The sequence below is a fragment of the Sminthopsis crassicaudata genome, chromosome 5 (genome assembly GCF_048593235.1).
Source record: "Sminthopsis crassicaudata isolate SCR6 chromosome 5, ASM4859323v1, whole genome shotgun sequence".
In the NCBI taxonomy this organism is placed as follows: domain Eukaryota; kingdom Metazoa; phylum Chordata; class Mammalia; order Dasyuromorphia; family Dasyuridae; genus Sminthopsis; species Sminthopsis crassicaudata.
Window position 1 is genome coordinate 232,488,584 of NC_133621.1, and position 144,179 is coordinate 232,632,762.

The 144,179-nt window shown below is 37.6% G+C and overlaps 4 protein-coding genes and 2 long non-coding RNA genes across 10 annotated transcripts; 2 read left to right on the forward strand and 4 right to left on the reverse strand.

Moving 5' to 3' along the window:
• The first annotated feature begins 1,322 nt into the window (after positions 1–1,322).
• C1QL4 (complement C1q like 4) lies at positions 1,323–5,378 on the forward strand. Its single transcript, XM_074270472.1, has 2 exons — positions 1,323–2,075; positions 4,434–5,378. The coding sequence occupies exons 1-2, from the start codon at positions 1,542–1,544 to the stop codon at positions 4,611–4,613; spliced, it is 714 nt and encodes a 237-aa protein (XP_074126573.1). The 5' UTR covers positions 1,323–1,541; the 3' UTR covers positions 4,614–5,378.
• An 839-nt stretch (positions 5,379–6,217) lies between these two features.
• On the reverse strand, positions 6,218–12,985 carry TROAP (trophinin associated protein). 3 transcript variants are annotated; one of them, XM_074270476.1, is made up of 12 exons: positions 12,585–12,985; positions 12,206–12,476; positions 11,955–12,091; positions 10,602–10,681; positions 10,142–10,194; positions 9,086–9,180; positions 8,552–8,668; positions 8,371–8,454; positions 7,414–7,740; positions 6,953–7,316; positions 6,499–6,674; positions 6,218–6,345 (listed from the first exon to the last, which is right to left on the reverse strand). In XM_074270476.1, exons 1-12 carry the CDS (start codon positions 12,726–12,728, stop codon positions 6,313–6,315), a joined length of 1,881 nt encoding a protein of 626 aa, XP_074126577.1. In that variant the 5' UTR covers positions 12,729–12,985; the 3' UTR covers positions 6,218–6,312. The 3 variants fall into 3 exon arrangements, with proteins under 3 accessions (XP_074126577.1, XP_074126576.1, XP_074126579.1); XM_074270475.1 differs by having other exon boundaries at positions 9,047–9,180; positions 12,585–12,984; XM_074270478.1 differs by lacking the exons at positions 9,086–9,180; positions 10,142–10,194; positions 10,602–10,681 and having other exon boundaries at positions 12,585–12,983.
• Positions 12,986–13,041: 56 nt separating this feature from the next.
• LOC141544385 (uncharacterized) lies at positions 13,042–67,839 on the forward strand. 2 transcript variants are annotated; one of them, XR_012482590.1, is made up of 3 exons: positions 13,042–13,377; positions 64,157–64,413; positions 65,048–67,839. It is a non-coding gene; the product is annotated as an uncharacterized LOC141544385 (long non-coding RNA). The 2 variants fall into 2 exon arrangements; XR_012482589.1 differs by lacking the exon at positions 13,042–13,377 and adding an exon at positions 52,441–52,551.
• Positions 18,867–23,359, reverse strand: PRPH (peripherin). 2 transcript variants are annotated; one of them, XM_074270474.1, is made up of 9 exons: positions 22,758–23,359; positions 22,249–22,309; positions 21,935–22,030; positions 21,251–21,415; positions 20,997–21,122; positions 20,682–20,902; positions 20,479–20,528; positions 19,590–19,666; positions 18,867–19,345 (listed from the first exon to the last, which is right to left on the reverse strand). In XM_074270474.1, the coding sequence occupies exons 1-9, from the start codon at positions 23,285–23,287 to the stop codon at positions 19,280–19,282; spliced, it is 1,392 nt and encodes a 463-aa protein (XP_074126575.1). In that variant the 5' UTR covers positions 23,288–23,359; the 3' UTR covers positions 18,867–19,279. The 2 variants fall into 2 exon arrangements, with proteins under 2 accessions (XP_074126575.1, XP_074126574.1); XM_074270473.1 differs by having other exon boundaries at positions 18,867–19,348; positions 22,758–23,358.
• Positions 47,116–52,364, reverse strand: LOC141544384 (tubulin alpha-1C chain). The gene is made up of 4 exons (XM_074270480.1): positions 52,236–52,364; positions 49,103–49,325; positions 48,817–48,965; positions 47,116–48,187 (listed from the first exon to the last, which is right to left on the reverse strand). The coding sequence occupies exons 1-4, from the start codon at positions 52,236–52,238 to the stop codon at positions 47,213–47,215; spliced, it is 1,350 nt and encodes a 449-aa protein (XP_074126581.1). The 5' UTR covers positions 52,239–52,364; the 3' UTR covers positions 47,116–47,212.
• Positions 67,840–74,809: 6,970 nt separating the features above from the next.
• Positions 74,810–87,590, reverse strand: LOC141544386 (uncharacterized). Its single transcript, XR_012482591.1, has 3 exons — positions 87,505–87,590; positions 80,654–80,791; positions 74,810–74,977 (listed from the first exon to the last, which is right to left on the reverse strand). It is a non-coding gene; the product is annotated as an uncharacterized LOC141544386 (long non-coding RNA).
• Positions 87,591–144,179: the final 56,589 nt, after the last annotated feature.

The window sequence follows — 144,179 nt, forward strand, 5'->3', positions numbered from 1 at the left end:
CGCATACACAGTCACCACATAAACATATCGTATGACAGACCCACAAACACATAAAGACCTATTCAATTACACAGACACACAGTCTCATACAGACTCTCACACGAAGTCACATTCTCTTCTCTTTGCAGAGTTGATATGTTACATTGGAGTCCGAACACGCACCTGGGTGTCTCTCTGAAGCTCGTCATTTACATTTCTCTAGATCTGTCAACCTCTCCGTTCCCTGTCTCTCCTTTCTGCGTTTCTCTCGATGCCTTTCTTTTTGCATCTCCTTGTTTCTTTGTCTCTGTCTCTGCTTCAGTATCTGTCTCCCCTTTATATTCTCACGGTTTGTTTTCTATCTTTCTGCCTGCTTCACACTCATTCTGGGGGCTGTGTTGCCTTTCTTTCAATGCAATTCAACAAGTATAAATTGAACACTTGCCCCGTTTTAGCACAGAGCCAGGCGTTGTGGGGAAATGTCTTCTCTTTCCCTCTTTAATTTTTTTTTTTTTTTTGTCCTTCCATTGTCTTTTCCTTCTTTTTCCTCTCTCCACCAAATCTTTCATGTATTTGCCTCTCTTTCTTGGTGTCTCTGTTCATATATATATATAGGTATCAGTCTTTTCCTTTCATACTGCTTCTAGCTTCTGTCCAGTTTCTTTTGGCTACATATTTGTGGAGCCCAGCCCCTATGGTTTAGGGGTAACTGAGCCTCCCCTTAGAGCCATTTCCTGGGGTAGACGAGAGGAAAAGACCCAAGGGGAGGGCCAGTCCTCCGCCCCGCCCCAACCCTCCCCACTTTCAGCTGCAGGGGTCGCTCCGCCTCCGGCCGCTTAAAGCGGCTCCCGCCGCACCGCTGCTCACACAGCCTGCACAGCCACCCCAGAAGGGTGGGAGGGAGGGAGAGAGCCAGAAGGAGAAAGAGAGTGAGAGAGAGGAGAGCGAGACTGGGGCCGCTGCCAGGGCTAGGGCCGGAGTGGGGTCAGCATCGTCCCAAGGCCAGAGAGCCGAGCCCTATGAAGAGTTCCTATCAGGTTCGTGCCTCCCGAAGCGCAGAGCCCGGGGCGCCCGGCCTGCGGGGAGTAGCCCCAGCCCGGTCCAGGACCGAACCGTCAAGGGAATCGAGAACTCAGAGGAGTCCGGGATTCTGAGAAGCACACCGTTCGAAGAACCGATAACCCAGGCATCGGGGATCCGTGAGTGCCGAGTAGTCAGGGCTAATTGAGGACGCAGGTCTCCGGGTCCGTGGGCACCGAGCCGTCGGGGGCTGCCCCGGTACCGAGCCTCTCGGCAGCTGCTTTAAGATCCACTTTCGGAGTCGCAATCACTGCTGCTGAAACCCGCAGGGGCAAGAGGGCAGACGAAACTGTCGGGTGAGAGTAGTTCCGGCCCAGGCTCCGATACTGCCCCAGACCGTTGCTGACTCCAAGGCTCAAGGAGAATCCGGGGGAGCTGCCGCCGCAACCATTGCGCCCAAGAGCGAAGAGGACCTCTTGGCCCTGGCCGCATCCCGACTGAGCCGCCGCAAGCGGGTGGTGGGCGCGGCCGTCGGGGTGGCTATGGTGCTGTTGCTACTTGTGGCCATCCCGCTGCTCGTGCACAGCTCCCGCGGGCCCGCGCACTACGAGATGCTGGGCCGCTGCCGCATGGTTTGTGACCCTCACGGGCCCCGTGGCCCAGATCCCGACGGGTCACCCGCTTCTGCACCTCCGTTATCCCCAGGAGCCAAAGGCGAGACTGGCCGGAGGGGCAAAGCTGGGCTTCGAGGACCCCCTGGTCCACAGGGTCCGAGAGGTCCCCCAGGAGAGCCCGGCAGACAAGGTCCCCCCGGACCCCCAGGACCAGGCCCCGGAGGCGCAGTGCCCGCTGCCTACTCTCCTCGGATCGCCTTCTACGCCGGCCTGCGTCGGCCTCATGAAGGCTACGAGGTGCTGCGCTTCGACGACGTGGTGACCAACGTAGGCAACGCATACGAGGCGGCCAGTGGCAAGTTCACCTGTCCCATGCCTGGTGTATATTTCTTTGCCTACCACGTGCTGATGCGCGGAGGCGACGGCACCAGCATGTGGGCAGATCTGATGAAGAACGGGCAGGTGAGGGACCCGTCCCCAATCGACTGCCCAAGGTTTCCGACTTGCCCGCCCCACCCCTATTTCCACCACCCTAGCTTAAGCTCCTCAGGAGGGATACTTCCAATCTCCCCACTTGAGACAGGTTCTCTTTTCCCCATCCCCTAGACCCCCCCCCCCCGCATCTCTTCCCTCCCACCACCCTTACTCCAGAGCCCTTGAATGGGGTCCCTAGCAGGACAGAGAGGTCTGCAGACAAGTGAGTCTCTACCCGTTCCGGTTCTGGTCTTTCCGGACTTTGCCTTTTTCCTCCTTTCACTTCCTTTTCTCTCCTTCCAACCCCGAGACCCTTGGGCAATCCCTGCAGTCCCCAGTACTTTACTATTTTTGTTTATTCAAAACTAGCTGGGTTCCCTTCTATAGCCATCCCCTCGGAGTTTATATTCAGTTAAGCTCCAAGCTCCTGATCCTGTTAGCCCCTAGAGTTCCCGCCGATATCCATTGGCAGGAAGGTGGGCGCCAGTTTGCGGCTTTCACCAGATTCGGCTCTGGTTTTGAAGGAAAGGGTTGTGTTTTTCAAACACATCTTCACTCCATCACCTTATTCCCTGCCTCCTCCCAATCCTTTTCTTTCTTTTTCTTTTTTGCCTAAACCGCACAGGCTAGCGGTCTGCTCCCTTTCTTAATTACCACTTCCAAGCTTCCTAGGGGCAGCAGCCCAAGGTGGGATAGCAGTGCAGTCTGGGAGGTAAAAAGGAAATGAGATTCGAAGGAAGATTAACAGGAATGGAGAGGAATTTACTGGAAAGCGCCCCGAACTTAAGCCACTGATCTGGGTGGCTGAGGTTCTGACTCCCCCGTCAGCCCTCTAGCTCGAACGCTTCCGAATAGTCCCCAAACACACCTGCACCTGTCGGAACTCGCCCAGATCCGATCGAACCCTGGTATTACGTGATTTACACAAAGGGGTGGGAAGGTGTGGAAAGGAAGTCCAAAGAGGAGCCCCGTGGCCAGTACCTGTGGCTGCTGCCTTTAGTTTGGGAAAACGGGAGTTTGGGTTCCTTTTGCCCAGACATCCTGGGGAACCATGGTCAAGGAGTAGGAGGTGCGGCGCTAGGGAGTATAGCTAAGGGAGTCCTGAGCCAGACAGGCTAGGAGAGCTCTCCGGTGCGATTTTAGGAGCAAGTAGCTAAGCTCTCTAAGCCAAACTGGCTCGGTAGCAATCTGGATCAGAGAGGAATTTAATGTATTCCTCTTTAAAACCCAGGGCCAAGTGAAGGGAGATTGTGGATGTGAAGCAGTTGAGCAGTTGTGCCCCGGGTAGTGACCCCAGGCTATGCCAGAGGTCCTTATGTCTGCTTTGCCTGTTCCACTGTCTTCTTGTCTCCGTCCACGTATCCTACTGTCCCCCTATTTTCATAGTCAGTTCTGTCTGTGGCTGTGCGTTTCACTGTCTCAGTGTCTGTCCGTGGTCTATCCTGGTGCCCGTGTGTCTTTTAGTCCATTCTCACCGAGCAGCGACTGTTTTTTGGGTCTCCCTCTTCCCTTGGGTTTCCAGTCGTTGAGAAGTGAGAAAAAGTGGTGTGTGTGTGTGTGTGTGTGTGTGTGTGTGTGTGTGTGTGTGTGTGTATGTGTGTGTGTGTGTGCTCGCGTGTGTTTGTACCAGGATGGGGCGGTGCCCATTCTGTATTCTGGGCGGATGGCTCCCAGGCTGCGGCCCAGGGGACGGTAAATAGTGATTAGAATAATAATGAATAATTAATGCGTTAATAACCAGCCCCTGCGGGACTGGAAAAGAAATGCTGGGCCGGGGTGTAGAGAGGGGGAGGAGTGGTTGACAATCAGATGCTTGAGATTTGATGGCAGAAAGGGAAAAGAGGAGAAAGGCTCTCCTGAGTGTATCTCCTTAGGCTTTTAACTCTAAAAACAGACTTTAAATTTTGGTGAGATCAGTCAAGGCGGAATATATTTTTCCCTATCTGGTCCAAGCAGAGAAAGTGCTGATTAGAGACTTGAACGTTGAACTTTTAGCTACCTAGGCCCTCAGCTGAATCCGTTCAAGAGAAAGGGCATTGACCTATATGATAAGTCGTGGAAAGAGGAGCCAGCAACCCAATTAGATATTGCGGTGCCCCAGGGCCTTATGGGGTCCTGCGCAATGTCCGACTTGAACTTCCCCCTACGCCTCCACTCCCAGTATTGTTAGCTTTGGGAAGTAAGAATTAGAGACAGGGCTTGAGCCTGAGTCCCAGGGATCTGCAGGAGGAAACTTGGACCTTTTCAGGGTGCCGTCTGATCAATCAAAAACGAAGGGGGAGGGTGGACCGAGTGCCAGGAGCCTGGACTTCTGAGGGTGTCCTCGACATCGGTCCCTTACCCCAGGTCCGGGCCAGTGCCATCGCCCAGGATGCGGACCAGAACTACGACTACGCCAGCAACAGCGTCATCCTGCACCTGGATGTGGGGGATGAGGTGTTCATCAAACTGGATGGTGGCAAGGTGCACGGCGGGAACACCAATAAGTACAGCACCTTCTCTGGCTTCATCATCTACCCGGACTGAGCCTTCTCCTAACCCCACCCTCACTGAACCATCAGGGCTAAGCCCTATCCTCAGCTGTTCCATACCCACATCTTATTCCCTTTGCTTAATTAGACTGCCAGGTCATACAGTCCCTGCTTCTATTCTCACCCCAGCCCCCAACTCCAGACATAAACTTACAAACTGAAAACTAGGGGACCAGCTAAGCCTCGGGGTGGCAGAGAGATACAATTTGGGGAGTAATCATTATGGAATCGAGGAGGATTGGAGCATTGCAGCACAAAGATAGGCGTTAGGACCATTGGAGTTAGGTGAGGCACAATAAGGGTCCTAGAAATGGTTTGGCCCTAGGTCCACGGGAGGGTTCAGAGCCTAGTTTTCCTCAAAGAAAGGAAGGACAGGCAGAAAGGAAAGGAATCAATAGGCAAGGAAATAATGATACACAACTAGTAAACACCAGCTATTGGACACCAGCTTCTGGGGAGATAGGGAAGGGAATCCAGAGCAGATCTGGACTACATGAAGTGTTCCAAAGATATGGCTAGGCCTTGAGCTGGGATGTTGGTCTTCTCCCCTACTCTCTACCCACTTCCCCATTTCCAGAAGGTTGAGGTTGGATATAGCTGATCTTCAGTCCTTATGCAACTTGGATCAGTAAACTGAAGGAGCATTTTCTGGCATTTTAAACCCAAATTATGCAGCCCCATCCCTACCCTATCCCACAATTGAACTGAGTACTAGGATTAATTTATTGTTGTTTCTTCTAATAAAACAAGGCTTGGGTCATGTATGAGTGTGACTTGGGTTGAGAAGGACTGGTGAAAAACTACACCGACTACTATTCAGGACTCCACACATTCTTACTACACCCTAGGTAGAGGGAAATGGGCATAAGGTTATTGGATGAAAAAGAATGGAACCTCAGAGGAAATATTGAATCCAAGAAAAACCTGGGTCTCAGCTTCTAATGGGTGGGGTGTCAGCTGAGACATTAATCTCTTCCATTGGAGAGATTAATAGGCAGAGAACTTTTAATTCAGATTGTGATACCAGGGTTTCTCCAGAAACCTGGGTTTCATGGACTTCCAGAGTCCATAGGGGAAAAAAAAAAAATTGGTTTCCTTTGTAACTTTACATACCTTATATTTTAAACATCTTAAAAGCATCATTCTGAGGAGTTTGGCTTTATTGCCAAACTGCTAAAAGTGTCAATGACACAAAAGGATCCTTGTAGGTTGGTGCCTCTTATTTGATGCCCAAGTAATAGTAATAGTAAAGGAGGAGTGCTAGTGGAGTGGATGAGGTTTGTTTACACCCTCCCCTCCGGGTAAAGAGAGAAAGTTTACCCTCCAGGAAGAACACTACTGACCTCTAAAAGGGTAAATAATTTGAACAGGACCAGATGGGAGAGCAGAAACCCTAAAACTGCCTCCAACATACAGAATAGCCATGATTGGGGGAAAAGGAATTCCTGAGAAATAAGTACTAAAGTGTTTTGAGAAGGTCGATAGTGCCACCTCGTGGACAACTGATACAGTAGCAGCCTAAAGCTGCTTTTACACCTTTATGTAAGTAGTCTCAACATCAAAATACTCCTCTCTGCTATAAAAAGAAAAAAAGCACAATTATGATCACAAAATTTTATTGAAAGGTTAAAAAAAAAAAAGGTACACATATAATAAATAAGGAGGATCGAAGTGTGGGGAAATTTGGAATAGTCCTAGGGAGCTGGAGAAGAGATTGGAATAAAATCCTAGAAAGAGAAGAGATCCTATTAGTCTGGGTCTTCCTAAACTCAGGGCCAACCCCCTCACCCCATCTCTCTCCACACCTCACTGGGTAAAAAGCTTATGATTTTATACAAGTTAACCCCACCCTCCATCCATCATTGCCAAGGGAGGTTTACCATGGCCTCCTGCCTCTCCAGACATGTGGCCACAGGATTCTTACAGATCCTCTGGGGGCCAGGAATGCCTCGTCCTGTATAGAAGGCACACTCATCATCCAGGCAGCCGTCATAGAGAAGTCTAATGGCTTCCAGCCATGCATTGAGTTGCTTGCATAGGGCTAGGACAGCAGGACCTGGAAGCAGGAGGATGAATAAAATCCTAATGAGAAGTAGGCAGATATCTTTTTGACTATTCAGTTTGAAGGCAAGTTTGATCACAAGAAAGACAGCACAGGTTCTGGTATAAGATTTTCCCCTTTCTGTTCTCCACATGAAGAGTAGATGAGACCCAAGGTGAGACAGAGAAAGAAAGGTAGGGTAATTTACCCAACAGTACACTCTTTTTCAAGAGAGGGACCTCCTCCCTCAGGATCTAAGGGAGGGAGAGAGCCCCTTATAGCTGGTCTCTTACCGATTGTGCCCATGGGACTCCGTAGGGAGTCAAGGGAATGGAGAGGAATGCTGCCACAGAGGGGACACTGAAAAAAGGTCAGGTTGGTGGAAGCTGTGGTACACACGCCAAAGTTAGGTTGCTGTATGAGTTCTCGAATTCCCAGACTCCCAGTAGAGATGGTTTCCCCGACATCGGGATGCTGTTTAGGTCCTTGGAGGTTGGGAAGTGCAGAACCATGATCTGAGGGTTCTGAGGTACAAGGAATCATAGCCAACTTGGGCTCGATCAGTTTAAGGTGAGACTTGCCACTCTGGTGCCTATCTTCTACCTTAGCCAGCTCTTCTACCTCTTGTTGTAATAGCTGCTTCAAGATATTGATGCGCTGTAAATAAAGAAATACATACAGTCATGAGATCACTCAGTTCCAGTGACAATCTCCTGGAGGTTGGGGTTGCTCCCTCTGCATCCCTGGGACCTACCTCATGCCTGCTCAGCTCCAGGGACATCTTGTTCGATAAAGTTCCTACCCCAACATCTTTGGAGTCCACCTCGTGTCTGCTTAGCTCCAGGGACATCCAGTTGGATGGGGCTGAAACCTTATCATCTCTGGGGCCCACCTTGTGTCTGCTTAGCTCCAGGGATATCCTATTGGATGGGGTTACTACCCCTATATCACTAGGATCTGCCTGGTTTCTACTCAGTTCCAGTGATATTCTGTTAAGAGGAGTTATGGGGGAGGGTTTCTCAGGCTTCTCCTCCAGACCTGTCCAGCTTTCTTCATACAACCGCTTGACAACAATCTGCTCCTGGAGAAAGGGCACAATTGGGAAGCTAAGATGTAATGGAAAGAGGCACTTAGGATCCTTTCAACATCGAAAACTCACTAGGAAAATGATAGGGTCCTCTGTTAAAAGCAACCAAAGGGGTTTTCAAGTGTATTTCTCTGAGACAAAGAGCTTCCTAAGTAGCTCTCCCCAAGATCCCCAAATCATGTTTGCTAAGAAAAGACAATATGATTTAGGGAACAAAGAGCAAAACAAGGTCCCCAAAGTTTGCTTCTCATGAGGAAAAGGCAGAAGGAATTTTAGCCAGAATTTTGTTAAGGAGTACGCATGAGAAAAGCAGAAAGGTATCTTTGGAATCAGCTCAAAGAGCCAGAGGTTAGATTTTATGTTAGGAACAACTCCCATCCATTGCAGTCTACTGCTACTCACCCAAGGCAAAAGCAGGCTCCTCAAGATAAAACACAGAGACAAGCCTATCACACATGACCAAAGAGATGTCAACACTGACCCCCATACTCTTGGCAGGAAGAGAATTTAGAACAAAGGCAAGGGGGATGCCAAACCACCCAAGTACCACTGCTTTGGTTCTCCCTGTTTCCAGGTCTCCACTCTTTCTGGCAGCACTCATACCCTCTTCCTGCTCTCTCTTACCTGCTGAAGGCTGGAAGTTGGGGCAGGAGTGGCCTGAGAAGTCTTGGAGAAGACAGCCAAATGGCGCACCACAGAGTAGGAAGTCTGTGGAGAAATCAGAAAGTGGCTAGAACTTATTAGCTGGACAATTCACATTCAAGTGACTTCTTTCCTTACCCCTAACCCCCATGAATGTACAAACCAGAGTTGGTGGACGGGTGACAGGTACGCGATTGGCTAGTCCAAAGGGTGAGGCATGGCCTACCTGGCCAGGAGTGAACTGACCTTGAGGAGAAGTCCGAAGGAAGCCAGGGCTATCCTGTGAGGGAAGAAGGCAAAGAAAAGTAGGACAGAAAATGCTAATTTACCTTGCTGATACCTTAGATTACTCTAAAGGGGGACAGGTAAATATAAATGAATTTCCATTAACTTATCCACTGAGAAGAGGCTAGAAAGTTGGGATGGAAAGAGGCAGTTTCATTTTAGAAAGGCTTGGGCCTGTACCGTTTTAGATGTAGGCCTCTGAACAATGTAATAACCCTTCAGATATGCTGAAACTACCCTACCTACCTGCTCTTAACCTCAGTGTTACCTGCTACTGGAAAAAGTCCCCCAAAACTGGAATTTTCTATCTCTCCCATTTCCACATATCCTTGATCTCCACTCTCTAAGGCCCTTTGTGAACTCCCCATCTCACCATGGGGAGAGGGGCTTCATGTGTTCCTTTCAATAGCACCTGCTGAGCAAGACTGTGGGTTTCCCGTCTACTTGGGGAACTGTTCAGCACTGCAGAATAGTCAGGGACAGTCAGCTCTCTTGGCGGTTGGTGAGCTATGAAAAGAATGACATTCATTCAAACATTTATTATATGCAATGTACTGTGCTAGATACCAAGGTGGTAAAGACAAATAAAACAAAGAAAGGTTAGACTAAGCACACAAATGAGAATGAGAAATCTAACAGAGGGCCATAAAGTGCTATGAGGCCAGATAAAGGGAGAAATCACTTGGGGCTAAGGATTAGATCAGGGAGAGCTTTTGAGGCTATTTGAGCTCAAGCTAGAAGGATGAGACATTGCAGGAGGGCAATCAGGCATAGGGAACAGAATGATCAGAGGATTAACTGATTCAACAAATATTGAGCACCAACATAAGCTTCTTGAGAACAGGAACTATTTCTTCGTTTTGTCTTTGTATTCCCTTTCCCAACGTCCACCCTCCATTGGGGCCAATTATAGTGCTTTGCACATAGTAAGTGCAAAATAAGTGATAACTGGATTGGAACTGATATTTAATGTATACCTATGTGAAGGCTGTGAGGCAATTAAATGACCAAGTGGATGGAATGCTGGGCCTGAATTCTGAACTCATCTTCCGGAGTTCAAATCTGGACTCAGACTAGTTCTATGATCCTAGGCAAATCACTTAAGCCTATTTTACTTAGCTTCCCCATTTGTGAAGTGAACTAGAGAAGAAAAGGCAAACCACTCCAGTACCTTTGCCAAGAAATCCCCATGTGGGGTCAGGAAGTTGGACACAACTGAACAGCACCATGTTGAGACTATTTACTGGAGTCAGTATAGGCAAATTTATAGAAGCAGCTTACTAAATTGGGGACCTTTATGGGGAGGTGAGTGATATGGATAATCACATCCACTTGGTAAGGGAGGAAACTTTCAGATGGCGCACACAGAGGTATTCCCATGATCATGTATTATCTAGTTTATACTTCCTAGCTCCAAACTTTGATAATTTCTATCCCTGTAATTAGTTTTATTTCATTTTTACCTCACCTGGTAGCCTTGTTCTTGCCCAGGGCTGTCCTGAATCACTACTCTTCTGGACCCTGATGTCAGAGAGAACAGGAGTGTTGAATTACTGTTCTACCTCTAATTCAGGACTATCCCCCTATGACAGAGTCCAAAGCACCTCAGGGCCACTTGAAATAGTGTGAATTTCTGATGATATCAGTCAGACCCAGAAAATGGGTTACTACTGACCCCTACTCTGGAAGGTCAGGAAGGGTCTGAGGAAGATGATACCATGGTGTTAGCTCTGATACACTGTACTGGATTCTTTATTTTTCCTCTTCCCCAGGACCCTCTGATTATTTGAGTGTTAAGGTCATGGGAAGGCCCATAGTCTGAAGGAAAATGTTGGGTTATTCCTTTTCAGTGAAATATAATACTATCCTAGAATGCCTCTCTCCCTATCATGGGACAAACCCCCTCTGTGCCAAGGCCCACTCCTTACTGGCTGATGACATTTCTTTTTCTTGACTCCTGATTGCTACTGAAAAGTGAAGATCTGGTAGGATGAACTGGAGTCTGGACCTAAGGCAGAATATTAAAGGGTAAGAGTGCAATCTGCAATCTAGCTCATCTCAAATTCCATGTCGTCATTTCATAACCATTCCTTTCAGTACAACAATCCAATATTCACAATGTTTTTACTATGTACAGAGAGCTGGGGATACAAAGAAAAAATCAAATCAGGTCTTGACCTCAAGGTGGGTTTGGGGGCAAGTGAGAGGAAAGTTGCAGAGAAGAGGTTAATACAGACCATGGTTGAAGGCTTTTACAAGGAACTGGTAAGGAAGGAAGGTGGGCATTCCAGATGGATTCTGGATATAGTGCTCTTTACCATTATTCTCCTTCTTCAGATGAACTGAATCTCCTTGAGCCATATCTGTCTCCCATGACTACAGAGCCAAGGATAATCCTATCTTGCTTACTATCTCTTCTATCACCAAATTCTAACAGTCCCTTGAACATAGAGGTGTTTAATATATGCTAATTTGAACCAAGTTTTATTATTGAGGCTCTAGAGCAGGGATCCTTAACTTGGGATCCACGATCTACCAACAACTTCAAGGGGTCTGTAAACTTAGATGGGGTAAAAAAAAAATAATTACATTTTTATTTCAAAGGAATTGGTTTCCTTTGTAATCTTATATGTTTCATTTAATACATTTTAAGCCATTAACCTAAGAAAAGGTCACCAGGGCTTCACCAGCCTGCCAAAGGGATCTGTGACACAGAAAAAAATTATGAACCAATCAGATGGCACAGCAGATACAGCACCAGCCCTGAATTCAAATGTGAGCTCAGACACTTAAGAGGCGCTACTTAATACTTCCCAGATGTATGTTCTTTAGCCCCAATTGTTCCCTCTCCCCTCAACACGTATAACCTGCTCTGGAGCCTGAGATCTGATGCCCCGGGCCATTAGAATAGGGGGAATTGGGGCAGCTAGGTGGCGCAGTGGATAGAGCACCAGCCTTGAATTCAGGAGGACCCGAGTTCAAATCTGCTCTCAGACACTTAGCACGTCCTAGCTGTGTGACCCTGCACAAGTCACTTAACCCCAGCCTAAAAAAAAAAAAAAAAAGAGGATAGGGGGAATTCCTTGAGCTTATAGACGTTGGGGAATAGGTTGTCTGGTTCACGGGCCCTGACTGTTTTAGCCATGAACATCCAGAAAACAGAACAGAACACGTGTCTGCAAAAGTTTTAGGGACCCCGTGAAGAGGCTTCATAGCCCGGGAACAGAACAGGGCTTGAGACTTTTTTTTCTATCTCCGGATCCCTCATTCCCTCCACTTACCTGTGCCCCACAGTAGGCATCTTTTTGGTTTTGGTTTCCCTGGATCAGTACTCTTTGAGCACGACCAGTCTGGCAGGGGGGATCACCACTAGTCACCTCCATGCTTGACAACGCGGTGGCCAAATCCCCAGGGTCTCCTTGAGGGAAAAAGGTGATGGAGGACAGCTATGGGGGAGAAAGCGCCCTGCCTCCAGATGCCCACGGCCCCACACTACCCAAGGCCAGAACTCGATGAAGCCCCAAGCACTCACGCAGTTTTGCCACCCTCCCGGGGGTCCTCGCAGCGGCCAGTTCTCTTCCCTCGGAGCAGCCGTCAGCAGCTACAAAAGCCACCTTTCTAGCAGCACCGGGCCCAGAGGGAGCCCTCGCATTGTGTCCCGCGGAGCCCAGGCTGATTTCCTCCAGCGGGGCCCGGGCTCGGGCTCTTCCCCCCTTTGGGCCCACAGCCTGCTGCTTGTGCTTGGAGCTGCCTAGGTCTTTTTGGAGAAACTGGGCCCGAAAAGTCTTCCTCTGCATCATTCCCTGAGGACAAGGAGAGGAGAAAAGAAGTCTGGGGCTCGGCGTGGGGCTGGCTGGAAGCTCCGCACCCCCACTCTTCCCCCCCCAGGGAGCAGCCTGGCCCCTGCTTACCTTGGGATCCCGGTTCTCCTGGCCGGAGGCTTGGGACTCCGCCTCGGACAGGAGCGGGCATTTCCGGGCCAGCACGGGAATCCTGCTGGGAGTGGGAAAGGCAGTTTGCAGGGAGGTGTCCGTCAAGCCAGCACTAGAAGTCATCGTGACAACTCGTGGGGAAGGGAAGGACCACGGCCACGGTCTTCTCCTCCTCCTCCTCCTCCTCCTCCTCCGGCCGCCTCTCCAACATCCGACCCAGGAGGGCGGCCGCAGCCAGCGCGGTTCCCGAACCCCTTCAGCCCCTCCAGCCGGCGGCTAACTAGAGCAAGCACTTCTTCAGTTTGTAAAATACTCATTCAAAGTTTCTGATTGGCCGGTCCGCTTCCCCTTACGGAGCGTGGACTGGAACCCCGGCGTCCAATCCACAGAAAGTGGGCGGGACCCGCCCGGTGGGCCGTGGAAAGGGGCCGAGCACTCGTTCCTGCTCCCCCTCCCCTTTTTCTCTTTCCCCTCCCCTTCCCAACCGGAAAGGACTGGCGCTTTCCTAAGGGGCTGCATCCCAACGGTTTGTTCGCTGATCCGGAGCCTGGGTGGCGGAAGGGCTAGAAAAGGGACTGCCTGGATCGGGAATAGCGGTGGGAGGAAGGCGGTAGGGCTGAATTTCTCGAGATTCCGCGGCTGGGAGGGGAAGAACCCTGGGGGTGGGGGTGCAGGGGGAGGAGGAGGAGTACTGACGGACTCGACCCGGACCTGACCACGTGACTACTGGCTTCGCTGACGTCATTTCTGGAGCCATTTTGAAGCATCCTTGGTGGGTTTCTGGGCTTGGAAGTTGCAGAAAGGGGAATGCGTGAATGAGCGCCCTTTGAGGGTCGCGAGTATGCACTAAAAAGTCACTCCCTTGCTCAGAAGCTTTCAATAGATCCCCATTGCTTGCTAAATAAAGTCCGTATTTTATGTGTCTTTATTGAGAAGCTTCATGAAATAAAATAACCAGTTCATTTTGGGCTTACTTTGAACACGCTGCTTCCTAAGAGATCCCTCAGTTTCTTCAGTTGTACCATTTTGTACCCTCCCCCTCAGGGGGGAGGCCTTGAGATGCATAGAGATGAATTATCCTGGCCGTCCATCATCTGTTTGTTTCATGATGTTTTTCCCCAGGAACACTTTATTTACTCTGTCCTCTATCATTCCCACTAAAACCCCACCTTACTCTGTTCATTTCAAATTCCACCTTGCTGAAGCCTTTTCTGAGGTTTCCAGCTGCAACTTGGACTGCAGCTTGTTCGGATCTCTCTTACTTACCTTTACCACCACGCATTCTTTCTTATTTTTGTAATCGCTTTGCTAATATTCTATTTCTTTTCTTTTTTTATTATAGCTTTTTATTTACAAGATATATGCATGGGCAATTTTTCAGCATTGGCAATAGCCAAACCTTTTGTTCCAACTTTTCCCCTCCTTCCCCCCATCCCTTCCCCCAGATAACAGGTTGACCAATACATGTTAAATATGTTAAAGTATAAGTTAAATACAATGCATGTATACATGTCCAAACAGTTATTTTGCTGTACAAAAAGAATTGGACTTTGGAATAGTGTACAATTAACCTGTGAAGGAAATAAAAAATGCAGAAGGACACAAATAGAGGGATTGGGAATTCTATGTAGCAGTTCATAGTCATCTCCCAGAGTTCTTTCTCTGGGTGTAGCTGGTTCAATTCATTACTGCTCTATTGGAACTGATTTGGTTCATCTCATTGTTGAAAATGGCCACGTCCATCAGAATTGATCATCATACAGTATCATTGTTGATGTATATAATGATCTCCTAGTCCTGCTCATTTCACTCAGCTTCAGTTCATGTAAGTTTCTCCAGGCCTTTCTGAAATCCTCCTGTTGGTCATATCTTACAGAACAACAATATTCCATAACATTCATATACCATAGTTTATCCAGCCATTCTCCAATTGATGGCCATCCACTCACTTTCCATTTCCTTGCCACCACAAAAAGAGTTGTTAGAAACATTTTCCCTCTTTTATGATTTCCTTGGAATACCGAACCAGAAGTATCACTTCTGGATCAAAGGATCCATACTGTACAGCATTTTGGGCATAGCTCCAAATTGCTCTCTAGAATGGCTGGATCCTTTAGTAACTCCACCAATAATGCATTCATGCCCCAATTTCCCCATATTCCCTCCAACATTTATCATTATGTTTTTCTGTCAGCTAACCTGAAAGATATGAGACTACCTCAGAGTTGTTTTAGTTTGAATTTCTCTAATCAATAGTGATTTAGAGCATCTTTTCATATGACTATAGATGGCAATTTCATCATCTGAAAATTGTCTATTCATATCCTTTGACCATTTATCAACTGGGAAGTGACTTTATTCTTATAAATTTGGCACATTCCTTTATATATTTTAGAAATGAGGCTTTTAAATTCCAATGGACTTGTGATAGAGAGAGCCATCTCCACCCAGAAAGAAATCTGTGGGAACTGAATATGGATCACAACATAGTATTTGCAACTTTTTGGTTGTTTGCATGCTTTTTTTTTTTTCTTTCTCATTTTTTTCCTTTTTGATTTGATTTTTCTTGTTGCAGCATGATAAATGTGGAAATGTGTATAGAAGAATAGAAGATGTTTAACATATATTGTATTGCTTGTTGTCTAAGGGAGAGAGTGGGGGGAAGAGAGAGAAAAACTTGGAATGCAGGATTTTGCAAGGGTGAATGTTGAAAAGTATTCAAGTACTTTGAAAATTACAAGCTATTATTAAAAATTAAAGAAAAAAGAAATTTTGACTTTATTAGGAACACTGGCTGTAAAAATTTCATTTCTCTAGCTTTGTACTTTCCTTTTAATCTTGTTTGTGTAGAAACTTTTTTTTTCTAGGTTTTAATTTTCAAAACATATGCATGGATAATTTTTCAACATTAACCTTTGCAAAACCTTGTGTTCCAAATTTCCCCTCCTTTCTCCCCATCCCCTTCCCTAGATGGCAAGTAACTTAATGGATGTTACACATGGTAAAAATACGTGTTAATTGGAAAATGGCTTGAATTCTTATAAATTTGAGTCAATTTCCTATATATTTTAGAATCTTATTTGCATTAGTTTTGTTTGTGCAAAAACTTTTTACTTAATATAATCAAAATTATCTATTTGGTGTTCAATTATGACTTCCAGTTCTTCTTTGGTCACAAATTCCTTCCTTCTCCACATATCTGAGAGATAAACTATACTATATTCCAATTTGCTTATAATATCACTCGTTATTTCTAAATCATGAAACCATTTCGATCTTATCTTGGTATATATATGGTGTTAGGTGTGGGTCAATGCCTAGTTTCTGCCATATTACTTTCCTAGCAGTTTTTGTCAAATAGTGAGTTTGGGTTTGTCAAACACTAGATTGCTATAGTCATTGACTATTTTGTCTTGTGAACCTAACCTATTCCAGTTATTGATTACTCTATTTCTTAGCCAGTGCCAAATGATTTCAATGACTGCTGCTTTGTAATATAGTTTTAGATCTGGCATAGCAAGCCTACCTTCACTTGCATTTTTCACTAATTCCCTTGAAATTCTTTTATTCTTCTAATGAACTTTGTTATTATTTTTTCTAGCTCTGTAAAATAATTTCTTGGGAGTTTGGTATGGCACTAAGTAAGTAGATTGATTTAGATAGTATTATCATTTTTATTATATTAGCTCAGCCTACCCATGACCACTTGATATTTTTTCAGTTGATTAAATCTGACTTTATTTGTGTGGATAGTGTTTTGTAATTGTATTCACATAGTTTCTGAAATTTGCTTTGGAAGGTAGACTCCCAAATATTTTATATTATCTACAATTATTTTAAATGGAATTTCTCTTTGTATCTCTTGCTGCTGGACTTTGTTGGTAATATATAAAAATGCTGATGATTTATGTAGATTTATTTTGAATCCTGCAACTTGGCTAAAGTTGTGAATTGTTTCTAGTAGTTTTTAAATTCATTTTCTAGGATTCTCTAAGTATACTATCATATCATCTGTAAAGAGTGATAATTTGATTTCCTTATTACCTACTCCAATTCCTTTAATCTCCTTTTCTTCACTTATTGGCAAAGTAACATTGTTAATACAATATTGAATAGCAATGGTGATAGTGAACAACCTTATTTCACTCCTGATCTTATTGGGAATGGTTATAATTTGTCCCCATTACATATGATGCTTTCTGATGGTTTTAAATAGATGCTACTGATCATTTTAAGGGAAACTCCACTTATTCCTATACTCTCAAGTGTTTTTAATAGGAATGGGTGTTGAATTTTGTCAGATGCTTTTTTTTTTTTTTTTCATCTACCATGATAATCATGATTTTTGTTAGTTTGGTTATTGATATAGTTGAAGTATGATAATAGTTTTCCTAATTTTGAACCAGCCCTTATGCAGAAACTTTTTAGTTTAATATAATCAAAATTGTCCATTTTGCATTTCATAATGTTCTCTAATTCTTCTTTGGTCATAAATTCCTTCCTTCTCCAAAGATCTGTTTCTTGCTCTCCCAATTTGCTTATGGCATCACATGATTCTGAGTTTCTAGCAAAGGAAAGAAGTTTATTTGGGTGTCCTACCTTTATCTCAAAAGACTCAGAGTCATTCTTTGGGTCTATAGAAAATAACTGAAGAAGATGTTTTAGATTCTCTATTCATGTTACTTTTTACATTTATTGGCAATTTCCCCATTAGCAAGTGATTTTAAATAAACTGCTCACTCTTAAGTTAAAAAGACACTGGTCACAATTTGTAAAACTTACAGATCTTAGAGGTTTATTGAAAGATTTTTTTTTTTTTTTTTTTTTGTAGCCAGGAAAAGTGGGAATGAGATCCTTCTCTGGTTTGTATCTCCAGCTGGCTCTCCACCAGTTATCCCAACACTGTAGGAGCACATTGTTTCAAATCATCAGTGGGAGAATAGAATTGGGAGGGTATTAAGTCCCCAAGGTGTTAGTCTAGAAGGGAGATGTAACCCTCAGGGGTCTCTAAAAAGTTTTAGGGATGGCTTTCTAGAACAGCAGAGTTCTGCTATCTTAAATCAGCTTGGGGGAGGAGAAGGGGAAAGTTAGGTAGAGTAGGCAGCAAAATGACTCACAGATTTTTCCATCTTATACAAAAAATGTCCCATTTTTGTCCATATAAAAGATGTTTAAATTTTTCTGGTTTCTAGGGATCCTGTGGCAATGATTGGCTAAATAGGATGGTGAGAATAGAATGGGGTATACATCCTTTTGTCTTCTTTAGATTGAAAACTATGTTATCCACAAAAACTAAGGTGCTACCAAAAATTATTTCACCCCTGAGCATCATCACAATTTAGGAAAAAGGAAAAAAAATCTTTCCAGAAACCCAATAGTGAGATTTTGTAGGTAAGTAGAAAACAGAATATAGACAGCTTTACACAAATTCAGCTTTATGAAAGAATTCTGAAACAAACCTGCATTTCCAAAAAAACCCCACCTATATTAACTTTGCTGTGTTCTCTTTCCACTGCTGCCCCTAGGCAGCAACTCTCTTCCTTCCCCCCAAAAAACCCTATATAAAAGCAGAAGAACTGACAGGAAAGATTGTTTCCCCTCTTTGAAACCTGCATTGAGAGAGGAGACATTTGCCCTACTTCATCTATCTATCACATGTTCCTGTGGCTGTTCTGTCCTGTCTTTGCACATAATTAGATTGGGGTGGAGCTTTCACAAGTCTTGTAATGTTGAGAAAAAAAGCCTCAGTTTTTCTTTTTTTCTTTTCTTTTTTAAAGTCACAATAGGAGGATGTTTTAATCAATCTTCTTTGAGTTAGATCTGAGATTCTTCCTAGGAAATCTTTCCCAGATCTTCATATTTTGTAGTATTAAAGCGAAAGCCTCAGTTTTTCAATGCCTGTGTTTATCTGTGTTCTCCAGCAAGTTATGTTGACCTGCTTACATTTGCAGAGAATATGGGCATTTGCAGTTACAAAAACCAGAAGTAGAAAATACATCAATAATAAGAATATAGAACTACTAAGAAAAGATATCATGGAAGGCATTGCATTGGTTGGCATTCTGTTGTTGACACAGGGCTCTTTTATGGCAATACCCTCCACCACCTTGTGGTGGTTTGATCACATTTTAATGTTAGTCTCATGGCCCTCTGGAGCATTATCTAGCCTGGTGACCCTAGAATCATGTCAAGCTCCCTGGCTGGTACTGGCTTGTACCTGTGTCTAAAACCCCTATCCCATATCAAGTTCTGAGTCGAGTCTCTTTTGATGTTAACTTTGTTTTATTTATGATAAAAGCAAAATGCAGAGGTTTAGCAGAGTTAGGGGAAGGGATCCCGGATTGCATATACTCCCAGGTTGCATCTTTGGATGAATGAGTTTTCCCACTGGTGGGGAGGGGCACAATTCAGATGGATGCTAGGCAACAGATAAGCAACAGGACCAAAAGAAGCCACATTCATGGTGTGAGAGGAGGAGTCCCTATAATAGTTAGATTGGAGAATCCACAGCACCAGCTAAAGGGATGGCCCACAGTTGGGTCATTTCATTATTTGGGATTGGAAGTTTGGTGGGAACTAGGCCCCAAGCACCATGCAGGGGGTAGGAGCCAATTCAGACCCTTGATTTGGAAGTTTAGGGAGAGGGTAATAGACAACTTCGGTTCACTGAAGGCTTAGTAGCTGTGAGTGGAAGACTTATCCATTTCACTCCTCTGTTCTTTATGGGACTCGGTCACCACCTGCTGGGAAGGATAGGCTCAGTGAGAACTTGGACCTGCTAGCTCCCATTGCCCATCCCCTACATCATGAAAGTTAGGATTTATCCCTCCCTGATCTAAGGAACACAGCTTTTGCCCCATCTGTCCATAACCACCACATGCTTCATGTTGTGGCTCACAGAAATAAAAGATAATAAAAGAAATAAAAGGTATTAAGAATAAAATGAAAGGCCTCCCAATGGCCATCAAGTACTTCCCAACTAACCTCCCCATCTCTGGTTTCTATGGTCTTGATCAAAACCATCTTTCGGCTATGGGTATCTGGAAGTTCAGGTTCAGCCACTGAAGAGAACAGAAGATTGGGGAAGCAGGGGTGGGGAGAAGAGGGAGAGAAACAGGGAAAGGAAATAAACATAATAATTTACACATTTTATAGTTCCACAGCATCAAGATTTATAAAGCATTTTACAGATATTCTCATTGAGCTCCACAACAAGTCTTAGGTAGATAGTGCAAGGATAATTATCCCCATTTTATAAGTCACAGTGGAAAGAACACAATCTGGTCATGAGAGACCTAGGTTTGAACCTCAACTTTGCTTCTGGCTAGTTATGTTACCCTGAGGAAGTCACTTTCAGCCTCAGTTTCCTTATCTGGAATATAGAGGTAATAATACCTGTACCTCTTACCTCAGGGTATTAAGAAAAGGCTTTTTAAAGCTTAAAATTTCATAGTCAATCATTGAGTGACTGATTCAAATCATACAGACACTGGCAATCTTGGATCTTGACCCTGAGCTCCTTCCAAATCAGATGTTGGTGAGCAGAAGCTGTGAAGAGTCCAGGTGTGGAAGATAGGGACTGAGATTTCTTGCTTGCTTGGAGAAAAGTGAATAGAAGTTATCCTGAGTTATAAAACAAAACGAATCAGACACCTAAGAGCTACAGGTAGTAAAGTCAGCCTGGCAGCACTGAGGAAGTCTGGGATTTGAAGTCAGAGGCTCTGCACTTGACTCTAAGCATCCCCTATCTGAGGGATTTCAATCAAATTGTTTAAGGTTCCTTATGATTAAATCCTATGATCCAATGGATAGTCATTTAGAGATGGAAAAGGTGTGAGTACAGCTTAGGTGTGTGACTATGTCTGTGACTCACCAGATGTTTTCATGCTGAAGGAAGCAAAGGAGTGGATTGGCACAGAGATCCTGGGGAAAGGGTAAGGCAGTGTGATCAGAGATAGAGTATGCTTCTTCTCTTCCCTTCCCAAGCCTGCTCCCTCCTCCTCCTTCCCCAGATTTTCCATTCTCCTTTTCCTGTCCTGTCATGTCTGTTCCCACCTTGCACCTCATCACTCCCACCTGCTCTCTTCGCCTTCCAGTAGCTTCCTGTAGGTGGCAATCTCAATGTCCAGGGCCATCTTGACATTTAGCAGCTCCTGGTACTCCCGAAGGTGCCGGGCCATCTCCTCCTTCAGCTGTCGGAGCTCCTCTTCTAGCCTGGCAGCCCCAGCCTGATAGCCCCCAGCCTCTAGGGCAAACTGCTCCTCCAGCTCTCGGAGTTGCCGAAGCAATGCCTCATTCTAACAAGAGTAGGAGAGTAGCTCTTTACTTGGCAGCTCCCTCCCTTGGTCCCCTGCCGCCCAAGGTTCAGGTAACCTCAGAGATGGCACTTACAGTCCCCCGAAGCCCATCCACTTCACAGGTTAGACTCTGGATTTGCCTTCGGGACTCATTCATCTCCTGCTTAGCCTGGCGAAGAGCCTCGTGGTTCCTATTGGCCGCATCTGACAGGTCTGCGTACTGGATAGGGTGGGGGGAAACACAGTTGAGGATGTAGATTCTAGCTTCCACTCCCCCCATCTTGCTCTTCCCATTGTTCTTATTCTCAGTCCCTCTTCCCCCATGTCCCCCAGCCTCTAGATCCGCACCTTAGACTTGTACCATTCTTCAGCCTCCTGCAGGTTCTTCACCGCTATGCTTTCGTACTGAGTACGGATATCTCTGAGTGCTGCAGTCAGCTCCGGCTTCACTGTGGCCTCCACCTCCACCTGCACTTGTTGGCTTTCCAGGTTCACCTGTAGGTCCCTCAGCTCCTGCCGCCCAATGACCACACCCATATGGGTCTACCACACTATCCAGTCAGACATCTTATTTGTTCCATACAATCCATACACTAATTGCTTGCGCCGCCCAACCGGTGTATCCAGCTGACCATTCCCGTAATAGTACCCAAGAACAGGTAAAGAAGACCCTAAGTCTCAGACCTAAAGATAGATTCGGCCCCGTGTAAACCATCCTTTTCCCTCTCCCTCCATCCTGACATACAAGCCAGAAATGGTGGGAAAAGAGAAGAAATAACAAAGATGCACGGGTAGGTGTGGTTTGAAACTGGTGTCCCAATAGGGGATAGGACTGTGGTTGCCCCGGGCCTCCCCTGTGCCAGCTTGCAGAGGAATAATTCTGCTACTCACCACCAGATGGTGCCTGGGTGTGGAGGAGCACCACTTCTACTGTAGGGGCAGGAGACCTCTGCCTCCCAATAGCCCCCTTGAGAATTAGATCCTATCTTTTCCCTTCCTGCCCCCTCCTCTCCTTTCCCATAAGCCACTCACCTCCTCATGTAGTTTTTTGAGAAATTCTATCTCATCCATCAGGGACTCAATTTTTCTTTCCAGCTCTAGGCGGGACAGCGTTGCGTCGTCCACATCCTATCCAGGGGTGGGGGCAGGTTGTTGAGTACGGTCCTGCACTTGATTGTCTTAGAGATCCCACCCACCTCCTCACATCCCCAGAGATCACTGAGTCTTTGGGGGAAAGGGATGTATGTGTAGTAGGAGAGGTGCCCAAAGGAAAGTCAAAAACTTGTGAAATTTCTAAATTATGGGTGAGCTTCTGCCATCCGCTCTGGGGGCCATGCCCTGCTTACCTTCCGAAAAAGCACCAGATTATTCTCTGCTTCCTCTCGTTTATGTATTTCCTCTTCCAACCTGACAGGTAAAATAAACCGAAAGAGACTGAGCCCAAGAAACACTCCTTAGTCTCCCTTTCCTTTGATTTCCCTGGCTATCATCTGATACAAAAAATTAGGAGTTCTGGATCGAAGCCAGCAGACCCCAAAGTTCAAGGAATAAGGCACTGTGACATAAATGCTCTGGGCACTCCTACTGTGAAAGCCCGGATGTGGAGGGAGACAGGGAAGTCCCCAAGGAATCATAGCAAAGAAAGGACTAGAGTCCAGACAGTATTACATCTAGCCTGGGTCGGGGCCACACCCCAGCTCTGTGTCATCTGGGAAAAGGGAGGACATCTCCTTCCATGCTCCAAGCCTCCCAGACCGATTTCCCCCCAACAGATAATTCCTGTCCTATCCAGCTTCATGCCCCTTCCTCTTTCCCCACCTTTGGGCCCCTTTTCTTCCCTGTACATTTTCCCGACCTTTGCTTAAGAGCAGCCAGATCCTCAGCCAGCCCATCCCTTTCCACTTGCACTCGGTCACGATCTCGGCCCAGCAACTCCAGCTCCCGGCGAAGCTCCCGAAGCTCCTGTTGACACAATTGATCGGCTCTGGCAGGCTCTTGGCCTTTGACCTGACTCAGCTCCCCCCGTAGGGCTGCATTCTGTTGCTCCAGGAACCGAACTTTCTCAATGAAGCTGGCAAAGCGGTCATTGAGCTCCTGAAGTTCTTGCTTTTCATTACTTCGGGTGGCTAGAAACTCCTGGTTCAGGGCCTCGGCCAGGGAGAAGTCAAGGCGTTCTGAGCGCAGGGCACCTATCCCAGCCCGGGGTCCTCGGAAGCTTCCCAGCCGAACGGAAGAGCTAGGGGATGGAGAGGGCAGCAAGCGGCTTGAAAAGCGGGAACCTGATGAATAGGAGAAGGAGCCTGGGGACAATGAGGGTGGTGCCCCAAAGGTACGCCGGTAGGATGTGGAGCTGGAGCTAGTTCGAAGGCCTGATAAGTGACTCATGGTGGCTGAGGTCCACACAGGCAGCCAGGGAAAGACTGCAAAGCAGCTATGGGGGTTGGGGAGGAGATGCTGATAGATCCAGAGGCTGCTTTATAGCCCAGACAGGCATGAGGGGGGGCCAGCTCCTCCCACTGGCCTGACTGCTGAGTCTAAGTGGAGGAAGTAGGTAAAGAGGGCTGCTCCATCTCCCTCCAAGCCTCATGTCCACAGCCTTCTGGCTCAGCTCTTGGTCCAGCATTTCTGACTGGGGTGGGGAGGATGATAGAAAAAAAAAATCAAATTTGTCCACCTAGCCCTGGGTTTTTGAGGGTGAATGGAAGAGATGGGACCCCAGAATAGATGGAATTCATCTAAGTCACTCAGTATTTATTGATCAACTCTTGTGTGTCCAGCGCTGTGCTGGGTACTTAGGGGTTGGTCCTTGTTTTCAAGAAAAAGTAAATGGGGGAGAAAAGGGATAGATATGAGGGGACACAAAAATGTTGTAAAGAGTCAAAACAGGTGTCTAACAGAAATATAGATGAAGAAGATATATAGCAATACTGTTCCTTCCCACCCAGAGGCAAGATGGGAAGCGATTGGATCTACACAGACCCTTAAGATACCTGGTCCTTATTTTGAACATGTAGATGCTGCTCTATTCTGCCTCCCCCCACCCCTTAATCCCCTGAGTTAAGTCAGAAGAGGTACAAGGAACCACAGTTACACATTGATATTCCTGTGCTGTATGCGTGTCTATAAAATTATCAGAATTGGCGGTGGGTAGGTGCTTTTCTGCTCCTCAGGGCCCTGTCAAAGACGCTGCCTGGCGCCAGCTCCAAAGCTAATGGATAAAAGGCTTCCTCCCCACCCCCACCCCCATCTTCTCCAACCCCCATCTTGGGCCCTTGACTCTGGCCATAGCTGCTAGCCTGCACTCTCAGCCTTAAAGACGCAGTCCCTGCAGAGCCGTGTCTGACCTATATGGATGCATTCATGACAGCTTAGCCCCAATACCTGAGACCCTAGCTCCTTGGGGGAAGGGGAGAGTGGGAAGGGAGGAAGTAGGAAAAAAGAACACTTGTGCTGCCTCTGGTCTGCTGGAAGCTCATTGAAAGCATCCCATTTTTCCATTATCTGGATGTATTGAGCTCTCCCTCCTCCCAGCTCTGTGCCCTTCTGTCACAGGCTTTACTGGAAAAGGAGGAGATTCCAGAAATGGGAAGGGGTGGAGGAAGGAGTGAGGGGAAGCCTTGCTCAGCTGTCTTAAGAACAGGACAGGATCAGGCACTCCTGCCAACCTTCATCAAGAGAAAGAGAGGTTGAGATTGATTTTCAGTCTTGAACAGTCAATAGGAGGAGACTAAACTGGACAGGGGGAAAATGGGCAAAGACAAGATATCAGAGAAGGGGGAAGGAACTGAGCAACACCGAAGTAGAGAGAAGAAAAGGTAACAGCAATAGAGATATGTGTATACACCCAACACATTCCCAGGCGAGGTATCCCAAAAGTCTTAGTGCAATTTTAAGCTTGAGACCTAAAAACTGCACTAAGATTTATGAGACTCCCTGTATATCTCCAGTATATAGCTATATATCTGTATATAATATACATGAACATTTTATATGCTTATAATAATCCACGTAAAGAAGGACCTGGATATATAGTCCCTAAAATTGATAGTTTGGAGACAGATAGCATAGTATGTGAGAGGAGCTCAAATCATGTCTCTGGATCCATTTTTTCATCCAAAAAATGATCAGGTTGGATTTGATAAATTCTAAGGGCCTATTCTATTTAATAACTACTTAATAGTTATTATAGTTATTTAATAGTTGTTATAACTATTCTATTTAATAATTCTATTTAAACCCTAATCCTAAATCAGACAAGAACATCGTGGGCTGGAAAGAGAAATAGTATGAGTTCAAATATAGATAGTGCTTTCTATATAGTTAGGAGATAGATTGGATAGAGTGTTGGGCCTGGAATCAGGAAGTCCTGAGTTCAAATCTGCCCTCAAACATTTACTGTGTATCACTAATCTTGCCTCAGTTTCCTGTAACTTTCCAGCTAGAAAAAGAAAAGGTAAACCATTTCAGTATCATTGCCAGGAAACCCCACATGGCATCACAAAGAATCAGCCACAATTAAATGACTCAGCAATCACAAAATCCCATACAAGAGGGAAGGAAATAAGCATTTTTATAGCACTACTATTTGCCAGCTGTATATCCCCATTTTACAGATGGAATGGAGGCAAATAGAGGTTAAATGCTTTGTCCAGGATCACATTGCTAGTAAGTATCTGAGATAGGTTTTAAATTTAGATCTAACATAACTGCCGGTCTAGTTCTCCATTCATTGCACCAGCAAACTGAGTTCATTGAGACTGGCAGAGAAGTCTTGTTCACAATCACACAGCTGGCAGGGAATAGAGTTGGGATTCAAATTTATGTTTTCTGACTTTTAAGTACTGTGCTGTATTATTTTTACACAGGAAACAAAGACCTATATTGGAGCCCTAGCTCTGCCCCTAACTGGCACGAGTTCACCTCTCTTGAAATAGATCCCCATCTAGGTCCCTTTTAGCTATAACATTCTATGGCAATCAGGTTGAAAGAGGCTATAATCCATTTAGAGAGGAGTGAGCTTGGGTCCCAAACTCATGCTTTCCCAACATCTAGATCATTTACTGTCTGTCTTCATTCTGGAGTGTGTGTGTGTGTGTGTGTGTGTGTGTGTGTGTGTGTGTGTGTGTGTGAACTTTGTTCACTCAGAGGTGAGTATTCCAAAGCTCAACAGTCCGAGGTCAGCCAGCTGCAGTAAGATGCTTCTTTCTGCCTTCCATTCATTGCTTTCCTCAGAGATCAGGCCAACGCCCAGCTCTGCTCAGCTCACCATCCTTTCCTTTCTCCACTTTTCTCTCTCTCCCTCCCTCTCTCTCAGGTCCCCTACTCCCTCCCCTTCCTGCATTACTCTCTCCCTGTATAGCCTCTATGGACATCTTTCTATTATGGGACTGGTTTTGTAGCTAGAGAAATGGACAGGGAGGGAAGTGACTTGAATCATTTTAAACCTTTCCCTCAAACCTTCCATGAATGGAAAATAGAGGGAAGAAGGGTAGAGAAACCCAGTTTCATCATCTTCTTTGAGGTTGCCATTCTATGAGGGGGGACTCAGAAATGTCATTACTATTCCTGCCACAGTACAGCAGGGATAGAAATGTCTGGTTCTTTGTCCCTCATTACTTAGCTACTCAGTCATCAAAAAAGTGAATTCTTCCAGAGTTATCCAAATTGGAATAAAAATGTTTTTGGAAGGGAAAAAACCAGATTATTAATTACCTCAAATGAAAAGCTTCAAAGTGAGCCAGACCTCGCTACCTAATCCATTACTAGCACAAGAACAAGGAGAGAACAGCTATGAGGGTGGAGAAGATGAAGTATCCTTACCCTTCACTTTGTTTTCCCATCACCCACCAGCTAATCAGGTAGGTAACTGGGGAGAAGGGGTAGTTTGTCCTTGGGGACTGCCAAGATGGGGGAATATGGAAAGTGGGTTCTTTCTTTTCTTTTCTTTTCTTTTTTTTTATTTGAGACCTGGAAAGAAAGGTCTAATGCCTCAGAAAATTCAATAGTCAACAGGCATTTATTAAAGGTGACCTCTATACCAGGCTCTGAGCTAGATGCTGGGAATAGAAAAACAATGGAACAACCTCTACTCTGATGGAGCTTACATTCTAATGGGAGAGATGTGTGTTTGTGTATTTGTGTGTGTGTGTGAGAACAACAACAGTAGTAACCTCTGTGAATTGGATCTAGAAAGGCACCTTCCTTCCGAAGGAAGAGAGGGGTTTTGTGAGGTGCAGAGGAGGAAGATGTTCATTCTAGGTATGAAAGATAGAAAATATAAAGGCACATAGCTAAGGAATGGATGGAGTGTTATGTATGAAAAACTACAGGGCTAATTTGACTGAATATCACTGGAGGGGCAGAGAAGTAATATCCTATAAAGCTAAAAAGATAGTTTGGGGCTTGAAGTGCTTTAAAAGCTAAGCAACTGTTATTCTGTTGTGTCTGATTCTTCATGACCCCATTTAAGATTTTCTTAACAAAGATATTGGAGGGGTTTCCAGCTCATTTTACAGATGAGGAAACTAAGACAAATGAGATTAAATGATTTGAGCCCAGATTTGAACTCAGGAAGATGAGTGTTCCTGGCCGGTTCCTAGGCCTGGCACTTTATGTACTTGTGCCATCTTGCTGCCAAGCCAAGTAGAGGAGTTTCTATTTTGTTGTGGAGGTAACAGGGAACCACTGGCATTGCATGAGCAGGGGAGTGACATGGTCATAGCTATGATTAAACAAAATCATTTTAGCAGCAGTGTGAAGCAGTGAGTAGGGAGAAATTTGAAGCAGGAAAATCAATCAGGAGACTGCTACAATAATATAAGCAACAGATGGTGAAGCTAGGAAAGGTTCAAGAGAACTGGAGTTATCAGTGATGATATGAAACTCCTCCCTCATATAAAAAACCAGAGGATTCATCCTTTGGGCCAGGAGCTTCCTAGGGAAGTTTATTCATTTCCATCCTCATATGTGCTGGAAATCATTACCTCCCCAATCTATGTTTCTATCCTTGACTTTCAATTTTTGTTTTCATCTGCATTTAGGACAGTTCTTTATGTATAACATAAATAGAACAAGGGCAGAAAACCATCATCCTTTCCCAAATTGGTTTCCCTTTCACCTTTTTTTTTTTTACTGAGTTCTTTGGAGTTGAATGATGTGCCCAGGGTCATACAGCTAGGAGGTGTTAAGAGTCTGAGATCAAATTTGAACTCAGGTCCTCCTGACTTCAGGGCTGGTGCTCTATCTACTGAGCCACTTAGCTGCCCCTCTTTTACCCTTTTTCTATGACATCTCATCCAGTCTCCCAAAGTGAATAAAATTCATTTTGATTTCTGTTTTCTGATAAGGAAAGAAAACATTTATTAAGTGCCTACTGTGATCTAGCACTGTGCTAAATGCTTCACAAGTATTATCTTAATGAACAAGTAGTCATCTATGTGTTGAGATGATGGTATGAAGTGTTGATTAGTCTGGATGGTCTCTGAGGTCTCCTCTTACTCTGGGTTTCTAGAAAAATTCAAGCTATCATTAAGTTCTGGTTATTTTTTCCTTTTAATATCTATCAGATTTATCTATTTTCCTTTTATTCATTTCATTGTCATCCTAATTTTGCCCTTCATCTCATGTCTCAGTTACTCTGCCAACATTCTAGTTCTGCGTCATTAATCTTTTAAAGGAGATGAGTCATATTTTGGGTAATGTTCTCAGGATATAACTTTTTGAAAAGCTAAATTATACATATATGCATATTTGGGGAGGGAAAAAGAGGGGAGGAGGAGAGGGGAAGAGAGAGGGAGGGAGAGAGAGAGAGAGAGAGAGAGAGAGAGAGAGAGAGAGAGAGAGAGAGAGAGAGAGAGAGAGAGACAAAGAGACAGAGACAGGAGAGAAAGAGAAAGAGGGAGAGAGGGAGGAAGGGAAGAAGGAAGAGAGGAAGAGAGAGAGAGAGAGAGAGAGAGAGAGAGAGAGAGAGAGAGAGAGAGAGAGAGAGAGAGAGAGAGAGAGAGAGAGAGATTTTAGCTGAGGAGAGCTAGGCATAAAATCTTATTCTCTGGCCCCTAACTGCTTTCTTCAAGCAACATTTTTCTATTTAGTCACCACCTGGAGCTGTACCAGGGATGGAATGAAGAACTTGCCAAAGGAGAACAAATGGGAAGAGAAGTTGCTTAAGGCCACTGCTTTGGACTGGGCTAACCCTTATCTATTTATTAAATCCACCCCCAAGAAAACTGCTAGCTTATGCTATATGTAGGAATATTCAGATTCATTTTTTTCTTCTTTCCTTTTAGGGAGCTCAGGCAATAAATATCAGTAAACTCTGTTTTGTGCAGTTTGAGCCCCCAGTTCAGATATCTAATGATTAAGCAGAGAATCTATTTCTTTTCCTGTGTCTTCAGTGATTAGAGCCTTTCTTTCCTCTGTATTTAATCCTTCAGAGATGTACATAAAATGGATGTTTTATCTTAAAGTAGCTTCCTTTGAAAACATGGGAAATTCAGAAAGGGAACTCTTAAAGAAATGAAGATTAGGGATTATGGGCTCACTGTGAGAGCTAGAGTGAAGTAAGGGACGGGGAACTAGATAAGAGCACCTTCCTCCTTGATAGACAGGAAAAGAGAACTTGCAGTCATGCTGCATCATGCTTCATAGAGTTTTCATATAATTCAGTTATAGTACTGAGCAATGCCTCAGTCCTGATTGGAGGAGTTCTAGTGGTGTTGGGCATCTTCTCAGTAAGATACTATCTTCTCCCAATGATTTTCCCATGCCCTGTCAGGCTATATTAACACCAGGTGATAGCTCCTCTGCTTACTAATCTGTCAGAGCTGTGATCTCTCATCTTATTGTGACAATACTGCCATTTCCAAAGTCCTTGACATCCATCCCTCTGTAGGCTTGCATACTTCTCATATCTTGTGGTGTAGGAAATAGAGGTCTATTGGTAAGTGACTTGCACCAGCTCAAGGCTACATACCCAATCATGCAAGGTCTTCAGAGCTTATGGAGAGCAGTGGAATTTCCTGAAGAATTCCCAGAAACTTTTTCTCATTAGCACTATGCTCCAATGGCCAGTAGGTGGCCAGCGTTGGGGCTGGATTCAGGAAGACCCAAATTGAAATTTTGCCTCAGATATTTACTAGTTGTGTGATTCTGTTTGCCTCAGTTCCTCATTTATAAAACGAGCTGGAGAAGGAAACACTGGAGTACCTTTGCCAAGAGAACCCCAAATGGGGTCACATAGAGTCAGACATGACTAACTGAATAATAATTATAACAACCAATGAGCTTGTCAGATTAACTAACTGTCTCCCTAATCGATAAAGAAAACTTTGTAATGAGACAACATAGGGCAAAGCAAAAAAGATATAGGTAAGATGAGAAAGAAGCTTGATAGCAGCAAGTCCTGTGGTAAAGGGGATTAAGAATTTCTGAATTTAGATAAATGTTAAAGAGAAATCCAAATGCAGGCACCTTTATATGATTAGTGGATCAGGCAAAGGATACTTTTGAGTGTACTATTGCTTGTAATAGTAATAATAGCATAAGTCATTCCTGTCTTGCTCATGCAGTCTGCCCCCAAAAGCAAGTTAATCAACAAAAGTATATGGTTTGTCCACTAGATGGAACTACAACCAAGCCATGAGACAAGTGCTTTCATCAGCATATCTAGTGCTCATGTGTGGGTTTTTAACAAGGGTTGCTATATCCCTATGGCTCACCAGAAGTCACTTGCCTGCAGACTTAGACTATTCTCCCTCACTGATAACTGGTCAGGTAAAGCCAAATTAAAAATATAGTGTAGAAGAAAAGAAATGGAATATTACCCCAGCTTGAACTGGTCTGTGGTTTGGAACTCCAATATTATCTGTATTCTTCTTTTTTACCAACTATTATCAGTTGGCAGATTTTGCCATTTCTAATTCCATAGTATCTCTTGCACTCTATTCCTTCCACTCACGCAGCTACCATCCTAATTCAAACCCTCACCATTTCTGACTTAGAATCTTGAAACAGCTTCCTAACTGATCTTCCTGTCTCAAGTCTTGCCTCACTCAAGTCCGTCCTAGACACCATGGTCAAAAAGGTTTTGCTTAAGCACATTTATGATCATGTTACTCCTTTACTAAACTCTACCAGCTCCTAATAGGAATAGGGTAAAATATACCCCTCCCCCCATTTAGCATTTAAAATACTTCTTAGATATCAAGCTCCCTCTCCTACTCCGTGATCTAGCCAAACTAGTTCCATCATTCTTGACAAAGGATACTCCATCTGCTTCAGCATTGGCAATCTCTCAAGCCTGGAATACACATCTTCCTTGCCACCTCAGTCCCTCTCTTTCTTCAAGATGCAGTCCAACCACTGCTTTCTATATCATGTATTTTTTGATGTGACCTGTAACTACTAGTGTCTTTTCTACCCCAACTATTTTGTATTTTTTCCTTATATATTTACAGAATTTCTTGTCTCCTCAATTAGAATGTAAGCTCCATAGAAGCAGGGATTTCATTCTTTTATTTTGATCTCAAGCTCCTAGAACAGTGCTTGCAAAGTAGTTAGGACATGCTTGTTAGTTGATTAATTGGTTGCACTTACATTCCAGGTGGTTCCTGCTCTCAGGTTCTAGTGAGTCTGCTCTCCTAAAATTGTAGCTCATAAACCTTCACGGACAGGTGGTCCATTAATAGTCCAATAGTAGACACAAAGAGAACACAGTAAGTGGCAAACTGTAGAAACAAAACATTTTGCTCCTCTGGTACTCCAGTGCTCCAAATCAGCCAGATGGAGCCTAAAAGACAGACAAACATGGCCTTTCCTCTTTGCCGGACTGAACAGCAAAATAACAAAGGCCCCATCTTCTTGACCTTTGCCCCTGAAATACCACCCCATGCATAATGTGAACAATTTCATTATTCTAGTTAATATGAAAATGGGAAGGTATGTAGAGGAGACTAGATCTTTCACAAAATCCACAGAAATTATTTATAGAGAATTACAAATAGAGCAACGATAGAGAAAGTCAGAGAAAGAGGGGTAAGCTCCTTTATCTAGTCCAAGACTAAAGAAAAGGATAAAAAGATAGCCCAAATTCAGCTGTACTGAGGAACATAGAGGGAATAGAAGTCAAACTAAGAAAGTCAAAGGAAGCTCCAATAAATGAGCCTGAATTTTATCAGATGAACTATGGTAGGGACATTAAACATAATGCAGAAATTCCATAGCAAATAGGAATAACAGGCAAGAATGATCATTAAAAAAATTGTATATGTAATATTTTTATTTTCCCCAGTTACATGTAAACCAAATTTTTATATTTGTTTTTAAAACTTTGAATTTCAGATTCTCTGCCTTCTTCCCTATTCCCAACCCCCTTTGAGAAGACACATGTGAAGTTATGCAAAACATTTCCATTAAAGTCATGTTGTGAAAGAAGGCATAGATTCCCCATTCCCAAAAAAATCCTCAAGAAAAATAAAGTTAAAAAAAAAAGTGTAGGATTCCATCTGTATTCAGACACAATCAGTTCTTTCTCTGGGTATAGTTGGCATTTTTCAGCATAAATCTTTCAGAGTACTTATGGCTAAGAATAGAAAAATTATTCTTGCTATTTATTACTTTGTACACAGTATATTTTACTTTGCTTAAGCTCATGGAGGACTTTCTAGGTTTTAAGCAAGAACAGTTTTTAAAGTAACATGAAATTTATGATATACTTTAAAAAACACTAAATATTATGCAATGAGAATGAGAAGATTCAAAACTTCATATGCAATCTGTTTCTTTGGATATCAAAGAAAGAGAATTTCCTTCCTGCTGAAGGACTAAAACATGCCATGGAAGGCAAGAGATCTGAACCATGGCAGCCCTGCTATTGTCACGAGTTGTTCACATGATACAGGTAAGACAGAGATTTTCTGTTGAATAGTCCTCCACAGTGTCTTCATGTTTTGGGTGAAGTTTAATGGATTATTTGAATGTTTTACATTCCTCTGTTTTTTCATGGCATTCTATAAAGTCTTCTTATCTCATGCCTTTCTTGGTAGGCTTTACCTATTATAATCAAGGCTGCTTTGTATCTAATGACTATTTTACATGAAGTAATTTGTACTAATTACAATCCATAGCACTAATCACTTTATTTTGCTCCCGCTTCTCTGCCTGTTTTTTAACCCCATAGGACAAGATCCCTGTGTCATGGACCATTCTCCCTACCTTCTATTTTCTTGCCTCATGTAGTGTATGCCTCTCTCCTGCCATTAGACTGTAAGTTTGTTGAGAGCAGGTACTCAATTTCTTTTTATTAAGTGTATCTTCAGTATTTAGCAGGCACTTTCCAAAGTTTATTGGCTCTGATTATAGGAATTATAGGCCCTATAACACATATGTGGGTAAACCTGGACACCTACAATCTCTAAGCTTTATTTTAGTGATTTTCTTGGAGAATTCCAGACAAAGGTCAAAGTAAGAAACTGACTCTTTGGGGGTCAGTGCCAGGATCAAATCTGATCTATGTAAGTCTAGGGTCCTTAGATGGGGTGGGAGTGGGAAATTGTCATGGGCCCTGGGGTGATCTCATTATTAGGTCAACCCTCATTTAGGGCTTTCCTATAACAGATTTTTTCAGAATCTAGGGAAGCCTTAGGAGCAAAAGAAGATGGGCAGAATTTCAGAGGTGATTGAGAATTTCTGAGAACAGAGTATTCACAGGTCTTGGGCAAGAGATTAAAGAATGGTATTTTGCTGCCACCCACTGTAAAGGTGTGAAAATGATATGCTACTGTTTTAAGGAGACATTCAAAACCAAGCTTAGTTTCAAAGAATTTGAGAATCTCAAAATTCAAATTTAGCACATTTATAGTAAGTACATTTACCGAGTTAAGTACCAAGTAAACCCTGTAATTATTGGAGCAATATAATTTTAGATGAAATCTTAACAATCATTTACTACAATTCTTCTGGTCCTTTTTTTTTTTTTTTTTTTTTTGGATTGAGGAAACTGAGGGTCAAAGAAGTTACATAGCAAATTATTGGTATAACCAGGATAAAATCTATGTCTCTTGATTATTAATTCAGTATTTTTTCCCTATAATTTTTTTCTCCTTGTTGTTCACTGTGTCTAACTCTTTGTGACCTATGGACCATGTCATGGCAGGTCCTTCTGTCTCTTGAAGTCTGTTCAAATCTATGTTCATTGTCTCCATGACACTACCCATGCATCTCATTCTCTTTTTCTTTTACCTTCAATCTTTTTCAACATCAAGGTCTTTTCCAATGAGTCCCATATTCTCATTATGTGGACAAATTATTTAAGCTTCAGTTTCAGCATAACTTTCCAGTAAATAGTCTGAATTAATTTTTTTTTTTTCCTGAGGCTGGGGTTATGTGACTTGCCCAGGGTCACACAGCTGGAAATGTTAAGTGTCTGAGACCACATTTGAACTTTGGTCCTCCTGAATTTAGGGCTGGTGCTCTATCCACTGTACCACCTACCAGCCCCAAGGGACTTTATTCCTTTTTTTTTTTCTGAGGCTGGGGTTAAGTGACTTGCCCAGGATCACACAGCTGGAAATGTTAAGTGTCTGAGACCACATTTGAACTCGGGTCCTCCTGAATTCAGGGCTGGTGCTCTATCTACTGCGCCACCTAGCTGCCCCCTTTAAGCCCTTTCAATTATCCAAGGGACTCTCAAAGTCTTCTCTAGAACTACAATTCAAAAGTTTTTAGCTTTTCTTATAGTCAGACCCTCACAGCTATAAATTGCTACTAGAAAACTCATAGCTTGGATTAGACAATCCAGATTTGCAATGGCTTTCCTTCCAAAGAACAAGTGTTTTAATTTCATGGCTGCAGTCTCTATCTGCAGTGATCATTGAGCCCAAGAATATAAAATATGCCACTGCTTCCATTTTTTCTCCCTCTGCTTGCTAGGAACTTTTTTTTTTTCTCATGTTAAACTTCAAACCATCTTTCACACTTTCCTCTTTTACTCTCACTCTAATTCACTTTCTGCAATTTTCTCTTTAGTCTGAGGTAAAGTTTTCTGCTCAGACCTTTGTCTTCCTAACCCATATTTCTAAATACTTATTAGACAGGACTCTTCAGCACTCCTTAATGTACTCTGGACTTCTCAAGATCAAAATATCTCAAATTTTATCTGTTAACATTCTCTCTCACAGACACAGAACTACCACTTGGCTCTATTCTCCTTTTTATCAGAGGGGAATAGCATAGAACTATTTGAATGACAGAATATAAAATTGGAGGATACCTTAGAGATCATTTAGTATAAGAATCTCATTTTATAGATGAGTCATCTTTGAATCCCCTCTTCAGTTTTCATATTAATCAGAGGCTTTATGGTAAAGTGGATAAAGTCAGGAAGATTTGGGTTTGATTGTCCTTCCTATTTACTAGTTAAGTGACAATGGGTAAATCATTTAACCTCTCTTCTATGGAAAATAGATTTATTTTCTTCCCTTTTAAACCAATCTTATTGATTAGCATGTTGCTCTGGAGTTAGATAGGTTCAAATGTATTTCTGTTGTTTATTAGCTGTGTGACCTTGCATAAGTCACAATGTGCAGAGGCACATTCTTCTCTGTTTATCAGGCTGGACTAGATGACCTTTAAGGTCATTTGGCTGGACTAGATGACCTTTAAGGTCATTTGAATGTTGCTCATGGAAACTTTTAATTTCATTCATGAATCTTGGCCATTTTATATATTCCATTGAGAAGCAAACTACTTAGGGTTATCCAGTGGTGTGTATTTTTATTATTGCTTGATGAAGTGATGTGTGCTTGTCCTAAAAGTATTTCTCTAGATATTTAGCCCATTTTATTATTAAATTCTGAGAATCTCTTCTCTTTTTCTTTCTTGTCAAGAAAATATTCATCTTTCTATAACTACTTTTGATTGATGGATCTTATATATCATTAATATTGTGTGAGTTTTTGTCAGAATAACTTTCAAATCTATTTTTAAGAGTTCTGAAATTGTATATGTATCAATAATTTGTGTTTATCAGATGTTGCTATTACTTTGTATAGGCCCTCATTACCTTACATCTGAACTATTAGTACAGTAGACTACTGGTTGGTCTTCCTGCCCTCCATCTTTCTCCATTCCAGTCCACTTTCTACTCAGTTAACAAATCTTTCTAAAGTGAAGGCCTGAGTATGTCAATACCCCTCTTCCCTCCCTCCTTTACCAAACTCTAGAGGCTTCCAATTAATTTAGGATCAAATTTAAATTCTCTGTTTTGTGTTTAAAGCCTTTTATAACCTGTCCCCTTTCTATCTTTTTATTTATTTATTTTTGCAAGGCATTTGGGAATTAAGTGACTAATGACAGCTAAGAAATGTTAAATATTTAAGGCCATATTTGAAATTAGGTCCTCCTGATTTCAGGACTTATGTTCTATCCACTGTGCCATTTAACTGTTGCTTGTTTTTATCTTTCTAGTCTTCATATGCCTACAGCGATATTAATCTTCTTGCTGTTATTTACACAAGATTTTCCCTCTCTCAGCTTTCTGCATTTTCACTGGCTATCCCTCATGCTGAACATTTTCCCTCCTCATTTCTGCCACCTGGTTTCTCTGGCTTCCTTCAAGTCTCAGCTAAAATCCTCACTTCTATAAGGTTTTCCTGATCAATCTCATTACTTCCTTCCTTCTGAGTTTATCTCCAATCCTTGTCTATATGCATTTAGATGTCTTATTTGTACATTATCTCCTTCATTAGATTATGATAGAGGGCAAGAATTGTGAGTTTTTTTTGTCTGTTTGTTTTTGCCTTTGTTTGTACTTCCAAGGTAGGTGCTTGATAAATGTTTGACTTGATTGATTGTATTATCCAACTAGCCTTTTTATTGAGTTGGACTTCTTGTGACCATATGAAAGTTTCTTATGAGCTAATTTAATTCTGTTTTGCTCATAGAACACAGCACCTTGTCTGATGAGGGGACACCATACTGGTCAGTCCTGTCCCAGTGTCTCCCATGTCATGCAATCAACTCTAAAGTTCTTAAGAGACCTTGAGAATGTCCTTGTATTGTGTTCTTTTGACCACCTTGTGACCTTGTGTATCCTATATGAGGGCAATTTTATTTTCCATAAAATAATCTTTTTGGCCTGCATGCATTTAGCATTCAAAAATGTGGCTGCTCTCTGTGCAGTAGAATTTAAATGTTTGGTAGTTTAGTTGGAGAAAGGATCTCAGTGTCTGGCATCTTATCCTGCCCAGTGAGCTTCAAAATCTTAAGACTGTGTGGGACCCCTTTCCCAATTAACTAATCAGAGACATCATCAGGTACAAAGAGATAGCATTTATTTAATCCCTGCAGGGAGAGACCCAGACACACCTGGGAGCCATCCCAACTCTGCCATGTGTTCCTGGAACTTGGCCAGCTTCTGACTTGTCCAGGGTTTAAAAGCAAAAGACTTGAGCCTTCTCATTGGATAGAACAATGGTCACCAATATTGGCTGCCTCCCACAGATCATGTCACTTCCTGCAACTTCCTGTATCTCAGGGTTTAAAGTTCATCCCTCCAGAGATCAAATGACCTCCCCAAGGTCCCAGCTCTGGGAACAGGGATTATGTGACTCAATACTGAGAAATACTTCATCCAATCAGTCCCATTCAAGACTATTCAAATGGAAGGGATTCAGTTTTCTGGCATGGCACTGCTATACTGTCCAGGTTTCACAGGCATACAACAATAAGATCAACACAATGGCTCTGTAGACCTTCGGTTTGGTAATCAATCTAATATCTCTCCTCTTCCATGCTTTATTTTTGAAGTCTCCCAAACACTGAGCTAGCTTTAGCAATGAGTGTGCTAATCTGGTTATCAGTGAGGACATCCCTGGGAAGTATACTGCTTACCCACTGAAGGAAGCAGTTTGAATATCAAGGAACTGGTTGTTATCCTTTGTTCTTGAAGAGGACCAAAGTGACATCACTATGTTAGAGTACCTGTCGCTTAGATAGGTAAGAGAACTTATCCACAGCATTCAAAACTTTATCATTAGCTATTACTAATGGTTCTACATATGGAAAGTGCGGTTCTGGATGATGGAAGATCTGTATTTTTTTGGTGTTAATTGTTAGGTCAAAATTAGCACAAGCAGCAGAGAATCAATCCATATTTTGTTCAGCTAGTTTCATGGTGTAATGGTTAGCATTCGGGACACTCTGAAACCAGAGATAGGAGTTCAGATCTCAGTGGAACCTAGGTATGCAGTTAACCAAGAAACTACTGTTGAGATCACAAAAGACCTGGTGGCTTCAATTTAAATAAGAGGAAATTTTGAAATATGACATTCCAAAAGACAAGAAATAGAGGGTTATAACCAAGAATAAATAACCTTATAATGCTGAGAATAATTCTTCAGAGAGAAAAATTGGTCTTGAATGAAATAGAAGACTTTCAAGCATTCCTGATGAAAAGACAAGAGATGATTAGGAACCTTGAAATACAAACAGAGTGAAGAAAAACTTATTTGTGAAATTGGAGAGGGCTATATAATGATACAATGCTAATGTTCTAGTAGGAGAAGAAATAACTGTTTCTTTAGAACCCTAATGTCGTCAAAGAGCATTGAGGGAGTTAACTAAAATCAAAACAAAATAACAAGCTCCTGGGAATGGATTGGTTTTGTTTTAAGAGTTTTAAGAGGGGAAAGAAGAAGAGTAGAAGGTAGGAAGGAGTAGAACTTGCTACTTCTCATAATGAGAAAGGGATGGTTATTAGATGAACTTCACTTTTATCTGAAATGGAAAATGAGGGGAAATTCAGTTAGCAATAGTAATTGTGAAAATAATTTTCCAATAAAGGCTTCATTTCTCAAATATAAAGGGAACTGAGTCAAATGTATAAAAAATAGGAGCCATCCCCCAATTGATAAATGATCCAAAAATATGAAGTTTTCAGATGAAGTAATCAAGCCATTTATAGACATATTTTAAAAATTATTGTAACTCATTATTGATTAGAGAAATGCAAATTAAAACAATTCTGAAGCACTATCCTGTACCTATTGGATTAGCTAATAGGACAGAAAAAGAAAAGACATGTTGGAGGAAATATGAGAAAAATGAGACATTAATGCATTGCTGCTAAAATTGTGAACTGATTCAACCATTCTGTAGAGCAATTGGGAACTATACTCAAAGGACTATAAAATATCATGCATACCCTTTGAACTAACAATACCACTATTAGGCATGTATCCTAAAAGAGATTTTTTTTTTTTTAAAGAAGGAGGAAAGGATCTATATGTACAAAGGTATTTATAGCAGCTCTTTTCTCAATGGAAAGAATTGGAAATTGAGGGGATGGGATGCCCATCAGTTGAGGAATAGCTGAATAAACTGTAGGATGTGATTATGATGGAATATTGTTGTGCTCTCAGAAAAGCCTGGAGAGATTCCCATGAGCTCATCAAAGTGAACTGTGTTGTATACAAAGTAACAGCAATATATTGTAAGATGATAAGCTGTGAATGACTTTACTTTTCTCAGGAACACAGTGAGCCAAGACAACTCTGAAGGACTTGTGATGAGGAATATTGTCTATACCTAGATAAAGGACTTATTGTATCTGAATTCAGATTTAGGCTTTTTTTTTTTTTGCACTTTATTTTTCTTGAGTGGTTTTTTTTTTGGGGGGGGAGGAATCTATGCTTTCTTTCACAACATGACTTTTATGGAAGTGTTTTGCATAACTTCACATGTGCTTTTCAATGAGTTGAGGAGGAAGGGAGAGAATCTTGAATTCAAAGTTTTAAGGACATATGTTTAAAATTGTTTTGTATGTAATTGGGAAAAAATAAAATATTAAATACAAAAATAAATTATTATTATTTTTTTAAAGCTTTTATTTTCAAAACATATGCACAGATAATTTTTTTTAACATTGACCCTTAGGTAGCCTTGTGTTTCAGATTTTCACCATTCCCTCGCCTAGATGGCAAGCAATCCAACGTATGTTATACATGTTAAAATATATGTTAAATTCAATATGTATAAACATATTTATGCAATCTTCTTGCTGCACAAGAAAAATAAGATCAAAAAGAAAAGAAAATGAATTAAGAAAATAAAATCAAGAGAATAACATCAAATAGAATGAGAATGTTATGTTATGATCCGCATTCAGTTCCCACAATCCTCTCTCTGGGTGTAGATGGCTCTCTTTATCACAAGATCATTGAACTGGCATCAGTCATCTCATTGTTGGAAAGAGTAATGTTCATCAGAACTGATCGTTCTGTAATACTGATGTTGCATGTACCTTCTGGTTCTGCTCATTTCACTTAGCATCAATTTATGTAAGTTTCTCCAGACCTCTCTAAAATCATCTTCCTGATCATTTCTTATAGAACAATAATATTCCATCATATACCATAACTTATTCAGCCATTTTCCAACTGATGGGCGTCCACTCGGTTTCAAGTTTCTTGCCACTACAAAAATGTCTGCCACAAACATTTTTGCACATGTGGGTCCCTTTCCTTCCTTTAAGATCTCTTTGGGATAATAGGCCCAATAGAAACACTGCTGAATCAAAGGGTACGCACAGTTTGATAACAAAAAAATAAATTTTAAAAAGAATTTATATAAACTGTCTCTATCAGAATGTAAGTTCCTTGAAGGCAGGAACTATTTTTGCTTTTTCTTTGTATCACAATGCCTACCACATTATAAATGTTTGATTGTACTTGTGTTGTTTAATTGACTGTTTGATTGGTATGAGGTTATCTTAACAAAACCTTTTTTGTCCCTATCATAGGGTATGAAGGTATAGTGAGGATAGTTGAATTACAGCCAGAAATCTATTGTTTTTGGAGTCTATTAATTCTTCTGTATTTGGGATACCACAAATATATTTGGAAGTTTGAATCAAAGATATGAAAGTTAGAAGTCTGGTGAAAGTCCCACGAGGATCTAGGGGTTAGATGATTAATTTTATTAAAATTCACTCAAAAGCTAATTTCTTTTGGATCTTAGTTCTGGATTATTTATACATCTGGCAGCAGAGGTCAAACCTAAAAAATTCATATTTTTTGGTCAATTTTATTGGTGTCCTGTTTTCACATCAGTGTAATTTCCAGATATATTTCGTGACCCTCCCCTACCTTGTAACAAGGTAGAGTGGATAGAGTGACTGCATCTGATTGGGTAGGAAACATTCTGTACCTACAAGAAGCTGGGGTATCAGAGTGTAGGTTTTAGGTTGTATCTACTGACTAGTGAGAACCTGAATGAACTTTTAACAAAAGTAGCAAAAGTGTATGGGGGCAGGGATGATTTTCCTTTCTCCTTATGACTTTGCTATGGGTCTTGTGGCACCAGAAGTACAAAAGGTACTTCTTTACCAATGACTTCAATCATTTCCAAGAGCAATATTAGGTAAGGTATGGGAGAAGGTAGAAGAAATTGGAAAGGCAGGTTTATTTGCTTTAATTTGAATGTTTGCTGAGAAAATTCTCTGGAGCTGTGCACAGGACAAGAAAGATCAGAAAATCTCTTGGGAATAGGGGCCAGAGTCAATTAAATTCTAAGTCTGAGGTAACATACTCTCTTGCCAGGGATGTTAGTAGGTGTTCTACTCCTTTATCAACCTCAACAGAGGGCAAAGGCATTAAAGAGGTATTCTCAGAATAACCTAGAAACAGTACAGGTCAAATAGAGGTAAATTAAACTGATTCAGCCAAGTTAGATTCTTTATCCCCTAATTCATTTGGCAATTTTTGGGCCTTGACAATGAAGCTGTTTAAGAGGTTCTTATTGGAACAAAGACTCAGTTTGCCAGTCATCTCAAAAATACCTGGCAGGCTACTGGTGTATGTGACTGTAATGCTCCTTATCTCATATTATCTCTGGAATCTGAGAACAGTCTTTGCCACCCATGTAGAGAAAGCCAACTTTTCTGTCAATGCACATTCAGCTAGGTTAGGGATTCTTAACTTGAGGTATGTGGATTAGATTGTCTATGAACTTGAATGGGGAAAAAATTTTACATCTTTATTTTTACTAAGCACTAAGTAAAATTTAGCTTTAACTTAAATTATTAAAATCATTTTTCTTAGAAAGGGTTCATAAGCTTCACCACACTGCCATGACACAAAAAAGGTTAAGAACATCTCTGGTAGATCCTTACTAAATGGCCTTTCTCAGATCATGGTAGCCATCTACCTGTAGGATCAGGTCAGGCCACTGTTGAGTAGCTAGCATTTATATGTAAGGCCACTAGCTAAATTCCACAAACTACTCCATGCTAAATGTTTCGTCCATTCTTAAAAATCAAATCATATTGGCTTTTGCTCCTGTGCCATACTTTTTTCACTGGCAGATTAAGCAAATAGCCATATGCTGTGAAGTAAAAGGCTAAATATTGGAATTTTTTTTTTCCTTTCTGTAGGCTCATTTCTGTTCATATTCTGCTTCATGTGAGGAGAAAACAAAACCTGAAGTCCTCTATTATAGGAACTTATGTCAATTGATACATTGAAGCTTTGACCTATAAAATCCCTAGACTATCTAGATTCCCACCTCCACCACCCCTTCTCTGGATGAGCTGTAACTTTTGAAAATTCTTCCTTTTATTTTACTTTCTTCCTCATTATCTGGAGAATAGTCATTTAAAGTACTGGTTCGGAATTAAGATCTTAAATTGTCTTACTGACTTCTCTGCTTTCATTCTCCAATGGTGTTTTACTTCACTTGGGTCCTCTAATTGGCAAAGCTCTGTCAACAGGCATTAATCTCCTGGATGATGAGGAATTCCTCTAAGAATCCAGCAGGTTGGCTGGCCTGCCTCCCCTGTGTCTATTTACACTTCCCTTTTGAGAGCAGTTGTAAGAGGTCATCTACCAAATAATAATTAGTAACAAGGAGTTAATCGTTCAGGATGATATTAGGACTCCCTTGTCTCTTCAGGGAAAGGCAGAGGAGAGGATGCTTTCCCTATTGAAACATGCAGTAAAAAGGAGGCTCATTATATACTGAAAACAAAGAATCAGGCCAGAAAAGTGATTTTTTCTGACAAATAGCAATTCCTATTTTTCAGCCATTCTTAGCAAAGAGGGATGAGCCAGAAAGGAAGGGAAAATAATTGATGAATATAACTATGAATCATTAAGTTGAATTTTTCTTTCCAATAGATAACATGTTAGTATATTGTCACATTGAATCTGTAACATAATATCAACTTGGCAACATTTGTTATATTTCTGAAATAAAGTTTTCTGAAGATATATTTCTATTCATATTAGTAATTCACTCTTGTGAGCATCTATCTATATATGCATGTATGTATGAATTTAGGGCAGCTAGGTGGTGCAGTAGATATAGAATATCAGGACTGGAATCAGGAAATTCAAAACTGGCTTTATAAACTTATTAGCTGTGTGAAGCTGGGCAAATCACTTAATATTGCTTGGTTCAGTTTTTCATCTAAAAAACAAATTGTAGAAGGAATAAAACTCTAAATGAGGTCATAAACAGTTGAACCTGACTGTAATGATTGAATAACAATTCATGTATTTATGTGAATATATGCATGGATCCATATATATAATCTACTTGGGAGGGAAGATAGGGGAACTGAAAATTTTTAAAAAGCAAAGTATATGAACAAAATAATTTTTAAAATTTTATGCCAATAAAAACAGATTTAAGTAATTGGAGAATAGTAATTTTCATGGGTAGGCAAAGCCAATATAATAGGAATGACAATTTTACTTTAAAAAAAAAAAAAAAAAAGCAATAACAGGAACTTCAGGCAAAGACAGTGATGTGAAAGATTCTAGTCAAGGCCAGTTCCCTGAGAAAATACATCAGGAAAATGAAATGCCATATGAAACAAAGACTTAATCAAAAAAGCCATCTCATCCAGAGTCTAAGAAGAACCAAAATTATTAGACATTTCAGTAGGAAATAGGTCTGGAAATCAGAGAAATTTCAGGATTGGGCCAGCTGTCAGGAACTGGACCCAAAGCCAGCATCACTTTAAGGATGACATAGGAGATGGGATCTCATCCCTATGATTACATAAATATGGGACCAGAACCTAGCTTCTCTAATTAAAAGTACGAAAGGACAGGAGCATCTGGAACTAAAAGGGAGAAGAATCTAGCCTCAGTAAATTTGTATCTAACTCTAGGACAACCAGTTCTAGGAACAAGTCCTAGGTTTAGCCATCCCATCTAAAAGCATAGGACAGTAAGGTAGGGTAGAGCCCAGCCCTGGCTAAAGACCCAATTCAGGAAATGAAGCTGAAGACATAAGTCATCAGAAAAAAAAAATTCGCTAATTCAACAAATACAACACAGTACAACAAGAATACAACAAAAGAATCCAAAGATAAAATTCTAGGAGAAACTAATTCCACAAAAAATACAAAAGAATGGATTGGTTTTTAAGAAATCCCAGAACAAATGGGAGAACTAAAGAATATACAATACAAAAAAGAAAACCTCACTCACTGAATGAACACAGTGAAAAACAGAATGGGACAAACAGAACTCATAAATTCATTGTCTTCAATAACACAATGAAAAATATTAGTAGAAAGACAGAAAGTTAAAAAAAAAAAAACAACCCTGGAAAACATGATAAAGAGAATTTAAGAACCATCAAACTTCCTGAAAACCACAACTAAACAAAACAAAAACCTGGATATATTTCAAGAATTCATAAAAAAAAAAAAAAAAAAAGAATGCTTAAAGTGTTTACAAAGTAAAAATAGAATCCATCCATCATCTCCTGAAAAAAATTATCAATTGAACACACTCAAACTTCATAGGAGAAATTCAGAATTTGCACACAGGAGATAAACAGAAAACTAGAAATGTGAATACATTTGAACAATTTGAAGGAGTGACGCATATTCTCTTTTTCCTTGTTTTGATGTCATCTATGTTACAAGCTTGAATGACTTAAAGGATGGTGGTGTCCAACAGAAATAAATTGAATTAGGATTTTGGTGAGGGGGAAATGAATTTTGGATGTGTTGAATTTAATATATCTACAGGATATCTAGATTGAGCTATTCAATAGGCAGTGAGAGGTTTCATATTGGAAATTAGGGGAAAAGTTCTAAATAAATAGATCTGAAGGTCATCTATACTGAGAAGGGAAAGAGAAACCTTTCATATCTCTGACCAAAGAGAGAATTTTTAGACATTTTGTTTCGTTTTGTGGAGTCAGTCATGTCTGAATTTCTGTGACCCCATTTGGGATGTTCTTGGCAATGATACTGCAGTGGTTTGACATTTCTTTTCTAGCTTATTTTACAAGTGAGGAATCAAGGGAAAGTTAAGCGACTTCTCCAGTGTCACATAGCTACTAAGTATCTTGAAGCTGGATTTGAATTTAGATCCTCTTAATTTGCTACCTTTCTGCCCTAGAAACAAAGTTGATCATTTTAACTTTATAAAATTGAAAAACTTTTGCGCAGGCAAAATCAATTCATTTAGAGGAGTATTAGAATTAGTTTTATTCTTTATCAAGGATAATCAAGGGATCCCCCTTCCATCCCAGGTCTCTCAATAGATTTCCCCTTTTGCTATCCCCACTTTTCCTTTTAAAAAATTTTTATAAGTGGCATTTCTTCCTAATTACATGTAAAGATAGTTATCAACATTCATTTTTATAAAAATGAGTTCCAAATTTTTCTCCCTCTTTCCCTCCTTTCCCCAAGACATCAAGCAATCTGATATAGGTTAGACAATATCTATCACTTATATTCCACAGGGTTCTGTCTTCTCTTCCACCAAAAACTTCAATTAGAGACATCATTAATTCCCACAAATTTCATTACTGTCTTTATGCTAATTCCTTAATTATTCTGTCCCAGTCTTTTTAACCTTCAGTCTCACTTCTCCAACCACCTTTCAGACATTTTAATTGATATTATATGAAAAGTAATGGGATATTACTGAGTTGTAATTTTTTAACATATTTTATTGTGTGTGGACAAGGTCATTGTTTATTGTAAAATCTTTTTGTTCTTGTTTTGAAACATTTGGATTTGTGGATAAATCCACAACTTAAAGATAAAACTAAGGGAAAAAAAATGTCTTTCCACTTTTTTCAGTCCCATGTTTTTAATACTATAGTTTGTTTTGTTTTTTTTAATAAATTCTAGAAGACCAAGTTTTTGGTTTTTGCTAGTGAACATCTGTACTGGGATGTTCTACTATGTGGAAATTATAACTTTTTGCCTATTACCAGTAGTATCTATTTACACAAGTTTCCATTCCAATTGCTCCCTATCCATATTAAAATTATTCTTCAAACTCTATGAATGAGCCTCTTTACAATCCTCTGAATTTTACTTTTCTGCTCACTTCTACTGAGATGACAAACCTTTCTCCAATCCAAACCTACCTATTTTTTGTCTTAGCAAAGCCTTGTAACACTCATCTTGTCTGTTATTGGTCTAACTTCTCCCAACTTGAAGCTTACCTTGAGACCCTGGTGGTCTCATAGGTTAGCATATATCCAACTTCTAGTAGCTGTGCTGTCTTGAGATATTCTCTTCTCTAGATCTAAAATTTTTCATAGCTGTTTTTAGGGATATTTTCATTTTACATTTATATATTTAAATTTAAACTACATATATGAAATATACTTCACTTAGATTAGTAGACATAATCCCCATATGGTAAAACTCAGTGGTAAGTTTAGATATAGAAACATTTTCAAAAGAAATCCATTGCTCTTTCCACTCATGATTTCTATCATCCTTTGCCCACCTTGCCTTATTGCATGATATTTCAAATTATCCTTTTTGTGTAAGTTGTGTTCCCTATAAACTTCTTCTATTTCTGGAGAGCAAACAACCAATTAAATATATTTCATAGGCTCAGTTAGCTTTATCCCCTAAGACATAGATAATTTACTTTCATTACCGTCTCTTGCTTATACAGACTGCGGAATGTTTGCTATATACTATATTCTTCTTCCAATTAAACATTTGAAGTGTCTACTCTATACACAATAGAGGAAAAGCTTAATTTGGAGCATTTGATGTGACATGTAGAAAGCTCAGCACTGTGACAGTAGTAACTGCTTCTCTGTTACCAGAACTTATATATATAACATATATATATAATAGGCATATATTATATATATGCCTATAATAGGCATGATATAAATAGCTCAAATCATGTAGTCACAAAATAGAAACAAAATACAATCAGTCACCTGAAATAAAAGCATCACTTTTATTGACATTTAATGACCACAGAGGACATTTTCACAGAACAGAAAAAAAGACAGTAAAGAAAAACATAAAAATTAATATTCTTCACCTTCATCATCTCCCTCAGCACTATCTGCTCCAACCTCCTCATAATCTTTCTCCAGGGCAGCCATATCCTCCCGTGCCTCAGAGAATTCTCCTTCCTCCATGCCTTCCCCTACATACCAGTGCACAAAGGCACGCTTGGCATACATCAGATCGAATTTGTGGTCCAGGCGAGCCCAGGCCTCAGCAACAGCTGTGGTGTTGCTCAACATGCACACAGCCCGCTGTACCTTGGCCAGGTCACCCCCAGGAACCACAGTGGGAGGCTGGTAATTGATGCCAACCTTGAAGCCAGTTGGACACCAATCCACAAATTGGATGCTACGCTTTGTCTTGATGGTGGCAATAGCAGCATTGACATCTTTGGGAACCACATCACCACGGTAGAGCAGGCAGCAAGCCATGTATTTACCGTGGCGAGGGTCACATTTCACCATCTGGTTGGCAGGCTCAAAGCAAGCATTGGTGATCTCTGCTACAGTCAGCTGCTCATGGTAGGCTTTCTCAGCAGAGATGACTGGGGCATATGTGGCCAGAGGGAAATGGATACGGGGATAGGGCACCAGGTTGGTCTGGAACTCTGTCAGATCAACATTCAGGGCACCATCAAATCGGAGAGAGGCAGTGATGGAGGACACAATTTGGCTAATAAGGCGATTCAGATTAGTATAGGTTGGGCGTTCAATGTCAAGGTTTCTGCGGCAGATATCATAGATGGCCTCATTGTCTACCATGAAGGCACAATCAGAGTGCTCCAGGGTGGTGTGGGTGGTCAGAATGGAGTTGTAGGGCTCAACTACAGCTGTGGAAACCTGAGGGGCTGGATAGATGGAGAATTCCAGCTTGGACTTCTTGCCATAATCAACAGACAGACGTTCCATCAGCAGAGAGGTGAAACCAGAACCAGTCCCACCACCAAAGCTGTGGAAAACCAAGAAGCCTTGAAGACCTGTGCACTGATCAGCCTGTAAAACAGGAAAAAGAACACAACTCTAAATGTTTAACCTATTTCATGGAAGCCTGATCCAATTGATTCTAAACTCGTAGATTAATCGGTCAAATCATATCCAACATTTGATATTTCTTTCTCTACACATACAGGAGGCCAGTTTTGACCTGATATGATCATTATATTAACTTGTACTTCATGGTCAATAAGCTAAATAGAGGCTGGAGTATGCAACAAGGATAAACTGATAGAATAGTAGAGAATAGTAGAATAGTTATCTTATGTGATTTTCAGGTATTGGGAGAGGACCCCCAGCCTTATTAACCATTATGCTGAATAAAACATAAGGCTTATACAATGGTTTAAAAAGTTCTCCAAAGTTTCTGTAATGGTCACTTCTTTCTAGAGCTACCTAATATCACTGCTTTAAGTGTTTACAATGGCAACAGACATTTTCCAAATAATTAAATGATTATATCCCAGTGACTATTACACTGTTTAATTTCTAACCCTCCCCACCAATTTTTTTTCCCCTAAAAATATGCTAATATTCACTCTAAGATGGTACATTAATTATTCAAGGTTCCTGTATATAAGTATCACCTTACTGTTGCTATGACATCACCCTACTACTAAATGACTCACAAGCTTCCGAATCCTGTCCAGAACCATGTCAATTATTTCCTTGCCAATAGTATAGTGTCCACGGGCATAATTATTGGCAGCATCTTCCTTGCCAGTGATCAGCTGCTCAGGATGGAAGAGCTGGCGGTAGGTTCCAGTTCGAACTTCATCTGGAAGATTAAAAAATAAATAAATAAAAAGCAGGTCAACTTTAACAATATGTTAATTCCTACAAACCAGTGATATAGTTAAGTCATTAGGAATGGTCACTTTCACCTGCATGTTTACAGATATAAATCAAACTCACCAATAACAGTTGGCTCCAGGTCTACAAACACAGCACGGGGAACATGCTTGCCAGCCCCAGTTTCACTGAAGAAGGTGTTGAAAGAGTCATCCCCACCCCCAATGGTCTTGTCACTTGGCATCTGCCCATCGGGTTGGATACCATGTTCCAGGCAGTATAGTTCCCAACAGGCATTACCAATCTGGACACCGGCTTGGCCAACGTGGATAGAGATGCACTCACGCTGTGGAAAACCAAGAATATAAATGCACTAGTTGAGACAGATAATGTATTTATATCTATGAGTAATGAATTAAGTCACCACACAACTATTCCACAGGATATACCTCCTTACCTGAAGTTCAAGCTACAAACTGAATTGAGAGAAAATTCTTTGGGGAAGTAAATGAGAATTCATGACTTAAAAGCTGTTGACAGACACAGGTTGAACCAAAGTCAGAAACCTGCCTGCCAGTTTAGGAGTGCATATATCCCCAGGGTTCTATTAAAACTGATTTCCTTTCCAATTCTAGGGAAACGTTTAAGGCCAATTTCTTAAACACTTAAAATTCCTTAACCAAAAAACCTTTCAGTTCTTATTCACATTTTGTGTCTGTGATTATGTAACTTCTGTTGAGATCATTCTAGCTCACTTTAATGCTATTCTTTAAACCCCAGAGCTTCTTTCCCTTCCTCTAAAAACCAGCTTAAACCAGCAATCTACAATCACATGACTCAAAGAAAATGCCAGATAAGCAGAGACTAGCAATATTTTAAAATCTGGTCAGAGGCAGCTTTTTTTTTTTTTTTAACCTTGTAGAAGACTTCAATCTATAGTCCCTGCAGCATTTACTTTGGCCCTGCAATTCATGGAAAGAATTTTGCTTTCCTGTTTCCAATAGAAATATCTACTTTGTCTTCTCCTAAATATCTCTTTATGGCAGGCAGGCTTTGGCCTTCATTGGGCAGTGATAATATATCAAGTTCCTCAGAAAAATAAATATTTCTAGCTCACTGAAAAAAAAAAATTCTTTTGAAAGTATTTAGAAAACAGTGTTGTAGAGTCTTAATAACTATCTAATTAAGGACCTGGTTCTATCTTTTCCAAACTCCCTCATACAAAAAAAAGACTCATGTTTTTCTAATGGTAAGATTAAAAATTCTTTAATTGGGAAAACAAAACAAAACAAAAAAAAACCAACAACTCTGAATTCTAAGTTATTACAAGTTATGTACCCTAACTTCTATGTAGAGAACTTAAACAATCTAATCATTTGTAACCTTTATTTTATGATCTTTCCTTCCCAGGTAGCAATCTAAAATTATTCATAAAGCAAATACAGTCATCTGACCCTGTCAAGGTCCAAAATTACCTGTAGCCACTTGCCCAGCTGTAGGCGAGGTGACTATTTGTTTTAATGAGTCCATGATTATTTACTGATTCATCATGGTAACTCAACTGGACTTTGGAAAAATCATATAGTTCATACAGTGCTAGAGATGGAAGAGATCTAAGACAAATGAGAACACTGAACTAAGCAAGAAAACGAAGGATGTTTCTTAATGCAGACAGTATGAGCAACCCTTTCAGTTTCACCTATGATGAAATGCCCAGAGAAATTAAATGATTCATCTAATATCATTACTAGTTTGTTGTAGGATCTAGGCTAGAATCTAGCCTAGATTCATAAATAATTATGTCTTTCTGAAAGGCCTTTCCTTACTTCCTTTTCAAGTCTATCTGCTATCAGATCTTAAAATCACAAACTGTGATGATTCCCAATTTCTGAATAAAGTATTACTCAGAATAAATTATAAATCATTTTAAAGAAAGTCAGCCTCCTTGGGGAAATTTCTTCACACGGTCCATTTAGTTGCTCCTACTCCGGGGAAAAGAGACCAAAGTGAAAAGACTCACCTTTCTAGAGTACATGGGGGAAGGGTGATTGGTTAGTCAAGTCACCTGATAAAGCCTAATCTCTATTAGTATGAATGAGTCATTTCCCTAATAAAAAAAAAAAAAAAAAAAAAAAAAACTAAGGCCAAGCCAGTCTTCTATAGCTCTGAATAGTTAGGAAGAATTCCTTCATACAATTCAGAGATTAACCTTTTTTTTTTTCTGAAAAGCAATATTATAGTTCAAACATTTGAAAAAAAATAGGATGTTATCGCTATAACCCGCTTCTTAATGGCCTTACAAGAAAACACCCATTAAGAATCTATTTCAAATACTTGTTCCCATTCCACATATTTTTAACAGGTGAGAAAAGTAGGATTAGCATTAATCTATGTGACATGCTCCCTTGTGCGTGTGGCCACATTCCTCCTCCCCATAATTCCATCTGCTTTGGGAAACAGTTACCCCAAACTTCGGCACTTCCTTTAGTAAAAGTGACTCAGCACCAAGTCAGAGGGAAGTAGACTGGAGAAGTCAGGGAGGGGCCCCAACTCGTGAGTGCATTCAGCCTTCAATGACCACTGGTCTCAAAAGATAAGACAGCCAGCAATCTTTATATCTTCAATTTGGCTCAGTTAGTTACTACAGAAAGGCCAGCTAACTTATTTTGGTTGTGGGACGAAAGGAAAAAAGAGAAAGCGCAAAGCTTTTAAAGCTTTCTAAAGTGAAAAGTATGTACCATCCCTTTAATGCATTTAATAAGCCAATTCACTAACCCCAACCTTAAAACCTGTCCTTAAAACTTTGGAGCAATTTTTCTTTGAAAAACCTAATCATGTGTTACTGAGGGCACTTCCACTTCAAAGTTCGGAAGCACAGAGGTGCTGCTCATTTTGATTTCCTAGCAAAGTAAGTTAGGGGAATCCAGCCGTATAGTTTTCAAACGACGCAAATCTTACATTTCCTTCTTTCAATACCCAGGAGGCACTCGGAGCAATATAGGAGCGCTGCCCAAGAGGCAGACTGCCAGTGCAAGATTATCGTCCACCATGGGATCTTAGGGGCCAATCTGCCACGTGCGCCCCATATCCCGCCAAGTCCCAATGCCCCTTTGGTCATTCTACTCCCCAGCGAAAGTGAACAGCCTAAGTTCCTAGCCCCCATCCTGATCACATGACGCTAAATGTCCCGGGCCCTCAGCTCCCGCGCTCCCCACCACCTGGGGCAGACAGATGATTGGGGCACCACAACACTCACCATGATAAAAGACGTGCAGGGGTCCGCTGAGATAAAAAAAAAAAAACGGAATGGAGGGCAACACAAGTTTCTCACCGACCGACCGTTAGGAAGTCTCCGGGAGAAAAGTTAATGAGAAGTGGAGTTGACGGGAAGGGCCTTATATAGCCCTTCCTGGATCACGTGTTTGGGGGGGAGTCCCTAGGACTTGACCCCACCCCCTCCTTCCTTTCTCTAAGCTTCTGCTCACCCACCCCATCCACCCCCTCCCTGCTACCATCCCAAACTCCACCCCGTCCGGTCCCTGCCACCCCACCCTCTTCCCGGGTTCTCATTGGTGAGTTCGAAAGTTCAAACCAAATCTTTTCGGAAGAAGCCAGAGGTGTGGGGGAGGAAAGGAGGAAGTTTGGGTAACCCTGAAGGGCTCAGCTCATTAAGTGCTCAAGGGGAAAGTTTTGGGGTGAGGGCTATGGTTAACTGGGGAGTTGGAAAAAGAAGAGGAACAGGATCAAGATGTTGAATAACTATGGGGGCTGGGGCTAGAAGAAAAAGAGGAAGGTGGGATGGCTTAGGGGAAAAAAGTACTAATAAAACGTTTTTCAGAAAAGGAAGCAAGACAAGCAATAAGAATGTGGTGAATGAAGATGGGTAGAAGGGGAGCCATGCGCTACTAGAACAGGGAAATAGCTGGGAGAGCAAAGCCTCTTTCCTCTCCACCTATCGCCTCTCCCTTCCTCCACTGCCGCACTGCTCTCCCATACCCTTGGCTTTGAGCCAGTGAACATTTTCCTAACTCCCTACAAGGCAATCTCCAAGAGCCGCTCTGCCTGCTACAGGAAGGTTTTCGAGTGACTAGTTTTTTCAGAAAACAATACTGCAAATGCTCTGGCTGCTTTGACTTTTCATTCAAGCTCTGCTTCCCCTAGTTCGCTCTGTCTGTTGGACAGAAGGGAGGCTGCCTTGTTTACTTCGGTGTATGAAGTGGACTAATAGGCAAGAGGCCCTTAGTCAGGCCCTGGTATTGTATCTGGGGTTTTGGCTGCTCCAGGCCCCTTACTTGGAGTTATAAGAGTTTCTCTGCACCTCTCTTAAGCCAAGATCAAAGCTCTTTAGAGAAATAATTTGGTTCAAAAAGTTTGAGAGCAAAAAGTGATACACAGGGAAGTGCTTTGTGTTTTAACAGAATACAGTCAGAATTTTAAAGATGGAAGGAATCAGAATGAGGGCCTTTCAATCATAATATCCTATAATTTTTGTAATCAGCTAGTCCAATCCCTTCATTTTACAAGCAAAGAAACAGGTTCAAAGAGTGCAAACTATTTCTACTTAAGTGGCAGTCACAAACCTGTAGGATGTGTGTGTGTGTGTGTGTGTGTGTGTGTGTGTGTGTGTGTGTGTGTGTTGGGGAGTGGATTGTATAGGATCTTTTTTGGCTATTCAGGGAACCTTGTTACTTTTCTAAAATGCTTATCTTTGCTAAATTTCATTTTCTTAAATAATTACCTTACTTTAGACAGGTAAAATGAAATAGAAAAGATATCAATATACATGCAGAAAAAAATCAAAAGTACAATCATATCGATGAGGAGCAAACTGAGGTTCTAAACAGAGATGGGTCAGTTCCTTTTCTCTCTCTCCTTCCTTCCCCAAAGTAACCAAGGGCGGGGGTTCGGCAGCAAAGGAATTTGCTACTTAATGCTGTATGGAAACAAAGTCTTTATTGATAGTAAAGGGATAGACAGGCATTTGGCCTTCAGGAAGACCCAAAATGCCTGAAAAGGGGGACGTCAGTTGACGGGCATTTGGCTGGTATATACCAAATGCAAAGATTTCATTTTTCAGCCTTCCTTATATACATACATGATGACTAGAGTCTTCAAAACAATGTTTGCACAGAGATGTTATCAAGAGGTTCCGTAGATATTTGTCAATAATACAAGAATTCTCTGTTGTTGTAAATAAGACAGGAGTTTTCTTATTATTGTAAGTAAGACAAAAATTCTCTATTGTTATCTCCTTCAGTCTCTCCCAAAAAAGGAATTTCCTGTTGGTATTTTTGATCTTAAGCTATCTCCTTTCCAAATCTCAATATTGTCTGATATAAGATCTCTGGGAACAAGAATTGTTTTGGGTTTGGTCTTTATGAATCTTTATGAATGCTTGGCCTTTGTCTAGCACATAATAGATGTTTAATGCTTGTTGAATTGAACTGAATTAAAATTAAATTTGGAAAAGATGAACAGTACTCAAAAATGTAATGTTCTTCTCTAAAATATAATGTTATCTGGGAGCAGGTTTCTTGGGGCTTCTGGAGGCAGCCTTCGTTTCAGTTCAGTTCAATAATCACCCCAAATTCAGCCAGGAGTTAAAGTCCAAATCCTTTATTGTTTCCTTTTAAGTCTTGTCTCCTTCCTTGGGCCCTGTTGGCTTTCTTAGAGGCCTATCTCTTTCCTTGGTTCTTGCTGCTAGTCCTTTTCCTTTGCCAGCTTCAGCCTCTAGCTCCCTCTGAATCTCCAACCAGCACAAAGGTGGAAAATGGAATGAATCTGACTCTGCCTCCGAGAGTGGGCATGTGCTTTTTTGGGCTTCTCCTTATATATGCTCTCTTAAAGGTGTAAATCTTATGGAAATCTAATAAGTACTAAGTACATTAGTGAACTAGAGAACTGTTAAGTACCATGCTTAATTAGATAATTTAGATAATCATGAAATAAATAATTAATGTTTAATAATTAATAAGATAAAATAAAAATAAATAAATAAACATTAGACAAGCAGTTTCTATCAATTCCAGCGACTTAGCATCTTGTAAGAATCCTAACACAAAAATATTTCTGAAATTCATATTAAAATTGTTCAATCTAAACTGATTTCTAGCTTCATAATACTTAATATTTTTCTTTTTTCTTTTTTTTTCCCCCTGAGGCTGGGGTTAAGTGACTTGCCCAGGGTCACACAGCTAGGAAGTGTTAAGTGTCTGAGACCAGATTTGAACTCAAGTCCTCCTGAATTCAGAGCTGGTGCTCTATCCACTGCACCACCTAGCTGCCCCTAATTAATATTTTTTCAATGTTAGAATTAACAACTCTGAGGTTTCACTATTTTTGGAGGATTTATGGAAGGAAAGGCACAATGTTGCACTGTTGATAAAATGTATATATACTCTGATCCAGAAATACTACTAAGAATTCTAAAACATTAGAGAGACTAGATGAATGGATGTTGTTTTAATTTGCATTTCTGTTATTAGGGATTTGGAACATTTTTGTATAGTTACCAAAGTGATTTTTATCTTAAGAGTGGGAGTGAATATTTTCTCCCCTTTTTCTTCTCAATAAACTCCAGTTGCTCCCTTTTACCTCCAAAACAAATCTTTCTTCGTTCCTTCCTTCCTTCCTTCCTTCCTTCCTTCCTTCCTTCCTTCCTTCCTTCCTTCCTTCCTTCCTTCCTTCCTTCCTTCCTTCCTTCCTTCCCTTCCTCTCTCTCTCTCTCTCTCTCTCTTTCTTTTTTCTTTCCTTCCTTTCCTTCCTTCCTTTCTTCCTTCCTACCTGACCTTCCATTTTTCCCTCCCCATTCCCCTTCCTCCTCCTTCTTCTCTTTCAGCTTCTCCTCCTTCTTCTCCATACTCCAAGGACTCTTGGATGGGCTTGAATGGGGTTGATCCTTTTTGGTCCTGATCTTTATGCCTTTGCTGCTATTGTTCTGGATGGTATGGTTGGTGCTGGGCTTCCCTCTATGACTCAATCCCTGGCTTCTTTTGGTTTCAGGCTTCTTGTGGTTCACTGGAGGTTCTGAACATGGCTGGTCTCTGTATCGTTCTTTTTGTACAATCTATGTCTCCAATTTGAAACTTCTCCAAGCTATATGACTTTCTTTCTATTTACTGCAATTAGTTCTAGTTTAACTGGTGATCCTATACCTAGTTTCTACAGGCTGGAATGTCTTTTGTACAGTGTTAGATTAGCTGGAGAAACTTATTTATGTTTCTCTTTATTCTCTATCATAACTCTACAAAGGGATGCCTTCAAGTGTTTTCTAGGGTTTATATAAGAGAACTGGGCTCCTCTATTATATTTCCCATCATGGTTTTAATCTGAACAATACAGTTTAATGATATCTTACTCCCTATATGTTATTGTTCTGCTATTCTCCACAGATGACATTTCATTTCTTATCTTCATGTTTTTGCACTAGTTGTTCTCCATGCTTAAAGTGCACTTCCTTTATTTCCTGGACTTTATGATTTCCTTAAAGTCTTTTAAAGTATTACCTTCTATATGAAGCCTTTTTTGACAACCCCCCACCCCCAGCTACCAATGTCCTCCCTTTTCAAACTACCCTATATTACTTTTGTATATTCTCTCCCTCCCTCCCTCCTTCCTTTCCTCTTTCTTCCCCTCCCAACCTGTGTATGTGTATATATGAATTTAAAATCCTATTTCACTTCTGTCTTTGTATATCTACATGTATGACTATTCCATATGTATGACTAGCATATAGAAAGTCCTCAATCAATTATTAAATTATTCTTTGACATGTAAAACAAATACCTCACAGAAGTTTTCAATTAATCTCTATAATGTTCTCCTCTAAAATGTAATGTTCTCTGGGAGCAGGTTTCTTGGGGAGCTTCTGGGAGCAGCCTTAGTTTCAGTTCAGTTCAATAATCACCCCAAATGCAGCCAGGAGCTAAAAGTTCAGATCCTTTATTTTCTCTTTCCTTCACTTGGGGCTCAGCTACTTTTCTGGAGGCCTTCTGGATCTTGGTTTCAGTGTTCTCCACAGGACAGCCTGCCACCACTTCTCTGTCTTCCTCAGTTCTGTCCAACTGAATCCTGGCTTTTCAATCTCCCAGAGTCCTCTTTGGCCCTGAGAGCTTTTTGATTATTTGCTGCACACTGAGTATACTCCAATCATTACATGATTAGGAAACCATTATTTGTTGTAGGATTAAATCAATGCTAAATTAGATTTAACCATTGTCTCCTCAATTCCACTTAGTATCTTGTTTCAAGTTCTGGCCCATAACATCTCCTTGTAGGATCAGATCAATCATACTGAACCATACTAAATTAGATAATTATTGTCTCTATCAATTCCACTGTCTTAGTACCTTGTAAAAATAATAACAAATCTCATTTCTGTAAATTTCTTAAGATCTTACTAAAGTAGAAAACTTTGATTACAAAATGCTTGGAGACAAAATATTTGAGTATTTTTTATAATAATAGTTTTTTTATTTTTCAAAATATGCATAAAGATAGTTTAACATTAATCCTTGCAAAGCCTTGTATTCCAAATTTTTCTCCCTCTTTCCCCACTCTATTTCCCTAGACAGCAAGTAATTCAATATAGACTAAACATGTACAAATCTTCTAAACATATTTCCACATTTTATCATGTTGTGTAAGAAAAAATAGATCAAAAGGGGAAAAAATGAGAAAGAAAAACAAGTAAGCAAACAATAACAACAAAACAAGGTAAAAATACTATGCTGTGATCTACATTCAGTTTCCATAGTTCTCTCTCTGGATGCATATGGCTCTTTCCATCCCAAATCTATTGTAATTGCCTTGAAACTTGTGTACTTTAAAAAAATATTACATTAGATATTGATAGTCTAAAACTTCTGTGTTACTAACATCTTAGCAAGAAAAACCAGCGTCAAAGAAAACAGAAATCCAATTTTAGCTTGAAAGTTCAAGCCTATCTAAACTCTTTAATTATGATTTCTTGTTCCTGATAATTCTTCAGACATTTATGAAATCATTAAAAATAAGTAAATGATAGCTTTTTCTTTTCATAGAATCTCAGTTATATCCATTGGAGTATCATAATTCTCCATTATAAATTCTTGCTTGATAATATATCTTGCACATGTGAATTACCTAGACAAACCTTAGAACATTCTGAATACAGTAATGATATAGCCACAGACCTGTCTAGTACCTAACATTCATTAGTAGATAATTATATAAACTGTCTTTGAACATATTTCCTGAGGATTCTGGTAAACTGTACTAAGAAGGTCCAGTGTTCATTAGCACTGCTCAGTCATTTGTAAACAGAAAAACATTGTTTGCCAGGTTAAAAATATAATTGTCCATTGTTCATGGAAACAACACCCATTCTTATCTGGGGCATGGAAAGGAAAGTTGAATACTCCTTTTTATGTGTATTTGCATGTAAACACTTAAAGAGTTTAGTATGAACTAAAACATATCCAAATATATTCAAATTTACAGGAGAGAGACTTTTGGCCAAGATAGCTTCTTGAATGAAGGCAGATCATTTCATATACCTATTTCCCCACACCAAAGAATGATCAAGAAATTCAGTGAGAAACAACTCATTAGAAGTATGACTTCTTCCCTGTGAGAACTGCATAAAAATTCATGAACCATGAACCATGAGTCACAACAAAACTGGCAAACAAGCTGGTAACCTCATAGTGTCATCAGAGAGTGAGAGAAGAGGAAGTAGGAGCGTTGTGTAGGGTTGGTGGTAATGAGGATGAAACCTCATATGGGTAGCTTTGGTATTATTGAGGAGAAGAGTCAATTATTCATCAGAGATTAGCAGAAAGGACAAAATATTGGGGAATAATGTCAAGTATTTGTAATATAAGGAGGAGGAGGCAAGAGGAAAAGTGGCAAATGACCTTATTTTTTAGTAAATAGTTGCTGGGGGATTAATTGTAGATGTTTCTTAAGTTCTAAGGGGCTGCCTTCTCTTGATGCTCTCAGCTGCCATGGGATCAACTATAGTCTCTGTGTATATGATTTCCAGATAGACTCTCTCTCCTGAACTATTGCCCTACCGCATTAATTGATTTTTTTTTTTTTTTGACATTTGGAATAGGATCTTTCAAAGGCATCTTAAATCCAATTATGTCTAAAAGAGAATTCATTATCTTGAAGACATTACGGATTTCAAGGTTACACAGGCTTAAAAGCTTGTTATAATCCTCACTTAGATTCACCTCACAGATACAATCTGTTGTCAAATGTTTATATCTTCCCAATATCTCTTGGATCCAATTTCCTGTTTCCTTTATATAACCACAAACTACATTCAGTTCTCCATCACCTTTTACCTGGAATATTGCAATAAACTTGTAATTGCTCTCTCTCCCTCAAATCTATCCATTGCCACCCAACCTCTATTCAGCTGCTAACATGGTTTTATACTTTATTTCATATGTTTTTCTCTCTCCCATACCTTCTATGATCTAGCTAAATTATTTCAGTTGTTCCTCACAAATGACACTTCATCTCCTGACAATGCATTTCCACAGGACTGCCCTCCATGCCTGGAATATTCTCCCCTCCTCATCTCTGCCTCTTAACTTCCCTGGCTTTATTCAAATCTCAGCTTAAATTTCTTCTTCTGCAGGAGGCTTTTTTCTGGTAGGTCCTTCCCTTTGTGACTACCTTCCTTTTTTGCCATATAAATTTTATGTGTTTATGATTATTTGCATTACTATTAAATTATTAGTATTAGCATATATTTTCCTCATGAGAAGGAACTTTTTTTTTCTTCTTTTTCTTTTGTATTCTCAGTTCTTTGGCACATACTAAGAGCGTAATCTTAGCTTGTTGCCTGAAAGGGTAGGGGAAAGTTGTACTCTGGAAGGCTTGAGGAGAGAAGAAAAAATTAAAAATAGTCTTATGATGAATATGATAGAGAAGCAAGAATGGGGGGGTGGGCAATAAGGGGAATAAAAAGTTTGCCTTGCCACAGTGAGAGCCTAGACTGTATGACAGAGAATAGACATATATAGAAACAGGATGACATAACTTTCTAGTGGATTACCAGCATGGTTGTATCACAAACTGTTTCTTATATATCTCAGGGTTCTTTTGTCTTTGTATTAGTATGGAATCATACAGATACAAAATATTTTGAAAGAGGTCATTTAGTTCATTTCCTTGTATTAAAATGTTTTCTAAGTAGACCAATAGAAAGGAATGCTTAGTTTATTTTTAAAACTTCCAGAGAAGACTACTCTAAGACGATCTACAATTAGTTAGCCATTTCATATGTAGCAAGATGGCATAGTAAAAAGATTGCTAGACTTTTGGGTAAGAGATCGTGATTCAAATGTAACCATGATTAAATCATTGGTTCTCAATTTCTTTATCTGCAAAATGCAGATAAAGCTTTTAATGCCAATTTGGGACTTTACTATCCTTAAAGTACTATATTACTACTAGTGGATTTATATTTTTGTCCTGAACTATGATTTCATCAATATACTCTTTGTGTAGAAATTCTTCCCACTGAATATAGATTAGCAACTTTATTCTGATTAGAAAGATTTAGAGAGATGCCTGGAAAAATGAAAGGTTGTCACTTAGCTTTTGTAACTAGAGTATGTGTTAGAAGAAACCATTGAAACCATTCACCCTGTATTGTAAGACAAGCTCATTATCTTCCAGGTTACAATGTTTCTCAAATGTGAATTGTTATTATTAATAAACTAAAACTCTCTTGCCTGGTTTCAAACCTATTTTTTTTCTCCACTGTGGACAGAGAATAACTGGAGATGTGTATGTATGTGTTTGTGTGTATATGTATATTGAATTTGTTATTTTTTTCTGGAATAAATAATGAAATTTCTTTTAATCTCTCCTTATTAGCCTCATTTTCAAATATAATTTTTGCAGCTCTTTTATACTGTTCTTCACATTCTTCAAATGATGAAGCCCAGAAGGAAAGAAACTCCCACAAAAACACTATTCTCATCTCATGAGTTGATATAACAATGAGGTTACAAATGTATCTTTATATATTATATGTATCTTTAATATTACATGTGTAATCTCTTCATAAGGTTATATAGTTACTAGAATAGATTGTATTTATTAAGAATTTGCATTTCTCTCAAATTTATGTACTTTAATTTGTTCAGATCTGTTTCAAAACTCTTAAATTACAGTAGTTATGATTATTTTTCTTTTTAACTATGCATTGGTAATTTAACAAATTTCAGATTAATTTCCCTACCCTATTCTACTTTGTGCCTCTATATCTCCATAAGAAATGCTTCTTTATTTCAAGTGCTCTCTTAGTTTTCTTACTGTTAACTACTATCCCTTTTCCTTATATCTTCAGAATATACAGATCAAATTGTGTTATTGCTTTGACAGTTTCACACATCTACCTCCCAGATGCTGTATTAGGTACTAGGGAGACAACCATAAAAGAAAAATAGCTTTTATGAAGGTACTTGTATTCCACAAAAATATTAATAATAAAGATCAGGAATAGAATTTATTATGTAAAAAAAGCAAGGATACTAATCATGATCTTAGATGAAGCAAAAGCTAACTATATATTTAATCAAAAGAGAAAAATAGAAACTATACTATATTTCAGTCAATATTGTTTTAGATTATTTACAATAAGTAGACAATATAAAGTTGGTAAATTGCTGTGATATAGGAAATATGTTGATGGAGTTAGAAAAATGTAAAAGACTTGGACTTATGAAGGAAGATGTTATCCACCTTCAGAGAAACAGAGGACAAACAAGCATAGTATGATTTTACATAGATGCCAATCAATGAGTATACATATGTTTATATGTATATATGTTTTATATGTATCCATGTTTAATTGTAGCTTTTGGGAGGGGAAGGAAGAGGTGGAAAAAATAAAGTAATAAGTGCATAGCAAAAAAAAAAAGTCTAGAAGGAAGCAAAGAAAAGATGAATAGCTCTGAACATAATGTGTAGTATTTATTATATACCCTTTCTTAAAGTAGACATTTATCATTCTATACTTCAAATTCTTTTTTATGTTATCATGGCAATTTTTTTTCTTTACCTATTTTGTATTTAAGATTAAAATAAGTGAAAGAAAGAAAGAAAAAAATTGGAAGGCTTTTTGAATCTGTGCCACTTTTGCTTAACTTGATGCTACAATTGGGAACTCAGCATAAAACACTGAGAAGGAAAACAGATTTAAAATATTATACCTTGTTCCAATATAATCCAAGTTAATTCTGTCAGAGCAAGATTTCTAATTAGTGCTTCAAGAACCCAAGTATTAAAAGACATATTTTATATGTGGTAGAAAGAGCAATCCCCAGGAGAGCACATGTGAGGCTAGTAGCCACTCTAGCAGTTGCCATCTCTTCTCTTTTCCCTGAAAGCCCATTGCTGGGATTGAAAAGAATCCCAGCGGGAGGAGAAATGAGTTGTATATATGAGCAGACCCAAATGGTTCCTATTTAGAGGATAACTGATACTTCAGCAGACCACAATTGCCATTGCCACACAATTGTTTTATGGGGATTAAAGCCTTTTCTTTTCTTTCAAATGTGTCATCCCCAGACAATATCTGTTTGCACTGTAGGATTTCTCAAAAAGATCTGTGAACTCATCAATTTGGAAATTGCCTCCAGTGACCCAGATTACAACTGAGCCATGCTTGCCCATCATGTAACTCTTGTTTCTTTCCTTTCATAAACTCACCACTCAGAGTACTTTCTCTTGGCATTGCAATGGTGCTAGGGGAGAGCTCTGGTTGTCTATCCCACAACCTTTGCTTTCACCATAGGAACAGTCCATCATCTTTTTCTATTGTGTATTTCTTTGATAATATTGTTCACTCCTTTTCTTCTTTGGTGTTCCTCATTAATTATGTGTTAATTTTGTTTGCATCTACTAAATATTCTCCATTATTCTCTTTGTGATTCATTTTCAATTCTTTGAAGACTGTTGCATTCCAACCTCCCTACCACAGAGCAACAGTGGTAGAATGTTGGATTAAAAACTGGATCTTTGGGGCAGCTAGATGGCATAGTGGATAGAGTACCAGCCTTGAAGTCAGAAAGGCCTGAGTTCAAATCCAGCCTCAGACATTGGATACTTACTAGCTATGTGACCCTGGGCAAGTCACTTAATCCCAGTTGCCTTACGTAAAACAAAAATTTAAAAAAAAAAAAAAAAAAGAAAGAAAGAAAGCCGGATCTTTGTTTCCTTGAGAAGCTTTAGAAAAACTTTATGATTCCTTAAGGAGAGCTAATTAGCTCTCCTCCTGATCAACTCCAGGCTATCTATAATATTTTTCTTACACATATGTGTATATTTATATATATGCATATACACATATATGTATATATTTATATATACACGTGTGTATGTACTAACTCCAAAAGTTTTCTGTTGAAATATGTATGTGTATGATAGCAGCAACATCTTCCTGGGTTTACTTATAAGTAGGCTAAATTTTCCTTGAAAGGCATGGAAACTATTCATGAGATTTTACTGGTGGAGAGGAGGGATAAGGCTCAAGCTTTTGATACTTCCTAGTTGGCTAAAGGCTTAAAAAAAATCTAAAATCTAAAAAAAAACCCAAGAATGTCAACCATCACGCTATTGCACCACCTCCAGGTGTGAGGTGATAAATGCCTGCTCAAAGAGAGATATTTTGAATGCACCAAGAAAGATGTTTTGAAGGTAGAGATGATGGGATGTGACAGGTAATTGAATGTGGGAGGTGAAAGAGAGGATGTCTTTGAGCATCCATTTTGAGATATCTGATGGGCACTTGGAGATGTAGGGCTGGTGGTCAGATAGTATTTAGGATAGGACAAACAAACACAAGTCATCTCCATATAAATGATAATTAAAATCATGGAAACTTATGAGATTTCCCAGCAAAATTGTATATAGGGAGAACAGAACCTGGGGGGATAATCACAGTTAGGGAGCATAATGTAGCTGCAGATCCAAAGGGAGACAGAGAAGTGTTGGAATACACAGGAGAGCTGCTGAAATACACGGGAGCCACCTTACAGTGGCTGCTTAGAGATCCAACCCAGAATGGATCTCCTATTGTGAGAGGATAATACAAGGAGACTGAGAGGCAGTTGCTGTTCTCTGAGAGACCATTGTGTTGTCTGACCTCTCTCCTCTTCCCTCTTTCTCCAGTTTATCTCATTCTTAGTCACCTGTGCCAGCAAAGGCTGCCTTGCAGCTCCTTCAGATGCTATGATCCACAGCTGTGGAGGCTCTTGGAGAGCCCTTAACAGAGAAGGAGTGGTCAGATGGGAAAGAAGAGAACCAAAAGAGAGCAGTTCACAAAAACTTAGAAAAGAGTATCAAGGAAAAGAGAATGGAGTGATCAAACTGTCAAAAAAGGACAAGAAGGATGAAGTTTGAGAAAGGAGCATTCATCAGCAACTGATGTTAGTACAACTATTATGGTAATATTTTTTAAAAATTATTTTGTTATTTTGAAATATTTCCATACAAATTATACACAAACCCACAAATTTCCAACAACTTGTTTATTTCAAAGTATGTAATAAACTTAGCTCCAAAACATGCCTGTTTTTCCATGTTTCCCTTTGAACTTCTTTCTGTTCTCTTATGTGTATTTTTAGAAACTTCATTGGCATTCATATTGTTCTTTTCACACTGCTGTCACTAGAAGCCTTTTCTTTGTTAATTATCTCTCTCTAAACCCCTCCCCTCCATGCAAATTCCTCCCATAACAAATTAGCATGGTCAGAGCAAAGCAAATTTAGGCATTGGCCATATCTGAAAATGTAAGTTTTATACTGCATGAAACGTTTCATCTTAAGTCATCTAGATGTACAAACATAGAGATAATCACTGTAATATGGAACTAATGAGATCATATTTACTTTCCTTTTAAGCTTCACTTAATAATCAGTTTTTGTTTTTTTTTAACTTGGGACTATTCCTTCCCCTGACTCTATCCTTTCTCATAAACCTCTTTTTTTACTTTCTGTCATGGTTTCTCTTTTGAGTTGAATGTATTACTATATCAAACTTTTTGTTTCTTTCTGTTTTCAGAGTTCTGTGTTTTGGCTGTCCATGTTCCCTTGCTGCCATGGTTTTCCATCATCCTGTGGTGCTTTCACAGTTGGAGAAATACCACAGGTTCTGGCCTATTTATTTATAATTGTCTTAGTTTCTCTAGATGTACACACCCAGTGCCTGCAGCTTCTAGTTATCTTTCTGTGCAGGGTTAGGCCCAAGGTTATTTTGGAGTCATTTGTAAAATTTTCAGTGAGAACATTTATACTTCAGAAATTGGCAAATGCTACATATATCTTGGTTTGATGGATTATCTTGTTTTATCTAGACTTGAGAAAGTGATAGAGACAATATAAATAATGTAGATTAAATTTATAAATGTATTGCTCCTATTTCCCTCACCTCCAAGCTGTTTGACAAACAATTCATCAGCACATCGTTATTTGAGTTGGATTAAGGACTTGACTGATACTACTCCTTGGATGTCTTGATCACTGTTCAACCTAGTATCCAATTTAGATTGTTGTTGTTGTTTGTTCTTCATTCTTGAGAGGACCATAACAACAGTGAGGTGATGCCATGACCGACAAGTGAATTGTATTAAAGTGAGGGAGAGCTATGCAAAGTCACCTGCCTCACTTTCTCCTCCAGAGTCATCTAAATCCAGTCCTCAGATATAGATCAGGACAATTGGAGATAGCCCTAAATATAATGAGACTGTGGTTTTTTAAAGTTAAGATCTTCAACAGATGTCAGTTTAACTGAGACTGTACCCCTTCAGTGATTAAAGCTAGGTAGCAATTGAGGCAAAAAATCTCCTCTTTAACCTAGTAAAAAAAAAAAAAAAAAATCCAAATAATAAACAATAAATCTGGGAGGAGAAAACCCTCAGGGTTTTTGGCCAAAGCAGAAATGGGTGCTATTTACTTTCAATCTGAATCAGTCAGGACCCAAACAATGATTTATTCTTAAGGACCCAGCCAATGAAATTAGAAGCCAATAGGAACAGGGTGGATTAGGGAAGTACTGTGGTTTTTGATAATAAAAGCTTGCTGACAATGATTGTCAAGCTGCCTCCAGCATTAAAGTTCCCCTTTAGACTCAGTGTTGGATTGCAGGCTGCTTGAGATTCTAAATAAACTTTCTGTCTGTACCTAGAGATGCCTCTTAGTAGTTAATTTAAGTGAGGGTCGTCCCATACACTCTTGAGATGGAATAAGAGGACTTCCACCAAATAGTTACTTTGTGCCTCTATGGAGACCTCTTAGCCATCATCCTATTCACAAGAACCTACTTCTTTCTTCTAGTTTCATTTATAACAATATCAAAATAGATATTATTCAGCTCATACAGTGATGTGTCCATTTGTTGGTCATTGGACAAGGATGTTACTTTTAGAACACCAAGAATCAAATTATACTTTACACATGATCTGAAAACTGTGATTCTTAGCAACCTCTACCTTACCCCTTCTTTTTTTCTTTTTGTCACCATCAATATAGGAATGGAAAGGCTACCAGGACTAAGAATCATTTTGCATTTCTCTTTTTATATGAGTTGCCATGGGCAAAACAATCCATCTCTTAGTATCCACTCTAAAGTGATGAGCCTCTATGTATTTGGAAAGTGGATCATTGTCAGGGTCATAGCACATATATCTATTTAAAGTATATGAATTACTAAATCATAAAAATAAGATTAGTACAAATTGTGTACTGATTATGTAAATTGAAATACAACTGGTAATGAAAAGACCCTTGGAGTTGCAGTCAAAGGCCCTAGGTCTGAATTTTGACTCAACACATTTTGACTTCTGTGACAGTAAAGAAGTAATTCAATTTCTTTATCTATTTAAAGAATGCTTTATCTAATTATCTCAAGGTTTATTTGTTTGTTTGTCCTTCATTCTTGAAGAAGACCATGACATCAGGGAGGTGATGTGCAAGGTCACCTGCCTCACTTTCTGCTCCAGAGCTATCTGGGTCTAGTGGACAGATATACATCAGGATAACTAGAAATGGCCCTGGTTGTAGTAAGAGAACTTGGCCTTTTTCTTTCTCAAGGGATTGTTGTGATGACAATACTTTGTAAATCTTAAAATATTGTAAAAATGTTGGTAGTGATTGTTTCAGGTAGCATTCTTGAGTTGTCAGATTCATTTTAGAATATTATTTGTCTCTTTGGAACATTTCTTGTTTTCACACCTCCCTGCCCTCTTTCCCCTCCCTTTTTCCTCTAGCCCTAATCCTAAAAGTCACTGTGACCAACTCACTTGATGAAGTCCTGAATGATATTTTGGACCAAGAGAAACTAAAGAATTGATCTGAGGCAAGCAGCAGAAGGCTCTGATAGAGATCAATTTTCTATGATCCCATCCTTTAGGGTGATGGTCCATTCTGAAATCCAAGTCATGTCAAACTCCTGAGGCCCACCCTTTGTAAGATATTCCAGTCATGCCCCTAAGGTTAAGTTTTTCTTATAAAATCTACTTGTGAGCCATCACATGGCTGCTACCCTCTTTTGGGTCAGTCCACCATGGCACTCTGACTCTTGATGTCTTTCTCCATAGCTCCTGTAGCCCCTATATGGTATCTTCCCTAACTCCACTATGCTTCCCAACCCCACTTTTCCTTATAAAAACTAACTCTTTAGGATGCCAAATCCTTTTCAGGATTTAGCCTTCTTATGGGGTACTCCCTTTCTACTGGGTAATTGAGTTCCACTCAAGAACTGGTTTTTCATATGCTCTCCCACTATATTTCATATTTATCATTTCTAATGTCTATTGTATCCCTTGATTTTTTTCTGTAACCTATTCCCTTAAATAAATCTACCCTTTGTCAAAGAGAATGGCCATTGTGGATTCTTTACATGATCGAATCCCAACTTTTGGCATCTGCCATCATTTGGTGCCAAACCCTATACACCTATTTCTTCTTCTAGTCCAGTCTAATCCAATCCAACAACATTTAAGTACTACAGGAACTTGCAAGGTTCAACATCTTCAATCCTCGAAGAAGAATTAATTCTGAAAGTTCAAATTGTTTTTTGTATTGCAAAATTCTCCTTAAGGGCTTACTTTTAACTTATGTAGCACCTACATCTTCATGTATTCCTGCTAAAATGTATCTCTAGTTGAATGATTATTTCAACTCCTCCAAACTGCAAACTTCAAACTGGGTTTTTAAGGTTTTAATTTTCTGTTAAGCTAAAATGCTCCAAGATCCTTTACTTTTTACAGTTCTGGGTTTGAGATCTTCATAGTCTCCTTACCTCCAATGGAATCAACTGCCTAGACTTTGATCTTTGGTTTACTATTTTGTCTCAGACATTATTGTAGAATAATAGAACATCTAAAACTAAATTACACTTCTGTGCCCCTGGCACCAGCCAGACTAAAAACATTCCCCAATTCTCCATAGTTATGAACTGGGAGGGAAGGTTGGTTAATTACAGTTCTTAACAGTTTCAAACTGTACTTTCAGACATAAACTTTGTTTCAATATTGAAATCCCTAGGTTTGGGTGTTTCTCTCTCTCTCTCTCTCTCTCTCTCTCTCTCTCTCTCTCTCTCTCTCTCTCTCTCTCTCTCTCTCTCTCTCTCTCTCTCTCCCTTTTCTCCCCCCCCAATGTCTCTCCATGTCTCTCTGTCTCTTTCTCTTCCCACATATTCTGTCTCTATAGATATAGAATTTGAGGCCACAAAAAACTCATATAAATCTCTAGACTCCTATAATTAGATAATTACTTAAGATTTTGCCCTTTAAAAAAATAGCACAGTTCTCAGTTTTAGTGAATTATAATCTCCTCTGCCTTGCAAAATGGATATGATGGAGCAACTTGTAATTACAAAACCTATTTGCTTACCCTCTTGCCCTCTCCAAAGTTCCTTTAGTTATACCATGACCAAATGACCGAGAGGTCTGGCTTCCACGTTGTGGGAAAAAGAGAAAGTGAAGGAATGAAGCTTTTGTGTTAAAGAACAAAGAAACAATTTTAAAATTCAGGCTTCTCTCATCTAGTTTGCATATGAAACTTTCTTGAACTAAAGTTTTTCTTTGCAAAAGACACAATTTTAACCTGGAACAGGGTCATCTGACAAGTTTTGAAACTTTGCTTCTAGTTGCTTGTTGCCAGTGTTAACATTAGTTTTAATTTCCTCTATAAACAAAACCCCTAACACTATGCAAATGATTATAGGAGTCTAACAAGCTAAAATGTAACCATCTGGTAAGAATTACTTATTTATCAAACAAAACCAGAACCATTGTGACTTTCTGGAACAAGTGTATTTTTTTTTATTAATTTTATAATTATAATTTTTTGACAGTATATATGCATGAGTAATTTTTTTTATAACATTATCCCTTGTATTCATTTTTCCAAATTTTCCCCTCTCTCCCTCTACCCCCTAGATGACAGGCAATCCCATACATTTTACATGTGTTACAGTATAACCTAGATACAATATATGTGTGTAAATCTAATTTTTTTGTTGCACGTTAAGTATTGGATTCCGAAGGTATAAGACAGTAGTGCTAACAGCTTACATTCACTTCCCAGTGTTCCTTCTCTGGGTGTAGTTGTTTCTGTCCATCATTGATCACCTGGAAGTGAGTTGGATCTTCTTTATGTTGAAGATATCCACTTCCATCAGAATACATCTTCATACAGCATTGAAGTGTATAGCAATCTTCTGGTTCTATTCATTTCACTCAGCATCAGTTCATGCAAGCCTCTCCAAGCCTCTCTGTATTCATCCTGCTGGTCATTTCTTACAGAGCAATAATATTCTATAACCTTCATATACCATAATTTACCCAACCATTCTCCAATTGATGGAGAATTCTCCAATTCATCTTCCAGTTTCTAGCCACAACGAAAAGAGCTGCTACAAACATTTTGGCACACACGGGTCTCTTTCCCCTCTTTAGTATTTCTTTGGGATAAAAGCCCAGTAGGAGCACTGCTGGATCAAAGGGTATGGACAGTTTGATAACTTTTTGAGCATAGTTCCAAATTGCTCTCCAGAATGGCAGGATTCTTTCACAACTCCACCAACAATGTATCAGTGTCCCAGTTTTCCCATATCCCCTCCAACATTCATCATTATTTGTTCTCAGCCAATCTGACAGGTGTGTAGTGGTATCTCAGAGTTGTCTTAATTTGCATTTCTCTGATCAGTAGTGATTTGGAACACTCTTTCATATGAGTGGATGTAGTTTTAATTTCATTATCTGAGAATTGTCAGTTCAAATCCTTTGACCATTTATCAGTTGGAGAATGGTTTGATTTCTTATAAATTAGGTTCAATTCTCTATATATTTTGGAGATGAGGCCTTTATCAGAACCTTTAACTGTAAAAATATTTTCCTAATTTGTTACTTCCCTTCTAATCAACAAGTGTATTTTAAAGGAAAGCAAAACTCTGGGAAGATGGTTTTGAGTGGTGGGATATAAAGATATGAATAACAAAGTAATCAAACTAGGAATATGTCTCAATCACAATATATCTGCCAATGCCAAAATAATTTTTTGAGAGAGGAGGGAATCTAACTCCTTTCCACTTCTCCTTGTTCTAAAATTCAGTGGTTCTGTTGTAGCATGCATGGAGATTTGTGAATTAAAGAATTCTAAGAATTGTTTAGTTCTTACAAAAAAAAATATGTCATTGTAAATCTAAACTAATCTGATTGTTTTGTATTTTCAGAGAAAGTCTGAACAGTATCAGTGATAAACTTTTATCTAAGAGTCCTAGAACAGTGACATATCTAAATATTATATATCAAGAAAGTTGGCTGAGAAATCCCTGATAAATTTTATGTGTTAACCAAACAACTTGATGATAGTCCCTTCACCATGTTACTAGTATATAGATGTCAGTGTTAGTACATTGCTAGGATTACATAAAGAATTCTTCATGCTTGACTGATAGACTCAGGGGGACAGATTCTTGTCATCCTTTGATTTGTAATCTATAAAATCTATAAAAAAAATTTGAGGACAGTGTTTCTGTGTCTTTGTCTCTGTTTGGATTTCTTTTTTTAATTAAAGCTTTTTCTTTTCTTTTCTTTTTTTTTGCTGAGGCAATTGGGGTGACACAGCTTGAAAGTAAGGCCAAATTTGAATTCAAGTCCTCCTGACTTCAGGGCTGGTGCTCTATCCACTTCACCACCTAGCTGCCCCAAAGCCTTTTATTTTCAAAACTTATGGGTGAATAATTTTTCAACATTAACTCTTATAAAACTTTGTATTCCAATCCCCCTACCTTTCCCCCACCCCTTCCCCTACATGGCAAGTTATCCAATATATGTTAAACATGGTAAAAATATATGTTAAATATGTGGACAATGTTTGTGAACTCAACCCTGTGTGGAATATGAGAGATTTAAAATTCCCTGGGTAGTGATATGCGAGGATCTAGCTACCTGGTCAGAAAAGAAAAAAATTTGGGGGGAGTTTTGTGGGTATTGACAAGTTTGAGAGTTTCCAAGAGTAATAATCTGGGGTCTTCTAAAAAGAGAAGGGGATTTCTTGATATAGTGTACTTCTTGGAGAAAGGAAAGAAGATAATCTACATCGTACTCCTGCTTAGAGCACAGAATGAGACGAGGAAGTGAGGTTGTGGACATCCTATGTGGCCATTCACTTCACTTCTGCCGCTAAAGACCAAGAATAAAGACTTTTGCTCATCCTGACTCTGGCTTATTCTAAGGTATCCAGGGTCTAACACAGTCGCCACAGAGGAGGTCATTGGAATAACTAAATAATGGTTGGTGGGGTTTGGCCAGTTCCTGTTGACACCTTGACTTAAGTGCTGTTTTTGTTTTTGTATAGAATTGGACTAACCCATGGACTAGAAATTTAACTCTTTGGAAGTAGAACTTTCCTGCCCAAGATTATTTTATTATTATTATTATTATATATATTTTTATAATATTATCCCTTGTATTCATTTTTCCAAATTATCCCCCCTTCCCTCTACTCCCTCCCCCCGATGACAGGCAATCCCATACATTTTACATGTGTTACAATATAACCTAGATACAATACATGTGTGTAAATACCATTTTCTTGTTGCACAATAAGCATTAGATTCCAAAGGTACATGTAACCTGGGCAGACAGATATTAGTGCTAACAATTTACATTCACTTCCCAGTGTTCCTTCTCTGGGTGTAGCTACCTCTGTCCATCATTGATCAACTGGAAGTGAGTTGGATCTTCTTTATGTTGAAGATTTCCACTTCCATCAGAATACATCCCCATACAGTATTGTTGTTGAAGTGTACAGTGATCTTCTGGTTCTGCTCATTTCACTCAGCATCAGTTGATTTAAGTCTCTCCAGGCCTCTCTGTATTCCTCCTGCTGGTCATTTCTTACAGAGCAATAATATTCCATAACCTTCATATACCATAATTTACCCAACCATTCTCCAATTGATGGACATCCATTCATCTTCCAGTTTCTAGCTACAACAAAAAGAGCTGCCGCAAACATTTTGGCACATACAGGTCTCTTTCTGCTCTTTAGTATTTCTTTGGGATATAAGCCCAGTAGTAGTACTGCTGGGTCAAAGGGTATGCACAGTTTGATAACTTTTTGCCTGCCCAAGATTATAAAGATAGTGGCAGAGCAGGAGGATAGAAGTAGAGTACAGACCCCAAAGTTCCAAATCACTTAAAAGTATGCTTGTTTTCACACCAGTGTTTTGCCAGTTTCCAAGGGATGATCTGGTACCCAGTAGTTGAGGGGAGATAAAAAGAGCCTTTTATAGAAAGTTATTGCTTCTCTGACCTAGCAGAATTCTCACTTCATTGAGGTTGTTCAAATGCATTCTTTGTGAAGAATAAGAAGGCAACATCAGTTCAAACCCTTTGGATGTCAAACAGGAGCATTTTGTATTTGTAGGGGGGCCACTGGAGTTTATTGAATAGTGTGAAGGTCCGGACCAGCTCCTCTGAAGGGCTCAGAATCAGTCCTTGCCCCACGTTGGGCACCTAAATGTAAAAGTCCTGTGGTCTCTAAGTTATAATCCTTCTCTGGGAGGAGATCTCTTTTCTAAATGATGATGAGATGTTGTTACAGAGATGTTGAATCAGATTTAGATCTGTTCCCCTCACTAATCTCTCCTCCATACCCTGAAGCTCCCTTCTGGATTTACTTACTTTTCTACATTTTGTTTGAAGTCTTGTCAATTGTCTCAGTAATGATTTTTCTTGCATCCTAAAAGCTCTCCTGGAGCTTCCTAGATTCTCTGAGAGCCTTCCTAGAAGATTTTTTGTTAAACTTGCCATTCTAATCCCTAATTCTGGGTAACTCATCTCAGCTATATTTTCTGCTCTTGTTTCTTAGCTGCCAAGTTGTGCTAGAGAACATTACGCAATTGTATTCATTGGTGTCATTATTAATTTAATCTAATCCTAAAGCATTGTACTGATCTTGCCCCCTTCCTATTCAGTAAAATTTCACTCCTCCACTAAGATGGTATATTTTGGCACCCCAACTTGCTCTAGAAAGCACACAAGACAACATATAAACAATTATGTACAAGAAAGGTTTATATTAAATACATTAGAGATAATCAACAAAGGAAAGGCACTAAAATTAAGGGGTATTGGGAAAGGTTTTTTATAGAAGGTAGGATTTTAATTGAGTCTTGAAGGAAGTCTGGAGATAGAGATAAGGAGAGAGAATTCCTGGCATCAGAAACAACCACTGAAAATGCCTAAAGTCAAGAGATGAGCTCTTGTGTCAGGAATAGTAAGGAGGCCAGTACCATTGGATCAAAGAATACTGATGGGAATGATTGGGAGTCCATCAGGAACTATATACCTAACACTTATTCCTAAATGATATAAAAATTAAGAAGGTGGCCAGGTTTGGGAGGACTTTAAATGCTAAACAAAGAAATTTATATTTGATTCTAAGGTGACAGGGAGCCACTTACCTATTATAGATTAACAATCTTAAGCAAGCAAGCACAACATCCATCTGGAAAACCCCTCACTTAATTAGTATCTAAATAAGATATTTTCAACAAAGGTTCTAAATGATTTAATCACAATAAGTCAATGTAGTGAGGGACTTTTTTTTTTTTTTCCTGAGGCAATTGGGGTTAAGTAACTTGCCCAGGGTCACACAGCTAGGAAGTATTAAGTGTCTGAGACCAAATTTGAACTTTGGTCCTCCTGAATTTAGGGCTGGTGCTCTATCCACTGCACCACCTAGCTGCCCCAGGGACTTTATTCTTAATCATTCATCGTCATTTTTCCCTGTGAAGTCAAGAATTGGTTTCCAAACAATAGATGGCATTTTTGACTGATTAATGAAAGAATGCCACACTTTGACATTGTAGTGAATAATTTATTAAACTTTTAAAAAATGTAATATTTAACTATAATAATTTAAAAAGTATTCCTAAAATTGCTGGTCAATATTGTAGATTCAGCATTGTTAGCACCAAAACATAAAAAGGAGGTGGATAATATATATAGTCTAGACACTTTTACCATGATTAAAAATAAGGTCCTGAGGAAAAAGTGTTACAGGTATATAATATAGATGTAGAAAAAATTCATATCAAAATTCTGTAGCAATATATGTCAGACTTTTTTCACCATATTATTTGTTTTAATGATTTTTCTCTCTAAAAAAAATTCTTTGTTATGGAGATAGATTTTGGTGGGTTGAAAAGGATACAATGGAAAACGTAAGTGAAGTAAAAACAGGAGATATAAGTAAATATTTATTTTAAAAAAGAATTATTTAGACATTCAAGCTTTGGAACCCCATGCCATATGCCATTTTTATAACTAACAGATATTTAATCTTGTTACTAGATTCCACCTGTGTGCCTGCAAGCACCTTGCCATATCAGGTGATTTTTCTTTCATTTGAGACTTGAGAGGCTTCTCTGACTGGAGTTCAACCAACGGGTAATTACAGTTTATAAGAGCTGACTGGGCTGCAGAGAATACAAAGAAAGATAACAACAAAAATGAAGTTAAGTAAAATAGGAATGAAATGGATCTAGGAAAGGGGGGAAAATGGAAATATTTTGAAAGGTTGGATGGAGTTTGAGAAAACTAGCATTTATGTTCCTTATTTCAATGATGTTCCTGAAGTCCCTATTGAGGCTTTTCTAGGTCTTTGGGAAACTTGTTTTGTCCCCTTTATCATATTTATAAAGTGGAGAATAATATCTGGTAAACAATTCATGATTGGGTATGTTTGTTTTGTTAGGCTGGAATCTTTCTCATGGAGCTATTTACACTCTCTCGCTCTTTGCTGATAATTCATACAACTTGCTAAGATGATTCCAAAACTCATGATTTGTCTCCATAATTAGGTGATTGTATTGAGGATCATTGGCTACTGAGGTTTAGTAGGATGGGTTCTTGTTCAGAAAGCTCTTCTTTAGCTCTTCTCTTACTCTATTGGAGTGAGGCTCCAACTTTCAGCTCTCTCTGTTTTGGGCCTATGGTTTCTCCTTCCTGGCTTTTCACTAAAAATCACTAAGGATTTATTTCGCTTCTGCTCTTTAGTAGCAATGGTGGCTGCAGGGCATGGGAACAGGAACAAGTGTTAGGTATGTAGTTCCTGATGGTCTCCATGTGTATCATTGTTTTCTTTGATTATAGGCCAGAAACTAATGGTTCTGAGAAATGGACTTTTTGACCTGGAGAGACTTATATGAACTGATGCTAAGTGAAGTGAACACTGTACACAACAATAACAAGATTATGTGATGATCAACTATGAGGGGCATGGCTCTTTTCAATAATGAGATGATTCAGGCCAATTCCAAAAGACTTGTGATGAAGAGAGCCATCTGCATTTTGAAAGAAAATTATGGGGACTGAAGGTGGATCATAAAATAGTATTTTCACTGTTGTTGTTTTCTTGCCTTTTTTTTTTCTTTCTCATTTTTTTTCCTTTTTGATCTGATTTTTATTGTGCAACATGATAATTGTAGAAATTTGCATAGAAGAATTGCACATGTTTAACATATATTGGATCATTTGCTGTCTAGGGGAGGGATTGGGGGAAAGAAGGGAGAAAATTCTGAAACATAACGTTTTGCAAGGGTGAATGTTGAAAACTATCTTTGAGTGTTTTTTGAAAATAAAAAGCTATTATTTTTAAATTGATTTTTTCTATCTGTAATTTTAATATATTCAAATTACAGATAGAAAAAATCAATTTAAAAAATAATAGCTTTTTATTTAAAAAAAAAAATATATATATATATATATATATATATATATATATATATATATATATATATATATATATATATATATCTAGGCATCAGCTGACCAGACAGAAAAAAGCTTCTTGAAAGAGAAAATAGTTACTACAGATGATCTTGTAACTAATCAACTAAAAGAAGCCCAAGTAATGTCATCACTGGGCAATATAAATATACTTGCTGCAGTTTTTAAGTGAAAATGAAATTTCTGTATAGCAAGTCCCACAAAGGGTTTCTACCTCTCAGGAGAGTATAGCAAGCTAAATGGACTTCAGATGTTTTACATTTTTCTACATGTGTTAACAAGTATCAAGGAATCTTTTGAATCTTAACAAATTTCTTTGGTAGAGGAAATGAATCACTGTTCTATATCTGATATTTATATTGTCCATTGAGAGCTTTTCTAAAAAGGAACTTTTGTATCTACATTTTGGTGAGACCCTAAATATGAAAAATGAATAAATCTTACTATATAATTTCCCTATAGAATTATTTGGGATAGGAGCAATGAGGTAAAGAGAAAAAAAAAACTTGACCTCTTTCTTTGGGGTCAGATTTCCCCAAGGAGGAATCCATGATCATGTGAGTTCAAAATAGATTCCTTGTAGGAATAGGCCATCTGGGTGTGGGGAATTATAAAAATAAGGTCATTAAATAAGTTCTCTGAATTACAATCTAATGTGTATATATATATATATATATATATATATATATATATATCAACTGTTCTTCTTGGCTTAACTGCAGAGGAGTCAATGTTCTGGGGGGAGCAGATTCCAGGAGCCTAGCAAAGCAATCTGGCCAGAAGAATAACAGGCGGCCTCTACAAAGAAAGGAAGGACTCTTAGGCAAGTACTTTTAGTATCAGAATTTGTCACACATTTATTTTGACATGTGCAATGCTACCATTCTTTCACAGAAGCTGTGTATATTTGTGGGAAAGTATGCCTCAGGATTTTGTAAATATTGTTTATATTATGCCTTTTTAGTAAATGTCTTTGCTAAGAGTTAATTATGTTTTTTGACTAATTGTTAATGTTAAATATGCTACCATTATGGCACATAAATATAATGGCATATTATTATGCTGCAAGGAATAATGAAAAGAGATTCAGAGAAATCTCAGAAATTTGTGTAGTAAGCAGAACCAGAAAAGATTAATATAGCAGTACAATCTTTTTTTCCCCCTCAAAATATAATAAAATAACAAATTTCAAAAGACTTAAATTTGATAAACCCAGAGAACAGGGAATAATACATGCTTCCTACTTTTTTGACAGAAAGATGATGGAATATAGTCACAAAACGGCTGTTTTCATAGCCAATTTGTGATTTTCTTGATTCCATCCTTTTTTTTTTTTCACAAAAGGAAGTATTAAAATAACAACACAACAGCAAAAGCAACAACAACTTCTCATTTCTCTTCCCTGGACATTTTAATCACTACAGCTCTGACATTTTCTAGAGGATCTGGAAAAGAAATTTGACCTGATTTTGAGATATTTCCTTAAGAATTTTAGGCAGAAGGAGGCCACTGTCTCCCCAAAGTATAAACTTAGAAAAAAAAAAGATTCCACTTTAAAATAAGATTTGTAGTTGGCCTTAAGCTTAGTTAAAGATAAAAGAGAGTATGACAGAGAGGAATGTCTTGGGAACTGAAAATGGAAGTTCTATGCTTCTAAAATAGGGCCTATGCTATTTGGGGCCTTTCAGAAAACGGAGCTTTTTCTGTTACATTTTAAGAAGAGAAAAAAAAAATCAACCATGTGTTATTTCCATAAGCTTCCTTTTTTTGCTTTTTAATTAAAATTTCCTTTTGTAGTAGATTTGCACTTAATCAGGGGAAAACAGGAACTTTTTAATATGCAAAGAAAATAGTAGGATTGTATATGAAACTATTAATTTCTGTTACATAAATTTGTTTTTTTAAAGCAAATGTTAAGCTTAGCAAAATTGCAGCAATATTGTCTTAATTAAAATTTTTTGCTTTTACATGTAATCAATGTTTTATTCCTTATCTTTCTATTCTTTTTTAAAAATCTCTATTACTACCCACTGACTCACTAGCCCCTGTCCCTTGATAAAATTATTCTGTGACTCATTGTTTGACCTATTTCTTCTTTAGTCCCCATTTAAATTTGAATCCTTTCTTCAAATAACAATAAAAATAATTTCATCAATTTAACCAACAAAAGATTATAAATTTATTAGATCATGTGCAGTAAAATGGTGTATATAAGTCTTGTGTCAGAAACACAAACTATGTATGCATTTGTTCAGGAGTTTTTTTTTTATGATTTAGAATATTTTAAAAATTTTGTACAATTTCCATTCAATAGTCACTCTGTAACAGCTAATTTTTTAAAAACTATTTTTAGTTCCTTAGCTTCTTTAAAATATGTATTTATGTATATATGTATGTATGTATGTCAATGCACATATATTAAATTAGATTTTCCTCATTTTTAAAAGGACACATTGAAATTCCCAATGATGGTTATTTTTCCTAAGTATTTAGGTGCCTTTCCATTTGGTAAGTGTGTGTGTGTGTATGTGTGTCTGTGTCTGTGTTAGACACACACATAAATATATATTAATTATTTTGTTTTATTATCTATGACATTTTAAGCATAATGTATTTTCCTTGTTGTGTCTCTTTTAACCATGTGCATTATTATTATTATTTTACTATTGTCTTGTCATGTTGCATGTACACCAAGATAAGGTCAAAATGGGTTCATTATTTAGACATAAAGAATGAAATTATAAATAAATTAAAGCAACATAGGATAGTTTACCTCTCAGACCTGTGGAAGAGGAAGGAATTTATGACCAAAGAAGAACTAGAGATCATTATTGATACAAAGAAGAAAATTTAGATTACATCAAATTAAAAAGTTTTTGTACAAACAAAACTAATGCAGACAAGAATAGAAGGGAAACAATAAACTGGGAAACAGTCAAAGGTTCTGATAAAGGCTTCATTTCCAAAATATATAGAGAATTGACTTAAATTTATAAGAAATCAAGCCATTCTCCAATTGATAAATGGTCAAAGGATATGAACAGACAATTTTCAGATGAAGAAATTGAAATTATTTCTAGCCATAGGAAAAATTGCTCCAAGTCATTATTAATCAGAGAAATGCAAATTAAGATAACTCTGAGACACCACTACATACCTGTTAGTTTGGCTAGGATGACAGGAAAAGATATATTGAATGTTAGAGGGGATTGGGAAAACTGGGACACATACACTGTTGGTGGAATTATGAATACATCCAGCCATTCTGGAGAGCGATTTGGAACTATGTTCAAAAAGTTATCAAACTGTGCATACCCTTTGATCCAGCAGTGTATTACTGGGCTTATATCCAAAAAAATCTTAAAGAAGGGAAAGGGACCTGTATGTGCAAGAATGTTTGTGGTGCCTTTTTTTGTAGTGGCCAGAAACTGGAAACTGAGTGGATGCCCATCAATTGGAGAATGGCTGAATAAATTGTGGTATATGAATGTTATGGAATATTATTGTTCTGTAAGAAATGATCAGCCGGATGATTTCAGAAAAGCCCGGAGAGACTTACATGAACCTGATGCTGAGTGAAATGAGCAGGACCAGGAGATCATTATGTACATCAACAATACTATATGATGATCAATTCTGATGGGCGTGGCTCTCTTCAACAATGAAATGAACCAAATCAGTTCCATGTGTTCAATAATGAATAGAACCAGCTATACCCATTGAAAGAACTCTGGGCAATGAGTGTGAACCATTACATAGCATTTCCAATCCCTCTATTTTTGTCTGCCTGCATTTTTTATTTCCTTCACAGATTAAGTATATATTATTTCAAAGTCTGATTCTTCTTGTGCAGCAAAATAACTATATGGATATGTATACATATATTGTATTTAACATATACTTTAACATATTTAACATGTATTGGTCTACCTGCCAATAGGGGTGGGGGGGAAGGAGGGGAAAAATTGGGACAAAAAGTTTTGCAATTGTCAATGCTGAAAAATTATCCATGCATATATTTTGTAAATAAAAAGCTGTATATATATATATATACATATATATATGTATATATATATACATGTATATATATATATACATATATATATATATATATGTATATATATATATATATATATATATATATATATATATATATATATATATATATAAAGATAAAGATGTCTTGGGAAGGTTCAGAGAAAATGCTTTTGGCAGCAAGGGAGTCTTTGGCTCCCTTATAGGCAGGAGTGTGCTGATAAATGTTTAACAATGGTCTGGGAATAGTGGTGGTAGAAATGTATCATGATACCTGAAAAAATTTAATCTGCATTATTAACTTTTCTTAGTCAATAAACATTAAATACCTGCTATATGCCAGGTACAAAGGAGGGAATCAGGAAGATGATTTCAAATATGGCCTCAGACACTCAATAGCTGTATGATTCTGGTGAAGTCAGTCTGTCAGTCTTGTTGAAGAAGGATGAAAAGGTTTGGAAGAACTCCTATGGAGAGTGGAATAATGAGTTGATAAGAAAATTGTCTAGCAGCATTGAAACCCTAGTTAAGATTATGTAACATAATTTTATAGTGGATCCAGTCAGAATCCAGGGCCTTCACTGACTCTGTAGAGTTAGCCTTATAGGTAATTAAGGAGGCTGAGATAGAGAATAAAGCAAGAGCATAGTATACCTGATTTTGAGTAGTGATTTCAGATAAGATGGAGTACCAATATTAGGAAAATTAAAGTGAACTATCTTTGTTCATTTGGCAGTTGGAGACATTTGGGAATGCACATTTTATTCTTGTACTTTGAAGGCAAAGGAGCACCTTTTTAGATTTAGAAATGGGATTGGTTGGTTGCTTAGTTGTCCTTATTCTCAAAAAGAACCAAAATAACATCACTTGTGATACGGGAGCCACCTGCCAGTGGCTGCTGGAGGTCTAACTCAGACCTGTAGACTAGATCTCTTCATGTGAAAGGATGATGATGATAACATAAGAAGAATGAGAGGCAGTTGCTGTTTTCTTCCCTCTGCCTCTAATTTATTTCATTCCCAGTGCACAAGCAACACCTGTGTCAGTAAAGGCTGCTTTGCAACTCCTCCAGATGTTATGATCCACAGGTGTGGGGGCTCTCAGAGAATTGACCTGCCCCTCCACCTACGCATGGTCCTTAGCAATCTCTGTATTAAATAGAATGTCCAACTGTGATTGATCAGACCAATGAGCTTGAAATTCTCTACCACAGTTCAGACAAATAATTCATGTGAACTTTTGGGGTGGATTTTTTTTTCTGCTTTGCTTATAGCACTTTCTTTGATAAGAACGTGTCATGATAGGTGGTCCTATGCCAGTGTTTCCCATGTTATGCAATCAATTCAAAAATTCATAAGAGACCTTGAAAGTATTCTTGTATCGCTTCTTCTGACCTCCATGTAAGCACTTGCCTTGTGTGAGTTTTCCAAAAAATATTTTTTAGGCAAGTGTACATTTAGCAATGGAATACAATTTGAATACTTGGCAAAAGGAACCTCAGTGTCTGGTATCTTATCCTTCCAATTGATCTTCAGAATCTAAGACAATTCAAAGAAGACAATTAAGTTTCCTGACATGGTGCTGATATGAAGTAGGGACTTATAAGTGGGAAATATGGTCACAATCCAAAAGTCTTCATGGAAAATGTTTTAAATCTCACTTATTTTAGGGTTTATAAGGGAAATAAATGAAAGCAGGATAGAGAGTGAGAACTTCATAATAAAATATTTACACTGTTAGTGTCAATGGGGGTAAGTAGGTTTTCACCACTAAAGAACTTGGAAGGCTGCAGACATTTAATGAACAGATTGCTGAGTTGTTGGAACAAAGATTGTGGTCTGGGATGAATGTGGTCATCCTTCTGACTGCAGAATTCCACCAATTTGGAGACATATATGTCCATTGTATTGTCATGTTATAGTTCAATACATATTATATCAATTACATAAAATTAGTTAATAATCTAATATTAGGCTTAGAGGTTGCAGTGAAAACTGTTATTTGTCCCGTTTTAAGTTGTTAAGATGGATAATTTTACCTTTCTGGTCCTATAAAGTTGTTTCCTTTATCCCCAATTCCTAGTGGTGGTAGGAAAGGGATACAATTTTTAAACGACAAGGATTTGGTAAGCTTGATGTATGTTTTCTACTCCTACCGTTAGTGCTACATACCCTATGACCAACCAATGTTGGAAGCAATTAGATAACTACTTACTAAGAAATCTCAGGCCTTAATTATGGCTTATTATGCCATATCATTATCTAGCCCTGGATGGAAAAACAGATGAGATATAAGTGGACATTGATGTCTTGGCCAATATGACTATCTGCACCATCTGGAGATGGGAGGAGGGGGGAGTCACATTGATCTACTTAAATTATTCAGCATTCTAAAACTGAACTCATTATCTTTTCCCACAAACCCTCCTTATCTCTGTCGAGGATACCACCATCCTTCCAGTCACTTACACTGGAACCTAAGTGTCATCTTCAACTCCTCTCACTTCTTCCTCACTTCTCCCACCCAATATGAAGCCAACTCCTGTTTATTTTACCTTGGCATACCCCTTTCTCTCCACTGACACTACCACCATCCTGTTGCATATCTTCACCACCTCATGCCTGAGTTTTTGCAATAGGGTGCTGGTTGGGCACTATGCCTCAACTCCCTTCTTTAGTCCATCCTCCACTCAGCTGTTAAATTAATCTTAAATTGAAGCTCTGACTTATCATGTCATTTCCTTTCCAACTCAATAAACTCCAGTGCCTCTTTGTCACCTCTAGTTTCAAATATAAAATTCTCTGGCATTGAAAGTCCTTTACAACTTGAGGGTCTCTTACTTAGAGAGTCTTCTTATACTTTACTCTTCCCCTTATTAATCCAGTGATGTATTCCTTACTGTTCCTTGAATAAAGCACTTCCACTCTAGACTCTGGATATTGTCATTAGCTATTTTCCATGCATGAAATTTTCTCCTTCTTCATCTCCTTTTTCTGGCTTCTTTCAAATGCCAACTAAAATGTGACCTATCGAAAGCCTTTGCTGATTCATCTTAAGGAATGGCACCTTCCCTCTGTTGATTATTTCCCATTTATCCTGTATATAGCTTGTTTGTGCAAGGTTGTTTACATGGTGTTTTCCTTCATTAGACTGTTGAAATCGATTTTTTGTCTTTCATCTAGCAGGGGTTCTCAAACTACGGCCTGCGGCCAGATGGGGCCTTGCTGAGGACGTTTATGCGGCCCGCCCAGTTATGGCAAATGGGCTGAGGGGCAGAGACAGAGTGTGAGCTTTTGTTTTTACTATAGTTCGGCCCTCCAACAGTTTGAGGGACAGTGAACTGGCCCCCTGTTTAAAAAGTTTGAGGACCACTGAATTCTAGCCTCAGCACTTAGCATAGTGCCTGCTACATAAGAAGTTATTAACAAATGCTTATTGACTTGTTTGACTGCTTTGCAAATGGAAAATTTAAGGAGCTTTGGGTGTGGCTCCTGAAACTCTAGGTTGAAAAGAAAATGATGAGCTGCCAGCTTTTAGGAGTGCTAGTAAAATTACAGTGGAATATTTAACAGTGAGTCTGTAAGATGTTTCAGCTCCTCCTAAGTTAAAGCATTCTCTAAAGTCCCTATCTACTATGTATGATATATAGGCCGATTACATACTAACAGTCAAAAGAAAGGGGTCCCCAACAAGGTCATTAGAGTACCCCTGTTTCTAAGGAGATTTTGGCAAGGGGAGATCAATAAGAGAAGAGGCATCGTGAGTTCTTCAGAACAGATATCTGCATAGTTTATATCAATCTGCATGCATCTATTTTGGGTAGAGTCAAATGGAAACCTTTGGAATTTTCTGAGCCTTCTTGTGTAGTTATATCAAACAATATTAGGTTCTAGGAGGTATAAAGGATGTTTCTTCCTTAGTCAAAGAATTAGAGGAGGCTAGAGTGCTTCTCCATATGTTTGCCTTACAACAACTTTGTGTGACCAAAGAGGAAGACAGATGACACCTGGTGGTTTACAGTTTACAGTGGATTCTAGAAAGCTGAATAAAGTTGTCATGTCATTAGTGGCAGCTGGACTTGACCTTGTCAATGTAATGGACAAGATAGTGAGCTCAGAGTGAATGGTAAAGAGTTGTTGATTTTTTCAGTGCCCTTTTTAAAATGCATGAAACTAAGCAATTTTCTTTCACCTGGGAAGTTCAGCATACCTTTACTGTTCTTTCTCAGTTCGGAATGAAATCTACAATCTAATTCTATGCTCTTCCCCCCACACCTCCAGGCCTTTACAACCTTTGACCAGCAGTGGGCAGTGATACAGGTCCCAGAAGTGGATAACATTGTGGGTACTTGTTTCAGTACCAGTGGTGGGTATTACTAATGGTGTTTCTCTTGTTGCTTCTGTTTGTCGCTGCCATTTTACATCAGAGAACCCATGATGAATTGGCCTTTACATCACCATCCTGTGGACTGTATTTTTTCAGGGAGCTGTTACTTTGCTGCCTTACAGCCTGGCTCTATACTACCTCTTCAACTTGATAGTACATATATGATATTCTAATCACACTGAAATACTTGTTACCCCTTGACTTTTATTCATACCTTCTCCCATGACTGAAAATGGATTGCCTAACCCTCATCTTAATCTATTAATACCTTACTACCCACTTCAAGAAGCTTTCTCTGACCACTCCCAGTCTCATCTTATGCCCCTAATGCAATTGATATTACCTTCTTCAAATTTCTAATATTATTACCTAGGTCTCTCCATTGTATCACACCTATCTTTTCTTTAGAATATAATTCCCTTCTGTGGAGCAGACAATAAATATTGAATTAAATTGTCATATAGTTAATAATACTAATAGTTCTATACACTTCAACAGTGATACTGTATGAGGATGTATTCCGATGGAAGTGGATATCTTCAACATAGAGAAGAGCTAATCCAATTCAACTTGATCAGTGATGGACAGAATCAGCTACATCCAGAAAAGGAACACTGGGAAATGAGTGTAAACTGTTATTTTTACCTTCTGAATCCAATTCTTCCTGTGCAACAAGAGAACTGTTCAGTTCTGCACACATATATTTATCTAGAATATACTATAACATATTTAACATGTATAAGACTGCCTGTCATCTAGGGGAGGGAGTGGAGGGAGGGAAGGGAAAAATAGGAACAGAAGTGAATGCAAGGGATAATGTAAAAAATTACCCATGCATATATACTGTCAATAAAAAGTTATAAAAAATAATACTAATAGTTCATTTTTATGCTGGTTTACAATTGATAAAATACTTTCTTCATGACAACCAATGAAATAGGTAGATTGAGCTTTACTTTGTAGATAAGGAGATTGAGTTGTTTCCTGAGGTAAACCTGTGATATTGGAGCCCAAGAATGGCATTATTAGTGAGGTTTCAGATGGTAAAGCAATCTTATCCCTCTCAGGGAAAACTTATGTATGGCCACTAATCCAATGCCTCAATCAGGCTGGTTGCACTTGGGCTAGGCACTGAATAGTCCATAGTATGTTTAACATCTGTTTTCAGTCTCAGGTGATCTATGACTTCTGGTTATTGGTACCGTACATGAATTTTCAAAAAGTTTGCTAATAAATTATGCTGTTTCTCAGTCTCACCGATATTTCTGTTCATGATCCATAATATAGTTTGGGACAGTGATAAGTGAGGATAGGTTTAAGTTACAATATTGAAGATATATTTTAAAATGTATTTAGACTCTCCAGTGGAAAGGGCCTTAAGTTTAGTAAAATAAAAATCTTCAGCTGAATAAGAACTGGCTAATTTTGAATATGGCAAATGCTAGCAGAAGGCAATACCTGGCATCCTTATATTAAATCCAGAACAAATAACACATAATAACAATGCTGTGTTCTCAGATTAATTTTCTCTTTGCTCACCCTTGAAATTCCTTCTGGGTTACAGATTTGCAGCAAAATTAGTTTATTGAAATGTAACTCTGCTCAGAAATAATACACTATCCCTTGTGACTTTTGTTACTGATACATACTTTTGATACTCATACATACCTTGAATTTTTGCCCAATTCTGGGAAATAAAAAATTTCAGTTTGCTTCCTGAACCTAGGACAAGTTGATATAATAAAATCAGCAATGCTTTCATTTCCTCTAAAATACTAGTTTCTCTAAGATATTATGTCTCTTCAATATACAATAGAATTCAAATCACTTTGAACCAAGGGGTCCTGAAACCAAGACAACTTTCTTTTTTTGTAATAATATTTTTTTATCTTTCAAAACACATGCAGAGATAATTTTCAACATTCACACCTGCAAAACCTTGTGTTCCAATTTTTTCCCCTTCTCTCCCCCTTTCCCTCCTCCCCTAGACAGCAAGTAATCCAAAACAGATTAAATATTAATTCAACTTTCTTAAGAAGATCCACTTTGGTTTCTCATAATACAACAAACAATTACCCAGCCAATCTTGTCTTGGTCTACAGGGATCTAAGGGCTACTGGTTTCTCAAAACATGGGATTTATAGTGCTGTGCCTGTCGCCCTGCAACTTTCAAGCTCCCTTTGCTCCCCTGGCCACTTTTAGTTACTCCAGCAGATGGAGCCCCAGCTAAATTTTCTTGAGCCAGTCATTTTGTTCTGGCTTAAAGAGGAAGACAAAAGAAGAAAACACTTTTGTGACCTTTTTTTTTTTTGTCTTTTGAGAGAGATATTTGAATTTTAAATAGAACATTTCAACCGTCAGAATTTATAAGATGCTTCAGTTACAATTGGAATTAAAATATTTGAAAAGCATTTGGCAAATTTAACCCTAAATTTATTCAAGGATTTTGATTATCTTTCAAGGATCCTGTGCATAGCACTGTATTTCACAAATTTTTGTTCTGAGATGTTAATGGGGGTGCTGAAGGGAAAAGGGCAGCTATTAAAAGAAAAAGTGATGAGAGGAAGGGAAAGGAAGGGCGAGGACGTTTGCACACCGCCCTTTCATGGCTGCAACCGCACTGCAGTGGAAGTGAATTCGGTCATGGTGCAGTTCCCTTTGTCTAGTCTTAGGAGGCCAAGCGCCACCTACTGGTGTATTGCTTGAAAATGTAAAAACTTGTAATTGCGGAAGGGAGGATCACGCTTGCCAAAGAAAACAAAAGAAAAACCCGAACCAAAAAACAAAAGAAAACCTTTTATTTGATGTGCCCCGAAACCTGGGCGTCCAACATCCCCTGCGGTCGCCGGGTCGAACTGGATCCTGGGTCGAAATTTGTTTCCCATAACAGAGAATCAGAATACTGAAAATATCAGCTTTTCTTGATTGAGGAAAAAAAAAAAAAAAGCCGAGGCGTGTATCCTTTTTGGTAAATAACATTTAATTAGGTATTTAATCCAGTTATTTTTTCCATGTTGCCTTTAGTCAAAATCAGCCTTCGATTTTTCACAGTATGATATTTAAGACAGAGAAAAAAAGAGAAAACTTGATAGTTGCCTTAGGATTTTTAATCCTCCTAAGAAGGCTCAGATTTTACATTAAATGATGTCAGATGCACATAAAAGAGGCCTCTAGAGAAGAAGGGAGAAAAGAAGGGGGAATTTTCCAAGAAGCTCCTTCTTTTCATTCCGGCCTATGCCCCTCATTATTATTATCTCATTATTCGAGGTTTTGTCGCAGTGCTGTCTCGACTTTCCCCTCCTCCCCCGCCTCCTTTTCCTCCTCTCTCATTGGACCGGAGCCCAGGCTTTTAGAGCAGGCCATCTTTATGCACCGGGAGAGATTTGTGGCCCCGCCCTTCTCTCCCCCTCTCAGCCCCACTGCCTTTGAGAAGCTTGGGTGCTGCCGCAGTAAGAAAATACCAGGTTATGCTTCTGTCCTTGAGCCAAATGTATTGTTTATGAAACATTCCGGCAACGCTATAACGAACTCACCAGCAATCGAAACAATATTCCCCCTCCCTTTTTTTTTAATAATGTAGCGAACTTTTGTATTGCATCATCATGCAGCTTGTACCTTATACAGTTAGAATCCTAGGACTTTACAAATCATCTAGTCAGGGCTCATAACTTTTTTGTGTGTCATGGCTACTTTGGACCATCTAGTAGAGCCTATGGATTCTGTTCAGAATAATGATTTTAATTGGATAAAATAAAACGGACCAGATTACAAAGAAAACATTATGAAACGCATTTTCAAAATATCAAAAGTTCCAAGTCCACAGAATCACTGAAATCTGTCCATGGACACAGGCCTTTGATCTAGTCCAATCCCTTCTTTTGATAGACTGTTCTTGTTGGTTTGTCCTTGGTTCTGGAAAAGGACCATGACGTCAAGGAGGTCATGCCATGACATGCAAATGAATTGGACTTAAAAATGAGGGAGGGCTGTGCAAGGTCAACTGCCTCATTTTCCCCTCCAGTACCATCTGAGTCCAGTGGCCAGGCATAGATCAGGATGACTGGAAATGGCCCTGCATGAAGTGGGAGACCTTGGCTTCAACAGGACTCATTTGACTGAGAAGTGAAACAACCAAAACCGTGGTGAAACAAGAAGTCATTTGCAAATCCAAGACAAGAACCCAAGTTTCCTGACTTAGACTAATCATAAGAAGAAAATCATGCTGCTACAAATACTGAGCTTTGAGGGTCATTAAACCTTAGGTTTTTTCCAGAACAGACTCCCCCACATACCATTTATATAATTGATTTCTTTGTACCTAAGTGCAGGACTTTAACTTTCTATTGAATTTTGTCTCATTAAATTCAGTCTTGTTCTTTCATATTCTTCTGGATATTGATTCTGTTATCCTCTGCGATAGCTATATTTTCCAATTTTGTTATATCTGTAAGTGCTTTGAGTATAATATTTGTACCTTTACCCAACTCATTCATTTCTAGCTTAAGTCATAGCAGGGGGAAGAGTAAAGTGGGAGTGACAGTGAATGGAATCTATGCATTTGGAGGGGATCCTGAATTATGTGAAGTGGGGCTGTTTTCTTTAAGTCCTAAAGGTTGAAAAGAGGATGTTACCAGCCCCCCTAAGGGAGTAGGACAGTGCACTCTATCTCTGTCTCTCCTCTCCTTCCCTCTTCCTCTCCCTCTCTCCCTCCTTCTCTTCCTCCTTTCTTCTCTCAATCATAATGGTTACTTTGTTATATTGAATTATTAGAGAACACAAACTCTAACAGCTGATAATATCGAAGCTACGCAGGCACAAACCCCCTACATTTTTTGAATTACCTTTTTTTTTTTTCCCCTTCTGGAAATCTAGAGCAAGAATGTTATTGAAACAATCACTGATGCACAGCTATGGCGTTTCCCCGGTCATTGCTGCAGTCTTGGGAGAGAAGAATCAAGCTCAGACAAAGAAAAAAAGCATTTAGAAGAGGGGGGAGGGGGAGGGGAGTTCCTTTCTCTTTGTTCTTCCTTGGAACATGGACTCTTCTTTCTCATATTCCAGCTGCTTTTATGTCCTGCAAGAAGCCTAAATAAATATGTCCAGTTTTTCTTTGGGGAGCCCTGAATTCTATGAAAAACACAGATAAGAAAATGAACTACAGGTAGTGTATTTATTTTCTGTATTTGTTTTCCGTAATATTTCAGATTTTTTTCCTTTTCTTTTATTATTTCAAAACAAAATTCTCCATCAAAGAGGGAGACTAAGGCAGATCCATTCCAATGGTCTTTAATCCAAAAAGTATAAACATGTAGACATGAGCAGGAGTTTCCAAAATTCCTTGGTTAGGCAGGCCTGTTGATAAAAATAATAATAATAATAATTTGACTATGCATATTCTGTATGGTATATGCATATTTACTTACATAACATATATAATGTGCTATTTACATAATTGTATAGATTATTAAATTTTCATGAAAAATAGATGTTTTAAAAGGATGAGATAAAGATGAAATATTTTCTTTTTTAGAGTCAGTAGAGAATCATTGGGATTTATTGTGTAGGAGAGTGACATATTCAGCCCTGGGAAAATCACTATAGTAGATGCAATGTGGGTGATTCAAGTTGTTAGAGGCTAGAAACAGGGAGGCAAATCAGAGCTATTACAATAGTCCAAGAGGTGGTGGTTGTATTAGTAGAGAAAATGGGACAGATGCTATGGAGACAGAAATAAGATTTTCTATGTGCTTCAGGGAGAGTGATACCAAGATTGTGAACTGAAGGGTGGAAGGCTTGTGATGCCCTTTGCAGAAACAGGGAAGTTGAGAAAGGGGTCAGGGTGGGGGGAGAAGAGAATAGGATGAGAGAAAGATAATAGGAGATATGTAATATAGATAAAAACTCAGCTTATTCTTATTCATTGTTCCACCCAAAATGAAAAAAAGAGGTTGGCATCTACTATTCATTTACTCTTGTTCATATACACCAATCAAAGAACTCATTCTCCAGATAGTACCAGCCTAAGCTATTAGGAGATCCAGGAGAGAAGGGGTGAGCTTCTTAAAAGGGGAATGATGACAATGACACCTACATAGCTGCTACTATGAATGCCTGGGGAATAGTTTTAAGAAGCTTTGAATTCAGGCTGAGTCCTGGCTCAAAAGCAGAGGAAGACTGTGACCTATGAAAAGTAAAAGAGGAAGTAAAAAGGGAGGGCTATTGGGAGATAATTATAGGTTTGGTTGTTTAGAAGACAAATACCATGATTGGCTATGTGATCCAGTTCCCATTCCCCAGCTGACTGATTATCATATGCCCCTTGAAATCAGTCTGTCTGGCCTCCCACCCCAGATACCCACTTTGGAGACCAGTGGACTAGATAATCTTCAATCTCTCATTTTAGTACTGTGATTCTGTAATATTGAATTAAACATATAACGGAGATGTGAGGCTGTACACTCACTTAGAGATCATATATTAGCCAACTACTTGATTTATTACCATATTTATTATTATTGATGAGGTGCAAATGATGAGGTGTGAGAATTGAGAGAAAGAGATCCCCTAAGAGCAATGGGATCCTCTTGGCTGGTGGCAGGCTTTGCAAAAGAATTCTCAAACCCCAATGAATACAGCACAAGGTTTGTGGCAGAGAATGGGATTTTATTCACACTAAGAAGCCAGCTTATTAGGACTTCTTAGTGGGTAAGGAATGTAGCAAAAGTGGGTTACACTGAGAAACTGAGAAGAAAGTATCTTCATCAGTGGGCAAGGTCCTGTTGGGACATCTGTGAAGATTTGGGGTTCAGAGTTGCCTTTTATTTAGCTTTCTGAGGGATTTTTGGGGTTTCCCCAGGTTCTGAGCTTGGAGCAACTGCTCCCAGGAATCAATCTCCAATTTAATAGAGGGTGATGATTATGTTGCTGGCCAAGATCTCCAATTGAATGAGACCACTTAACTTGGAAAGGGTGTGGTCTGGGAAAAATGTGCTTTTCCAAGGGGAGAGCTTGAGACCCTGAATCACCCTTCCTCTACAGATTAAACAAGTTTCAGAGTCCCTTCCAAAGATTAAAGGGGACACAATTTACATCATTATCATATGTAGTACTAGGTTAATCCAGGAATTTATTTGGATATTTATTCATTCATTACTAAATTACATCATTTTATTAACTAATCAATTAGATTCAGAGCCCCTGCCCTAGTTTCTGAAATATTATTTACTTATAAACTAGAGAAATCTCTTTCTCCAAAAGCAATTATTCATTTCTATATATATATCAAAAAGTATAACCTCTGAATTAAAATTCCTGCCTATGGACTTTATTAACAATATAATAAGCAAGAATATAAGAACATAGATAATTATTTACAGTGTTTTAAGCTGTGAAAAAATTCACAGCATGAGTCACCTAAAGTCATAAATGTAATGTAGTTGACTTCCCCTTCTGGAAATACAGTTCCAGTATTTAATCCACTCAGGATGTCAATTAAAGTCTCTTCTGAAGAATTCTCTTCATTTTTGTAAGATTAAGGTTAAAAGAGCTTTGTCAAAATAATTGTTTTTCTTCATTCCTTTTCTTTGTCTTCTCCATAGAAATCTTCTCAAGAAATCTCGATTATTTCTAAGTCTAGAATCACACTTCACAAAATGACAGTTAAGCTGTTTCTCTTCAAGCTTCCTTATCTCTTAAAGAGACAGTAACAGTTTCCATAATTTATAAGAGAGTATGAAGCTGGTGGTGCACCTAGAAAAAGACAATTTTATGGATAACTTTTTGTTTTGAAGAGAATCACCTAAAGTCTTTGAAAGCACAAGGCAGTACTTTTATTCCATCTAATAATTCTCATGCTAAAGGCCCATATTTCCCCATTTTAAGATTTTTTTCCTTAAAGATTTTATCATGGGTAAAAATATATATCATATATAAATATATATATATTTAATTTAATTTGTATATTTTAATGTATATTTTAATTTACAAATAGATTCTTTATATTTGTGTATGTACACATGCATTCATGCCCATATATATGTACAAGAATTGCCTAATCTATCTCGTGTGTGTGTGTGTGTGTGTGTGTGTGTGTGTGTGTGTGTGTGTGTGTACAGAAATTGTCTATTCCTGATTTGTCTGGATAAAGACAAAGGTTCTTTTCTTTCCATAGGAACACCATAACCTTACTGGCCCCTGTTGACCCAGAACTTCCTCACACAGCTTCTGTGGCTTGAGAGGTGGAGTCAACTTTTTATATATAAAAACAAAATTTCAGTTTGGTCACATTGGACTGGTCTATGCACATGAAAAGAATAGGAAGTTTTCCTGCTTCCTAGAAGTTTAAATAAATAAATCATCTAGGCAGAAAATATGTACTGAGTAAGGGATAAAGAATACTATCTTTCTTGGTCAAGGGAATTAGCAAAAATAAAATATTCTCTGACTTTAATACATTCCAAGCCTTTCCTTCCCCCCTCTCCCCCTTAGAGCTTATCACCAAGTTAAACATCTTGCTCTACACCATCTCTAAACCTGGTTATTTGCTTTGTTCTATATAATTTTGCATTGGGCTGCATATAATACAGAACCTTTTTATATCTACTTCATCTCTATACAGTCAGGTACTCCATTCCTTCTAGAATTTTCCATCAGAAAATTTGAGCAATTCTACAATAGAGAGATTTAGAAGAAATGATGTGATAATTCAAGTCTTGAAGGTGACTACCTGGCAAACTTATAGATTTATAAAGTGCATTATTAAAGGCTATTTTAAAAATCTCTTTGTAATGAATGGAGAATTGAGCCTTGATAAAATCATAATTCAGAATACATAATAATACTTCTTTGGGCTTATATATCCTATAAAAAATTAAGAGTACCTTTTATGTGAAAATCTAAGTTTAGCTAGCTTGTGAGATTTTTGAGATCAAGATGCTCATTTGCACTCCACAAAATGCCTAGTACAGCACTGGGCATAAAATAAGCAGTCAATAAATACTTCTTGGTTGGAAAGTTTTATTTGTTTTTTTATTTGTTGTTTAATGAGTTGGGGTACACAATATTTACCAGTACCATTACCCATATCATCCTGTGTCCATGTTCAGGTCACTGTTTGGAAGCTTATCTTATATCTCTCTGGAATGACAATATTTTACAGAAAAAATCACAGGAAGGAAATTTGGAACAACTGAGAAAGGCAGAATTTTTAAAATTCTACTTATACCTTTTTCTATAATAGGCTACTAAAGAAACAAACAAGCAAAATGATGTACCAGCTTGAAAATACTTTGGAAGAACTGCCATTGTTCTAGTAATGTTAAGACTATTTTGATTTTCAAAATTTGTCTTGAGTATCCCAAGATTTTCTCACTCCTTTTTAACCTATTTTTTTTCCAATCAATGAAAATCTACCTTCTGTTCCTCCCATCTCCTCTCTTAAGAAAGAAAAACAAATACATTTTTATAAACACATATAGTGAAGCAAAACAAATTCCCACACTGGCCATATATTTTTAAAAAGGCTTGATTAGCACCTCTCTATCAGGAGGTTGGTAGAAGGATCCTCTAGAATCAAAGCTGTTCATTGCTTTGTTAAGAGTTCTAAAGTCTTTCAAAAATTAAATGTTTTTCAATCATTGCTTTAGTTATGGTCACTTGTGCATACCACTTCCTAGTTCATACCAAACTTTCACCTTTCTTTGAAATAGCCTCTTAATCATTTCTTATAGTATAATAGTGATTATATATATATGTATATAAAACATATAGTCATTTTTCAACTATTACCTAACTGAGAAGCACCCTTTTAACTTTCAATTCTTTGGCATAGATAAAAGGGCAGCTAGAAAGATTTTTTTTTTTAATATGGATCCTATCCCTATGACTTTACGTCTCATCACATTGTATTTTTTTCTGGTTCTGATTTTTACTAGATAATAATACCAAATAGTGGGTCAACATGAGCAGTTCAGAGTCACTGTAAATACCAATTGTTCCTTTTTGGGATAGAAACCCTGAGGGTTTTCCCTTCCTGGATTGATTTTTTTTTTTTTTTAACTAGGAAAAAGAAGCTATTCTTTCTCATTTCTTACTTAGCTTTAATTTCTGATTGGGCAGTTGCCTCAGTCAAATAAAGATGTGTTAAAGACCTTAGCTTAAAAAGGCCGAAATCTTCCACTGCATCTAGGGGCAGCTCCCTTTGTCCTAATCTATATTTTGACACTGAACTCAGAGGTTTCTGGAGGGGAAAGTGAGACAGGTGACCTTGCACAACCCTCCCTCATTTAAATCTAATTCACTTGCATGTCATGGCATTACCTCCCTGATGTCATGGTCTTTTTCAAGAACAAAGGACAAACAACAACAGACTATTAATCAATCTACCAAATATTTATTATGTAACTTTCAGTGTGCTAAGCACTGTACTAAACATTGGAAGCACAAAAGACAAAAGTCTCTGCCCACAAGATTCTTAAGTTCTCATCTGTGTGTATGTATATACACAGACATAAAATGTGTTATAGTATAATAAAATATATATGTTGATACAAATTATATATAAGTATACATATGTGTGTATTATATTTATAAATGTAACATCTGTTTCAAAATCCTCTCCTACAGAGGGTATAGTTGCTGCGGTTTTGAGTCAATAGGAATGTCACAAAAATGAATTTAAATTCCAGTTTTAATTGGAGAGATGATGCATGATAGTTTGAAGAAAATTGAAGGGATTGTTTTCCTGTTATGACTGAAGAGAAGCTAAAGAAGCTAAAAATCTCTTGAAAGAAGATGGAAGGATCTTCTTTCCTAATAAAACTATAAAACTATTATCTTGCAAAAGGGATGAAGAGTCTTGCAAAGAGACTTTATTTGCAATACTGAATGAATTAAATCATGGGGAACTATGTTCTTAGAAGTGAAGTTATCTAAGGTTGCATGAGGGTTTGAGGTAACTAGTTGTGACCATTTTCACAAATAAAATATTGTAAATAATTACCTACATTTTTGTTTTATTGTCAGTATTATTAATAAATTGTACATGCAATTCTTTACATTTCTTTACTCGAGGTTAAGGGATTTAATTTTTTAAAATTAAAGCTTTTTATTTTAAAAATATATGCATAGATAATTTTCAACATTCACCCTTGCAAGACCTTGTGTTTTTTTTCTCCCTCCCTTCTCCTCCACCCCCTCCCCTAGATGGCAAGTAATCCAATATATGTTAAACATGTACAATTCTTCTATACATATTTCCACATTTATCATGCTGCACAAGAAAAATCAGATCAAAAAGGGAGAAAATGAGAAAGAAAACAAAATGCAAGCAAACAACAGTAAAAAAAAAAAAAAAGATGAAAATACTATATTGTGATCCACATTCAGTCCCCACAATGCTCTCTCTGGGTGCAGATAGCTCTCTCCATCACAAGAACATTGGAACTGGCCTGATTCACCTTGCTGATGAAAAGAGCCATGTCCATCAGAAGTGATCATTGTATAATCTTGCTGTTGCTGTATGCAATGTTCTCTTGGTTCTACTCACTTCACTTAGCATCAGTTCATGTAAGTCTCTCCAGGTCTATGAGATGTAATTTTTGTAGAGACTTGAGCAATTGCTATTGAGAAGAGAATAAAATAAATAATATCTAAAGAATTGGAATGAAGCCTTTGAGCTGATTAATGAACAGGATATTATAATTTTACTAATTAATGAGGAAAATCCAAACATATCACTGAATTATACCAGAATTGGGGATAAAACGGGAATGAATCAAGGTAGTAACTCAAGGATTGACCTATAAACAAAGTTACCTGATACCCCAAAACTAGAACATATAGAATTTATATCTCAGATTTTAAAATTTGTTTTCCCATAGTTATATTAACATAATTATATTTGCAAAGTGCCTTTAAGGGCTACTGACAATAAGATAAATTTATTAATTTTATTCTATTATTTGATACATCTTAATTGCATGTAACTAATTGCTTATCATTGTGTAGATTATATGTAGCTCCAGACCTATTGCTCACTTTCTTCTATATTAGTTAGATTTGGCAAATAACTCTAGCATGTTTTTTTCCCAAGAATATAAAGGAGAGTAAAGGACCTGGTTAGCATCTTCTCATTATTCATTAGGCCAACCACCAATCTAAATATCACCCCAGCAACTTCAAAATCTTATTCCTCCTCAATATCCATATTTCCTTTCTTATCTTTTATACACTTATGAATGAAATTAACTTCTTACAGTAATTTAAGATTTAAAACTTTACAGTGATCATCAAAACTATTTAGTACTGGCTAATACATAGAGTATTTAATCAGTGGAATAGTTTAGATTCTTAAGACACAATAGTCAGTGACTCTAATAATCTAGTTGTATGATAAACCCAAAGATTCCAGATTCTGGAATAAGAATGTACTATTTGACAAAAATTGTTGATGAAATTGCAAAATAGCATGGCAGAAACTAGGCATTGACCAACATCTAACACCTTATACCAAGATAAGTTCAAAATGGATTAATGATTTAGACATAAAAGGTGATATAAGCAAATTAGAAGAACAACGAACAGTCTATCTTTCAGATGTGTGGAGAAGGAAGGAAGGATTTATGGCCAAAGAAGAACTAGAGAACATTAGGAAATGCAAAATGGATAATTTTATTATATTAAATTAAAAGTTTTTTTTGTGCAAACAAAACCAATGCAACCAAAATTAGGAGAAAAGCAGAAAACTGGGGGAAAAAAAACTTATATCCAAGGGCTCTGATAAAATCCTTATTTCTAAAATACATAAAGAACTGACTAAATTTATGAGAATACAAGCCATTCCCCAATTGGTAAATGATTAAAGGATATAATCAGACAATTTTCAGATGAAGAAATTAAAGCAATTTCTAGTCATATGAAAAAATGCTCTAACTTCTGATTGATTAGAAAAAGGCAAATTAAGACAACTCTGAGATACTAAACCTCTCAGGTTGGCTAAGATAACAGGAAAAGATAATGATTAATGCTGGAAGGAACGTAGGAAAATTGGGACACTAATATATTGTCAGTGGAGTTGTGAACTGATCCAACCATTCTGTAGAGCAATTTCAAACTATGCCCAAAGGACTATCAAACTGTGCATAATGCTCTTTGATCCAGCAGTGTCTCTATTGGATCTTTATCCAAAGAAATCATAAAAAAGGAAAAGAACCACATGTGCAAACATGTTTGTAGTAGTCTTCTTCTTCTCCTTCTTTTCTTCTTCTTCTTTTCTTCTTCTTCTCCTTCTCGTTCTCCCTTCTTCTTCTTCTCCTCCTCTTCCTCTTCTTCTTCTTCTTCTTTTTCTTCTTCTTCTTCTTCTTCTTCTTCTTCTTCTTCTTCTTCTTCTTCTTCTTCTTCTTCTTCTTCTTCTTCTTCTTCTTCTTCTTCTTCTTCTTCTTCTTCTTTTTGCTGAAGCAATTGGGATTAAATGACTTATACAGGGTCACACAGTTAGGAAGTATTAAGTGTCTGAGGCCACATTTGAACTCAGGTTCTCCTGTCTTCAGGGTGGGTGCTCTATCTACTTTGCAGTAGCCCCTTTTATAGTGGCAAGGAACTGGAAATTGAGTGGATACCCATTAATTGGGGAATGGCTGAATAAGTTATGGCATATGAATGCAACAGAATATTCTTGTTTTATAAGAAATGATCAGCAGGATGATTTCAGAAAAGCCTATGAACTGATGCTAAGTGAACTGAGTAGAATCAAAAGAACATTGTACATAGCAACAACAAGATTGTGTGGTGATCAACTGTAATGGACTTGGGTCTTTTCAACAATGAGGTGATTCAGGGCAATTTCAATAGACTTAAAAATTTTTATTAACACTTTTTTATTTATAAAATATATACATGGTTAATTTTCAATATTGACTCTTGCAAGACCTTGTATTCCAATTTTTTCCTTCCTTCCCCCCACCCCCTCCTCTAGATGGCAATACATTTAATATTCCAATACATGTTAAACATGTTAAAATATATGTTAAAAACAATATATGTATACATATTTACCTAGTTAACTTGATGCACAAGAAAAATGGATCAAGAAGAAAAAAAAACTGAGAAAGAAAACAAAATGCAAGCAAACAACAAGAGGAAGAGTGAAAATACTATGTTATGGTCCACATTTAGTTCCCATAGTCCTTTCTTTGGGTGTAGATGGCTCTCTTCATCAGTGAACAATTGGAACTGATTTGAAACATCTCATTGTTGAAGAGAGCCACATCCATCAGAATTGATCATCATATGGTCGTGTTGCTGTGTATAATGATCTCCTGGTTCTGCTCATTTCACTTAGCATCAGTTCATGAAAGTCTCTCTAAGCCTCTCTGAAATCATCCTGCTGGTCGTTTCTTACAGAACAATAATATTACATAACATTCATATACCACAACTTATTCAGCCATTCTCCAATTGATGGGCATCCACTTCCACAGTTTCTTGCCACTACAAAGAGAGCTGCCATGAACATTTTTGCACTTGTGGGACTCTTTCCCTCCTTTAAGATTTCTTTGGGATATAATCCCAGTAGAAACACTGCTGGATCAAAAGGTATACACAGTTTGGTAACTTTTTGGGCATAGTTCCAAATTGCTCTCCAGAATGGTTGGATCCATTCACAGTTCCATCAACAATGTATCAGTGTCCCAGTTTTCCTGCATCCCTCCAACATTTGTCATTATCTTTTCCTGTAATCTTAGCCAATCTGAGAGGTGTGTAGTGATATCTCAGAGTTGTCTTAATTTGCATTTCTTTGATCAATAGTGATTTGGAGCATCTTTTCCTTTGGTTCATATCCTTTGACCACTTATCAATTGGAGAATGGCTTGAATTCTTATAAATTTGGGTCAATTCTCTATATATTTTAGAAATGAGACCTTTATCAGAATCTTTGAATGTAAAAATGTTTTCCCAGTTTTCAATAGACTTCTGAAGAAGAGAACCATCTGTATCCAGAGAGAGGACTGTAGGAACTGAGTGTAGATCACAACATAACATTTTCATTCTTTTTATTGCTGTCTGCTTGTTTTCCTCTCCCTCCCACCCAAATCTGATTTTTCTTATACAACTTGATAAATGTAGAAATATGTTTAGAAGATTTGTATATATTTGACCTATATTGGATTACTTGCTGTGGGAAGGTGGAGGGGTGGGTGGGTAGTGGGTAGGAGGGAGAACAATTTGGAACACAAGGTTTTGTAAGGGTGAATGTTGAAAAGTATCTTTGTATGTATTTTGAAAATAAAAAGCTATTATTAAAACAATAAAACTATACAATCTTAAAAATAAATTTTTACTTTAAAAGGCTAAAAAAGATTCAAAGCTTTAAAAAGTCATGAGTGTGGAATAAGCAATGCTTTTGTGATGAAAAACAATGAAAATAACAACAGTGATTTTTTTTCCTCTCAGTATGGCAATTGATAAATTGGCAGAAAATAACAATGCAATTTCTAAAAGGAAAACAATAGTAATCCTTTTTTTTTTTTTTAACAATTATAGTAACAGTATATTTTCCAAAAAACATGTAAAGATAGTTTTCAACATTCATTTTGTAAAATTTTGGGTTCCTAATTTTCCCCCTCCTTCCTTTACCTTCCCTTTTCCTCAAGATAGCTAGGAAACTGATATAGGTTACATATGTGGAATTCTTTTAAACGTATTTCCATATTTTTCATGTTATACAAGTTTTGATAGTTTTTTATTGAAAGATACATATTTTAACAATTCAGTAATAAGTCATAAGTCAGTGAATATGATAACTTTTAGGGAGAAGGTTCAGGTCTATATGTTTCTACTCACCTTACACAATGTAAAAATAAGCACAAGCAAAAATGAATTATCTCATTTCAATTCAGCAGAAAGTTTTTAATATAAATACATTGTTTTTTATTTATCTGATTCCAATAAACATAATATTATACCTTTTTTTCCTATTCATACTTGCATATTTTAGCTGTATCTTGTGAATGAATAGAAATCCTGGAGCTTCTCTAACCCTCTCAGTCCAAATTGTTATTGAATTCAAAATTCCTTTTAATTCCAATCATATCCCTTGGTCCCTTTCAAAGCATTCTGGGAACTCTTCTCAGCAAAACTGCCAAGAAACTGGATGGAGATGTAGTAACAAGATTATTTTAAATTCCTGTAATGTAGGTCTGGCCATGCCCAGAGTGCCTAAGATGGCTTCTCCATGTGGATGAAGCTAGGGAGAAGATGGCTTCCTTCCACATAGAGAATACTAGGAAGCCGTTTCCAGGAGAGTTATAATTATATATAAGAAAAATGCCTTAAACTGTGAAACATGCCTATACATTCTAGGACTGGTTCTGGTCAGTTTACATGTTGCAGTGGAGGTTTTTGAATCAGTTCTAGCTAAGGTCACTTTGCCTCATTGCTTTTGGTCGAGCTTGTTGATTAATGCAGGTGATGGAGGGAACCCTGAAACTATCCAGATTTTGGGTGGGGGAGAGGGGGGAGAAACTCTCCTTGAACTCTTGAGAAATTCTCTTCTGACGGAGAACTGCCCTTCAGTTACTTGGTTTCATGAAGATTAGCCCAGGATCTCTCCTTACTTAGTTCAAACTTAAGTGGTCTCATTTAGCTGGAGATCTGGACTTGATATCTCTATTAATTAGCTGCACCCTCTATTGAGTTGAAAATTAGTCCAAGACCACTCCTACTTAGCTTGAACTTAAATGATCTCATTCTACTGGAAATCTATATGTTCAAGCCCTTATTTCAGACATGAGACACCCAGTTCCACTTAACCAATTAATATTTTTATTTCTTTTTTTTAATCATAGTGTTTTTATTTTTCAAAAAACAAAATAGTTTTAAACATTCACCATTACAAAATTTTATGTTCCATATTTTTCTCCCTCTCTCTTCCTTTCTCCTCTCACCTCAATTGCAAGTTTTATAATATAAGTTAAACATATATGATTTTTTAAAAACACATTTCCACATTTATTATATTGCACAAGAAAAATCAGATCAAAAAGGAAAAAAAAAGAGAGAAAAAACAAGCAAGCAAGCAACAATAATAACAACAAATAAGTGAAAATACTATGTTGTGATCCACATTCAGAACCCAAAGTCTTCTTTTCTGGAAGCAAGTAGCTCTCTCCATCAAAAGTCTATTGGTATTGGTCTGAATCACCTCATTAAAGAGATATTTATTTCAAAGATATAGAAAGAAGTAAAAACATTTCTTCTCCCCAACATCTCAGGAGCATATTCCCCCCTATACCTTAATCAGTGGGGGGAGTAGACTGAAACTTAACAGCTTTTACATAGAATCCCACCACATTTGAATCCAAATTCAGCATCTCTGCCTTATCTTAGCTACCACTATGAATTCTCCTGCTTATAAGTCCTTTGGCCATTGATGCTGGTCTGGGTGCAAAAACTGACATGAATTTGATTCCCAGATGTGACCTTAAAATCATACAGACTAATGGACTTCTTAACTCATGGAGGCTCATTCCCCTGATCTTTTGAAACTCAAAGATAGAAGATTCAGATTAATCACCTTCAACCAAAATGAAAGTGGCCCATATTCATGGGGCCTTACAATGGTATCTCTCATCACACACTATCAGCAAAGGAGTGAAACCAAGAGCAAAGTTATAATTAAGTTATGAGGGCCTGAATTAGGGGAACAAAAAGAGATGCTATGAAGGCAAGATCAACATAGCCTGGCAACTTATTGGATATGGTGAGTGTGATAAAAGGGAAGAATAGATACCTCTTCAGTGTAGAGAACCTGAATGGCTGGAAATTAGTGATCCTCAGAATTAGTGTGGTACAGGTCAAAAACTACATTTGGAATTGGTTCAAATCTTGGCTCTACCATTTACTATCTCTAGGTCTACATGTTCTCCTTAGCAGCAGTTTCCCCAAATGTAAAATGAAAGCTGAACTAAATGAATTTAAGGGACACTCTCAGCTCTAAAGAAGGCAGATTTTAAGGAAAATTTTGTGAAAGATAAGAATTTTTAGAGAAGATGAAGGAAGAAAAAGTTAAAAGTAACTAGGGGAAAGCAAGCTGTTCAGTTAAAAATAACCAAAGTATAGTATCGTGGGATGAATGGATGGTTTGTCTGCCTAGAACAAGTTGATAATCTATTACAGGGCTGAGAGGATTAGAAATGAAAAATCTTTAGATAAGGCTAATAGAAATGTGTATTGAAACCAAGATAAGATTTAGATAGATGGATAGATTGGTTATCAGTTTGATCTAGTTTCTTAGACTGGCTTTGCCACTGAATATCTATCGTAAAAAAGAAAAAAAAAAAAAAGAAACTAGGAAGCCTCTCTGGGTAAAGAAACTAATTTTTATTAAGAAAAAACTGTAGAGGATCACAGAGAGAGGGGAAACTCTGGGTGAGGTATAAGATCTTCCAGCCCAGTGAATCTGCTGACCTGTCTGGTTTGGCTCCCCATCCCCTAAGGACACTTCGGCCTTCCTAAGAAGTCAGAGGGTGTGACAACCTGTGTTGTAATTAAAGCAGAGTTATACTAAGTGACTAAGAGACATCTACACATAATAGCAAGTTGTTTATGTGATCCTGCATGCTCAGTATGTAATTAGTGCATGTGCAGTGTGCTATAGTTATATAAGGGTATTAGAGAGAATTTGAAATAAACAAACTCCATGTCTGACCATCCATGTGAGTTCCACCCCTTCACGCCTCACTCATGATCAGGATTCAGGCTGGTACCAAAATCCTCCAGTGAGCAGATCCAGACATTACAGAAAACAAAGGGGGGTCTACAGTCTGCCTAGTACCATCTGAGATCCCAACATACAGAATTCACAGTTATAGGTTTCTTGACTCATGTAGTCAACAAAGTCCTCTAAAAGCTGGTTTTTGCAAGATTGCATTTTCCAAATTATTGTGTTCTAACTTTGTGACATCCTAACTTTGTACAGGACTTTCTTACCTTATCATTTTAATATGAAGATTAGCATACATATATACATATATGATTATTATGATCACATACTTAAGATACATATTTTATAATGAGTTAGTTACACTTCTAAGGTTACATGAATTTCTCTGAGATTATGTCATCATTTCATTGCACATACATTTTTTAAATTTTTAAATTTTTAATTTTTTATTATAGCTTTTTATTTACAAGATATGTGCATGGGTAATTTTTCAGCATTGACAATTGCAAAATCTTTAGTTCCAATTTTTCCCCTCCTTCCCCCTACCCTCCCCCCCAGATGGCAGATTGACCAATACATGTTAAATATGTTAAAGTATAACTTAAATACAATATATGTATACATGTCCAAACAGTTATTTTGCTGACAAGAAGAATCGGACTTTGAAATAGCGTACAATTAGCCTGTGAAGGAAATAAAAAATGTAGGCGGACAAAATTAGAGGGATTGGGAATTCTATGTAGTGGTTCATAGTCATCTCCCAGAGTTCTTTTGCTGGGTGTAGTTGGTTCAGTTCATTACTGCGTTATTGGAACTGATTTGGTTCACATTGTTGAAGAGGGCCATATCCATCAGAATTGATTATCAGGTAGTATTGTTGTTGAAGTATACAACGATCTCCTGGTCCTGCTCATTTTACTCAGCATCAGTTCATAAAAGTCTCTCCAGGCCTTTCTCAATTCATCCTGCTGGTCCATACATTTTTTTATCATCTTATTTTTTATCCTAATAGCTCTACTTTTTTTAAGCTTGTTTCCTCATCTATAAAATGAAGGAATGAAAAGAGAAATTCACTTTCAAGTATAAAAAAATTATATGACTCTACTTAATCTGGCAGAAAAAATGGGAACCAAAGGTAGGCTTTGAGAAGATACACATAATAATTTAGTTTAAAATTTTAAAAGGAAAATTTTACGAATGTCTTTTGTTTCTTATATCACCATTGTTATCACCAGGATGCTTCCTCCTTCCACAGCTAGGGAGCCATTCTATTGAACAGATAACATTTTTTAAAGAGAAAAAAAAATCAGTATACTGATATGTTGAATAAATCTTAAAACATGTGCAATATGTAATAACACTTATGGACTTTCACTTCTACAAGGGAGTAAGTTGGGCATATTCTCTCATATCTCTTCATTTGAGTCATGTTTGATCTTTATAATTTTGTTATACCCACTTTTGAATTTTTGGTATATAGTTGTTCTTTTTATTTGTTGTTATTATGATTATGTATATTGTTTTCTTGGCTGTAATTACTTTTCTCTGCATTAGTTCATGTAGATTTTTTTTATGCTTTTCTAAAATCAATACAGCGCAATAATATTCCATTATATTAATGAACCACATTTGAGTTAACCATGTATCAATGAATGGGCATCTACTTTGTTTCCAATTATTTGCTATCACAAAAAGTGCTGCTATAAGGTGAACTGAGCAGAAACAGGAGAATAATCTACAAAGTAATAGATACAATGGTTTACTGTGAATGACTTAGCTGCTCTCAATAATACATTGATCCAAGACAATTTCAAAGAACTTATGATGAAAAATGCCATCTGAGTCCAGAAAAAAAAAACCCTGATGGAATATGAATGCAGATTGAAGTTTGTTATTTTCATTTTCTATATTATTTTATTTTATTTTCCTTTAGATCTGTGTCTTCTTTCATAACATGACTAATATGGTAATATGTTTTGCAGCATTGAACATAACATAACCTGTATCATTGTTTACCATTTCAATGATGGGGGAGGTGAGAGGAGAAAACTTACAACTCAAATATTTTTTAAAATTAATGTTAAAATCATTTTTACATGTAATTTGGAAAACTGTCATTTAAAAAATAAAATAAAAACAACAAAACAATCTGACCTCAGATACTTGCTAACTGTGTGGCTCTGGGTAAGTCACTTAAAAAAAAAAGCACTATTATAAATATTTTTTGGTATATGGAGATTGTCTTCTTATCAATGGATTTTTGGGAGTACAAGCCTAGTGTTGGAGATTCTGGTTCAAAGGAATAGACATTTTAGTCATTTTTTTTTTTTGCAATCTAAATTGTTTTCCAAATTTCAAATTGTTTTGATTGTACCACTTCACAGTTCAACCAGCAGTGTGAACTACAATTAATCATTCTACAACCCCTTCAACTTCACTCTTGGCTTTTTTGGTCAACTTTACCAATTTGTAGGACATGGGGTGAAACTTCAGAGTTGCTTTAATTTGAATTTTTCTTATTACTAAGTGATTTAGAACAAAGGTGTCAAGCAGACATCATGAGAGCCATACTCAAATAACTGCTTGACCCAGAATAAACTGTAATTGGAAAAAATTTTAATAAAATAAATAAAACTATAAAAGAGTCTAGATAATGTTAATAAGTGTTTTTCTAAGTCCCTGTTTCTATTTGAGTGTGACTCCACTGATTTAGAACAATCTTTTATGAGGTTGCCTTGTAATTTGTGGCCTAGAATGCTGTGCCATGTCCTTCCCCTTACCTTTAAGGTAGAGAATATTTCAGGCATGGGGACAATCAGATAAAATGAGAAGAGTAAGAAATGGAGTATCTTGTTCAAGGAGCTGCCAAGAGGGTCATGAATTCATATTCAGGGAGTCATATTCAAAGAGTAAGATATAAGAAGACAGGAAGGAAGGAAGGAAGGAAGGAAGGAAGGAAGGAAGGAAGGAAGGAAGGAAGGAAGGAAGGAAGGAAGGAAAGAAGGAAGGAAGGAAGGAAGGAAGGAAGGAAGGAAGGAAGGAAGGAAGGAAGGAAGGAAGGAAGGAAGGAAGGAAGGAAGGGGCTAGATTATAAAATGTTTGAATGCCAAACAAGATTTTGTATTTGACGCTGATAGGCAGCCACTGGAGTTTATTAAGTAGGGGGCTGACATGTTTGGATCGGTGCTTTAGAAAAATCATTTTGGTGGCTAAATGGAGGATGGAATTGGGAGAGACGAGGTAGGCAGACTCACCAGCTTGCAAAGTAATGAGAGCAGCACAAGATGGTGGCAGTGTCAAGCAGAGAAGGAGACATATTTGAGAGATGCTGCAAAAGTGAAATCAACAAACCTTGGCAATAGATTGAAATATTGGGGACTGAGAGATAGTAAAAAATCTATGATGATTCTTATGTTGTGAGCCTGAGAGACTGGGAGAATGTGTTAATAAGAGTAGGTAGGAAATGTACTAGGCAGGAGCGAGTTTAAGGGGAAAGATAATGACTCAGGTTGAGATTCCGAAGGGCAGTTGGAGAGAGGAGATTGGAGGTCAACAGAGAATTTGGAACAGGATAGTTAGATTTGAGAATCGTCAACATAAAGATGGTAATGAAATCCATGGAAGCTGATAAGATCACCAAGTGAAGTGGTATATAAAGAGAAGAGATTCAAGGACTAAAGGGGCCTATGATTCTTTCTGAAAGGACAGTATCATTTCTCGTGATATTAAAGGAGAAGGGAGAACTGAAAACTCTTGAAAAGTAAGCAAGCATGCTAGGGTTGGTTCATCTAAGATGGGAGAAGGAAACTGCATATATAACATCATGGGAGGCCGGGAGCTATACTATCCACAGTCTCCAAAACAAAGCAGTTTCAGCCATAATTCTGTGAGAAGAAAGGAGAGAAAGATGTGTGTCTGGCGCTGAGTGTCAGACAGATAGATACAGACTCCTTGGTATGTTGTTCTATGAAGCCAGAACCTAGCAAATTTAACACTTCTCTCCTCTGTCTCTTCCTCCCAACCACCATGAATTTTTTTCCCATTCCCTCTTCAGGGAAAGATAAATCAGTATTAGCAATTAAGAGTCTGTTTATTTTCATTTTTTGCCTGCTTTATTTAAAACAAACCACTTTCCTTAAGACTATGGTGTCAGTATTATACTAGAGGTTTGTGTGTATCTTTAGAGGCAGATGGGGTGGTTATGTATCCTGAGCGAAGAAGAGAGATTTCATAAGCACTGGGAATATTACTAGCCTGAGGGCTTGGAGCTAAACTAAAAGGTAAAAGAGGCTTTTATTGATTTATATCTGTGTGGGTCTGGAGCTAGATCCTTTCCCCAAATTAATTAACCCAGAGACATCTTCAGGTCCAAAGAGAAAGCATTTATTTAGTCCCTGCAGGGAGAGGCTCAAACACACCTGAGAAGCATCTTAGATCCCAACATGTGCTTACCTGACAAGCCAGAAACAGGTAAGCTGGTTAAATAGCCAAAGACCTAAGTCTTTTCATTGGATAAAGTAAAAGGAAGTAACCATCATTGATCAATGGTCACCAGGAAGTTGTCTGCTTCCTGTGGTTCAGGTCACTTCTTGCAGCTGATTTAGGGTCTGGTCTTTAAAGACCTCTTGGCCTAGAGATCATGTGACTTCCTGCAACCTGGGGTTCAAGGCCTGATTTTCTGGCTTTACACACCTCTGAGAATAGGGATCACATGACTTAGGACTAAAGTCTGATCTACTCTATCTCATAGACTTTTTGAGAAAGCTTCATCTAGTCCCATTCATATCGAATAACTTCCTCAAAGCAGAGAAAGACCAAAAGAAATCTCAGCACAACTTAGCCTTCGGTAGAGAGGAGATAGTTGGAATTATTTCTTCTGAAACCAATGTTTTAGGTACTTTCAATCTCTTTGTTGTTCTCTTCAAAGGCTTACAGGAAATTCTTTCCCCCAACTAGTAGAGTTGCCCTTGGGGGTAGTGACTAGGGAGAAAGTTAGGTTTAAAGAGAAGAATTGGGAACACTATGCTATTCTAAAAGTGGGGGCCCTGAAAAGAGAGAATAACTATTTCTCTGGCTCACCAACCTTTCACATGTCATATACTGCTAAAAGTACATATACTTGTTATTCAAAAGTATTAGATATAAAACAAAAATAGGAAATTGTTACTCCTATTTTATGAGAGAAAGCTGAGGCATAGGGATGTTGTGATTAGCCAAAAGACATTCAACAAATCAGGGATCACTATCAAAAGAGCTGATTAAGTCTTAAATGATATTATACTAGGCATCTTAGAACAAGTAACACAGGGCCTATATTATTGGAGTTTCTAATCTTTATAGATAATACTTGGACGAATCACTCTTGCCATTCAGTTTCATTGTGTAAAATGATGTTGTATGGCTCTTATTAACTTTAAAAGTCTGCAAATGTAGGATTGTATATATATAGGAAACTCTAGAGGGCCACAGTCAGTGGGGAAACTCTGGTGAGGTATAAGACCCTTCAGCCCAGAGAGAACCTACTAACGATGTCTGGTTCAGCTCCTCACATTTTGTCACCCCAACTTGGGGGCTCTAGAAAACAGGAAACCTGTATGATAGAATAAAAACATTAAGATAAGACATTAACCAATGACAAACTCTGATGGGTTATAGATTTGACCATAATATAGTACATTTCTAACTTTTTTATGTTTAGCTTTTTGTTCATCATTGTTTATTGATCCAACAAATATTGAATTAGATTGAATTAAAAGCTATTATGAGACTTAGCACATTAAAATGCTGTAATTAAATCCAATAGGGAGGTGTAGAACAGCTGTATTTTTTTTTTTAATATTTTTTATCCCTCATTTTAGAAATGGAAGACAATAACTTGAGTGGAAATCAGAAAACAGCCTGTACAGTTTTGTATTCAAATTTGAAAGCTCTACAAAGGTTTCAAGTAGCTTCAACCAATACAGAGAGAGAACAGGCAAGGATGGGAGACTTACTGTGTTGGGAAGCCATCCAATGCTACTACTCCAATGCCGCTACTTTTACTTCCCCTTAACCAGGAGCAAAACCAAGAGCAAGAACAGAATATAATTGAACTATGAGGAAACTACACATTCTTGGAAACTAACAGCTGCATTAGGGAAGCTGGGACCAATCAGGTCATATAGGTTTGGGAAGAAGTTCTATCAGAGAAGTTGGGGAAGTCAGGGAAGATATGTTAGAAAAATGCTGGCCCTATCACACTATCCCTCTTACTGAGAATAAAAAGTTGTACTTCTTTGTCCTGTAAATTGTTTTCTCACAATAAACCTCTATCTCTAATATTCATTTGATCAAGACTCTCATTTTTTGTATTTAGCATGTATTTTCAAAAGAAATTAATATCTCTAATATATGTTCATTATACTCTCATACATGTGTATGTATCCCTAAAGAATTTAATGTAAAGATGGTGGGAGAAAGACTTTTGAGTCCAAAGGACACACAGGAAAAGAGAGAAATACCTTCTCTTTCTAAATGATAAGACTACAAGATATTTATATGAGCTCACTTGTTCACACATATATGTATTTATATTTGTTACTAGAGCTTCCTCAAAACAGAGAAGAATAAATGAACCTAAGCCATCCTGGACAAAGGATACAGCAACAGTTTTCTGGTGAAAGGTTTGATTAGTGAGTGTGAATTAGTCCTGTCCTGAGGCAGTTATCTCAATCAACCTCCCTTCCCAGTGTATTTCCCAAAGTAGATTTGAAAAATCCCTTACCTAGGGGATTAGAGAGGGCATTGACTAAAAGGAAAGTCATATCTGTGGGGGTTCTTTAATCAAGAAGCCAAGTAAGAGTATAGCTTTCTACACAAGAGTGGGAGCCAGAGAAAGGGAATATCTAGATCTCATCCTTAGCCAAACAACTCATACCTCCAATAACTGTTAGAAGTGTAAACATAAATAACAGAAATAGATGATCAGCACTTAATGTTTACTTAAAGGTGACAAATTAAGAACACTGCTAATACTCTAGCATCTTTGTCAAGAAAACACTAAATGGGAACATGAAGAATCAGACACAACTGCAAACAACTAAATGACAAAAAAAGATAAGAAATTTTTCTTGAAATGGAAAAAGATGGACCCTCTGAAGAGAAAGCAGTAGCTTGTGCTCCAAAGTATGAAGATTTGCATATATAAGTACTATCAGAGTTAGAAGAACAAAGTTAAATAGGGTGCCTGGGGCAGCTAAGTATTGACTGGACATTAATAACAAAAAAAGTTTGGATTTCCAGTTAAGATGACTGTGAAGAATCATAGAGGAGGCTGAATCTTACACATGTATTTTATTTTATTTTTTATTAATTTTACAATTATAATTTTTTTGACAGTACATATGCATGGGTAATTTTTTTACAGCATTATCTCTTGACCTCACTTCTTTTCCTAATTTTCCCCTCCCTCCCTCTTCCCCCTCCCTTAGATGACAGGCAATCCCTTACATGTTAAATGTGTTACAGTATGTCCTAGATACAATATATGTGCCTACACATGTATTTTAACAAAGACTAAAAAGAGTAACAGATCAAACACTGAGGGAGAAATCTAAAGAAAAACTATAGTAAATGTCTTTGTGTAGCCTAAGATTGTACAAAAAAATCAGAGTCAATAAACATCTATTAAATACTTACTATGTGCCAAGCATTGCACTAAGTGTTAGGGATATAAATCTCTATCCTCAAACAGTGAAGGGAAGCAAGACAACATGCAAAACGAAGCTGAAAAGTGGAAGTTGGGGGAGGGAGCAAAAAAAAAAAAAAAAGATAAACAGAAATCTATGGGCATGAAGGGGAAAGTACCACTAGAAAAGTCAATGTAAGAACAACCTATCAGAAGCCTACCAGCCTAGAACAGAGATACCCCAGGGATCCCCCAAACCTATAGCATTCTCTACCCAGGGACAGGAAGACCAGAGCTCTTAGATAAGGAAGTTTCATAGTGTTGTCAACTTTTAGGGCTCTAAAATGTGAATGCAAATACCAAGAACTAGCACTACTCAAACTTGGCACCTCTGGAAGTGTCCAATTTCTGATTCTAGCCTTTTGAATTTTTATGATCCAGAGACTATGAAAACCTATCAGCAGGATACAGATGAGTAGAAAAACACCAGGAAAAAATTTGGAAATCAGAGGCAGGTTCTCATATAATGGAGGTCAGGATTAACCAAATAAGATAGACTACCCATTTAAAATTATAGGAAGGAATGGAGTTTGGCTCTAGCACAAAGTCCTAGATCAGAACTTGAGGCAGGAGGTATGCCTAAACAGAAGAAGGTACCAAAATATTGTGGATCCAGACATGTTCAAGACACAAACTTGGTGGGATAGAATAGCTCCAAAAGAACTACAATCAGAATCTTGGAGAGAAAAAAAAAGTCTTGGCATAAGAACAATAAACATTGATGGAAGTAAGGAAGCAAGAGAAAGATTAAATTTTAAGCTAGGAATTCTAGAAATGAGAATTACAAAAAGAACAAATTAGAATGGAAAATTGGAAACCTTTATCTAAGTCATAGACTCCATTAAAACTAAAGTGAAACAAACAGAACTCAATGATAACATGACACTCTAAGAAATATTAGAACAAAGTCAGTGACACTCTAAGAAATATTAGAACAAAGTCAACAGATTGAATTTAAGACATCTACTACCAAAACCAGCTGATCTGCACCATAGATTAAGGAGAGATCATTTAAGAATCAGGAGGTTTTCTGAAAAACAAACAAAAAACCTAGAACTCATAAAATAAACTGTTTAGTTCTATTAGAATCAGATGACAAAGTAAAAATAGAAAGAACTTATCAATTACTTTCTAAAATAAATCCTAAAATTGAGTTCACCAAGGAATGTCATGGCCAAAATCCAGAGCAAATTCCTGGGAACCCATATGACTCTGCATTGGAGCATAACTTTGAGCAAAATTAATCTCCTTAGTGACAACGAAGAAGGAAGAGTCATTGGTTTGGTGAATCTTGAAAGGAATGGCTGACTTTCTTTTCCTTTCTTTTTTCAATTTAATTCCCTCCCTCATATTCCTCTAAGATAAAGGAGTCACTCTTTCCCAGCTCCAGGGGAAGTGGTGAACTGTGAGTATATGGCAGTTAAAGTACATGAATTAACTTGGACAAGCCTAAATTTGGAACTTGGGCCTCTAGATGCCTCTTCTGATTTTTTTTCTTTCTTTCTCTGAAAATAGGTGACTGGACAGTTATCCTTAAATGGACAATTCTAGCATATTTGTGGCAAATTTATGAGTTTGAGAGATTTGGCGATGTCAAGTCCCTTATTTGGAATTGACTTACTGTAAGAGGAGTCTCTACATCTGAGTGAGTTACTACCAAGAAGATGAGAATATAGGGACCTTAGCAGACTTTACTAGAATGTAGAGATCTGGAAGGAGTTGTTCAAAAAGTAGAGAATTAGGGTTAAATATAAAATGCCAATTTAACAGTCCTAGAAAATGCTTCACATATGATGTTTTAAGTATCTATCTCCTGGTATGTTTTTTAACATATCTTTTATGTAGATGAAATAAATAGTTGACCTTTACCTGATCATTTAGCCTCTGTTTACCTCAGTTTTCTCAATTGAAAAATGGAAATAATAATATAATAATAGCACTTACTTCATAGAGTTGTTTTTCAAAATCAAATGAGGTATATGTAAAAAGTACTTATATAGTACCTGGCATGTAGTAGACACCATATAAATGTTTATTTCTTTCTGTTCCCTTTCTCTAAATGACATTTCTAGAAACCAGAGGTGTAATGATAAGTTCCTTTCATGTTATCTGGATAGTGACACTCTTAACTTACCAGTTATATTATTCTTCATTTTTTATTTTCAAAGAGGACAATTGCATCATGAAGCTGATGTTTTGAGTTGGATTTAAGAGAAGCAGAGCTGTGGAAGTTCATCAGCTTTGCTGACTTCTTCATAGTCATTGAAATCCAATGTCAAGGTAAAAGTCAATTGTCAATGACCAGTGACTGATGGCAATAATATAGTTAGTAAGTGGTGGAGCCAGGAATCAAGCTGATTACAATCCATCATCCTTTTCCTTCCATACATTTCCTTATGACCTTTTACTCCTTCTCACAAGTTTTCTTTCCTCTACTCTCATCAGGCACCTCATTGAAAAGGCCAATACTAATCCCTACCTGCATTCACTCACTACTCCGTCGTTGAATAATTAATATCTTTGCTTTCATCCCATCCTAGCTTTTATTGTATGAATTGTACGAACCTGGACAAGTCGCTTAACCCCTGCCTCAGTTTTCTTTCCTGAAAATGGGAATAATAATAGATCCACCTCACAGAATGGTTGTGAGAATCAAGTGAAATATGTGTTTGTTTGTTTGTTTTTAAAGCACTTAGCATGGTACCTGGAATGTTTACTGCTTTTCTTTCATGTCTTCTACTTTCTTCAATAATCTCAATTAGTGCTGGACTTCTTTAAGTGTCTATGCTTCAAGGTAATACTTGATTTTGTTAGTGCAGTGGTCCTCAAACTTTTAAACAGGGGGCCAGTTCACTGTCCCTCAGACTGCTGGAGGGCCGGACTATAGTAAAAACAAAACAAAAAAAATCACACTCTGTCTCCGCCTCCCAGCCCATTTGCCATAACCCAGCAGGCCACATCTGACCCGAGGGCTGTAGTTTGAAAACCCCTGTGTTAGTATCTTAACCATTATTTCAAATGTGTTGGTCATGCTTTCCCACCTATATTGTATACTCCTGAAGGCAAGAGGCCATGCCTTATATTTACTCCATGTTCCTTATACTATCTAGCATGGAATGGGTACTCAATAAAAATCGTGTGATCATTTTTCTGTCTTTCAGTTAGTATTTATCTCCAGTACTACATAAACAACAAGCATAATTGACTATCAGCCTGCCTGAGCACCTTTTAGTGGAGGTGGCCAGTCCCATACCAATGTACCACAAAGGAGAGGAGAAGCTCATTAAAAGGCAACTCCCAGATATAGTCTATGATTATCTCCATTTATTTTTATTATATGCCAAGAAGGAAGGGCTCTATAGTGGTTACAAAAAGAAAAGAAGTTTAGAGATTTGTTCCCCACCTCTATGACTCCTTCTGACTGACCATGACCATTTACTTTTTACTCTGAGGAATAAAGCTCCACCTCTCACTAAATGGCTTGCCCCCAAAGACTTTGATCTGATATTCTATATTGCCTCCAGTAAAAACTGAACACTGAGCAGAATTCTTAGAACTCAGATTATTATGGGGATGACCAATGAGAATGCTTATTATCGAATTATCATTAATGATAACAACTCAGAAAATACTCCCGGTATCTCTAACTCTATCCTGTTACCCAATGTTAATTTCCTCTAGAAGAGGAAGGTTTTAATATTTCCAAGTGCTGTCCAGGACATACTTGGTGCTTCCCAGACCATTAGAGGGATTACTGTTTGATATCATATACTCTTATTCCTCCCTCATTCCATCTTGTTCTCTCAAATACAGATCATTCATACCTGAGAGAAATTCAGACTCTCTTCTATTATCCTGGGATTTCATTAATAACAACATATCAGATTCTACCATCTGCCTTCTCTGTTCCTGCCAAATGCTTCTGGGAGAAATAGTATGACTGAGCCAACTGGCCCTACTATGAAAGTATGTTAGCCAGTCCCATTTGAGTTTTTATTGCTTCATGCCAACCATATTATATTACTCTTTTCTGAGTTTTCTTACAATGTCTATTCCAAAGTTTCTCTTCTCAAGTCACCTATATTATCATTCCTTTTCTTCTCAGTAGAGCACCTGGCCTCATACTTCACTAAAAATCTCTCATCTCTTCCTCTTTTACTGCAGGTACAGAGGATGAAGTAATTCTATTCCTTGGCAATGTCAACCTCTTTACTTGTGCCCTTAGTCGCTTCATCTCTAGGAACTTATTTCCTTTATTACACTAATTTCTTTTCTTAAAGATGATTTATTGATTACATTTTGTTCTAATTTTTCTTTTTTTAAAGATAATTTTTATTGATATATTTTGTTTTTATATCACCTAAATTTTTCTTTGTATTTATTCTCTATGCAATATCTAAAAAAACCCCTATCCTTTATAAAAAAGAATTTTTTCCCTAATTTTTTAACCTGTTTTTCTCCACTATCTCTTTTTCTGCTTCTTATAAAAATGTCCAGGTGTTATCCACCCTTAAAAATGTTTAACCCCTCTTCCTTTTATAGTCAAATGCCTAGAAAATTTTTACTCATTGGATAGATTATTTCACTTCCTACTCACTTCTCATTTTCTTGAACATCTAACATCTTTCCTTATCATGTAACTAAAACTACTCCCTCCAAGATCACCAGTGATAACTTTATTATTAAATTCAATTATCTTTTTTTCATTCATCTCTCTGCCTTTGCTCTCTATGCAGCATTTGATACTTTAGACCACTCTTTCCTTCTGTATTCTCTTTCATAGGTTTTCTTCATACTCTTTAGTCATGATTATCTTCTTGTATGTACCTTCTCAGTCTCCTTTGCAAATTATTCATCTCTGTTCTATTTCCTATCTGGATTTGCTCAAAAACTCTACCTTAGACTCTTTCTCCATTACTCTCTTTGATCTCATCAGCTACCAAGAAGTAATTCAACTTTCATCTCTGTTCACTTGATCCTTAACCCTACATAACCATCTCTTATCTTATTTCTGAACTCCATTTCTACATCTCCAACTCCCTGCTTGCTATGTTTATCTGGACATCTTACAGGAATTTTAAATTTGACTTGTTTAAAACAGAATTCATTATCTTTCTTCCTAAATCTACCTTTTCTCCTAACTTGCCAATTCCTTTTAAGAGTATCATCATTCTTCCAGAGAGATTGGACATTTGCAGCCTAGGAATTATCTTTGTCTCTTCACTTACTCATATCTAAACAATTGCTGAGTCTAGTCAATTCTACCTTCTCAGTATTTTTTATATCTCCCCTTTTTTCTACTCACATACAACCATCCTCCTCATCACTTTGGCCAATAGCCAGTTATTATCCTTTTTCCCCTATAATTATATATTTATTTTATATATTTATATGTTACATGTAAATACCTGTATATATTCACATAAATATATACGTATAAATGTACATGTTTATTTTGCATGTTTTATACACGTGTACATACATATACACAAACACATATCCTATCCACATATCTCCTTCCATAGAATGTAAGTCCCTTGAGCACAGGCTCTCTTTCACTTTTATATTTGTATCTCTGTCTCTTAGCACAGTTCATGGTATATAGTGCTTAATAAATGCCTGTTAATTGCCTGATTACTTTCTTAGAATGCCTCCTGGTATTTACCTCCAAATAAAGCTGTGAGTTGAATTGACTAATGGCAAAATGGCTATTACCAGGGGAATCTTAACACAACTGGGGATAAGAATGCTTTTCCATAGTTTGAAGGCTTCATGGCCAGTTATTCTGACATAGGTCTTGCCATTGGACTTCCAATGACTCTGGAGAAAAGACTGAGGCTCATGACTTTTCACATTCTGCTCATCTAAATCCAGTTTGTGTGCAAGTCAAGATATCATTTTTCTGATGTCATTGGTGCTCTTGAAGTTCAAAGGTCAAACAACAACAATAACAACAAGCATAGTTTGAAAATCTTTTAGGCTGTCAGTGTATCTAAAGGTCCTAAGCAGAGCTGAGCATTCAGTTTTTACCATGACTAATACTTGATGTGGACCATATAAAAATACTCTCATTTTAAGCCATATTCCATGAGAAGGCCTACTGGCAACAGATTCTATTTTACTTCAGAGAAATCTTTGAGACTTCACAAGGGAAGATACTTCACATCCGAGGACTGTAGTGCTATATTCAGAGGAGGGATACAAGCTGTGTGTTAAAAACATAAAGAAGAAAATTAATATGGAAGAGTGTTTCAAATCAATCCTAATCAAGTGAACAGTCAATAGTTATTTATATATAAATACCATGTATTAGATGCTGAGATGCAAAGATTGAAACAGTCTGTTTTTAAATATACTCACATAATATTTTCAAATAGCAAAAATCTATTTTTTCCTTATTTCCCAAATTGGAAAAAACACAAAACTCTTGTAACAAATATGCATAGTCAAGCAAAACAAATTTATTGGCAATGTCCAAAAATGTTGGTCTCATTCTGTACCCTGAGGTGTTCCATCCATTCCCTCTGTGGGAAGGATGGATCAAATGCTTCCTCAATCATTGGTCTGTTGGCAGTAAATTTTCTGCTTTTCTTTGAGGGAAATAGGCTGTCGAGTTGCATTCCAAACCCATCCCGTAAGGCCTTTCCCCTCCTGTTTGGATGGGCTCTTTTCCAATTTAAAACATTCAAAAATAACTGAGAAATATTAAAAACTAGGAGTGCTTCTTATTTTTTCTGCCAGCATGAAGATTCAAGGAATAAAGATCCAGTCACAAGATTGCCTTACATCACACCCATCTGGGTTTTTTCCTCTCCTAAAAACAAAAAAATATTTATATTATGCATCAAAATGTTAAGAATCATTTAGTTTTTATTTTAACCTTTTCCTAAAAATACATCATAATTTTTAAAAATATATGCATCTTTTAAACCCCAGAATGTGGAGCTGTAATATACCAGAAAATAATACCAGTCTAAAAATATTGACTGCAAATAATTTTGTGTATATATGTATGTATGTGTGAATATACATATGCATATGATACACACAAAAATGTTTATGTATTACTTTGGGAGACATTTGCCCACTGTTTCCACTCAATATGGTGGTCTACAAAGTACAAAGAGGCTGCTCCTGAATAGCTGGCAAGGAGAAGTTCTCCAAAGCAGGCAAAAGGACACAAATCAGAACAACAGTTCCATACAGAGGCAATGAATATACTGATTCTCTCTGTTTGCTGTACCTCCCATTTCTCTTTAAATACTTATTTAGAATCAGGATCTCCTGTAAAGTCTCAATAATTCCCCTTTTCTTCAAGGCTGGGTCTCTCAATGTGATCCTCTGATATTATTTCTGAGCAGTCAGTCAGTATGGAAAAAAAAAAGGATTGGGTCAGCTTTCTTTTTGCTGTCTTCCTTGGCAGCAAAATTCCTCTGGGATATGCCTGTTGGCCCTTATTCAAAAGCACCATCAACAATAAAAGTCTCTCTCCAGGAGGTCAGAAATCAATATCCCTTCTCCCATCTGCTTTCTTAGCAGAATGACTTCTACGTCCTTCATATTTGTGATAGATTTTTAAAAAAGACATATCTAATAGATAAGACATTTTCACTGCTTCAAAGATGCTCCCCCACTATCCTTTTTTAGTTTCCTTGAAGCAATTTTCTCCTCCCTTGCAACCCACATTCACATGGGAAACTTGAGGCAAAGTAACATTCAATAGTCCTCTAAACCTGTTATCCTAGATATACCTTATATAGCTCCCTTTCTCATATTTCCTTTTTTTTTGGGGGGGAAGTTGGGGAGGCTGAACCTATGATTTCATTTCTTCAGACTTAGTTACCTGGATCATTGAAAGGTTAAGTGACTTGTCCAGAATCATACAACCCTACATATTAAAAACAGGACTAGAACTTAGGGCAATTTTTCTATCCACTATACATACCATGCTACCTCTCAGGGTTTCTAAATCCCAGATAAAACTTCCATTTCACAAAAACATTTGCTGAAGCCAGTGACTGCTTTTTTTTCTCAGCATTAGGGAGAGTGAGCTCTTGCTAATGGTCCTTGAATCCCACATGGTACAAAGGCAGCCATTTGGATGCTCTTCTGATTTCAAGGAGTGGGACTACAAACCACAGAGCAGTTCCATGATATCACACAGGTATTCAAATGATGACCAAAATAAAGTCTGTTTTTAATCCAACAGAAATATAGCCAATCTATTTTGCAAACCGCATTATCTTTCATCAATAGCTCTCAAAGTCACTTCAAAAACATTCATTAGTCTAATGTGAGGTAGACATTACTCATTTCCATTTTATAGCAAGGGTATATGAGGTTGAGTGCAGTGTTCTCTGTGAAGAGAAATGAAGACCTCTGAGTCAGTTCTCAGAAACTGCCTAAGCAAGCCCTTCCAGCTGAGTCACTATTGAATTGATTGTTCTGAGAGATCTGTTTTCTCTGGCATTTAAACTAACTACTGTGGCTCCTTTAATCTGTTATCCATTTTATTTATTTATTTGTTTGTTTTGTTGAGAGCCCATAGTTCATAAAGGAGGCCTGGTATGACCACATGACAAATGTTACATAAGGAAATCTGCTGTATGAACTTTGTCCTTGAAAAGGAAAATAGTTTCCTATGTTTGTCCAGATTTTCTCTCTGTTGAAATGCCAAATACTGCTGAAAAGATTTTCATTATATTTCCATGATTCTTACATTTGTTTCTCATCATTTTGCATTTTTCTTTCTTTCTAAAACATACTCTCTCCTGGTGAGCATTCAACATATTCATTTTTTTATTTTAAATTTTTTTCCAGTTAAAAACATTTTTCTTCTCTTCATCCCACTTGTAGAACAAACCACTGAAAAAATTCTTTAAATACAATTTAAGTTTTCAGTTAATAAAAATGTAATAATCTATTCTTTAGCATCAATAAATAGCAAAAACCTATTATATGCCAGGCCTCAAGGTAAAGTGTTTAACAAAAGGTGTTCACATTCATAAAGAGATAGGTACCTTGTGAATGCATTAACATCTCATTATCTTTGTTAAGAACTCAGTGCCTTCTATGACTATATCAACTATCACTGTGAAAAGGGAAATAAATCCTCCCACTTTACATATATGTTGTGCATGCATATCAAATGTTCTTTTGGGCTTATGTTGAGAAATCTAAGTGTTGGAGATAAATGTAAATATGTATCAACATAACATGAGAATATCTTAACTTTCCATTTAGATTTATATATATCAGATATATAAAGAGATGGGGAGGGTTGATTTAGGAGAGCCTTTGATGAATTGAATGAACCCTGCATCTCTCTCATCAATTTGATAACATTACAGAAGACATACCTTTGTTTTATGAGTACCTTCCCCACTAGATATGTTTTCCAACCACTTGCTGATAGGGAACAGGGAACTTCTTTGATTGACTGCCAGTGACTGGCTCCTTGGGAACTTTGAGTCCCAAGATATCTGTGAATTGCAAGGTGAAAAAGACTTTTATTGGAAGAATTAACCTTTCCTGATAAATGTAATATAAAACAAAAGACATTAACAAAAATAATATATATATTTTTTAATAAACAAGTGAGCTGGGGAAGTTATACATTGAAGGATCCTAGTAGAGTCTACCATATGGTCTCTTAGCTGCAGTGTTCTTCAGGGAATTCAGATAACCAGAATCCTTGCAGAGGTCTGAGACCAGAGTAATCTCCCAATATTCATCTGTTATCTGTTAGGGCCACAAAAACCAATATAAACAATTCACCATTGCGCATTCTGCAGAAGGATGCATACAAAAAATAGACTGAGGCCATGACCCACATTGGATCACCTGAATACTGAAAGAGAAGCCAGGGGTTGAGGCAAAGGGTGGAGTCTGATATTAGCCACTCCATCCAGAATGGCAGTAAGAGGAGTTTCCAGATTCCACTATGATCCAGTGCCTACCTAATCTATCTAAAAACATTAGGAGAGATAGAGACTGGTTGTGATATAAAGTCCTAATCTTACAACTGAAGCTGCAAATATGAGTAAACATCAGAAGGCACTGAACACAATGAAGGAATATTATGTCTTAAGGGATCAAGAGAGGAGAGGAACTTTTTTTTTTTTTTTTTTTTCCCTGAGGCTGGGGTTAAGTGACTTGCCCAGGGTCACACAGCTAGGAAATGTTAAGTGTCTGAGATCAGATTTGAACTACTCTGGTCCTCCTGAATTCAGGGCTGGTGCTCTATCCACTGTGCCACCTAGCTGCCCCCCAGAGGAGAAGAACTCTATAAGTATAGAAAAAAAATCCAGGGAAGAAAAAAAGGCTTGGTCACATAAATCACCAAAATGATAGGAAGAAATAAGTTAAAAAATAAAAAACTAATAACATGGAGAAAAATATGGAAAGAGAATAAATAGCTTAGAACAAAAGTTGGAAAACTTCAGTCAAATAATGGACTCCCTGAATACCAGCATGGATAAACTCTATAACTCAATAAGAAATATTAGAAAAAAAAATCAAAGATTTTTTAAAGAAGAAATTTAGCATATCTATAATCAAAATAATTGAGCTGAAAAAATGTGTTGAGATAATTTAAGCTTCAATGAACTCCCTCTAAACCATGATCAAACAAAAATTCTTGACAGTACAAGTGAATAAATTATCAAAGAAAACTGGCATGATCCATTTAGGGTAAAATAGAGTGGAAAATGAAAATAGAAAGAAATCCCAAATTAAAAGTACCAGGAATATTATAGCTAACGTCCCAAGCTTTCAGATACTTTAAAACAAATACTTCAAGTAGCTAAAATAATTCCGGTACTAAGAAACACAGAATCATCTAGAGTATATGATAGTCCAAAAGATCAACAACCAAGAATAATTTACCTTGCAAAACTGAATATGATCCTTTGGGAGGAGGAATGGAACATGAATTCAAGTGTCTTTAAGTATCACTAATGAAAAGACTAGAAACTTTGAAACACAAATATAGGAAATTGAGACAAATCTAGGAAGGTAAAGGCATTTAAGCAATTGGAAAGAATTAAACAATGATAAAATACTTGCACATTCTAATAAAGTGACCCTTAATAAGCTTTGGCATAAAATGACAATACTACCTAAAGTAATTTACTGATTCAGTGCCATACCAATTAAATTACCTTAAGGGATTCTGTATACTACTAGAAAAAGTAATTTAAAAATTCTTCTGCAAAGAGTAGATCCTCTCAGTTGGAAAATGATTAGACAAACTGTGGTACATGAATGTAATGGATTGTTGCTATGCTGTAAAAAATAATAAATATGTATGAACAATAGGCAATTCCCAATCACCATTCAAGGAAGCAGCTCATGGGCTTTGCATATGCATGGTATCTGTCAATGGGAGGAGGGCTGATCCAGACATTTAGCAACCGGCTCACAGGCAAGAGGCCCTGTTAAAGGCATCCCTGCTTATGAACAACTATCCTGTGACCCTCAGAGAGAACCTGTTCCCATGGTCACAAATCACTGCTCCTTGCTCAACAAGGGCATTTCTGCAACTCGGCAGAAAACTTATTGTGCACCAAAGTTCGAAGTGGCCTTTGTGCTCCCTCTTGGCAGGGTCCCATACCCTAGCGATATTCTATACTCTGTAGGATGTCTGTTTCCAAAGAATCTCTAGAGCTGAATTTCTAGGCAATAAATGAATTATTTTTCAGAGTTCATTCCTCTTTCCCCTTTTGAATTGGGTTTCCCCTTTGCCCAAGGCAAGATTGTTGAGTAATAGCACACAAGGTTTCCTTCAATGGATATGACTTTCACAGTTAGTATATGGCTCAGTCTATAAAACTTGCCGGTGGTTTCTTTTGGACAGTCTGCTGCGATAAGAGTCTGTTTCTTCTCTCTACTTTCTTCTCAGAAAATTCACTTAATTCTTCTATAAGGGATAAACATGTGGTCGCAATGAATTGTCTTGTTGGGTCTCCTCCTCTTGGAGACTATTCTGTAAACAGGCAAGTTGCCCACTCTCTCAACAACTTAGTCTTAATTAATTTTCCATCTGTCTGCTAACTAGTGTATCCTGTGAATGCCAAAATTCCTCAACAAAACTGTTTTGTTGAAAGATTTGACAATACTCTCAGAAATCATACTATTGTTGGTGTCAATCATAAGTCATAAACCATAGTTATGGCTACTTGGTATGTCTATTTCAGCTTCTCTCTCAGCTGAGAGATGTGTTCATTTCCTTTGCCACTAGTTACTCTGCTTGATTTTGATTCCATCACCACCACTACCATCATCATCCTGCCCCATCCTGGGTATCTTCTGGCACTCTGCCCAAAATTTTCTACTTCCTTTTTGTGTATTATGTGCTCCAATTAGATTGTAAACTCTTTAGGGGCAGAGGCTGTCTTTCTTTTTCTCATTTGTATCCCCAGAATGTAACAGAATGCCTGCCCTGTCACGCCATTTATCACATTTTTTTGCACACATTGGGTACATACTTCTTGGTGATGTCTGCTACCATCTTTAGGCAGTAAAATATATTTCTTATTAGCTCAAATAACATATTTTCTGGTGGCAAATATTTACATGATCTTCATTCTCTGAAGCTTTGAAGCAAATTCAATAGGTAGAGTGGCTCTTATCCAAACATAAGAAAGTATAGTGTAAAATCTATGACATCATTTATGGTAGAGTTGTCCACATGTACTGGAAATATCACATGTTAATACCATTGAGAATTTTGGTATCAGACTCTTAAATATGTTCAGTTGTATATAACTATAATGCTGAGGCTATGAGTCTTATTCCAGGGTCTTTCTATATTGTCAAGATAACATTTCTGTGAGTGGATTGCTTTCTTTTATGGGCCAGAATTTGAAACAAGGTGCTTAATCACTGGAATTGATAGAACCAATGTTTATGTACTTAGTTTACACCTTTAGAGTTCACATCTTTAAGAGAGTTCATACATTGGTTCATACATTAGAGTTCACACCTTTAGAGAGCATCTATAAGCTAGGAGCCTCAACTAGAATTGACTTTGGGAGATTCACAAGTCAGAAACCCCACAAGCCCACTCTCGGGAGGTGGAGTCAGATTCATTCCAACTTCCACTTTTGTGCTGGCTAGAGGTGGAAGGAAAAACCTTTGGATTCGGAGTAATGTTTTTCTCTGAATTATAATGTTCTCTGTGAGCAGGTTTCTTGGGGAGCTTCTGGAGGCAGCCTTAGTTTAAGTTCAGTGTAATAATCACCCCAAAATGCAGCCAGGAGCTAAAAGTTCAGATCCTTTTTTGTCTCTTTTCAAGTAGCCCGGTTAGCTTTCTTAGATGCCTATCTCTCTCCTTGGTTCCGAGAGCTCTTGCTGCTAGTCCTTTGTCTCTTCCAGCTTTTGCCTCTAGCTCCTTCTGAATCCAAAAGCTTCTCAGACAAAGCAAAAGCAAAAATATACTTAATTAAAAGCTATAATCAGGAAAAAACTACATTTTGTTAAAAGGTACTATAGGAAATGAATATAAAAATTCTTATATCAAGTTTCTCTGAAAGTTATATATTCTTTCTCAGTTATATACTGAGAATCAACTTTATAAAAAACGGAGTCAATTTTATAAAAATAAGAGCCATTCTCCAATTGATACATGATCAAGAAGAAATCAAAACTATCTATAGTCATATAAAAAGGCTCTAAATCATTATTGATTAGAGAAATGCAAATTAAAACCACTCTGAGATACCCCCTCACAACTATCAGAAATGACAAATGTTGAAAAGAATGAGAGAAAAATAATGAATTAATAGAGCAGTGAACTTTTCTAACCATTCTGGAGAACAATTTGGAATTATGCCCAAAGGACTATAAACCTGGTCATAAAACTACTAGATCTGTATCCCAAAGAGATCAAAGGAAAAGGGAAAGGACCTATAATATACAAAAGTATTTGTAACAGATTTTTTGTGGTGATAAAGAATTGGAAATCAAGGGCATGGTCATCAATTGGGGAATGGCTGAACGAATTGTGACATATGATTGTAATGGAATATTACTGTGCTATAAAAAATGATGATGGGGATGGGTTCAGAAAAAAAAAAACTTGACATAACTGATAGGAGCTGTTGTAAAATGAAGTGAAATAAAAAGATTTGGGAGATCAGTGTGCACAATCGCAGTAATGTTGCTATGATGATCAACTATTAAAGACTGACTACTCTGATCAATACTATAATCCAAGACATTTCCAAAGGACACAGGATGAAAAAATCCTATGCACCTACAAAGAGAGAACTGATGAACTCTGACTGCTAATCAAAGTATAATTTTCTCATTTTTCTTGCTTTTTCAAAAGTATGGCTAATAAGGAAGTGTTTTTTTTTCCCCCACTTTGGCTAAGTTGGCTTTATTTTTTTATTTAATGTTTTATTTCCCCCAATTACATGCAAAAACAATTTAAACATTCCTTTTTTTCAAATTTTGAAGTGTTTTTTTTTTTCCCCCACTTTGGCTAAGTTGGCTTTATTTTTTTATTTAATGTTTTATTTCCCCCAATTACATGCAAAAACAATTTAAACATTCCTTTTTTTCAAATTTTGAGTTCAAAATTCTCTCTTCCAGATTTCCTCCACTTCTCCCCATTGAGAAGGCATGTGTAATCACGCAAAACACATTTCCATGTAAGTTATGCTCTGAAAGAAAACACCGAGAAAAAACCTCAAGAAAAATAAAATAAAAAAAAAAATCATCTCTTTTTTTGCATTTAGGCTCCACCAGTTCCTTCTCTAGAAATGGTCAGCATTTTTCAATATAAGTATTTCAGAATTGTCTTGGATAATTGTATTGCTGAGAATTATTCACAATAGATCATCACACAATGTTGCTGTCATTTTGCACAATGTTTTTTCTGGTTCTACTCATTTCATTTTGTATCAGTTCATATAAATCTTCAGGTTTTTCTGAGAGCATCCTGCTCATCATTTTTTATAGCACAATAATATTCCATCACAAACACATATAACTCTTAATTAACATGGGAATATGTTTTGTATGATTTCACATGTGAGGAATAGATGGGAGGAGGGAGAAAATTTGGAACTCAAAATTTAAAAATAAAAGAATGTTAAAAATAAATAAATAACAAAAAAAATTTACAGAAAAAATTCATGCAGAAGGATTTACCTGAGCAAGAAGATCCACCTCTACATGAGAGAGGAGCAGAGAAGAAAATAGAGTTGGAAAATGTTTTAATAACATGAGCTAAGGAAAAGAAGGAGTTTTTTGTTCCTGGTCTCAACTTTTTGGTGAACTATGAGGCAAGATTCTCAGTCAGGAGACACTGCTGGGGAATTGAATCAATACTTAAAATCTTTTCACTGCTATGGCTAAGTTATCTGTTGGATACCCCCATGAGTGTCTAATTTTGTTCTAGTTCCTAACATGAAGCATGATACTGGCTTCAAAGAAGGTTAACCTACAACATTTGACATAGACAATAGTATTAGAGCAGAATTATTTTGCTGAAGAAAGGGAAAGACAATACAGAGGAAAATAAATCATGGGTGGCCTCTCTGCTCTTGGCTGTGCTAGCTATATATAAACAGGAAGTCCCCTTGAGGAATATCTATCAATAGGAATTCAGCAACTAGAGACAGATGTGAAAGTAGTCTGAATTTTTAAGAACCATACACTACAGATGATTATTGCTAGCAAAATTCATTTGTTGAACTTGCCTGTTTTTTGTACTAAAATATGAGATTTCCAGACCTATCAGCTCTAGTGGGCCTCTCTAAAGACTCAAATTTTGGTATTATCTAAGGACTGCTCTAAGAACTAAATGCCTAGGACTTTAGCAATATAAATGATAGCTATTATTATTAGATATTTGAGAGATCATCAGGAACTATGCTATATGAATATTGTTGGGAATCTTTGGAATAAGGAATAATGCTTTTTCCTTCCCAGGAGCCCAAAGATTTTCTAGAATTGGAGAAATGAACAAATGTGTCAAAGATACCCCAGTTGATTTATTGAGGAACTGGAGAAGAAAGATGCCATAGTAATCTGAAAGGGACAGTTTCTGTTTTCATTCTTGTGAATCATAACTTTATTTTTCTCTTGGTCTTTCAGGGAGGGGTAGGCAAGGGACCACTTTGAAGTGGGTTCCAGTATAGGTCCTAGCATGGGATCAAGGCATGTAGAGGTGTAGTGGTAGTGTGTTTGAAATATTCACGACCTCTCACAGGTGGGAATTACTAGGCCCTGGTGTAGAGTTCAGTGTTCAGACTCCTGTAGCAGGAGGACACATGGCAGGGCTTGGAAAGGTCTGAAGGATGTAGTGGGTGTTTGGGGATGGCTTGTTTTTTGGGGAGATATATGAAACAGGCCGTCCAGGATTATTGCATTGGCATTGAGGCTAGTTGCATGCTACTTTCTTGCCTTACCTTGTTAACTACCTTATTCCAGATAAACCTGTCCCATGATAAGGATTGGGGACTGTTCTAGAAATATCATCTGCTGTACTCTAACCCTAACAATCTCAATGATTCCTATTGAGCACCACCAATTTATAGTAGGAAACCTACTGTAAACTGTAATGCATAGTCCAGATCATTAACAATTCAAGATGCAATACTTTCTTTTTTAAAAAAATTGTTATATTTTAATATTTTTAAATTTTAGAATTTAAATTTTAAATTGTCTCCATTCTTCCCTTCCCACCCCATATTAGAGAAGGCTATCATTTGACACAGATATATATGTGTGTGTATACATCTGTATATATACAATAATACTGTACATATTTCTATTTATCAGTTCTTCCTCTAGAGGTATATAGCTTCTTCCTTTGTACATCCTTTGCAATTGATTTGAATATCTAAAATACACATAATAATTTTATTGTTCACAGTTATTCTTCAAACAATATTGTTTTTACTATATACAACATTCTCTTGGTTTTCCTCATTTTGCTCTTCCTAATTTCATGCAAGTTTTTATGTGTTTTTCTAAAATCAATCTACTCATCATTTTTCACAGAACAATTCTGTATTACATCACAATCACATACTATAACTTGCTTAGCCATTCCCCAATTTATGGGCATCCCCTCAATTTCCAGTTCTTTTACCACCACAAAGAAGAGGTGCTATAAATATTTTAGAATATAGGGGTTTTTGTTTTTCCTTTTTCCCTGCTGAGGAGCAAGCAATATTTTCTGAGGAGATAGGAGACTATAACTCTAGTCTTTGTTTTCCCTTGGTCACTGCTTGGTCAATAGCATTTCTTAGTATTTTGTATTTAGGAGTGGTTAGGGGGTAGAGTGGATAGAATGATGAGCTTATATTCAATAAGACTGATTTTCTTGAATTCAAATCTGGCTTCCTACAGTAGCTATGTGATCCTGGGCAAATCACTTAACTCTGACTTAATTTTCTTATCTGTAAAATGAGCTGGAGAAGGAAGTGGCAAAACACGCCAGTATATTTGCCAAGAAATCCCCAAATAGGTTCACTAAAAGTCAGACACTGAACAACATAGTTTTGTGTTGTTTATTTTTTGCTACATTTTGGTTTTAATTTTCTTTTTCCTCTTCCAAGCCTATATTTAGCAAATGTCTCATTTCCCAAAGATTAGACTTTTCCAATCCCCCCTAATTCTAGTACCTTCCCTCTGTTGATTATTTCCATTTATTCTAGGTATTTAACTAGGTACATCATATGTACTTAGTTAAATATTGTTTCATGTAGTCTCTCTCCTCCCCAGTCCCTATCCTAGATTGTGAGCTCCTTGAGAACAAGAACTGTTTTTGATTTTATTTTGTATCCCTAGCACTTAGCAAAGTGCCTGGCACATAATCGTTGCTTAAATAAATGTTTATTGACTATCTAATAATGACCCTAACAATAATTAAATGGTATAAAATTCTCTAGAATACATTTAGAATTTTTCTATCAAAAGCTAGGGTGTGACATCTCCTATATAAGCTAAGCTGTTTTTTTTTCTTTAAAGTTATTGAATGGAATATTATTGTTGTTTAATAGAATATTATTATTCTGTGAAAAATGATGAATAAGCTGATTTTAGAAAGGCCTGAAAAGGCACAAACTGATGTCTAGTGAAACAAACAGAACCAGGAAAACGTACACAGTAACAGCAAAACTGGGCATTGATCAACTATGAAAGACTTGGTTCTTCTCCAAGTGATTCAAGGCAATCCCAATAAATTTTAGGTGGAAAACACCATCTGCATCCAGAAAGAATAAAATGGAGGCCAAATATAAATTAGCACATGCTATGTTCACTTTTCCCCCCCTTTTTCTTCTGTTTTTTTTTTTTTCTCTCAAGGTTTTTCCCTTTTGTTTTGATTTTTTTTCTCCCAACGTGATTCATAAGGAAATGTGTTTTTTTAAAAATTTATACATGTGTAATCAGAAAAAAATAAAAAAACAAACAAAAAAGAATTAAACTTTAACTAGAAAAAAATAAAGTTATTGAAAGATTTTTGTAGTTTTGTGTATATTCCTATTTTTCTGTTCAATTATATATACATATTATGTTAATATGTATATGAAAAGATTTATTTTATTTGGTGTTTACATTCAAATTTTAAAAATAAATAAATTTACAAGCTATATAAAAAAATTAAGTTATTGAAACCCTATTTGAGACTAAATTATCTCAGGATACTGATGTAGTTTTGGTCATCAGGAACTATGCTATATGAATATTGTTGGAAATCTTTGGAGTAAGGAATAATGCTTTTTCCTTCCCAGGAGCCCAAAGATTTTTCTAGAATTGGAGAAATGAACAAATGTGTCAAAGATACCCCAGTTGATTTGTTGAGGAGCTGGAGAAGGAAGATGCCATAGTAGTCTAAAAGAGACAGTTTCTGCTTTCATTTTTGTGAATCATAACTTTATTTTTCTCTTGGTCTTTCAGTTGACCAAAGTACAAAAGCCATTTGACAAGTAGTCAGGAGCTCCTCCCTCAAGATTCTGACCAGCACAGTATCATAGCCACCACAGAGATAGGAAAGCTGCACCCAACTCTCAATGCTATATATTACTGGCTATTCTTTCCATGCTATGGTTGAATACACTTCCTTTTGTTAACTGTTAGATATCCTATGAGTGTCTTATTTCCTCATACTTCTATACCTGAAGCAGCAGGCTGACCTAAATCAGGCCTGGCCTTCAACAATGACCATTAACCCATCTATGATAATCATCAGCAGTTTTCTGGTATCATAAATGGAATCAGTCTTAATTTGGTATTTGACAACATTATAAAGCCTACCATTTTATTTCAGCAATATGATACCTTCAAGCAATTGGAACTTGAAACCTAGATCTCCAAAACACAGTCCCCAAAGTCAATGTTTAAACATATGAACAACTGGTGACTTTGGAGATAATATCTTGTTAAGTCTCTCATCATCATAGCAGCACTTGCAGAACAGGTGAGACATGAAAGCTATTCAGCCAAATTAACCAGTCATATCTTACAGTTTAAACACTATTCCACACTCATGCTTTTCTATCTCAGAAATGAAGGGAAGATGGCACATTTTTCAATTCTTATCAGGATCAAGTTTTGTCATTATAATTACACTGTATTTAAATTAAATTAAATTAAAAACTCTAGCTTTTCAATAAACTTCCTAATATGTAGTGTCCAGAATTGGTAAGTATAATTAAAATAAAAATCATATCTAAGAGGGAGATTAGACTTTAGAGTTATGACCAACAGACCATAGAGCAGGACATAGGGGAAACTATCAAATAAAGCTAAAAGAGGACCTGAGTTGTAGGCCATGAGTGTTGGATGTAGTGGTCACTAGGAGAGTTCTCTGTGTTAATAACCTGTAAATCCTGTTAAGGGTATTGGGCCCAAGGAAGTCCTGGGTAAAGAGGCTGGTATCCTGGGGTTGTAGAAAGCCTTGGATTATGGTCAGTCCTAGATGGGGTGGTGACTGGGAAGAGACCTAGGTCCTAGTCCAAGAAACCTGTCATAGAATATAAGCTCCTTTTGAACAGGAAATTTAGAATTTTGTCTTTGTATTCTCAATGCCTTGAACAAAGTAAATGCTTAATAAGCCATTTTTAGATAGACATAACTCCATTAATCTCATTTGGGTGAGGGAGAAGTTGGGAAATACTATTTGTTCTGGAATAAATAGTTTAAAAGTGCTGGGACTGGAGAGAATGTTGGGGATAATCCAATTCCTTGATCATTTTTATGATAAAAATTTGAGATTCAAATAAATTAGAAGATTAGCCCAATATTATGTAGCAGTTAGATAGTCACAAGACAACTAGGTGAAGTCAGGAAGACTCAATCTTGCGGTGTTGAAATCTGGTCCCAGATTTTTATTAGGTATGTGACTGAGAAAGTCACTTTATCCTTGTTTGCCTCAGTTTCCTCATCTGTAAGATGAACTAGAGAAGGAAATGGCAAACTACTCCTTTGCCAAGAAAATCCCAAATGGGGTCATGAAGAGTCAGACATAACCAACAATGACTGAACAAATTTAGCTACAAAGCCAGAATCGGAACCCTTATTTACTGACATTGAGTTAATTTCCTTTGCATTTACCAGGAAATCATTTACAAAACTTTTTAGGAGGGAAACATTTATTAAGCACCTATTATGTTCCAGGCACTGTGGTAAGCATTTTATAAATATCATTTTTTTTGGATGTCTAATTATTGCCAGCATAGTTTTGTAAATATCTGTTGAAAAGTATTATTAGTCTGCCATCTGCAGAGAAACTAAAAAGTTAATGGAGGAAATTAAATCAACATTTACACAATACAGATTCTTTGTCTTTGGTTAAATAGATGAGTAGTTAATTGTAAGGACTAGTCTAAGAGTAGAAATGATTTGTATGGTGGAACTGCAAACGAGCACTGATGAGCAAGCATGTACAGTGTGCATAGGCTAATAGAATCCCCAAATGGACTTTGGAGCATTCTGTAGCATCCAAATGGATTTTGGAGCATTCTGGTGTAAAGAGACAGACTTTTAATTGGCTACTCAGGAGGAACTGGTTGCATTCAAAAAACACTAAGTGGCCTTACTCTTACCTTTTGCATGTGTTCAAATGAAGAGACAAGGACTAATGTAATCCTTTAGGAAGGAGAAAATTCTTAGGCTTTTGCTCTTAAGCTGAGATGACTGCCATGTGGTTTGTGAATGCATAATTCATCTATTGCTTTCTTCTTTGCTATATTTATTCTTCCTGCTTTTAGAAAGAAAATGGCTATGACTTTATAAGCTTTCAAAAGTCAGGATAGCAAGCTCCAAAAGTCAGAGTTGGAGTCCATGTGGGGATTTGTGGAAGGGCTGAGCATGGATGAGGCAGTTTCTAAGACCCAGAAAAGTACCTCCTTGATTCAGTCTAGGAGAAGCAGAGAAATGGACTCATCCATCAGTTAGATGCTATATTTGGATGCTTTGTAAGAAATGCTTTAAGCAAACAACTGTTTGGACAAGTATACATATATTGTACTTAATTTATACTTGAACATATTTAACATGTATTGGTCAACCTGCCGTGGTGGGAGAGGGGGGAGAGGAAAGGGGGGAAGCAGGGAAAAATTGGGACAAAAGGTTTGGCAGTTGTTAATGCTATAAAATTACCTATGCATATATCTGGCAAATAAAAACTATTAAAAAAAAAAAAAAGAAATGCTTCAAGCTTGAGTCCACTCTTTCCAAGACCTGAGGGGACAGAGAGTGTAGCTATCTTATTTTGGATGAGAAAATTTTTTTTAGCAATACTTTCTTTTTATTTGAATTTTTCCAGGGAAAAACGTGCATTTTACTTTATCTGTAAACATAAGAATGTTTACATTGATTTTTGATTTTTAATTTAATTTTTTTAATTTTTAATTTTTTTTTTTTTTTTGCTGAGGCAATTGGGGTTAAGTGACTTGCCCAGTGTCACACAGTTAGCAAGTGTTATGTATCTGAGATCAAATTTGAACTTAGGTCCTCCTGAATTCAGGGCTGGTGCTCTATCCACTAGCCACCTAGCTTCCCTTTCACTGATTTTTAAATTCAATACATTTTGGAACATTTAATACTCATTAAACCCAATATATAGCAAACCACAACAGCAAAAGAGAGAGGAATATATCAGATTAGGATATTTTCTGGTTTAAATATTTAAAGCAGCAGCTTTTGAAAGTTGATTTATTACATCAAATCAGTATTGTCTTTTCTGCTCATCCACCGTAAGTTTTCATGTGGACAAAATGTTTAAAGATAATTTGGAGCACATTTTGTGCTATGATCATAGTGAGAAAATAGAAAATAAATGGGAGAAATATTTTCTAACTTCTGTTCTTATTATATCTTTGCAGTAAAGTTCACTTTGTAAAAAAATTAATGGATGTTAATTGGTTAAATGAAATGGAGGCAGTAATCACTGGTGTTTAATGGGGACAAGAACTTGCATAAGTTGATATAATCAGGGAAATGACATCCCTATCCCTTCAGATGTATCCCTAGAACTCTGAGGGGGAGATCTAGCCTTGTTCTGAGGGATCCAACTCATCTCTAAGAAGCTAAAACTCAGATACTCAGAGCCCATAAGGACTACATTTCTGAAACTAATACCTGACCTTTCTGCTCAGACTATTAAGCAAACAGGTATTAGCCATTTTTATGGATAAATGTGTGTAATTATTCAAGATCTTTTGTGTTCCTATCTGAAGGTTTGGCAGTTGATTTCACAAAGTGATTTACAGGGATCACTGAAAAGATCTTAAAGCCACAGCAAATTTTGACCAATTCCATCCCCACCCCCACCCTGAATTAGCCTGTGTGTTTAATGTTTGTTTCTAATCCATTTAGAACCAGTAATGCCAGCATACAGATCTTGTTTTAGTGAATCCAATCTCAAGCATTTCTTCTGTTTTATACTTAGGGAATATGATTAGCTGTTACCAAAAAGAAAACTATAGATAAACTGTTTGCTGAGATCCTCCATTTTTAATTTATTTTCATTTAATCAGGAATGAGCTGTTTATAAAAGGGCCATTGGGGATAACTGACACTGGGTGCTTTGCTATGATTTTTATCTCTAGTGTTTCTGGCACCAATTCAGTTCCCAGGCAAACAGAGGCATTGAAGGCCTAGCAACAATCACTAAGGAGCTTCTGGTTGCTAGCAACAATAAATACAATGCAGGCAAAGAGGAAACTCAACCTTTCACATGTGCATAATGAAAACTACAGGCTGGTTTCTTATTTCTTATTCAACAAAGACCTCCAAATAGAGCACAATAGATTCTTCCTTTTTCCTCTTTCTACTAGATAAGGTATTTTTTGGTGCCTCAAAGCCTGTGATTTCCCTGACTTTTTTTTTTTTAACAAGGCACCCAAATATATTCAGCCTTGTCTTGATGTACCAGGGGCCTGTTCTTGGACATTATTTTTGGGTGAGAAATGAAGCCAGGAGTCTAAAATGGACTTTGGTTTTCTAAATAATACTTAGCCTGGCAGGCATGCTTGGAATTATGCAGTAACCATAGGAATCGGAATAGATTGCCATTCTTTTGAAACAAAGCCTTTAGGAATATCATCTGGAATGACTACCTTCTCTGAGTTTTTTCTTTTAAAAACATAGAAGTATAAAAAGAAATATGAAAATAGGTCATGTCAATTTGCAGTTTTCTCATGAGCCATTCAGAGAAATTAGCATAGTTGTTTTCTTCTTTTCATCTCATAGTCTTTTCATCTCAACATTTTACCTCCTATTGCCCTTATTCCCTTAATCCCCAGTCCCTCTCTTTCTTCCATTTATATTTATCATTGATTCTTTACCCTTTTTTTCTCTCTAAGGCAGCAAAATTCTCTGGAGTACAGTCATGCAATACCTAAAGTGATAAAGGAATACTGAAGTACCCACCAAGGTCTGTCTCCTAGCAACGGACTACATGTTGCTTAGCAACTTATCTTAAGATAAGGTCCACTATGTGACATACCTCCTTCCACTGTAATCATCACTAAGGCTTATTTCATTAATAATGGATTTGTTTAATAAAAGAATCTACTCTATAGACAGAGAGAGATCTGCCAGAGAGAGCATTTTCTTCAGGCTAAACACAGCCTGAACTATACATACTGACTTTTATTGTTCCTATAAGCAGGTAAAGAGCAACATACCCGAGACTGATCCTTTCTTTTGTACATTTGTCTTCATTTAACAAACATTAAATGCTTGTTATTTGCAGAGAGCTTAGTTAGATCTTGGGAAATTAGCAAAAAGCATAAAGAAAGAAAACTATACCTCTTGGAGTTTAAGAGGAGGGATTTTATATGTACATTTTAATTAGTTAAAAACATGACTGGTTCTATATATAAGGATATGGGAACAGAATTTGGCACTGTTTCTTAATCTATAAAATGTACAGGTTGGGTCAGTTGGCTTTTTAGTTCTAAATTTATAACCAATGCCTACAGGACAGAAAATCCAAAGGGTAAGATTAACTAGCTTCCCCTCATTGGGAAATGTACCTTGATAACTATCATCATAGTCTAAGATCTGTTTCTTATCTTTACAAGTTTAGATCTCCAATGATCCAATTTATCAAGGGGATGATGAGTTTTAGTGAAAAAAAAATGCACAGTCATACAAGCCTTCATTGTTTCAGAATTCCAGATTATTCATTTATAATGAGGGATATGCACTATAGAGACTATGAATATCTGCATCCACTGATTAGGCATCACATTCCGAATTCTGAGGTAACCACAGAGTCTAATCAATCAATTATCAGTAGGTCATCTAGTGAATATGGATTTTAAGCAATTTTGATTGTATGCTCTTTAAAATTTTTATGTACTTAATAATCATCAACAAACAAACATGTTAATATATGAAGAACACAAAAATTAAACCTTTGCTGTATATAGTTTATTTAAAAATATTATTAAATATTTCAAGGTAGAAACACAGATGCTTTCCTTTTTGGTGCTTCTTTCTAAACTTCTCTATGTTTTTTCTGTGTATTTATTAATGTTGTTTTGATGTATCTGTATTTGCTTGTTTTTGCTTTTATTTACTTGGTTTTTAACCATCTATTTATTTATTTGGGTTTTTTTTTAAATCACTAACTGATCAATCCCTCTCCCCTATGTAGAAACCTTTTTTTATGATAAGTATAGTCAAGCAAAATTCATAGCATCTTGGCGTATATAAAAATATATGTCTCACTTTATGTATATATATACTTAGTAATATACTCTAGTGACTATTTTCATCAAATCACAACTGATTTTTATCAATTATTCTTTTACTTTATCATAATATAGCTGCCACAAAAAGTTGGACCATGGTTAACTGAACATTTTTTCTGGTGCAGAACTGGAGGCACATTGACTTTTTTTCTTGCTAATTTAAAATTCATGTTCACCATATAATCTGAAGATAATTGACTAGGATTCCCTGATGCCTTAACGCAAGCAGAGGTAACCCCTGATAAGTGAATTAAGATATTCCAGTTGTTATGATTGCTATGCTTCCTCATCCCCCAATTCTAAATGAATAAATTGGCATTCTAAAACAAAACAGCCTTGTATGAATTTGGCAAATGTGAGCCAGTTTTTCTCAGAGTCTGACCTAATTCTCCTTTTACTTGACTCTGTAAGGATCACCATCATTCTATTTGTATCTGTTTTTACTCTGATCATTCCAAAAAGTTGCAGTTTCCAAGTCATAAGTAAAGGATAGATTTTTCATTGCTTACTAAAAATCAGGGATAACAAGGAAGGTGGTCTTTCCTGACCTAAACATCTTTTTCTAACCCTAGGAATAATTTTTTTGGCTTAAAGCTAATATCCATGGAGGATATTCAACTTTGCTGCTGCTGCAGCTGCTACTACTACTACTACTACTACTACTACTACTACTACTACTACTACTACTACTACTACTACTTCTACTGTACACACACACACACACACACACACACACATACACACATACATACACACATATATGTGTACTTACATATATAACACTCCAGGATTTTTACCAAGAAAATCCCAATAGAGTCAGAGAGAATCAGACACAATTGAAATGATCAAACAACAACATCATGGGGTTTGCTCATTTATAGTAAACATTTGTCCTGAATGCTATAAAAGTTAGTATATCTTTATCTATATATTCTTTATTGTTGGTTATATTACACACATATATATGTATTTAACATGCATATGTGTATATGTGTAATATAACCAGCAATAGAATATATAGATAGAATCTCCTCTCTGCTGATACAGAAGCACAAAAGTAGGAGATATGACTTATAATTCCATCAACTCTCCATATTCTTTTTGCTTTCCATTACTACCCTCTAGATAATTCTCCAATACTTCTGAACCACTTCAGTACTTGCCTTACAATTTTTATTTTTTACCCCTTCCCTTCCCATCATTCTCTGAGTTTTTCATATACATTTTGGTGATTCTTCAAACATTCTATCCACTCTGCACCATCATTTCTATTACAACTTTAATTTTATCTTAGCCATTCATTGAGATGTCACTTCATTACCTTCAACATTTTGAACTCCAGAATTTCCCTCTCTAATCACTAGTATCTGTCCTCTTATCTCCTTTAATCCACCAAAACCTTTTCCTTGTCTTCATTGTGTCACTAGATGCTTTCTTCCTTTTCTTTCCCCTTCCTTCCTCTCCTCTTCTCTTCTCTCCCCTTCTCTCCCCTTCCTTCTTCCCTTCCCTTTCCCCTTTTCTCCTTCTTTCCCTTCCCTCCTCTCCTTTCCTCCTTTCCTTCCCTCCCCTTCTCTCTTTTCCTCTCCTCTTCCTTCATTCTCCTTACTAGGAGAATTTTCTACCCTTCCTGCCCTATCTTGTTCTAACTATAACTCCCAATAGGACAGGACACGATAGGACATAATAAGATAGATTTACTGGGTCAATTACATGTGTAAAAGGGATTACCCCTTCATGTTAATAGATATTTATGCCATGTTACTAGCTGTGTGATCCTGGACAAGTCAACCAATCTCTGTTTGCATTAATCCATTGGAGAAGGAAATGGAAATACTTGCCAAGAAAACCCCTTGGACAATTTTGGCATGCTATAGTCCTTGGGATCACAAAGAGTCGACACGACTGAACAATTTGAACAATGAAAGGATGTGTGTATATTCAAATTAATATAGTTTTCTTAGATAGAAGGAGGAACTAAAGGCTCATGGGAGTTCTAAGGAACTTGCTAAAAATATTTTAAAAGTGTGGTTCCTTCATAGTTTTAGCTGTGTTTATTTTGTTTGCATTAAAACCTTTTCCATTTTATATAAACAAAACTGTCTATCTTTCATGATCTTCTCTATCCCTTATTTGGTCACGAATTTTCCCTAGCCATTTAAATAATACTGTTATGTTTGGTCTATCTACCCATAAACAGCTTATATTTTTCCAATTATTTAGCTCTGTCTTTCTTTCCATAAAGAATGTTTTGTAGTTACATTCATAAATAGTGTGTATCCTGGTAGGTAGGTTACCAAGTATTTGATACATTGCATAGTTAGGATTAGTCTAACTCTGGAAGCATCATTAGTTGATGGCTACTGCTGTCTAGCAACAGCAACTTCTCTCAGTGTCTTTGAAATGGAGAGTAGAGAAGAACCAATAAGACACTGCATTTGACTCTGAAAAAGCCCATATGGCCCCAAGATGAAGGATGTACACTGGCCACTTAAACACTGCTTCCTCCTCTTTTCTACAATCTTAATCTCCAGGTGATAACTATCACCTGACAATGAGCTCATGAACTCATAGACCAATCAAATCCTGGAAAAAAAATTACTTAGTCTCTATGGTTACTCTGACATAAGGATAGATTCAACTACATGGTTACACAAATTTATGCTGCTTAATGTTAAATGGATCTTTACAGTTGTAAGCAATCCTTTTATTTATCTGTCATTGATTCTAACACATTCTCCACAATAGTTTTTTCATAATCTCCTTTCAGTACCTCAATTCTGTACTCTTTCATATTTTCAGCATGTAGCACTGTTGTACTCTACTTCATATCTCAAAAGTGTAATTAATGCTCAGGCTAGCTTTCTGGAGGTCCCTTGCCAAAAGGGATCTTGTCTTCTCAATCTTAAGAAGTCTGCATCATAGCCTGGGTATAAAAGATATTTGTGCCCACTGTGGCACAGCATCTTATGATCTCCTCTAAAGGAGCATTTTTGTATAGTCCTAGTATAATTTTTCTACAAATCTTATTAACATTTTCTCTAGCAAGTTGTCTTATCATAATTTTTATTGCTACATTTTCACCAATAGTTCATATGACAGCTGTCTGTAGATGTCCCACGAAATCAGTAAAGGGTTCATTTGGATCTTGCACTATTTTCATGGTTTCTCCTCTATCTTGTCTTCCTGGGAGAGTACCCCATGTTTTGCTCATTTGCTCATATGCTGCTATAGGGTAATTAATCTGTGCTAAAGTGTCTGCATAAGGATCTAAACCTGCTAGTTGATCAAAGATGACTGGTATTATCAACTCCAGGTTGCCTATTTCATTGGGCTTGTGTTCTACAGAGTTCATTATACTCAGAAAGCCACAGTAAGTTTTGTCCAGGTCCTAAACATGGCCTTGTTATAGATTTCCAATCATTAGAGGTTAAAACTTTAAAAGCCAAATTCTCTAATAACATCTTAACATCAGATGATGTAGCCCCATAAAGAGTGCAAGCCTTTTTCAGAACTTTGATAATTTCTAGATTAAACGGAGTGTATTTTCTTTTTTCTTGACCTGAAGAGTCAAACTCTTCAATCACAGGGTAAATTTCTATTTTTAAATCAGATATGTCTTGTCCTTCATTTTTAGCTTTAATGAATAACTTTTGTAATCTTGTCATAGAGGGTAGACAAAGCTGCTTCATGGGTGGTGCTGATTGAGAAGCACCACACTCCTTAATTTCATCAGCACTGTACTTAACTCCTTTCCTGTCCAATTTTTCATGCTTTTCAGCTGCTTTGTCAGTACCATCTCCCTCCTACTCTTTCTCCTTTTTCCTTATTTTAAAACTTGTGGGATTTCTTAAAGCCAATTGTATTATGTTGTACATAAGGAAGGTTTCTTCAGGAATTGAATCAGGACCCATAACTTCATAATATTCAATTAGTTGCTCTCCCACTAGTTCCCATACATCTGGCTCTAATTTTTCTTCCTTAGATAGCCAAGGAGACATGCACTCTAATATATTTAAGAGTCCAGTGATCTGCTTCCAAGTTACAATCAAACCTTGGTTCTTTATTAGCTTAATTATGCATTTTACACACTTCCCTCGGGGTAGGGAAGGTTCTTTTCTAAGCATTTGTCCCATTTCAGCTGAAACACTAATTTAACCCTTACCAAAGTTTCTTGCTTGTACTCATCCTTTTTCTGGGTCACTGAACTCACGATCGTGTCAGTGGAACTGCTGAGTGTAAATCCTTACATCCCTGTTTAGGCACTAAAATGTAATGTTTGGGCTAGCTTTCTGGAGGTCCTCTGGAAAGGCCTTGGTCTCAGCAGGAGAGACACCATGAGCGTGGACAAGAATAGAGTCCAAAGTCTTTATTGTCTCCTTCAGTCTCCCACTCTGAACTAGTCTGTTCCCTAGTCTCTTCCAGCAGTCTGACTCACAGTCTGACTGACTGTCCCCAGTTTCTTCTAGCAGTCTCCCAGTCTGCCAGTTTCCCCCATAATGCAGGAGGCAGGAGAGCCACCACAAGGATGGTCAAAGATAGAATCTCTATCTTCCAGTCCTTCTTAGTCTATATATACCTTATTGAATTACATCATTACAGCATACTGATTATGGGTGAACTAGAGAACCATTACATCACCATTCTAAGTACTAAGTATATATGTGAACTAGAGAACAATTATCTCATCAATTCAACTGAGTTAATAGCTTATTTCAAGTATACTTCTCCCAAGTTCTGCCTTCTACACAAAAGCCCTTAACATCATTCTCTATTCTTTCCTGAACTCCAAGCTGTGGTGAAAATGTGACTTTTCTTTTCACCAAGTGTAATATTCTTCTTTAAAATGTAATCTTCTCTTATTGGGGTTTTCTTGGGATCTCTGGAGGCAGCCTTAGTTTCAGTTCAGTAATCACAAGTGCAGGCAGGCATTAATGTCTTAATCCTTTATTGTCTCTTTCCAAGTCTTGTCTCTTTTCCTGTCCGGTATTTCTGAGAGACCTTCTCTAGTCTTGGTTCCTAGAGCTTGAGCTCCCGCCTGTTTTCTCTGGCTTCTGAATCCCTCTGACTTCCAAAGGTTTGTGCTTCAGCCTCCAGCCGCAACAAAGGTAGAAGATGGAATGAATCTGTTTCAGTCTCCAAGAGCTTCTAGTGCACTTATCCTTCCTGGCCCTGAGAGCTTCTTGCTTATATGCCCCACACTGAGTATATACCAATCATAACACTAGGAAACCATTATTTGTTGTAGGTTTAAATCAATGCTAAACTAGATTTAACCATTGTCTCCTCAATTCCGCTTAGTATCTTGTTTCAAATTCTGGTCCATAACATCTCCTTGTAGGATCAGATCAATCATACTGAACCATGCTAAATTAAGTAACTATTGTCTCTATCAATTCCACTGACTTAGTACCTTGTAAGAATCCTTTCTTTCAAGTTCAGAGTTCTGGCCCATAACAACCAAGGACAATACCTTTTTAAATACCTGGCAGATTGCTCTTCCTACAATCACTCCCCAACATAGCCCAGCATAGGATGTCTTCTCTCTCTATATTCTCTCTTGTGTCCCTGTTTTTCTGTCTGCTCTGTGTCTTTGTTACTATGTATTCCTCGGTGGCTGTTGTTATGTCTCTTTCTCTGTCTGTCTGTCTGTCTCTCTCTCTCTTGGTGCCTAAAGGTTCACAAATCCTCTCTATTGAGATGACTCCCAGATATATATCCAGCTCCAGTCTCTCTCTTGAATTCCAGTACCTTTTCACCAACACACTATTGTATATTTCCAATAAAAATTCTATGGGCATCTTAAAATCAATATATTAAAAACAAACCCACTAGATTTTAATCTTCAAACTCATTTTTACTCTCACCATCCAAGTCAGTTAATTTTACCTCCACAGCAACTCTCACATCTGATCACCTTCTCTTATGACTAATACCCTACCTGGTTCAGGCCCTCATTATCTCATGCCTAGAATATTGAAACAAACTCCCAGTTAGTTTTCCTTTCTTAAGACTTTCCCCTTTCTTGTCTATCTTCCATACATAGCTGTCAAAGGAATATTTCTAAAGCATAAATATAAGCGTTGCTTGCTTAAAAAATTCTGGTAGCAAAAAAGATCTTTTTGATGTGATCTCTAAAATGATCGTGCAAGTCAATGTGGAAACAAGATTTGATATGCATAGCTTAAGTTTCTATACCATCTTTGGTAATTCAATTAGAGTACAAAATGAGGTCAAACTATATTATGAACCCCAAACATTGCTATTACCATCCCTTAGGGACAAAATATTGGTGTAAATGCTCAGAACACTGTATATGAGAAAATGTATAGCTAGTATTCAGTGAAAATATAAATTACTTACAAATATTAAAAAACAAAGCTTTTGTGGCAGCCTATTGCATGTAGGATCAAATCCAAAGACTATTCAGGATTTCAGACTCTTCACAACCTGTCCTTTCTATTCTTATTACATTATACTTCCCATTTACTATACAATCTAGTCAAAAGGGCCTTCTTTGTGTCCCTTACAAACCATATTCCATCTGTCCGTGTGCCATTTAAAATGTGATACCTTTCATACCCCTTCCTCTTAGAATCCCTAAGCTTCTTTCAAAGTTCAGTTCATATTACTTCCTACTTGAGGTATTACTTGGTCCCATGTTAACTACTCTCCCACCCATTATCAATATTTACTTTTTATATATTTCGTATTTGTTATATATTTATTGTACATATTTTGCATTTCTGTTCCCTATTTGACTTATATTTTTATAATTCTAGCATCTAGCACAGTGCTTGGTACTTAATAGATGCCTATCAATTGATTAATTGACTGCAAAACTTATATCTCCCTTCTGACTTCTTCCTATAGAGAACTGCTGTCTAGAATTGACCAATTGCCAGATTGGATATTTTCACCTAGATGTTCTATTAATATTACAAACTCAACATATCCCAAAATAAACTTAATAGAAATTCATATCTATGTAGTGCTTTAAAAGTTACAGTGTTGTTAGGAAAGCATTATCATCCTGTTTACAGATGAAGAAACTGAGATTTAAAAAAGTAAAGAGTTTATCCAGAGTTGTACTATCTGTATGATCAAGATTTGAATCCAAATCTCCTATTTCTAAGACAAGCACTCCTTCCAATGATATAAAGTATACACAACAGTTAGTTTTCTTTTTTAGAAAATTTTCCTGATAGCCAAGATTTATAGAGAATTGAAATAAATATATAAAACAAGAGTCCTCATCCAATAAACAAATAGTCAAATAATTTTTTTTATTTTCAAAATATATGCATAGATTTCAACATTCACCTTTGTAAAATCTTGTGTTCCAAATTTTTTCTTCCCCCTTCCTCTCACATTCTCCCCAGACAGCAAGTAATTCAATATATGTTAAACATATACAATTCTTCTATACATATTTCCATAATTATCATACTGCACAAGAAAAATCAAATCAAAAGGGAAAAAAATGAGAAAGAAAACCAAAAGCAAGCAAACAGCAACAAAAAGATGAAAATACTATGTTGTGATCCACATTCAGTCCCCACAGTCTTCTTTCTGGATACAGATGGCTCTCTCCATCACAAGTCTGTTGGAATTGGCCTAAATTGCTGAAAAGGCCACCTCCATCAGAATTAATCATAGCATAATCTTCTTGTTGCTAAGTACAATGTTCTCCTGGTTCTATAAATTTCACTTAGTATCAGTTCATGTAAGTTTCTCCAGGCCTCTCTGAAATCATCCTGCTAATCATTTCTTACAGAACAATAATATTCCAAAGCATT

Bases quoted from the DNA above. Each gene is read 5' to 3' on its own strand.
- C1QL4 (XM_074270472.1), top strand. From the start codon at position 1,542: ATGGTGCTGTTGCTACTTGTGGCCATCCCGCTGCTCGTGCACAGCTCC. The intron at 2,076-4,433 runs GTGAGGGACCCG...CCCTTACCCCAG, and splicing joins ATCTGATGAAGAACGGGCAG to GTCCGGGCCAGTGCCATCGC.
- LOC141544384 (XM_074270480.1), bottom strand. The intron at 48,966-49,102 runs GTGAGTTTGATT...TTAATCTTCCAG, and splicing joins CCTGGAGCCAACTGTTATTG to ATGAAGTTCGAACTGGAACC. The intron at 48,188-48,816 runs GTGAGTCATTTA...CCTGTTTTACAG, and splicing joins TGGACAGGATTCGGAAGCTT to GCTGATCAGTGCACAGGTCT.
- TROAP (XM_074270475.1), bottom strand. From the start codon at position 12,728: ATGACTTCTAGTGCTGGCTTGACGGACACCTCCCTGCAAACTGCCTTT. The intron at 12,092-12,205 runs GTGAGTGCTTGG...TTTTCCCTCAAG, and splicing joins CGGGAGGGTGGCAAAACTGC to GAGACCCTGGGGATTTGGCC. The intron at 7,741-8,370 runs GTAAGAGAGAGC...CCCTTTCTCCAG, and splicing joins CAACTTCCAGCCTTCAGCAG to GAGCAGATTGTTGTCAAGCG.
- PRPH (XM_074270473.1), bottom strand. From the start codon at position 23,287: ATGAGTCACTTATCAGGCCTTCGAACTAGCTCCAGCTCCACATCCTAC. The intron at 22,031-22,248 runs GTAAGCAGGGCA...ACCCCTGGATAG, and splicing joins ATCTGGTGCTTTTTCGGAAG to GATGTGGACGACGCAACGCT. The intron at 21,123-21,250 runs GTGCGGATCTAG...CACCCTATCCAG, and splicing joins AAGAATGGTACAAGTCTAAG to TACGCAGACCTGTCAGATGC.